General features: G+C 43.9%; 1 protein-coding gene and 2 long non-coding RNA genes across 4 annotated transcripts; 2 read left to right on the top strand and 1 right to left on the bottom strand.

The window, feature by feature from the left end:
• Positions 1-46,927: 46,927 nt before the first annotated feature.
• rragca (Ras-related GTP binding Ca) lies at positions 46,928-113,915 on the bottom strand. 2 transcript variants are annotated; one of them, XM_038800875.1, is made up of 7 exons: positions 113,399-113,915; positions 66,427-66,626; positions 57,331-57,445; positions 52,365-52,507; positions 50,701-50,849; positions 50,371-50,415; positions 46,928-49,905 (listed from the first exon to the last, which is right to left on the bottom strand). In XM_038800875.1, exons 1-7 carry the CDS (start codon positions 113,786-113,788, stop codon positions 49,754-49,756), a joined length of 1,194 nt encoding a protein of 397 aa, XP_038656803.1. In that variant the 5' UTR covers positions 113,789-113,915; the 3' UTR covers positions 46,928-49,753. The 2 variants fall into 2 exon arrangements, with proteins under 2 accessions (XP_038656803.1, XP_038656811.1); XM_038800883.1 differs by lacking the exon at positions 50,371-50,415.
• A 2,428-nt stretch (positions 113,916-116,343) lies between these two features.
• Positions 116,344-122,187, top strand: LOC119967832. The gene is made up of 2 exons (XR_005461082.1): positions 116,344-116,984; positions 118,718-122,187. It is a non-coding gene; the product is annotated as an uncharacterized LOC119967832 (long non-coding RNA).
• A 4,634-nt stretch (positions 122,188-126,821) lies between these two features.
• Positions 126,822-128,659, top strand: LOC119977610. The gene is made up of 2 exons (XR_005463234.1): positions 126,822-127,183; positions 128,436-128,659. It is a non-coding gene; the product is annotated as an uncharacterized LOC119977610 (long non-coding RNA).
• The last annotated feature ends 15,520 nt before the right edge of the window (positions 128,660-144,179 follow it).

Genomic DNA, 144,179 nt, shown 5'->3' with positions numbered 1-144,179 from the left:
CATTCAAATTGTTATTAACTTGAGTATTCAAATTCAGCAATGATGAAACAGAGTTGGTGCTGTTTCCCCTAGTATTGGAGTCCTCAAAGCCAAGTAAGTGGGATAAGGTTGTAGAGGCTGAAGTCCAACTACACCACAATATTGCATCTGAGAGTGTTACAAAAATATCATAGTAGTTGGAATGGTGTTTAACGAACCCAGATTTCACTGCAACAAAGTGAAGGTGCATGCCACTTATCTTGAAGTAATCTGCCCCCAAAGAATCTAGTGATCTATGTGTCATGACAGCGAGAAATATAAAAATTGAGACATTGGCACAGACAGAAATTGAACAATCATAAATAAAAGTTGAAAAATTTATTTTTTATTAGTTAAAAAATTTGGAACTTATCATAATTTGACGATGCACAATTATAACATTGATTTTTCAAAGCCAGAGAGGCTGTTTATAAGTAATTATGTACTTAGTACATTATTAAAAACTTCAATCAACAAGGCAAAATATTTTTCAGGGATTTTTACAGTGAGACTCCTAGCGTAAAACTGAAAGTTTATATTAATTCAAGTGATTTCAGAAGATTCCCAACTGCAGGGGCTTCATCAGCACACTCTGTGGAGGTTCAGAAAATCACTGACAGAATCCCTGGTTTGCCAGAGTTAACTGTGGGGGTAGCATGGTAGCACAGTGGTTAGCACAGTTGCTTCACAGCTTCAGGGTCCCAGATTCGATTCCCGGCTTGGGTCACTGTCTGTGCGGAGTCAGCACGTCCTCCCCGTCTCAGCGTGGGTTTCCTCCGGGTGCTCCGGCTTCAATGTGGCCTGGCCCTCGATCAGGACCCACCAATCGGCGGGTCGGCCTCTCTGTCTCCCGGCCTCCTTTCTTCCATGCCGGCGCCTGTACGTCTGTGCCACGTTCTGACGGGGGGCTGGCGCGGACAAGGGAGACACCGCGCATGGGTGGAAATCGCGCCGGTGGGACTACACGTGCACATGTCCCTATAGGGGCCAGAATTGCTGATCCTGGGGCTGTGCTGATGCCGTCGAGAAATGCGACAGCATTTCCGATGGCGTCAACATTTAGCCTCAGGATCAGAGAATCCCACCCATTGTTCACTGAAAGGGGCAACACAGGTGGAGTAGGTAATCAAGAAGGCATGCTTGTCTTCATTGGTCAGGGCATTGAGTATAAGAATTGTCAAGTCATGTTGCAGCTTTACAGAACCTTAGTTAGGCCACACTTGGAGTACAGTGTTCAATTCTGGTTGCCACACTACCAGAAGGATGTGGAGGCTTTAGAGAGGGTGCAGAAGAGATTTACCAGGATGTTGCCTTGCATGGAGGGCATTAGCTATGAGGAGCGGTTGAATAAACTCGGTTTGTTCTCACTGGAACAATGGAGGTTGAGGGCGACCTGATAGAGGTCTACAAAATTATGAGGGGCATAGACAGAGTGAATAGTCAGAGGCTTTTTCCCAGGGTAGAGGGGTCAATTACTAGGGGGCACAGGTTTAAGGTGCGAGGGGCAAGGTTTAGAGGAGATGTGCGAGGCAAGTTTTTTTACACAGAGGGTAGTGGGTGCCTGGAACTCGCTACCGGAGGAGGTGGTTGAAGCAGGGACGATAGTGACATTTAAGGGGCATCTTGACAAATACATGAATAGGATGGAAATAGAGGGATACGGACCCAGGAAGTGTAGAAGATTTGAGTTTAGATGGGCAGCATGGTCGGCACAGGCTTGGAGGGCCGAAGGGCCTGTTCCTGTGATGTACTTTTCTTTGTTCTCTGTTCATGGCTTTGGGAGAACACCCTGATCCTCTTTGAATATTGCCATAAGATATTTTATATCCATACTTAAAATAAATAATAAGTTTTGGAGCAAACCCAATGAGAACATGAGTTGCAGTAAAAAATCTACTATGGAAGATGTGAACCAAGCAGAAATGATTGAAGAGATTCAGAAAAGCAATGGTGGGAACGGTGGATGTGGAACTGTGCGCTGACGATATGTTCAATGATTTCAGTGGAAGGTTGCTTTGGAGATAAGACTGCATTTGAAGAGATGATTCTTTGTGCTGTTGATGGAAATTATGAAAGGTACTGGAGCCTGAAATTAGAGTTGTTGACAGTGTCAGATAATTGGCTGCAAGCAGGGATAATTGTGAAGTCATCTGTTGGGAGATTGTTAAGGACACGGAGTTGGAACAAAAGTCCAGGAGGGCTGAGAGAATGACAAGATTGGGTAGGTAGGTGAGGAAATTACCTCAATATTTGATAGGAAAATAGATATATGAATTCCTCGTGATTCAGACGAGCTGCTTAGTCATTGAGAATAAATAGCTAGGATTTTCTGTACTCTCTGAGATAATCCTAGAATAGTAGAAATATTTTAATCAACAAAGGGAAGCATTGGATTAGATTTTATTTATTGTCACGTGTACCGAGGTACAGTGAAAAGTATTTTTCTGTGAGCAGCTCAACAGATCATTAAGTACATGAAAAGAAAAGGAAATAAAAGAAAATACATATTAGGGCAACATAAGGTACACAATGTAACTATATAGACATCAGCATTGGGTGAAGCATACAGGGGTGTAGTGTTAATGAGGTCAGTACATAAGAGGGTCGTTCAGGAGTCTGATAACAGTGGGGAAGATATTGCCGTAGAATGTCAGGCCAGATTTTGTGGTGAGCAGCCTGGCAGTTAGGTGCCAGGTGCATTCTAATCTGTAGCTATCTGCTTTAAGAATGTTGTGAAGCGAATTGTAGCAGCAGGTCTGTGAGGATAGATGATAATGAGGGAATCGGGAGGAGACAATGGCTTCAAATACAGAGGTAAGTAAGATTTTAGTCAAGGTAAGTGAACACCCGGAGAATAGGGGGCGGGATTCTCTGAGCCTCCGTGCCGAAATTGCGCTCGGCGCGGAGAATAAGACGTCGGACCTGCGATCGGGTCCGACGCCTTCCCGCGATTCTCCACTAACCAGTCGCGCGGTCGGGGGCCATTGAAAGAAGTCCCCGCGGCGATTCTCAGCCGGCAACTGGGCGAGTTCCCGTCGGCGTGGTTCACTCATGGGTCCCCCCCCCCCCCCCCCCCCCCCCCCACCCCTGACCCCCACCCACCAGCAGGAAGTAGTAGTAGGGAAATCTGAATCACGCAAAGTAATTGTCATCAGAGTTGGTGTTACTGAAGGTTTTTAATTTTTTTCCCTTTCATGGGATGTGTGCATTGCTGCAAAGGCCAGCATTTATTGGCCATCCTTAATTGCCCTTTAGAAGGTGAGTGGCTAGTAGCCTTGTTGAACCACTGCTGTCCATGTGATCGGTATACCCACAGTGCTGCTAGGGAGGGAATTCCAAGATTTTAACCCAGCGGCAGTGAAGGAACGGAGATATATTTACAAGTCAGATAGTGTGTGGCTTGGAGGAGAAATTCTAGGTAGTGGTATTTCCATGTGTCTGGTGCCTTTGTCGTTCTAGATGGTAGCGGTCGTGGGTTTAGAATATGCTGGCAAAGGAGTCTTGGTGAGTTGCTGCAGTGCGTTTTGTAGATGATATACACTGCTACTGTGTATCAGGGGGTGGAGGGAGTGAATATTTAAGGTGGTGAACGAGGTGCCAATCAAGCGTGCTGCTTTTTACTGGGTGGTGTCGAGCTTCTTGAGTGTACTAATCCAGGCAAATAGAGAGTAGTCCATCACAGTCCTGACTTGTGCCTTGTAGATGGAGAACAAGCTTTGGGGAGTCAAATGGCGAGTTACCTGCTGCAGAATTGTCAGCTCTGACAGAGATTTTAGTAGTTGTATGCTTTAAAAGACCTGTTGTTCTTCTTTCAACCCTCAGCCCAGGTATGTCTATTTTGTAGCGTATGGGGATTTGAACCCAAACTGCAGAGGTTTGATCTGCAGTTCAGGGAATTTCACTTCAATAGCTGATATTGTTTGCAACAGTCCATCTCAGTAGCCAAAGAAGGAATACCATCATATGGCCCGAAGATTGTCGTCAAGGGTCAGTGATCTGTCAAAAAGTGTAAAACTATGTCCATAAAAGCAATGGTGAAACTTTCTTACATCAAATATGATGCTCAAAGCTTCCTTTTCTAGCTGAGCATAATTAGTTTTTTTGTTAGTAAGTGTTAATGAAGCAAATACTATCAATCGTTCCTCTCTTGAGGGCACCTTTGCTTCACAGCTCCAGGGTCCCGGGTTCGATTCCCGGCTTGGGTCACCGTCTGTACGGAGGCAGCACGTTCTCCCGTGTCTGCGTGGGTTTCCTCCGGGTGCTCCGGTGTCCTCCCACAGTCCAAAGATGTGCAGGCAGGTTAGGTGGATTGGCAATTCTAAAAGTTCCCTTAGTGCCCAAAAAGGATATGTGCGGTTACTGGGTTACGGGGATAGGGTGGAAGTGAAGCTTAAGTAGGGTGCTCTTTCCAAGAACCGGTGCAGACTTGATGGGCCGAATGGCCTCCTTCTGCACTGTAATTTCTACGATTATGTGCGAGGCAACTGCACCAACCCCATAGGGGGATACGTCGCAAGCAAGTTGCACCTTCAGCTTGGTACTGTCGTGGACCAATAACTGACTTCTTTAAAACTTCTTTTATGTTTTTATACACATTTCCCCATTCTTCAGCCCAGTGCCACGCCTTTTTGATACATAATGAAGTGTGTAAAGGCTTCAGTATCAATACAAAATTAGCACAAATTTACCATAATAATTGAACAATCATAAAAATGACCTCAGCTGCATCACATTTTCAGGAAGTGAGACTTCTGGGGTCTCAGCTATTGCCTTTGGTTCTTTATGGAAACTACCTTTGTCAAGAATGTGACCTAGATAGTTGATGGATGATTTGAAAAATTCACACTTTTCTTTTTTGACTCTTAAGATTGCGATTTTTGTAATCTGGTCAGGGTAGCTTCCAAGTTCTTAACTGTTCATATTCACTTGAACTTGTGATGAGAATGTCATCTGGATAACATTGTACACCAGTTCGGACCATTCAGAATTTGAGCCACAAGCCAGGCCAGGCTCCCGGGTTCAATTCCAGCGTGAGGTGACTGTGCGGAGTTTGCACGTACTCCCTGTGTCTGCGTGGGTTTCCTCTGGGTGCTCCGGTTTCCTCCTACAAGGATGTAAAGGTTAGGTGGATTGGCCATGCTAAATTGCCCCTTCGTACCCCACGAAGCTGGAAAAGAGGAAGAAACTACAGGCGAGCTTCGGAGGGAGGCAGTGTTAAGGGAAATTGTTCAGGTGAGGGATAGGGCAGGGAAGTTGGTAGTGGCTCCGAAGCTGACTAACAAGGTTTTTGAGGAATTTTATGAGAGGTTGTACAGGTCAGAGCCACCTGGGGGAGACCGTGAGATGCAGGAATTTCTAGATTGGGTTGGTGTACTCGAGGTTAGGGGAGGGGGACAAGGCTACATTAGAAGGAGCGATAGTGGAGCAGGAGATAAAGGATTGGGAGGATGCAGTCCAGGAAGGTGGCAGGGCCGGATGGGTTTCCGGTAGAATATTATAAAAAATTCAAGGATAAGCTGGCACCCCTGATGGTGGGGATGTTTGAAGTGGCGATAGGGAAGGGGGTGTTGCCACAAACTTTGGAGCAGGCATCGATTTCCCTGTTGCTAAAAAAAGATATGGATCCGACAGCGTGCCGAGTCTGCACGTCCTCCCCGTGTGTGCGTGGGTTTCCTCCGGGTGCTCCGGTTTCCTCCCACAGTCCAAAGATGTGCGGGTTAGGTGGATTGGCCATGCTAAATTGCGCTTAGTGTCCTAAAAAATAAGGTTAATGGGAGGGGATTGTTGGGTTACTGGTATAGGATGGATATGTTGGCTTGTAGGGTGATCATTGCTCGGCACAACATCGAGGGCCGAAGGGCGTGTTCTGTGCTGTACTGTTCTATAAGTGTGAGTCGTATAGGCCCAGATCACGTCTGAATGTGGACGCAAAGGTTTTGCCGAAAGTACTGGTGGGTAGGCTGAAGGAGTGCCTTCCGAAGGTGATAGGTGAAGATCAGACGGGGTTCGTGAGAGGGAGATACCTCTTTTCAAACGTTAGAAGGGTATTGAACGTTGTTATGGCATCAGCAGAGGGGAAGGAAACAGAGGTGGGTGTGGCATTGAACGCTGAGAAGGCATTTGACCGGGTAGAATGGGGTACTTGCTGGCAGTTCTGGAGCGGTTTGGGATTGGACCAAGATTTGTGAACTGGGTAAAGCTACTATATAAGGAGCCGAGGGCAAGTGTCCGCACAAACAACATCAGCTCGAGATACTTTTCTCTCCACTGTGGGACGAGGCAGGAAGTCCTATGTCCCCCCTGCTGTTTGCACTCGCGATTGAGCCGTTGGCCATTGCATTAAGAAGTTTGGGGGTATGGAAAGGAATAGTGCGGGGGGGGGGGGAAGGATAGAGCATAGGGTGCCCTTATATGCCGATGACTTGCTGTTATACATGTCGGAACTGAGTGTGTCAATAGGGGGAATATTGGAGCTGCTTTGAGTGTTTGGGTCTTTCTCAGGATACAAACTTAATCTAGACAAGAATGAGTATTTTGTGGTGTCTCGGCCGGGGGTGGGGCAGCCATTCCGTAGGGCAGGGACTCACTTTAGGTACCTGGAGGTGCAGGTTGCCCGTGAGTGGGGGGGGGGGGGGGGGGGGGGGGGGCTCAGCAGGTACAACATCACTAGTTTGGTGGGGAGAGTGAAAGCCGACCTGGCGAGGTGGGATGGTCTCCCTCTGTCACTGGCGGGTCGGGTGCAGGCGGTTAAAATGAACATGTTGCTGCGATTGCTGTTTATTTTTCAATGCCTGCTGATTTTCCTGTCAAAGGCTTTTTTCAGAGAGATTGAGGGAAGGATTACTTCGTTCATATGGGGAGGGAAGGTGGCCAGAATTAGAAAGGTGCTGCTACAGAGGGGAAGGCAGGCAGGGGATTGGGTCTTCCGAACCTGATGTATTACTACTGGGCGGCGAATGTGGGAGAAGGTGCGGAGCTGGGTCAGAGGGGTTGATTCCCAGTAGGTCAGAATGGAGGAGGGTTTGTGCAGGGGGTCGGGATTGAAAGCACGAGCAACAGCGTCACTCCTGATGGCCCCGGGGAAATACTCAGGGAGTCCGGTAATAATAGCTTCATTGAGAATTTGGAGGCAGTTTCGCCAACACTTCGGGTTGGGGGCAGGGTCAAGTGAAACGCCGATTCAGGGGAACCACAGATTTGAGCCAGGGAGGTGGGATGGAAATTTTCAGAAATGGGAGTAGAAGGAGATTAAGACACTAAAAGATTTGTTTCTTAGGGGTTGGTTTGCAGGATTGAAGGAGCTGGAAGCGAAGTATGGGCTAGAGCAGGGGGAAATGTTTAGATACATGCAGGTTTGAGATTTTGCCAGAAAGTAGATACAGAGCTTCCCGGTGGAGCTGGCCTCCATATTGCTGGAGGTGGTGCTGACAACAGGGGGACTGGAGAAGGGGGTAGTGTCAGTGGTTTACGCAGCTATTTTGGAAGAGGAGAAGGCATCCCTGGAAAGGACCAAAGCAAAGTGGGGAGAAGAGTTGGGAGAGGATATGGAGGAGGGGTTCTGGTGTGAGGTGCTCCAGAGAGTGAATGTCTCCACCTCGTGCGCGAGGTTGGGGCTGATACAGCTGAAGGTGGTATATAGAGTACACCTCACGAGGGCGAGAATGAGCCGATTCGTTGAAGGAGTAGAAGATGTGTGTGAACGTTGCAAGGGGCTCCCGCTAATCACGTTCATATGTTTTGGTCCTGTCCAAAGCTAAAGGATTACTGGAAGGAGGTTTTTAGGGTAATTTCTAAAGTGGTGCATGTGAAACTAGACCCGGGCCCCGGGAGGCCATATTCGGGGTGTCGGACCAGCCAGGGTTGGAAACGGGTGCGGAGGAGGATGTTGTAGCCTTCGCCTCGTTGATCGCCCGAAGGCGGATCCTGATAGGTTGGAGAGCAACCTCTCACCCTGTGCCCTGGCGTGGCGGGGGGACCTGTTGGAATTCTTGACTCTTGAGAAGGTTAAGTTTGAACTGAGGGGAAGGATGGAAAGGTTCTACAATTCATGGGCATTATTCATTATGCACTTTCAAGAACTGGATAACATCGAACATTAGTTGGGGCGGGTGGGTGGGAGGGGGGCTGTGTGTGTTAATGGCGACTATGGGTGATTCCTAATTCCTTTTTGTCATTTGTTTGTGTGAACATGCGGGCTAATGTTTGGGGTTTGGTGGGAGGATGGGATAGTTGTTATTGATATGGGGATTGACATATTTGTTACTGATTATTGTTTATTGTTGGTGGGTGTAAATTTGGGAGAAAATGTGAAAAAGGAGAATAAAAATATATATTTTTTAATTTGCCCCTTAGTGTCCAAAGATGTGCAGGTTAAGTGGGGTGAAGGGGAAGCGGCAAGGAGTGGGCCTGGTTAGGGTGCTCTTTCAGAAGGTCAGTGCAGACTCGATGGGCTGAATGTCTCCTTCTGCACTGTAGTAATTCTACGGTTCTATAATTCTATGTATCTCTGAAAAAGAGCAGGTATCAAAGTTATTCCAAATGGAAGTCTCCTGTAATGAAAAATACCTTTGCGTGTACCTATTGTAAGTAACGGTTGTAATTCTCCAGCCACATTCATCTGAAAATCCCATGAATAAGTCTTCAATCAGCAGCAGTTTGTAGTAATCTGCACACAATACTGGGTTAATTGTGGTTTTAAAATCTCCATATATTCTGACTGAACCATCACGCCTCAAAACAGGAACGATTGGTGTAGCCCAATCGCTGGTAGTAACTGGGTCAATAACTCCTGTTTCAATTAGTCTTTCAAGTTCTTCTTCAATATTTGGCTTTGAGTCATTTGATGGCTTTGAGTCATTTAGGTGTATTGTTTGGCTTAATCTTGAGTTTCACTTCAACGCTTGCCATTGAGCCCAGTGTGTCTTCAAACATCTTTTTATACTTTGAGAAGTTTCTGTCAGTCATTCCATGAATCAATTTGTTGATTCACGATGGTCGAAGGCCCTGTTGAGTTTTATCTGGCTCAACCATGCTCTATCAAATAAGACAGAAAAGTTTCCTTGGACAGTGTGGAGAGGCAATTCTGCTCTTTGACCTTTAACTTCCATTTTCACCATAATGTATCCTGTTAGTTGTATGACTGCTTCTATGTATGTCTTTCTAATAACAGTTGATGGCTGTAAAAGTAGATGTTGTAGCTTTTGATTGTATATTCTCTCTGGCATCAATGATATAGCTGCTCTCGTATCCACTTCCATTTTGACCTGGTTACCATCAAGGTTTGGGAATACCCAGAAACATTGTTGATCACCTCTTACTGACAAGATGCCAAGTTTCAGCTCTTGAAGCTGTTCTGGTACGTTGTCCCTGAGTGAGTGTTTAGTTCAGTCATTCAACTTGTAAACTCAACTAGTAGACTTGGATGTACTTTTATCGTATGTCTCTTTTGTGCTGGTGAGGTTTGATGTGACCAGCATGCTTTGGAAATATGACTCTTTTTACCATAATTGTTAGATTAATTCTCCTTATTCCAACATTCTCCTGCTGAATGTTCCACTTGTGCACAGCAATGACATGGTAGGCCCCTCGCAGACTTACTTTTAACGGTCTCCATCCTGCGGATCTTCACTCCAACTCCAATCTGTGAAGCCTCTTTTGCTGAAAGTTCCATGGATGCAGCTATTTCCACTGCAAATCTCAGAGTTCAAGCAATTTCAGTCAGAAGTTTTCTCCAGATAACTTCATTTAAAAGTCCATATTACAACTTATCACAAAGGGTCTCATCTAGTGTCGTACCCAACTCACAGTACTTTGCCAATTTACATAACCTTGCTACGAATTGCAAAATGCTTTCACCTTCTTCCTGACCATAGTCGGGGAAACAAAACCTTTCTGCAATTAAGAGCAGTCAGGGAGAGAAATGCCCTTTGAAGGTGTTTATTAATTCCTTATTTGATTTTGTAGTAGCATACATTTTATGCCCTACCAAATTGAGGAATGTTGCAGCCTGTAGGTCCTCTGGTGTCTGTAAGCTACAAGAAACATTTGAAATCTCTCTTCATTCAAGTTCCACGTCTCTCAGTCTTCATCAAATGCATTCATGGCACAACTTTTTCCCGCCATTTTTCTGGATCCCTGTGGGGATTCGTATTTTTGTCTGCTAATAAGAATCAATTGTCTGGTTGGTGGAGGTGTCAAAAATACAACTTTATTGTTAATTATTCACTGGTATACACTTGAATAAGAACTGAATAAAACTTAGAAATGAAATATCAAACAAGACCGAAAAAAAGTCAAGAAAATGGCAAAAGCATAAGCATAAAAGAAATCACTAAACACAAACAACAAATAGGTGATTCAAGAATTCAGGCTGGATCCCTGTTCCCTGGTTTGCACTTGTTCATCCTTCCTCCCTTCCATTTTAAAAAAAAGAAGCAAGTGATCTCCTAGCCCACAAGCAAAACTGATTCCTTCCCTTCCCTGGACTATTATTTTCCCGAGCAGAGGTTGTCGAGTCGGGCAGCCTTATAGGCTCCCGGTCCCGCAGCCCATTTACAGTGCCATATGTGCAGTCTCCACAGCCTCTACCCACTTCAATGGTCAGCTAACACCTGAAACGTAATCTTTTTTTAGATATGTTCCAGTTACTCACAATTGTGTTCCAATCTCTTTTTAAAAGGAACCCTTGTTTGCACTGGCGGCTGTTTGCAATTGATTCACTTCGCCAATGGGTTTCAAGTGCCTGAACAATTTGTCTTTGCCACAAACCTCATTGATGGTTTATCATGGTCTAAATCCTCAACGCCAGTTTTCTCTTTTGTTATATTTCCCTAGTTAGCCACAAAGAGAAAATTTAGTCAAAAACACCGTGCAGGCTTTACTTGGAGATGTTGCTCTTTCAGTGCAAGATGCTGAGCTGAAAGCCCCCCCTCTCCCCCGAATACTGTATTGCCATCACTTCATATCATGTGACATTCCACCCACAGGCAGTATTACTTGAATACAGAACATACACCAACTTCACCATCTCCCTTTCTCCCCACAGATGCTGTCAGACCTGCTGAGATTGTCCATTGTTTTTTCTTTTAGTTTCAGATTCCAGCATCCACAATAATTCACTTTTACCAACTTCACCATTGCCAGTAAGTGGAAGTGCATTGTTATGTAAATTAAACTTTATTGATTAGCATTCACACTTAGGCATCCATGGCAATATGACTCTTTTTACCATAATTGTTAGATTTATTCTCCTTATTCCAGCATTCTCCTGCTTCCTCAACCGGGTCAGTGACAGAGAGGGAACACAGTTCAGACATCCTGCCTCCTGGCATGACAAAGGAGAAGCACTGATAACACCCACGGACTGGCCTGTCATGTCCCTCACCAAAACACCATAAGGCAGGCTCAAGTCACCTGCTTTGTTCCTGGCTGAGCCATCAGCATTGGAATGGTCAGCTGTAGTACAAGTGAACCTTAATTCTTTTTGATGACAGCATTATATAATAACACATTTCCTTTCTATGCATTGAATAAACAGTAAGTACTATGCAGAGAGAAAAGACCCTTATCATGGAGAATTTTGCAATGATAAATGTGCTAAAAAGCATTCAAGGTTAATACTCACACACAAGCAGTTCTGTAAAAATCAGTAATTCTAATTTGCAGAAAACTATTTGGTGTTGTGGAACATAACGTGAGTATATGAAACGGTGGAATTAGAAAGTCCGCGCCACAGAATCCCAAGAGTTTAATTATACAGTTCTATATGCGCAAGATTATTCTTTGGCCAGAGCTGTCGGCGAGATGTTACATCAGTGTAATAAATCAGATAATAAACCATCGGCAATTATTTTGAAAAAGTATGACTTAATTAAGCACTTAATCAAGCTAGAGTATCTCGGCGGAAAGTCCATCTTAGAGTCAGGTGATTTAATTTTCAGGACTTCTGTGAAACTGTTTATTGAGCAATATTTTCAAATTATGAAGTTGGAGAAAATTTCATAAAGTTAAATAGTTTGCTTCGATTATTTAAATTTTTAACTTTGAACTGAATTCTGATAAGTGGTCCATTAACCTGCTCGGAAATGTTTGGATCTGAGGACAGTTTATAAAAGATTGAGAAACCTGTACAATTGTTTACTCTATTTTTTTAATGAATCTTCGTTTATTCAGTTTTTTCTGACTTATTCCCACAGGAACTGTTTGCCACTTCCTTTAGCTGGAAAGGGGGATGGGAGTGGGAATGAATGCTTCTTTACACAATTCCACCTGATTGGGTGGCAATAGAACAGCCAGAAGAACCAAACAAGACAAAATATCTGTCTAAATTTATCCTATGATTCCCTGCCCAAAAATTACAAGACACTAAAGTCTTAGGTACAGAGGTGCAAAAGTTGGTCTTCAATGCAATTATGTTATGCCATCCACTGATACTTAATTTTGAACTCAAGCCTCTTTGTAAAAACAACTGAAAACCACAATGCAAATTTTCACCATATTCAGGGTGTTAACATCAACCCCAGCATCAATTTTCATGTGACCCAGGTGGCATAATTGCAGCAGAGATCTTTGAGGCTACAGCATAATACCTCCCCTTTACAGATCAATTTGCAAACGATTGTGTTCAGAAAAAAATCACAGGCCTGTTGTATAAATGTGGCAAATTTCAGGAAGCTAATACTCCAATTAATTAATACTTTCATGTTGTACCTTAACTGTGCATCATTTTTGTTCAAAAATGTTGCTCATATTTTACTTGGATGCAAAAAAGTAATTATAGTCACCCAGCGAGATCAGGGTGCTGACCTCCTGGAGTGCTGTGTGTGACACATAGTAAAACGATCACGTATCTATTTCTGTGGCAGCTTATAACATCAAATCGCCAAGGATCAGGGGAAAATACATTGCGATCTGGTAAGTGGCAGAAGTTAATAATTAGTGACAATGATTGACAGGTATGCTCCATCTGCTGCACTGCAGCCGGAGAGCACACATTCAGCAACTGTCTCTAGGCAAAATTAATTCCTCTGGGAAAGAGAAAGACTGTGATTGACAGCTACCTTGGAGACAGATCGAGCCACAATGTCGTTGCAGTAATGACTTTTGTGTGTAAACATCTGAGCGTGAGAATGGGTGTGCAGATTAGAAGGTTAGCCACCAATTAATATTTTTACAAATACAGTTATTCTCCAAATATCTTCTATTTGCTATTCTATGTGTTTTTAAACTGTTCTTTTATGATTTTATTTCTGAAGCCTTTCCATTCCATTATGATACAGCAAACTATGAATGTTTCTATCTTTGCCCATTCCTGTGTAAGATGTAATGTCAAATAACTAGTGTATCCACAGAAATAACCTAATATTTTGCCACAGAATCAACTTCTGCTACGCTATCATTAACTGTCCAAGTTGAGAATCCAATCTGTGGTGAAGGGGACAAACTTATATTTAGTTCAGGAAAGTAACATTTTGGCTCAATTCGCACAGAAGTTTCCAATGTTTGTTTTAATAAAATGGGCAAAATGCCCAACCAAATGTGTTGTAGTTGTTGAGTCCATTCTGCACAATTTGTCACACAGGCCATAACGGTCCGATTACGAATCTTTCCAATGTCACTGTTGGATAGAATGAGTTGATAAACTGAGATGCGTTTGGCATTGATTTGCCCATCTGATGTGTTTATTCCATCTGATTTAGGTGAAATACTTATTTTTCCAGTCTGTTTACTTGGTGAACATAGAAATGAATGAAAATCGCTTATTGTCACGAGTAGGCTTCAATGAAGTTACTGTGAAAAGCCCCTAGTCGCCACATTCCAGCGCCTGTCCGGGGAGGCTGGTACGGGAATCGAACCGTGCTGCTGGCCTGCTTTAAAAGCCAGCGATTTAGCTGAGTGAGCTAAACCAGCCCCTGGAAGGGCTACCTGCTTAAAGTACAGTGTGTTTGGTAATATTACAGGTCTGTTTCACAACAGTGCTCAGAGCAAAGGGGTTATCTGTTGACAAAGGCAGTGGTTTCCATGGTCATTTCACTTGTGTTTGGACTAGTTTGGCTGAAAGTCAGAGAGAAATAGAAGGGAACTCTGTCCAAGTCATCCATTCCTGCTTGAAAAACAAAGGAAGTTTCCAATCCAAACATGGATAAAAGAGCCGAGTTCCACAGATGCGGTGGGAACTACTCTTGACATCTAGGTAGCATTGGCCATTTGTGGCATCCAGGAGCTCAAGTAAAACTGAAGTGATTTTGAATCAGTAGGAACGCTCCCCACCGGTTGGAGTCATAGATAACACAAAGGAAGATGATTGTGATTTTAGAGGTCAATCACAGGACACCACTGCAGGAGTTCCTCAGGTTAGTGTCCCCAAGACCAATCATCTACATCTGGGGGAGCTGGTAGTTCAGTGGTATTGTCAGTGGACATCCAGGGTGGTGCTCTGGGGATCTGGGTTCCACACCGATCACAGCAGATGGTGAAATTTGAATTCAATAAAAATCTAGAATTAAAAGTCGAATGATCATGAAACCATTGTCGATTATCATAAAAACCCATCAGGTTCACAAAGGGAAGTAAATCTGCCACCTTTACCTGACTCCAGATCCACAGCAAAGTGGTTGACTCTTAAATTCCCTCTGAAATCACTAGCAAGTCATTCAGTTCAAGGGCAATCAGGGATGCGCAATACATACTGGCCCAGCCAGCAATGCCCACGCTCTCGCTCAAGTGAAACAAAGCTAGGGAATGGCAGGAGAGTCCAAAAGCAAGAATCTTACCAGGTGCCAAACAGTTTGCGATGCAACCAGCCCGCTCCCGTAAGCGAAATCGAGATCTCTTGGTAGAGTAGCGAGAAATCAATAATTACCACTTCTACCCCATTTCCATACAATTAATAAGAGCCACCCCATATCCAACGCCATCCGTCATTCAGCAACTTCCCCATAAGTGCTCCCACTGGAGCTGATTAGTATTCCTTTTTAAAAATGTGAACCTGGTGGAACGGCTTCTATGGGGAGCCGAGGAGGGGAGTAGCCACCTTTGCTCACAGGCAAAGAGGCCGGGATCACTGGGCTTTCCATTCCAGTGCTCGGCTGGGGGTGGCGGACCCTCCGCAGGGGTGGGCCGCCATGGAAGGGTGGGGGGTGCGCTGGGGGGCAACCGCTCATGGCCCCACCATGCCAACCCCAGGATCATGTTTACCCATTCCAGGGGCAACCCTTTTCGCGGCCCGTCTGCACTACCGACCACCCATAACCCCCACTGACTGCCGAGGCCTCTGGCCACGCGGCTGAAGGCTATTATTAATAGGAAATTGGCAATTGTAGTTAAGTGAGCACTTCACACAAGCCTAGTGGATTCCCATGGGTGGGCGGGCCATGTAGCATGTGGGAGTCATTGCCTTGCATCCCAATCACTCCTTGATGCCTGGATATTGTACTTGAGCTCTGTGGGAGGCAACACCACACACACAGCAGCCAACATCCGAAAACCCAGGGGGTGGGACACAGCTCCAGGGACATGTCCACAATCAGAGCGAAGGTGGGTGCCACGGGGAGGGGGAGATGCCTGAAGAGATGGGTCAATGGTTCAGAGGTCAGCGCGCATTGTGGAAGAAAGTGACATGGGCGTCGTACTGGTTGTCCACAGAGGTGTTTATTGTGTTTTACAATTCCCCACCCTCCCGATGGTACTGCCCTCTCCCCCGCCCCCACTCCCACCCGCCTCACCCCTCCACCCGTGCCCTCAGTGATCCTTAATATGCTTTGCCTTCTTAACTCTACCTCCAAGTCTAGGTGTGTCCTCAGGATGCACATCTGAGGTGGAGGCAGCCAGCTGCTTACCTTGTCATGTGGTCTTCGATGATCCTGGTGAGCGTCCTCTGGGGCTGGATGGCCCCGGCTCACTTGCTGGTGGCACATGCACAGCCATGCCGCCCTGTCCCGTGTGCTGGCTGCAAGACGTGACCTCATTTCATGGGATGGGTGTGGGTTAACACACAGTGCCCCCTCCTCCCATTTGGTGCCCATAGGGTCCTGGGTTCACCTTGGGACGAAGGGGCAGCTGGTTTGAGGCCCGGCAGCCCCTGCACCATCTGGCTCTGCCAGCTCTGGCAGTACGCCATGGTCTGCACCATCGTGTCGACACCCTCAGCGATGCTCCTCAGTAATTAGGCCATGCTCTGCAGTGCCTTGGCAATGCCCAGATTGTCCGTGCGACTGGGACAAGCTCCATAGTGCCTCGGCCGTGCCTATCTGAGAGCAGGAGATGTCCCGCAGCACCTCATCAAGGTCAGCCTGATACTGGGTCACATCCCCCAGCGAGGCACTCATTCTGTCGAGACCCTAGGCCGTGGCAGTCATTGACTGCGCAATGCCTTGGACACCTTCACTCATGGTGCCGACGTTTTGCATCAGACTCTCCACTACGGTCGCCACCCTTGCAGTGTTGGGCTTGGTGCCACTCATTGCCGGCGACATCTCCTGTGGCCGTAGCCTCTGGGACTCCTCAAAGCGGCAATCGTCTACTGGAGTGTCGCTGACATATCCCTTTGAATGTCCCTGTCGCTCCCCAACGTCTCCATCAGCTCCGGGTAACCCTTTTCCACAGGCTCAGCATCAGGCTGGGACCCAGCTGATTCCTGATTTCCGGCAGACTTCCGACTGCTGTCGTGCCTGGGGGTTCCTGCACCCACCTGATGTTCATCAGCAGCTGTGTGGTGCTCACCAGATTGTGCCTCAGAAGCCTGACCACTAACATTTCCCACCGAAATGTGTGTATCTGTGCTGGTGGAGGGTGGGGATGGCAGCTGTGCTGCAACTATTAAGGTGGCAACCTTGGAGCTCCCCTCTAAGGTGGTCTCCTGGGAGGCTGGAAAGGGTGTTGCCTGGGATGGGCCGGCACCATCAGCTGGAGGACCTGCGGGACAATGGACACGTGGCCAGTGGGAGGGATGGGTCAATCCGTAAGGCAGTAACAACTCATGGTTGACAGGTCCCCTCGGTGGAGCATGATGGTTCCTCATCTCTGTGGCATCTGCCAGCCTCCGCACTGGTGACCGCTCTGTCCTTGGCCACACCAGTCACCTCCAGGGTACACTCCCTGAAGGTGGTGAGGATGCCACGGGCAGTCTGGGCCCTCTCCCGACGGTTGTGGGAGAGATTTTCCTGAGGAGACACAGAAAGGTCATAATTAGCAACACGCGTGGTTCACAGTGGTGAGGGGGGGGGGGGGGGGGGGGTGTATGAAGGAGCGGTTGGGGGAGATTGAAAGGGGATGGGACAGAGAAAGGGTTGGGGGCTGAAGGGAGAGGGAGTAGATGCTCCCGTGAGGTGGGGGTGAGGGGAAAGAGGTCTTGGGGTGGGGGGGTGGCTATGGCGTCTATTCACTTGTGCGGCCCTATTTAGGTCATCGACTTTCTTCCTGTACTGGAGGCCACTCCTCCTGGTCACACTCCTTTGGCTCACAGCCGCCACCACCTCATCCCACGCAGCACTGGTTGCCCTATGATTAATCCTCCTGGACCCTCGGGGGAAGAGAACATCCCTCCTGGCCTCCACTGCAAATAGCAGCCTCCCCAGGTCAGCGCCCCTGAATCTTGGGGCTGCTCTCCTCAGCACCATTGTTGCGAGCTGGCCGGGGTTGGGCTGTGCAGGTGCTGCTCGACCTTGTTAGCCAGGGGCTGGTGAGCGCAGTACAAGAGAATCAGCTGTTAAGCCATAATTTGCGGCGAGAAGGACATGAGGCTTCGTTAAGTGGATGAATTAATTGGATGAATCGCAGGGCTGAGCGGTGGGAAACAGGGCAATTCCTGCTTGCTACCACACTTAGAAATCTTTCCCGGAATTGTACCCAAAAAACTGCTTCATCAATGATCTTCCCTCCATTGTAAGATCAAAAGTGGGAATGCTGTCTGATGACTGCAGTGTTCAGTAGTACTTGTAACTCCTCAGATACTGAGGTAGTCCCTGGCTGGGTGCAGCAGGACCTGGACAATATTCAAAATTGAGCTGATAAGTGGGAAGTAACATTTGTGCCACACAAGTGGCAGGTAATGACCATCTCCAACAAGAGGGAATCTAATCGTCTCCCCTTGATATTCAACAGCATTACCATGGCAGAATCCCCCTCTGTCAACATCTTGGGGGTTACCATTGTCCAGAAACTGAATTGGATCAGTCGAAATACTGTGGCTACAACACCTGGGGGTCACCCGGTTCTTCCATTTCATCAAGGCCCGCAACCTGGCCTACTCCATTGAAGAGGTCAGGACCGTCACCAGAGACGGCCAGGTCTGTGCAGAGTGCAAGCCGCACTTCTACCGGCCAGATCGGGTGCACCTGGTGAAGGCCTCCCGCCCCTTTGAGCGCCTCAGCATGGACTTCAAAGGGCCCCTCCCCTCCACCGAACGCAACACGTACTTTTTGAATGTGGTTGATCAGTACTCCCGGTTCCCTTTCGCCATCCCATGCCCCGATATGACTTCTGCCACAGTTATTAAAGCCCTCCACAGCATCTTCAATCTGTTCGGTTCCCCCACCTACGTCCACAGCGATCAGGGATCCTCTTTTATGAGTGATGAGCTGCGTCAGTTCTTGCTCAGCAAGGGCATTGCCTCGAGCAGGACGACCAGCTACAACCCCCAAGGAAACGGGCAGGTGGAGAGGGAGAACGGAACGGTCTGGAAGGGTATCCTGCTGGCCCTGCGGTCTAAAACTCTCCCGGTCTCCTTGCTGGCAGGAGGCTCTCCCGACACGCACCACTCCATCCGATCGCGCCTCTACACCACGACTAACGAAACCCCCCATGAATATCTCCTTGCCTTCCCCAGGAAGTCCACCTCCGGGGTCTCGCTCCTAACATGGCTAACAGATCCTGGACCCGTCCTCCTTAGGAAGCATGTGTGGACCCATAAGTCGGACCCTTTGGTCAAAAGAGTCCACCTCCTACACGCAAACCCGCAGTACGCCTATGTTGCGCACCCCGACGGGTGCCAGGACACAGTCTCCCTCCAGAACCTGGCACCTGCTGGATCCCCACCCACGGCCCCCGGTTGCCTCATTCACCCCCCCCCCCCCCAGCGAACCTCACCGCAGCCCCCGCCCCAGGAGGATCCATCCTTCTACTGGTTCCACTCAGGGGTGACGAAGACGAGACGAGGACAACACACTCCCAGAGTCACAGGTGACCAAGTCAGCGCCCACATCACCACCAGGACTGAGGCGATCGCAGAGGAGGGTTAAGGCCCCCGACGGACTGAACTTGGAATTTTTTTCCACCACCCCCACCGGACTCTCGGAATGTCGCAGTCACCACTAGCAGTATTATATGTATTACAGTAAGACACATATACTAGAGGTACATGGGTAAATCCCTGCCTGCTGGCTCCACCCAGTAGGCGGCGTATAAATGTGTGCTCTCGCCGGTGCTGCAGCCATTCTGGTAGCAGCTACAGGAGGCACAACATCTTTGCTCAATAAAGCCTCGATTATTCCACTACTCTCGTCTTTGTGGTAATTGATAATGCATCACCTCAGTTCTGGGGCTTCCTCCATTGATGCTGCTGTTGCCTGGTTGCAGTCCCAGCAGTTGCCACTGCTCCAAATGGGCACTGCTGGGCCTTTGCTCTGATCGGTCAGCAGCTCTTGGGGCCTCGTCCAAAGGCAGTGCAAGGCCAAACTGCAGGTGGTGAGTTGCCTGCTGCATATAAAATTGGGAGGGTACTCCCATAACGAGCTGAGGCAGGGTTGTTGCCGATTCAAACCATTGCTGACCTTTTTACAGATTACTGGAAGAGCTTGATTTCAAACTTTTCCAACAGCTAGCCTGTGTACTTCCCTTCCCAAATCTCTTTAAGCTGTTTTCTCCCAATTAACTAGATACAAATCATACAATTTGGACATGGGGGTGAAAATTGAAGGGAGGGAATCCTGTTCAGATTCTGAGCCTGACCCGATTCATTCTGACTCCGTGGAACTGTCAAGATGATAATGACCACCAGATAAACCTCCACTTCCATGTTGCCTGTGGCATCATAAAATACATCTGCATTATTCGTGTGTGCTCACTGTAGCAAGATAGAAGTAGGGCAAAACACTAATTGGTTAGGAAAGCAGCTACAGCATACTGGATTTCGTTTTTAAGCCCGAGTTTCAATGGCCCACCTCCGTGATTAGCTTTGACAAAGGGTCATCTGGACTAAACATTAGCTCTTTTCTCTCTCTACAGATACTGCCAGTCCTGTTGAGATTTTCCAGCATTTTCTCTTTTGGTCCCCGATTAGCTGGCTGGGTGAATGGCACAGGCAATGTACACTATGTTGCAAATGACCCCATCACCTGGATTTAAGAGGAGAGTCAACGTCTGGACCAGGCTGACAGCCAGAAGTTCTGGGGGCAAGTTAAGAACAAAGAAAAGTACAACCCTCCAAGCCTGTGCCGACCATGCTGCCCGTCTAAACGAAATCTTCTACACTTCCTGGGTCTGTATCCCTCTATTCCCATCCTATTCATGTATTTGTCAAGATGCCCCTTAAATGTCACTATCATCCCTGCTTCCACCACCTCCTCCGGCAGCGAGTTCCAGGCACCCACTACCCTCTGTGTAAAAAAAAACCTGCCTCGTACATCTCCTCTAAATCTTGCCCCTTGCACTTTAAAGCTATGCCCCCTAGTAATTGACCCCTCTGCTCTGGGAAAAAGCCTCTGACTATCCACTCTGTCTATGCCCCTCATAATTTTGTAGACCTCTATCAGGTCATCCCTCAACCTCCGTCGTTCCAGTGAGAACAAACCGTGTTTATTCAACTGCTCCTCATAGCTAATGCCCTCCATACCAGGCAACATCCTGGTAACTCTCTCCTGCACCCTCTCTAAAGCCTCCACATCCTTCTGGTAGTGTGGCGACCAGAATTGAACACTATACTCCAAGTGTAGCCTAACTAAGGTCCTATACAGCTGCAACATGACTTGCCAATTTTTATACTCAATCCCCCAGCCAATGAAGGCAAGCATACGATATGCCTTCTTGACTACCTTCTCCACCTGTGTTGCCCCTTTCAGTGACCTGTGGACCTGTACACCTAGATCGCTCTGACTTTCAGAACTCTGGAGGAACACACAAGCTTACCAGGCTGGTGCCCAAGGAACCCTGTCAAACTTATCACATGGCAGAAAAACTCCATAAAGCCACTGGATCCATTTAATTGAAACAATGTTGTTGTGATTTACTTAATTTTGAACATAATGTGTAAACATTCTACAAGGCCACTTCTATATGTTTGTGTTTTAATATATGGGGACGGGATTTTCTGAGATGTTGGGAGTGCTGTTAAATATTCTCAGGGCTCAGTACTTTAGCAATTCTTACCCAGTCCTACACCTACACTAATGCAGCAAGCAACTGAGAGTTTTGGCATGGGGACAAGATTGCTACACACAGTCATTGTTGCTTTGTTGCAAGCAACGCACTTAGCAATTTTGATAAGTCTTTTAAAAAAAATAACATTTTGTAATCTTTAGATAGAATATTCTTACTGTCCTGTGATCTCTGGTAAGTTAAAATGAGCCCCACAACTTTGTACTTCTGTGATTCTATACCTGATTTAGGAGTGGATCTACATGTAGTGTGTCAAAATCACAACATAGAAATGGGACAAGTCTAGGGCAAGATTTACACGAGCCTCCTCCCACCCAACTTAACCTCGCTCGGTCAGCATAACTTTCGATTCATTTCTCCCTCATCTTGCTTCTCCTTAAATATATCTGTGTTACTCAACTCAACTGCTCCATATGCAATTAAACTCACTACCAATCTAAATTATGCTTATGGTCTTCCGTTCTGAATGCTTTGTTCACATCAGTGCCTTTCCTCAATCCTGTGTCATATTTTTGAATCCCTATTTACCTGTTGCAGTTTCAAAATATTTTCAGTAACAAATTATAAATCCAGAAAGGAAAATGAATTACAGATTTTTCAGGAAATTGCACCATGAGGTGGTAATGTGCGAACAATTATTATGTATGTGAGATATCCCTCCCTCCAGTGTTTCTGCAGCAGCATCAATCAGTTTAACATGAATAGATTAACCCCAGCACTAAAAGAGGGTAGAAACAAATCTATATCCGAAGACCTGTATTCAGCTCCATCATCCAATGGTTTTAAAAAGTTCAGGGACAATATACTTAAGATCCTCTATCATTGGAGGGGGATTATGAGCTTTGCCATCAGGGAATCTTTTAATAATCAAACATTTACAATGATGCTGTTCTGTAATAGATCTTTTTTTAAATTTTAAACGGTAGGAGTCGGCAAAAGGACTGAAGTACTAACCTGGAAAACTTATTGAACCCATCAGTGGGAAGGAACTGAGGCTAAATGTTGATTTATCTCCGTGTTAAATGTTATTCCACTGCAAATAACAACTCAGTTACATTGCAGTCGGGTTTAGTAACTCCTTCCAGCTGATCTACCGCACGTGATCATCAGCACTGTGTCTATGTTAACACAATGTGAGGGATAAAGAACAAAAATTGTGTTGATGTAAATGTTACGACTAACCCCAGGTGAGGTCCCCGAAGTTATTGATTTGGGCAAAACCCCTCAATGTATCACCATCCGGGGGGATAGCCCCCAAAATTATTACAAACCTGAATGAGGAGGGATGACTAGCTTGGTGTCTTTATTCAACCCACCATCTGCTGATAGCAACAAAGGATTAATGCAACAAGATTCCTTTTCTCTTGGATACCTTTTCCAGATCCAATAGCTATGTTTAAAAAGGTGCCAATTCAACCAGTCTTTCTTGAGTTAAAATAGATTAAATTTATTAACTACTAAAAAAGTAAGGGGAAATGGGAAAACACATGCATCTATATTCATAGTTTAGGGTTACAAATAGAGTCCAATAGTAAGTAAATATATATTTTTATTTTTATTAAAATTAAATAAATAACCTGTGTCACAAGTAGGCTTACATTATCACTGCAATTAAGTTACTGTGAAAAGCCCCTAGTTATACGGAACCTGAATTTCTAGAAATGGATGATAACATGCTGCGGCCATTACCATTGTTTTCAGTATAGTTGGCTTCTGCTGGCGAACAGTTGATTCTTCGTTTCAGGTGTCCTCGTGGCTTGGTTGAGATTTCAGTTCTTTTCCAGCTGCGATCCTTCTTCTGGCTTCTTGGCCGTCACAGAAGGAGAGAGAGAGAGTTTTAGATGTCCCTGCTAAGGCTGGCTTGGCTATCTTTGCAGGGTCCCTGTCTCAGTTTTTGTATTCTGTTCAGTGTGGCAACACACACACACACAAACAAGCAGGAAAGCCGTGCTGTTCAGTAATTTGGACATTCTAAATTCTCCCTCCATGTATCCGAACAGGTGGCCGAATGTGGCGATTAGGGGCTTTTCACAGTAACCTTACTGCAGCGTTAATGTAAGCCTACTTGAGACAATAAAGAGTATTAATTAAGCAGGTATTTAACCCCCAAATGTATATTCAAAGGACCATAATGTGCCAGCCCATCCAGGTCATTATATACAGGGGCTTGGAGAGGAGATGGTGCTTATGTCCCGTTGTCCTTACCAGGGTTGATAATCAGTATTTGGCTAGTTTTACAAGTACCTTGTGTGGAAGCATGGGGAGGGGTTGGCCCTGCAGCCATTACAGTCAATGGCGAGTATACATTCTCAACCATCTTCGGGGTCTCTGTCCAGTTTTCAAAAATATACAACTCAGATCTTTTCTTAAAGTCCAATATTTACTTGTATAATTCCAGGGTTTAACTCCAGCATTGTGACCTGAATCAGCATTTTTCATATAACTTTTATTTGACCAGGTTATAGATGGTGACTTTCGCTATTACGTGTCCTGTCAGAGTGTACAATACAGAGGTAGTGAATTGTAATAAAATAACCCAACTTTTTCTTTGTTCACAAAGTCCTCAGCGAAACACCATGGTCTGATACAATGCTCTTCACATCTCTTAAAAGTAGAGGCCAGCCATAATTTTTGTTGAGAAAATCGTTTTTTCTGAAAATATGTAACATACATTACAACCTTTCCAGGTCTGAAAATCAGCATGGGAGAAACAAGGCTCCCCCGCCCCCCACAATCAAATAAATTAAAATCAGCATGGGAAAAACAAGGTTTCTCCCCCGTCAATCAAATAACTTATTAAACTACTTCAATTAGAACTTAGTGAAATTTTGAGGATTTTTTTTTTAAAAAATGGCTTTAGACAACCCAAATATTTTAATAATAGTAATAAATAATTGCTCAATGCAGCATACAATTCTTTCAAAAAGGAATGCGAGACTATATTTGCAACAACATAAAATTTTGCTAACATTATTTACCTTCCTTAATACTTTAGTTGAATTAAATTTGGCACTTTGTTAGTTTGTTATCATAACATAGTCCACGCTTCCAATATTCATCACTCAGTGACTTTTCCCTGTACTTTACCTCTTCTAACTGGGATGGGATGGACCGTTTACATTTAAGAATACCCTAAGTGACATTTATATTCTTTAGGCAGTTGGCTAGACAAGTGTTCATTTCCAGTGGGGAGAGCCAGGCAAAGTCCATCTCACTTTTTTTCTCCTGCACAGGAGAATTCCATGGAGTATCAAAGAGGGAACTTTCAGAGTTCACCTGACTGATATATGGGCATGTGAAAGTAAGCAAAATTGAGGCAAGTGGTGGCGATCATTCAAGTCTTTTAGGGGTTTGAATCTGGAGGTCCTAAATTTAGGTCATTTGGGAAACTAGAAACTAATAATACAACCCAGTGCATGGAATCTTCTAGCTGAGTAAAGGCATCCCATAGTACTCTCCGTGTTCAATACAAAGCAGTGCAGGTGCCCCGTCTCCACAAAGCCAAGCTGAGCCTCTTAGAACACAGCACCTTTCTCTTTTGTCCGAATTGTATCTCACACTAATCCAACTGGATTTCTTAAATTACCAAGTATGATGATTGTACATAGGGTATATGTGCAATCAAAATTTAATTTGAAAAATAATTTTATTTTTATTGATCAAAAGCTCACTGATTTGGGTCCAAGCCACAGGGATGTACTCCATCCAATTACAGTGCAAGTTAATTATTATTGGCATGGAATCTCTGAATGCCTGTACCAACAGTGACACAGATACATTGATGTAGTGAGCATCTGTATCATTTAAGGCGTTCACTAGGCGTCTGCATCGTGGGGTGCGATGAATTTTGGGGAGGCACTTGGTCACTGCTGCAGGAGAGGCGCAGTAGCCATTTCATAGAAGGATTTTAATACTATTAAAAAAAATTGCTTGGAATTTATCAGGAGTCATTTCTTAACAGCAATTACTCACCAATAGTACCCCATCGTGACACTTGTGTAGCTAATTCATCTACTTCCTGAAGGCATACGTAACCTCGGCCATAGTAAAGGTCAGATCAATGGGGGTTTGGTTGGAGATATCGTCCTACCAGTTTCAGCTCTTTGAGTGATGCCAAAGACAAAAGATGGTGGGGTTCAAGGTCCTCCTTCCCATTAAAATTAGGTAAATAAATGTTTTAAATTGTGAAGTGACCCTGTGGGACTGGGTACTCTTCCGGTCCTTTGACTTGATTTGCAACCTGGTGAATTTTGTAGCCCAGGCGATTTATCCTTCTGTACGTGACCATTGCAGTGGTAAGCAAGGAGATACCTGAAGCTGATTGCTAGAATGATAGGCACAGAAAATCAGACCCTTTGTGTCGATGAAGACACTCATATGGCAAGGTTTGGGAATGGCACTCCTTTTGTACAGATGTTCCAGTGGTAGGGTGCAGAGGTCTATGCCCTTGTGCATGAGTATCAGTGCTCTTTGAGGGACAGATGCATCTGAAAGTACTCCAAACAAGTCTACTTGTCTTACTTAGACTACTTTCAGATTGCTTTGGGTTTACTATTCAGTTTGACACTTATCCGACCCACCACTCTACTATTTAAACTCATTCTCTTTAGCGAGAAGTAAAATACTCCCCATTGCCACTTCCAAAGCTCCATGAAAAAATAATTTAAAAATCATTGTCTACCACATTTACAGAGAGAAGCTGTATCAGATCCTTCGGTTCCGCTGTGAAAATGTTATTCACAAAGGCAGCTTTTTAAACCTCTAGTGCTGTTTCCTGATTACGTTGGAACACTGTGTTCAAAGAATGAATGGTTTTACATTTCAAAAGATAAGTGCTGGTTATTTATTAGCACCCTCAGTACTTAGATTATTTGAATCTTCAAAATAAGTGTGTACTTTTTCTTTCATTCATCTTCAAAAACGAATCAATTTCTAATGCTGATTATAATCAAACAGAGTTGGAGAACTACAGCGAATTAAACAATTCATAGTGCTCTGAGCATGAAATAAAAATTGTTTGATTTTGATGCAAAAATGGTCCTCCAGCCCTCAAAGGGCTAGGGGATGTGCCAAATATAAATGTAAGATTATCTGAATGCAGCACAATCCAACTAATGGACATCCTGTTTATTCAAATATTTATTTAGGGGAATAGTTTCCCTTGTTATAATTAATTTCCTGTACATTTTGTTCTACCTGCTTTACAGGAAAAACTAGATGTAGAGGATTTTCTGCTGACTACATGAGATTACTGGTAAATCTCATCACCTGATATTGCCTCATTCTTAACAATCACAAAATAATTATATTTTGTCTGCCTGCTGTTCCTCATTCTACCCTTTGTAAATGTAAAGTAGGTCTTGTGGTGTAGTGGGTAGCGTCGCTACATCTGAGCCAGAAGCCTTAGTTTGAGTCCCACCCCAGAGCTTGATGGCCAAGGAAGGCGTATTCAGAACGCTGCTAAACAGATCGAGTATCAACCTGCAAAATCCTTCCAACACACCAATGGCTGCTGGTAAGATAGCGAGAGGCGCCTGGTGAGCCACACTTGATGCGGAGTGGCTCCCCTCAAGCTACAAGCTTCTGGCAACAGATTTGAGACCTTTTCCAGGATAGCTAGCTACAGAAACAGATGAATGTCTGCCTAAGTGCACTATTGGAAACTTGACCTTATCCAAAACTCTTGCACAAAGTCCCATTCATTCATCATTCTTGAGCTTACTGACCTCATTTGGTTCCTGGTCATGTAATGTCTTGGTTTTAAAAGTCTCATCCCATATTCAAATCCCTCCATAGCCTCATCCCTCCCTATCTCCGTAATCTCTTCCTGCCCCACAACCCTCCCAGATACCTGCACCTCTCTAATTCTGGCCTCTTGAGCATCCTGGATTTTAATCACTCAAGTTTTGATGGCAGTCCGTAAATTCTGAACACCCTCCACACAGCTCCTTGCTTCTCTATTTCACTTTCTTCCCTAAGACACTCCTTCAAACCAGGTATTTGGTCAACTGACCCAACATCGCCTCTTGTGGCTTGGTGTCATTTTTAGTTTTATAATGCTCCTGTGAAGCAGCTCTGTATGTCTTATATTAAAGATGCTATATGAATATAAGTTGTTATTGTTTCAAAACTGTGCCTCTGAGGGACCAAAATTTTTCAGTACCTCGACTCTCCTCCAGAGACACCACTTGTACCCTTCTGGAAGTCCGTTCCCCCATCCAGCCTCCACCTGATGTATCCAGGTACCAGCCCATTTTGCAGTTTTCTGGTGTTGAGATTTGCAGCTGGAGTGTGCCAAAAAGCCTAAGCATTTGAGGCCATCATGCCCTCTTCCTGGGGGTACGAGCACTCAGTTTCATGATGTAACACAACCAGCACACAGATGCAGCAAAAACCTGGTGCTTTAGGAAGATGATGGAATTGTATGCATGATACCATTAATGACGCCTCACAAAGTCCCCTCATTCTGGTGTCAGCCCGATGAAGGCAATTATCCTCTGACAATATAAGATAGGTATGTGTCTTCCTATAGATAAAGCTTTTTGGTTCAGGAAGCCCACCTCTGATTCAATGTGATATGCTTCATAGCCTTCCCTTAATTTAATCCAGCAATTTAAATATGGATGCCAAAAGTCTTCAACTTAGTGAAAGATCCAGAAAAAAGCTCATCTTTGATATTCTCTTTAAACCACATCACGTCCTCATTTCAGTGCAGATTTCATGTCAAATTTGAACATGTCTCTACCCATCACTACTTTGCAGGGGGAAAAAAAATCAACATATTCCCAACAAGAGATGACGGCACGTGGGGGGACGGACGGTTGGGGGGGGGGGGGGGAGGAGGCAGTGGCTAGCTCTGCTGCCTCACAGCTCCAGGGTCCTGGGTTCAATTCCAGTCTTAGGTGAATGTGTGGAGTTTGTACGTTCTGCCTGTGTCTGCGTGGGTTGCCTCAGGGTGCTCGGTTTCCTCCCACAGTCCAAGGATGTGCAGGTTTGGTGGATTGGCTATGCTAAATTGCCCTTTCTGTCCAAAAAGGTTAGGTGGGGTTACTGGGCTATGGGGATATGGTGGAGCCAGTAGCTCAAGTAGGCCGAATGGCCTCCTTCGGCACTGTAAATTCTATGATTCTATGAATCAGAGAAAGAGGCATTAATTTGGGATATGAACCCCACTCCGCATTGAAATGGTTACCTGATTTTTCATCAGTTTCTTTGGCCCAACTGAAACTTGTGCACGGGGTCAATCAGATCTATCTTCACTGATGCTTCAATCACCCAACACCGGCTTCACTCCAGCACTACAGGCGATGGCAATCGGGCAATATATGCCAAGACTGCAACAGAGAGCAGCTGAAGTGGAGGGCTAGTAATGAGAGAAGAATTAACGATCAGATGATAGTATTTTCCTTCTAACATTTTCAAGATGCAAGAGAAATACCGGAAGATCTCTCGTCATTTATAAAACTGATATTCAAATCATGTGACACACTTGGGCATTGAGTATTGAAAAGAAAATGAGTATTTAGCACAAAAGAACAGCAATGTAAAGAATGGCAAAAGACATGCTCGGAAGAGTGGCAACACAATAGCACCTTTAACATAGTAAAATGTCTTTGATACTTTACAGGAGAGTTTCAAACAAAATTTGAAACTGATCCACATGGGATATTAGGATGGCAACCAACAGCTTGGCCAAAGGGATAGGTTTGAAGGAGCGCCTTACAGGAAGAGAATTAGATCAAAAGACAGAGCAGTTTAGGGAGAGAGTTCCACAGCTGAGGATCTCTTCAGCTGAAGGCACAGCCACCAATGATGGTGCAAATGTAATTAGGGTGCTCAGGAGGTCAGATCTCCAGGGAATGTTTAGATGGGAGAGATTACAGAGATAAGGAAGGGTAAGACCATAGAGGCATTTGAAAACAAGGACTGAAGTACATTGAGTTAGAATTACATCAATGGACACCCACATCTATATTTTAATGAAGCCCTCTGCCTCAGGTAAGGATACAATCTGGTCATAATTTATTCCTGTAGCTGAACTAAATTCTAATTTATCTGTTATACTCTTACCATTTGCACAAAGGATATAGACTCAAAATTTCTGGTTTGCATCACTCTTCTTGAAGATGCCCAAGTCCTAAACAAGTTAAAGAGAATTTTATTTTGAAAATAATTTTTATTTCCTACCAGAGCCACTAAATGCTAGAGAAGATTATTGATTCCCTCTGGGACAGATTGCTCCATTCACGTAAAATTCTCAGAATGTCTTAACACCACAAAAGGCCATGTTGGGCATGGGATGAGCTCCACTGGGGTCTTTCAGGGTCTAAATGGAGAAATTCTTAAGGTAGCCTGAGAATTCCCCAAACTTCTGCCCTAGAGAAGCTGGCGGGATGTAGGCGGTGATACACTAACACCTAGCAGACCTTGTCCCAAGCGCTTCACATAGGTCCCTCCTTCTTTTGGCTGTACATGAACAGGATCATCAGAACAACATTGCCAACTACCATCCTCTTTCTCTATATGACAGCTCCTTCCAAACAGATGAAATTTAACCCTCAAAAAAATGGGTGAATTGGAGTCAGAGCAAATGTTAAAACTTTTAAAATCTGAAACCTGATTCTAATCTGCTCACTTCCAAGTTTAATGGGAGAAGGAAGGAGACAGTTTGGGAATTGAAACACGGGGCGGGATTCGCCATTCGCTCAGCCACGTGTTTCCCGGCAGCCGGTTGCTGGAAGTGGGATTTCATCCTCTCACCGCTCGTCAATGGAATTTCCCATTGTAAACACCCCACGTCGCCGGAAAACCCAGGGGCTATGGTGCGCTGGCAGCAGGATAAGTGAATCACAATGACCAGAGATTTACGGCCACCGTCTTTTAATGAGGTGTAACCAGCAAGTTTTACGATGGTCAGCAGTCTCCCGGTCCTCAGGATACCATGCAGCACAAGGGAGGCGAGGACAGATTTGTCGAAAGGTTAAGCGTCCTTACAAAACTGCATATGGCCAGAGGAACTGGAGTGCTTCACTCTGACCCCCAAGGTGCACATTCATCCCTTGGCACTTCCCCCATACAAAGACCTGCTCCTAATTTGGGGGTCAGGAATCACAAACACAACGCCCCCACACCCCACCCCTCCATGCTTCTAGTAGGAACTGCAGGCTTCCTGGTGTTGTGACCTGTTCTGGAGTTCTCCCCCCACCCCCACCATCACACGCACACTAGGAGGTCACAATGTCAGTGCACAGTTAACAGGGGCAAGTTGAAAAGGACACAGATGTTTTTGCTCTTTCTCAGCGCAATGGAAAATCTAGACCATTCTATTTCGAAACAAGCACAAGTGCCAGAAACAGCGCATGCTCAGGCTCTTCACACAGCTGGACAACTACTGCAACCCCCTCTCAGAGCTCAGCTGACAAAGGTTACCTCAGTTCCAGGGCACATCATTAATGCAGCAGCCAGTCACCCCCCATACTCCTGCCATTGTCCCGAGTACCAGTGTAAAGCTCCAGATTAGAGTTCAGCTGACTTATTTCACAGCAGGAGAAAGCACCATGGTAGAAAACAAATGAGAACACGCACACAGTTAATAGAAATTTGGTCACAGTACAGCTTAGATGGGAAGAGTGCCATTCTTGCCAAGGTTGGGAAGTGATTTCATCAGGTGCCATGAGTGACAAATTTGTGAAAAACATGAAGAAAGGAATGTAAGGAAAAGCATAAATCACACAAAGATGTCAACAAGACTTTAACACAGTGGGCACATGCACAATTTAAGAGGCAAGAGATTTGCCTTTATGAAAGATAATGAAGTTTCTCTCAGGGCCAGCCAAGAACCGCAACCTTGCAGCTTCAGGTTCTCATCCTGGTGGGTCTAACTATACCTGGGCACCTTCCTTCATGACAGCTTCCATAATCCCTCTTTGCATGGTGCAAACATCACTGAACTATCCTTGGCATATTCGATGAAGAATGTCCTCAGATCAATCCAGGCATCAAAACACTGCCTGAACTAAAATTAAGCTCAAATATCATTCTGGTGGAGTCATGTTTCTACAAAACATCTTTGCAGCTGCGATACCACTGGTGTCCCGAACCACGGTCGCAGAAGGCAGCCTCAGAAGACACCTCTAGCCTTAATTTTTGGGATTGAATATTATCGGGTCTGCCTTAAAATGAAGACATTATGACATCTGTCAGGGAAGCAAACAACTATTTACATGAAACACTGCTGGTGGCTGCAGACGAGCTGAATATTGAGGGTGCAATCCTTTCCGATTCATTTAGGCAATGGCATTGCGTGAAGAAACATGAATGATCGTATAGGTGCAAAGCTGTAACTTTGGTTTCTTGTATTCTGCCACTCAGTGAAATTGTTCCATCTTCTAGTATTGCTGTCAGTTGTCCATAGGGAATGAACTACAATTGCTCAAAAAAAGTATCTGTGACTTGCACAGCTGATTCAAAGTTTCTCCTGACAGCTTGAAGCAATGTTTACATACGAGAATTTAGTGCTGTTGTGACTTCTACAATTACTAACAGTACCATGCCTATGTGGAGCTCGAAGTGACAGTCCATGATCAGCGGTGGTATTCTTGCCTTGGAGTCAGAGGATCACTCCATTCCTATGACTCAAATCTGGCACTTTACTGCACTAATCTTTCGCTCCTTTTTGGTCATGTTTATACCATTGTGAATAATCTGAGATTACAGCTGTTCACTACTTACAGGAAAGGCCTGCTTTTTAATCCATCACATTCAAATTTCCCTTACAAGACTCAAGCTGATTTGCTCATGTATGAGCCATGATTTCAGCTATTCACTCTAAACTTACAGTAGTTTTTTCCCCCCATCATTGCTTAGGCCCTCATCGCCCTGTCAGAGAGCACTGCTCTTCTCAAGGCTACTGCTTTTGCCATTGATTTTTTTCCCCCTCAGAGTACAGCTCATCCATCATCCCTGTCTTCATGGCCTAACTTGACTCCCTGTCCCCCTTTAAAACTTGTATCTTTGCATTAAATATTTGTATGCACTCACCCCTATTCTGGAATATTTTCAAGGGGTTTATACCCTCCCAAATGCACTGTTCTTTTGATTCTGACTTCTTCTCCTTCACCCCATCTGCCTACACTCCATGGTCTGAATTTATTTTACTAAAGCCCACTATCTTTCCTCTTCTCCTTTGGGACTCTCCTCAAACCAGCCACTTTAATCAAGATTCTGGTCAACTCCCCTGAATCTCTCCTTTTACAGTAACCATTTGCAGTTCATTCCTCTTGTGAATTAACACTGGACATTTTGCCACACTAAATACTTGTTGCTAGATAATGAAAAATAGCACTTCACCTTCAATGAACATCCAATTACTAAAATAAGATTTCTAACTAATTATTTATCATAAGATTTGTTCAAAACTTGAGGCAGCCCTTTCCCATCTCAAGGCCTCAATCATTCTCAAGGACAGCGGTATTCACTGGACAAGTGTAGAACAATTGAGGATCTCACTGGACTACCTTTACAGTAGAGAACAAACAATATCTGACCAGAGTTATGCAGCTCATACAACTTACTGCTCATTTCCTTACAACCGTCTTTCCAGCTCGCCAACTCATATGCGCAAACAGATGGGATATTAGTGGTCATCCTTCTACCACTGTCGGTGTTTCATTAATCAACCACCACCCTCTGAAATTTGAAACCATCTCAAAGTTATTACACCTTCACTGCCCATCCATGGAGTTATATGTTGAGAGTTAATTTACCTTTTCTCACTTAAGTCTGTTGTCTTGAACTTTCCTCGTCTTGAACCTTCCTTGAGAATCCAGTTCCTCCTTGCGTTTCATAATCTTGACGGGCTCCATAAAATTATCTCCAAGCTAACTTGTTCCAGTATTAACATTCACTTTACCCAAAATCTTTTGTCATTGCACACAATTGTGTAATCCAATTGTCATCTTTCTTTTTGCTTGTTGAACAGAAGGACGTTCCTGTTTGTTAGTGTCCAAAACGACACAGAGGCTCAGATTTTGCCATCAGTAGTGAAGGAGTGGTATTCACCCTTCAAAAAAAATTTAGACTCACTTGCCGCGATTTAGCTCGCCACAGGCACAAATCCCATAATGGCCACTAAATCTCAAGAGTGGCCAAAAACATGATTGGCGCCAGCAAGATTTCTATTTGGGATCTTCCCCGCCCCCCTCCAATGGCACGATCAGTTTCAAGCCCAGGAAGGGCTGGAGCCTTATTTGCATACATTATAATTAGCGGGTTTAATGTCGCTACTTCTGCCCGTAACGTATCTTCCCACCCAGCCGAAGTGATATCACACCGGCGTGAATCACTACTGGTTTTCAAAAACTAAAAGCAGTCATGACGACCACACTGGGGACACACAGGGAACTAAAATCCCCCAGGTGGCAAGGGTCATGCTGGGCAGTGCCCTGACATTGTCCCCTAGCACCCTTGCAGTACTTGGTAGAAATATAGGGCAAGACTTACCCTGACCTCATTGCCTGCCAGAAATGTGGATCAAAAGCGCCACTGTGGGAAATGGTCACTCATTGGGATATACCCCAGGATGGCAAATTAATGCTCAGAGGACAGGGCTTGGTGGGCTCTCCAAGCTGGAAGGCCAATCAGAAGCCTGTGAGGGCAGGTAGGAATGAAAGAAACATCAAGAGAGTGTGCTTCAAAATGGAGGAGCATTGCTCAAACCAAAATTTAAATTCAAAAGTGGATTTTGCAGCCAGACCACCACCTTTGGGGAGAACGTCTTGGCCTACCTGGATCACTGCCCCGTCACATGGTCGGTTTGCCTCAGGAGGCCAGAACCAGGGATTTAAGTTGATCCTACCCCCTCCCCCCACCCCCCCCATCCCGACTGCGAGATGAAACTAGGGAACCAACATGCCAGCCACTGATGATGTTTTAGCTCTGATCTGGACAAAGGTAAATAATCAAACCCATCAAGTCCCAGTTATTTCAATGTCATCTTAGAATGACATATGCACTTTAGTAGAATTTTAAAGCACCAGCTAATTTTTTTCAAAGTCACTTCAATCTTGTTAGAGTCTTTTACATTGAATCATCAAGCAAGTCAGCTGTTGATAAAAAGTCACATATTTTAAAAATATTTTAAAAGTCGCCAATCTTGCTTTAAAGAATCCTGTATTGAAACAAAGTAGTCAGATAAATATTGATGAAAAAGCTAATGCACATTTAAAGATCTTTTACCAATCATTTAAGTCTTATTTAAATGTAATAAATCAAATGCATTTAAGTAGTCTGATAAGCTATGTTGAAAAGTTGTATGAACAAATGAAATTCAACATTAAATGTCTGTACTTACCTCTGAAAGTTCCCTCCTCACCCTTCCTCCTGCAAACACCAATTTCCTGCAAGTGTGAAGCTGCAGACACAACCGGGGTGGGGGCAGGTATTCAAAACTCTTTCGAGCAGGTTCTGTGCAATTGCAATAATTACAGTAAAAAAAAAACCTATGAAAGTCAGCATTCATTGTGGGCAATTAGCCCAGGCCGGCAGGCTATCCTCAGGACGTTCCTCTAGAGAGCACACACCCAGCGCAACTTTCCATTTGCGGTGCAAGGGTGTCACACGTCAGAATTTTCACAGTATCTTAATTTCAGTGTTAACGTAAGCCTATTTGTGACACTAATAAAGATTATATTATTATTGGATTGGCAACTTGCAGTGCAGATATGCGACCCTGAACAGTGACAAATAGCTCAAGAGTTTGTCACAGTGTGGATCACAAAATCCAGCCCAATACAGAGTGTGTCCATTGAGTGCCAGGTCATCGGTGATGACCTAACAGTTGCTGAATGATTGTGTATAACAAATGTTTCACTAAATCGTGTGCGATGGCATAAAGCAGTTCAAATATTGTTTTATTTTATTAAAAATAGTATCAATATCATCCTCTAAAATAAAGGATTTGCTTATAAGATTGTTGGTTAGTAACAGCTATGAAAATGTGAACATGCGATGTGTTTCATTCTAAGTGAAATTATGCTGAACACTAATGGAAAAGCTTCTTAGGCATGCAATGGGTGCCAGGGCATGAGCATCCCATTACCAGCATAAAATAACAATATGCCATTTTATAAGGAGCTGTGAAAAGGATTAATGTACAATTCTTTACAAGAAATTAGTGACCTAATGAAGTGGCTAAGAATACTGTCATGGATTTTTTATTAGATCTAAATTATGTAGTACAGGAGTTAAGTGCCTAACACATAATGACATAATGAATAATGACTGGAGCCGGGCTGCTAATTTGTCCCAACTCAAGTCAAGGCTGGGGGTTAACTTGCCAGAAAACGTTGTATTTTCATACTGTTTAAAGGCTTCTGGGATGAGCAGAAGAAACCACTGACACCAAACCTTGGGGTGCACCAAATAGAAAAAACCTGAGTGTATCGATATCGACTGAGTGGATTTAACTACAATCTGGAAAATTCAATTCAGTAACTCAATGCAAATGTTTGTAACTCAATGCACCGATACATTTTTTATTTTACATTATCACAAAATCACAGTGCATTAGAGGCCCTTCAGCCCATCGAGTGCACACCTGACCTACCTACCTAATCCCGTTTATCAGCACTTGGCCCATAGCCTCGAATGTTATGATGTGCAAATATTCAGCCAGGATCTTTTTAAAGGATGGGACTTCCTCTACCACCCTCCCAGGAAGGGCATTGCAGACTGTCACCACATCTGGATAAGGTTTTTCTTCACATTCCCCCCAAACCGGTCACATCTGTGCAGTATTGAACATTGCTGTATCGTCAGAAGGGCCTTTGTTTGGACGAAACATCAGACTGAGGTCCCATCTGCTTATTCAAGTATAAATTCCCACTATTGGTGGACGAGGAAGAACTTTTTCCAGTTCTCTAGACACTAGCATCAAAAAAAACTTGTAATTCGCTTGCTGTTTGTGGGACCTTGCTGTGCACAAAAGGCAGTGGTGCTTTTGTCTATATAACGACACACAATAAAGATTAATCCAGTGGGTGTAGAGCATTTAGAGATATTCTGAAAATTTATTAATTAGAGTCATAGGTGTTTACAGCATGGAAATAGGCCCTTTGGCCCAGCTTGTCCATGCTGGCCAGTTTCTATCACTAAGCTAGTCCCACTTGCCCACATTTGGTCCATATCTCTCTGTACCTACCCTACCTATGTAACTATCTGTTTTATAAAGGAAAAAATTGTAACTGCCTCTATCACTGCCTCTGGCAGCTCGTTCCTGATGCTCACCACCCTCTGTGAGAAAGAAATTCCCCTCTGGTCTCTTTTGTATTTCCCCCCTCCTCGTTCCACTCTTCTACCTTTGGAAAAAGATCCTTATCTATGCTCCTCATTATTTTATAGACCTCTATAAGATCACCCAAGCCTTCTATGCTCCAGGGAAAATAGTCCCAGCCTATCCAGCCTCTTTTAACACAGACCATCAAGTCCTGGTAGCATCCTCGTAAATCTCTTTTGCACACTTTCTAATTTAACAATAGCCTTTCTATAATAGGGTGACCAGATCGGAACACAGTATTCCATGTGTGGTCTTACCAATGTCTTGTACAACTTCAATAAAGCGTCCCAAGTTCTGTATTTAACACAACTTTTTTCTGTTGTTTTCCCTCAACATTTTAATCAAACCTATAACTCAAGAATTTACATCAAAATAAAATGAAATGAAAGAATTTCAAATGTTTCCCTGTATTATTATTAATTCCATTCCTTATTTATCTGCATGAGCTTGTATTTATGTTGGTTAAACATAATTTTAAGGAGTATCTCACACAGGAAATAGCAGGTGAAGGTAGGTCCATGAATTATATTCTCAATTTAATTCATCTGTTCTCTTCCAAATATTGATTACTATTTTGTAAAATAAACATTCAGCAATACTACGGTATATGTGCTTTATAAAGAAAAAAAACTTGTACCCGTTACAAAACTTGTATCTTATCCGTTTTTTAAAAAGTCAATTTTGGAGGAAATAATGCTGTAAGATGTAATCTACAACGTGGACTGTCATTGTGGTTATAGCAGAGCTGAAAATGCAAAATACACCCTCTAACTGGTCTGTAAATGTTTGCCCCATTGGCCTGTTTTTAATACTTTGTCCATGAAATATAGTTACCTGGAGACAGCAGCGTAGTTTAGAAGTTTAATCACGTTTGTGCAATCCATGCATTTGTCCAGTTTTCTGTTTATAGGTTGGGTTGCTGAATGGATGATTGAATAGGCTGTGGTGTACTGGTTTGCAATGAATATGAGTGCTGATTCAAATAATATCACAATTCTCAAAGGTTCTTATACATCAGGATTCAACTGTACAGATATTACTAAAGTCACATTACTGAGTTGTTAAAATGATTGCTCCGGTCCATTTCAAATCAACTTCCTGGTAGTCCAGTCTTCACAAGTGCCACAATCAAAATGAACAAAAATCTTATTTGTTTGGCCTGAATATCTGACCATAGAATTCCTACAGTGCAGAAGGAAGCTATTTGGCCCATTGAATCTGCACCAACCCCTGAAACAGCACCCTGCCTAGGCCCACTCCCCCGCTCTATCCCCCATAACCTGCACATCCAAGGGGCAATTTTTTCACAAACATTCAACTGATATTGAACAACAGTTTAGAGAATTGCAATACAAGGTGACATCTTATTTCTCCTAGAAAACCTGGTATGTAACCTTTAGCTTCCTCAGTTTTCTCCTTCTCTTTACCACCTCCTCTCCTGAAGACGGTGCCTGAGCTGGACAGTTCCACACGCAATCATCCTTCAATAATTAATTCATATTCATTGTCCACAATTGATCCCAGTTAATATCAACAACAAACTGTCCAGCCATATAGTTAAAGAGAGAGGAACCTGCTTGTATTCTCATACTGCAGACACATTTTTAATTTATTTTTTCATTCATAGGATTGGTTGTTCCTGGCAAGCCAGATCTTCTATCCGCAATTTCCCTTTGAGATCATGTTGAACTGTTTTCATGAACTGCTGCAGTCCAAATAAGTATACCCACAATGCTGTTAGGTAGCCTTCCAGGATTTTGACATAGCAAGAGTGAAAAATCAACAATATATTTCCAACAGTGTGGTGGATTTCGAAGCATCGGTTACCCTGGTCCGTCTGGGTGGTAGGGATTGGAAAAGTACTTTCAAAGTAGCCGTGGCAAGTTGCTAGTGCTGCCTCCTGCAGACACTGCACTAGGGGTGGAGTGAGTGAATGTTTAAGGTGATGGATGGTGTGTTTGGTGTGTTCATCAAGCAGACGTTGTGCTGGAAGTTGTCAAACTAAGTATAGGCAGGCAAGTGATGAATATGTTTGCAGCTCCTGACTTGTGTCTTGTAGATGGTGGGAAGGCTATGGGGAATAAGATAAAACACACACCGGAGAATACCAATGGCTATTATGACCACAGTAATTATGTGGATGTTCCAGGTAGTTTTCTGGATACACACATACTTCAGGCAGGGACCCCTGTAGCAATGGCAGAATGGTCTCCCCCATTGAAAGATGCTTCTGAAACCTGCTCCTGAGATCAGATGACTCAACAGGAAGTAGGAATCCAACTGGGATATTCCTTTGCCTTTGTTACTCATGGTCTTAAAAATCTCCAAAAACAAAGAACAGTGGAGGATGCAATCCCTCAAATACCAGCACTTGGTTCAGATGAAGAGTGCCTCAGGGTGGCAGTCTGGAGGCTGGGGGGGGTGGAAAGAGGGAGAAAGAGAACGAGAAAGAGGGTTGCTGAGGGAAGCACTCACTTCAGTTAACCTATTTGTTTTGGACCTGGTGCCCCACTTGCTAGGATCTAATGCTTACATTCACCCCGTTTACATGCATTTTTTTTCAAAACATCTTTTATTTCTATAATGCTTGTGACCATCATCTTAAAGAGATATCAGGATATCCCATCATTCCACTCATACGCTCTCATGGACATCTGTTTATTATTATTTCCATCCCACATCCCCACAAGAACAATCCCTCCTTCGCCCCCCCCCGCCCCGCCCAATCACACAAATATGCTTCTCAATTGCTTATTCGACATTGAAGGATGTAAACACAAAACATAGATTTTCACCACTCTCACGGAATGACTAGCTGTGCGGTTCTGCTCATTTTCTCTGATTTTCTTAAACCAACTTGTAGGTGTCAAACATAATAATTTGGATATTTATTAGCCTGGGAACTGCATTTCTTGACAAAATCAGAGTGTCATTTCTTGCCTTGGCTTTTCATATGCAAAGTGCTAAGGTGACACTCCTACTTTGTCAAGAAATGTTACTGCTAGGCATCTGAACATATTTAAAAAGTGTTAATTTTATTATCAGCAAACGTTGCTGCTGACGGGTAGAGCAGCAAATGAACCCTACCTTTTCAGAATTACTTTGTGACATATTTTGTGCCACCTCAAGACTGCCCACATCACATCAAAGCAATTAAAACAAATGAGCATCATCAATAGAATACAGCTTCTACAAACCTAAGGCGTGCCCAGTCAATGTGGTTTCCAACAGACCAGCTGCAGGAGAGCTGCTTGAACATCAGTTATGGATGCTGCCTTCTAATGTCATGTCACCAGTTTAATGAGTCCTCAGGGTCTTCCTAATACTTTTTGGCATAAATTGTTTTTAAAAAAAAATCTTTTATGAAGTACTGCAATAATAAGCTGAGTAGAGTGCAAAAATCTGTCCAGAAGGTTAGATTTCACTAGTAAACAGCACTGGATGCAAATCATGGAACAATGCTTTGTTAATCAACATATTTCACCTGGTTTTCTTTACTAGCGATATTTCATGTGTGATTCACAGGCCATAATTTTGCTTTCCTATTAAAAAATATATCAGACTCAATCCATTCTCTTCAGCAAAGAACACTGATCTAATACGAACATATTTAATATATCACAATATTTCTAATGCTCTGTATTAATTTCTGATATTGCTTGTGAGAATATTTCATATCCATTAAATTAAATTAAAATTTACACTAAATGCATTCAGAGGAATATTTAAGTTTAGGATTTTGTTGTAATAAATTGATTTTGGACCAAATTACAATAATATTTATTGAAAATCTGAATAGAACTTTCATACGATCAAAAGAATGGCTGCCGAGGTTAAATTAAATAAGTTAACAATCCTTCGCCAATATCTGCCAGTCATTGGCCACCTCAGTCGTAAAAACCTGATCAAGTCTGCCACCTACTGTCACATTCCATTAAGTACAATCAAATTACATTAGTTCTTCTGAGTCACCTACTTAAGTTTGAACCCACTGGCCAATGTTAACAAAACATCAGCACAAATTCAGTACGGAGTAATTCTGAGAACAAATAATGATTTCATTATAGTTGTTTCTGATTGCACCCTATTGTTATTTCTCAAATGTTCGTTTACCCTGATTATGACTTGTGGATCCAATATTTATCAATGAAATGTATTTTAAATTGAACCAGAAGATACCTCTTTAAAAAAAATCCTCAATTCTCAGGTGGGGTAATCTATTTAAATCCTTAGGAATATGCGCACGTGCCACAGAAGGGGGCTTGCAGCATTTTGAAAACTTGTACAAGTAGAATTTTCTGCTTACATTTGTAAATCGAGAAGTGAACAATACACCTCCATCCCACCAAACTTCAGCTAGTAAACAAGTGAATTTGGTATCTTATCAAGGACTAGGAAAAGTATAGATCCTCAGTCTGCAACAAGGGTCTTGAAAGTAAAGATCGAGGAGAAGGTGACTGACAATTTAAAACAAAATTGATACAGTCCCAGAAAGCTATCATAAAGGCAAGAAATTAGATTGAAAGTTCAGCAGTACCGGGCAGCATGGTAGCACAAGTGGCTAGCACTGTGGCTTCACAGCACCAGGGTCCCAGGATCGATTCCTCGCTGGGTCACTGTCTGTGCGGAGTCTGCACGTTTTCCCCATGTCTGTGAGAGTTTCCTCCGGGTGCTCCGGTCTCCTCCCAGTCGAAACACGTGCAGGTTAGATGGATTGGTCATGCTAAATTGCCCTTCGTGCCCAAAAAGGTTCGGAGGGGCTATTGGGTTACGGGGATAGGGTGGAAGTGAGGGCTTAAGTGGGTCAGTGCAGACTCGATGGGCCGAATGGCCTCCTTCTGCGCTATGTTCTATGTACTTGCCATGAGTTATCTGACAAATATTTTCTGAAATATATAAAAATGTAGTTTGCAACAGAGGTGGATTAGACATGACTAGAGAGAATGCAAGTGCTTAAGTCTTGGAATATATTTTACAACTGCATTCCCCCATCCGCAAGCTAAGTTTGAACAGACAACGTGGTGCAATTTTGGAGCTTGTTATAATCCTAGTAATTTATTTCAAATAAAACTCATTACAATTCCAACTCCAGTTCCAACTTTATATTTGAAAGCCCGGCTGTGCCAAGAATGCTCCAATTAAAGCAACTAATGTATTCAAACCAGAAAAATTTCCCATCTCAAATCAGCCTTGATAATAAAAACTATCACTCGAGGCAACAGCCTGATACACCTGCGAATATGAGGAAAGTCAAAGTAACAAGTTTTTAAGGTTCCATTTGAACTGTTATTGAACCAGCAAATGGCTCAGTTATTTTCTTTAGCTAAAGTAGACAGAACTTTTGTACTTGTTCGGTCAAAGAATTGTGCCTGAGCAAAATAAGTGATAGCCATTTGCTGGTTCATTCCTCAGGGCAATGCCAGTCATTCTGCCTGGTTTAAACTTAAAAAAATGTTTGGCAGTTAACTGTCAGTCACCATCAAATAGTGCATTCTATATAGCAACGCCTCTACCAGTCTACTTGCCAACAATCAGTACTCTGCAATATTAAGTTGTTTTCCCTAACATTGGTATTCCTGTGATTATCTTGAGCACAAGATGAAAAACTTTGACAAATAATGTCTCTTTTTCAGCAATACTCAAAAGTTCAGTACCACCAAATGATTATTTGTAAAACACCACATATTATGAATGATGATCTTACTTCAGAACTATGATGAATTGGGAGTGAATTACAGTGCACATTGAATTTAGGCTGGATTCAGCTATGTTCATTCAGTAAACATGGATTAGTCAGCTGATATTTGATCCCGTGCCATCAATTTCAGTGGCGTGAGAGGCTTTGAACAAAGCTGTGGACAAAATGATGGCTCCATTGGTTAAAGCCCAAGAAAGATGTTACAAAGCAAAACAGTATAAAAGCATGGAATGAGACATCAACAAAATAATAGTAATGACAGTTGGCATGCACAATATTGATAGGCAGCCTCTACCTGCACTGTTTTGATATCAAAAAAAACACTGAGCTGAACATGTCCTATGAAGATTTAGCTCGGTGAACTCTGAAAAGTTGTCAGCAACTCCCAAAGATGTTGCCCTCATTGAAGGAAAATGAGCCTTTCAAATGGTATTACAGGAGTTGACTGACAAAGACACTGCAGTCTACAAATAATAGAATTAACTATTTCTCGTTGTTAGAAGCTTCCTATGCTCATAGTATTAAACAGAATGGTAACTACTGTGTATATTCTGCCCCCTGCTGGTGCTGCAAGCCCCAAGCATTTCTCAGGAACAAGGATTAAACTTATTCCATTTTAGTGCATACACCAAAAACAATCTATAAAAGTTATTGCATTTTTTAAAAAAATGCCAGTACATTGTAATGTTCAATCCCAATACAAAAGTTGTTTTTAAGGATTTATTTGGTCAGTTAACAAATGGAAAACGTGCTTCGAATTTGTACAAAAACATGTTTGCTCTCCGCTCACCCCTTACAAACTTTGGGATGGCAAACAGCAGTGTTTCTCGGAGAATTAAAATAAGACACTTACAGATTGAGGAAGAGTCACATTTCCAGATACTTCATTCACCTTTATATGCTTCTATCTTCTAGGTGAGGTAATGCATTTCTGAAAATCTAATGCAGGTAGGGAATATACAGTGAATGGTCGAACACTCAAGAGACAGTCAGGGAGATCTAGGTGTACGGTCATTGAAAGGGGCAACACAGGTGGAGAAGGTAGTCAAGAAGGCATACAGCATGCTTGCCTTCATTGGCCGGGCATGGAGTATACAAATTGGCAAGTCATGTTGCAGCTGTATAGAACTTTAGTTAGGCCACACTTGTAGTGTTCAATTCTGGTCGCCACACTACCAGAAGGATGCAGAGGTTTGAGAGGGTGCAGAAGAGATTTACCAGGATGTTGCCTGGTATGGAGGGCATTAGCTATGAGGAGAGGTTGAATGAACTTGGTTTGTTCTCACTGGAACGAAAGAGGTTGAGGGGCGACCTGATAGAGGTCTACAAAATTATGAGGGGCATGGACCGGGTGGATAGTCAGAGACTTTTTCCCAGGGTAGAGGGGCCAATTATTAGGGGGCATAGGTTTACGGTGCGAGGGGCAAGGTTTGGAGATGTACGAGGCAAGTCTTTTTACGCAGAGGGTACTGGGTGCCTGGAACCCGCTGCTAGAAGAGGTGGTGGAAGCAGGGACGATAGTGACGTTGAAGGGGCATCTTGACAAATACGTGAATAGGATGGGATTAGAGGGATATGGACCCCGTAAGTGTAGATTTTAGTTTAGACGGGCAGCATGGTCGGCACAGGCTTGGAGGGCCGAAGGGCCAGTTCCTGTGCTGTACTTTTCTTTGACGTGCCAGATCATCGACATGAATACCACCATTACATGTGAGAACACCATCCACCAGGTATGCGGTACATATTCGTGTGACTCGGCCAACGTTGTCTACCTCATACGCTGCAGGAAAGGATGTCCCGAAGCGTGGTACATTGGCGAGACCATGCAGACGCTGCGATAACGAACGAACGGACATCGCATGACAATCACCAGGCAGGAATGTTCCCTTCCAGTCGGGGAACACTTCAGCAGTCAAGGGCATTCAGCCTCTGATCTCCAGGTAAGAGTTCTCCAAGGCGGCTTTCAGGACGCACGACAATGCAGAATCGCCGAGCAGAAACTTATAGCCAAGTTCCACACACGAGTGCAGCCTCAACCGGGACCTGGGATTCATGTCGCATTACATTCATCCCCCACCATCTGGCCTGGGCTTGTGAAATCCTACCTGTCCTGGCTTGAGACAATTCACACCTCTTTAACCTGGGGTTACCCCATCTCTGGATCTGTAGAGACTTAATTACCTGCAAATGCTAGCATTCTAAGCATTGTCTGGCATCTTCGAATTTGTCTAGATGTGTTTCGGGAACATACCTCTTCATTCACCTGAGGAAGGAGCAGTGCTCCGAAAGATCTTGTTTGAAACAAACCTGTTGGACTTTAACCTGGCATTGTAAGACTTCTTACCGTGCTCACCCCAGTCTAACGCCGGCATCTCCACATCGTACTTTTCTTTGTTCTTTGTATCGCTTCAAGAAAGAATGGCTTTACTCATTCAGGAATACACCAGTAGAAAATTTGAAGGTTTTACCTTTATGAACATTGAAAGCTATAAACAGATTCATCAACTCCCACATGAATCTCCTGCGAAGTTGATGTAGAAGGTCTAGCCCAATGTACATTGAAATAATTGAGAGATTCCACTCCAATCTGTATTGGTGAGAATGGGAATTAAAGGAGGGGCCACAGAGGGATAAGGGAGGGGGAAAGATAGTAGAGAATAAGAGTTGGGAAATTGGGGATGGATGCAGCAGGAAAGAGAACAAGGAAATATAGTGGAATGGTTTGTGCAGGGCACCGAGTATTGAGTGGGAGCAGCCAAAAAAAGGGCAAATTAGATGTTCGAACGGACTGTGGATAAAGTGAAAAAAATCGATGTTATCATGCAAACGAGAAATGGAATATATGGAGACTGAGAATTTTCATTGTTAAAGGAAATGTGCACTCTAGTTTTACATGGCAAGTTCCAACCACCACCATTCATGTCAGGCTTGAATAGAAACATGCTGCAGGACTGCTCCTTCAGTTCCTCTGAGTCACAAGCTACCCTGAGTTTGATGCTCCTATTTCAACTGAATTTATTGCAGAGGCCTAGACTCATCCAAAATTAGGCCTTAGACCTTATTTGAACAAAACAGTCAAGTCACTGGCACATTGCCACACTGCTGGACATGTCATCCAGCACTAGGGGATCAAATTTGAGCCTTCCCGCATTGTTGGGCAATGTGTGAAAGCAAATAGGGACACTGTCCCCCTACCACTTCAGTCATCTGCAATGGTCCTTTTTATTAAATACACATTCCCACTTGTCACCTACGGTGGTCCTTTTTTTAAACACTCATTTTTCATTTTAAAAAAGCCCTGAAACAGGAAACAGGGCCCTACTGCTACATACTGAAGTTAATTCAAACTTCAGACAGCTGCCAGGGAAATCTAAATGCAGCAAGGAGCACAGCACAAATTAGATTCAGGACCAAACCCAGAAATAGGTAATGTCAAAAAAATGGGTGAAACATTAATTTCTACCCAAGGAAGTCCAGAAACCTTTTGCTGAATATGCCCCACATTAAGTGCGAGGATGTTAAATCAGGCCATGTAAATGGAGTTCAACACCCCATTGTATAAGTACTTCATGCAAACATATTAAGACCGAAGCCAAATGTCCACCCATATTACTTCCATAATTTGCTACACCACCATATAGAGACTGGATAAAATAAAAATTGCCTCAACTAGTTTCAAATTCAAAACAGTACACAAGAGTTCAAAGCACCAAAGGTAGTGTGTGTGTTACTTCTGTTCTGAAATGTTGGTGGCTCACATCATGTTCTTGAGAGTTTGGAATAGATCTTGCATTTCTTCCCTTCTAGATCCAGTATTTCTGTATTCTGAAAGACCACCTTTTGAATTGTACATGTTAATGTTGCAAAAAATGAATAGAGCAAGAATGGAAGAATAATTCCACACACTAATGCTTTTTGAGTGTCGTGAATAATTTGTATTACATGCACCCTGATGTTAAGCGGTCTAATAGCGATTTGTTCTGATAATCACACTAATGCATGCATGTATAATGCCATGTATGCCATTTCCAGTATACATAAAATCCCAAATCCAGAGAACCATTGATATTTATTAAAAAAACATTAGTCCGCAACAAAAATATAATTTGATATTTTGCCACCCAGACAATATCGCTGAAGACAATTTTAAACGGTGATTTGTTTTTAAAAAATGGTAAGTACTCTCTGGTATAAGATGGCTACCAGTGAATGAAGCAATCTAATTGAGGTTTCAATTGGGGAACAAAGAATCAATGCTGCTCTCATCATCCAAGATATGAATAGGATTACTGTCTTGCAATTTCAATTCACCAATAACTATAGTTTGCTATCCTCAACTATCTGATATATTAACCACATGCAGCATGGCTTTAAACAAAATATCTGATTTTAGATCAGCAACAGACTGCCTAGATCGGGGGGGGGGGGGGGGGGGGGGGAGTAGGGGGGGGCAAAGAGAAAGAGAAATAAGGGGAAAAAGGGGAAGAAACATTGCAACACTGCAGATGAAAAATTACAGGTTTATTCCAGCACACATTCTGACATCAGAATGTGCATTTTCTTTTTGTAGACAATACAAGGATTCAGTAGGCTGTTTATATATAGTCTCATTACACAATAATGAATCTGGAAAAAAATAACAGCCATAACAGCAACTTTGCATAACAATCAGCTTGCTGAAAGGGCTAAATGAGTGCATTTCAAAGAAGCTGACAGTACCAAGCAGACTCCGTTTTGGTGTCGGAAGCCAATGCATAAGCAGTTCTTATAAAGTCTTCCCATCTCCAGATCCCTATGTACCTCTGTACATCCCTGTGCACCATTGTACATTAGGGAAGGCATGTGTAAAGCACCAAAGCCTCTGCAAACACCAGAAATTAGACATTAGGTGTGCCACAGCAACTCCGATTAGCCACGCCCTCCAATCATTTCTCCCTCCTCTGCAGGAAAATTACCGTACACATCACATTTAACCAACAATGCATCAAAAAGTTGCAAGGCAAATCAAAAACAGCTTTAGCTCAGCTCACAGATTATTCCATGCTAAGATTCAGTCAACATTTATATTAGATGGATAGGACTATAGCCTCATTTCAAGGTGTATATCAATTGCTAGCCATAATAACAATGACATTTTCCCCATCAACTTTAGAACTTGGTCATTTTATCAAAATGAAACTTTTGTTGAGTATGGGAGCAGTGTCAAGTTTGATTACCAAAAGCCTGCTATGATCTACATTCTGGAATATTTAACAACAATCTACTGTTTCTTTGTGCTTCATCTATTGATAATTGTTGAATATTTTAAATATAATATTCCAGATAAGCAATCACCCAAATTGGGGCAAGACAAGCAAGTACAAGTTTTGTCATACATCTCCCAAAGTTCTGTGGACTTTCTAGTCAATATTTATTCTATTGAAATAATGGTTAGCAGATTTGATCATGTGGATATAATTTAGTTTCACATTTACCAAATCAAAATACACAGATCTAACGTTCACAAAAGTTAGTACACCATCCTCTGAACAGTGCTGTTTTTCCATTGACCACTAGGAATTTTGAATGAAACAAATTATTGGGATGCGCTGGCTTCGGCTAAATGAAACAAACTTCATTCTATAGATCCTTAAATGTTCTTCATTTGAAATTATAGAATAGTTTTCAGCAGATTCAGAATTCCACGAAAAGGACAAAACATCTGAAGCCAGTTACAGATTTATTGATAACCCAAGCTTAAAACAGGTCTGTGAAAGAAAGAAGCTATAAATATAAAGGCATCAAGTTATCAGATCAGGAATATGGAGGGTTTAAGTGAATACTGAAGCAAGTCAACAACATACACTCAAAATCACCGGCACACTCAAAATCACCTGCAGAGTGTGGTGGTATCAGTTCTAATCAAACTGAATGTATACAAGTAAAATATACAGTGGCATTTAAAGATGTACTGATAAGGGAGTGTCAAACACAGTACAAGTAGTAGTAACAATGGGGAGTTTTTGTGCATTAGGATATGCAATATTGTTGTACAAGGCTCTGCCATATAGTATAATCATTTAAACACATGCTGATATTACTACTACCTTCAATGAAATATGTCCCTCTTTCACCTGTATTACTTGATTGGCCAGTTGACTTTTTTTTCATGTGACTGTGCAGTTGCCTTTTATGAAAAGCAAAAACTCAATTCACTTAGTATCATTAATTGATGATGGAAGCCAAGTGGTTATTTATGGTCATTATTGGTAATATTCTGAATAAACTATTATTCAGTCGAGATCAATGGCTTCGCATTCAATTCACTTCATTACTGGCTTGTATTTGAATGTTCTGTACAACTTGTAAACAGAACTAGATCAAAGTTAAATAAGCTTTTGACAACAGTTTCCTGCAGGAATCTGCAATGCAACTGCAGGATGCTGAAAATTACCACACCAAACCACACAGTTGGTTCAGGGCCTCCATTTCCCTTCACTCCATCCTCCATTCATTTTAATCCAAGCTTTTTATATTTTCATTTGTGCATTTTTTGGCATTAGGCTTTTGCAGTGAAGGAATATTTCATTGTTCTGTCTCCACTGAAATTGAAAGGGGACCAAACTGCAATTTGCAATGTACTAAAGGAATGATATTAGTACCAGCACTAGTGCACACATTCTGGACCATCCTAAGCAGTAAGTAATGCTACATAACTGTCAGGACAAAGTTATTCATGCAGACAGTATCCCCATTTGAGGCCCTGCATAAATACTTCACAAAACAATAATTGGTCTTTTGACAAAACAGCAGGTGACCGTAGTTATTTTAACATTGGCAGTAGCAGCATACACTACTACAATCATCTTAACTTTCACCGAGGGTCCACAAACCAAAGCCTTTAGATAGGAACGATTCAAAAAGAAAACTTGTGGTGTGGGGTGGGAGACTGGGGGTCGGTCATGGGCAGACAACACTTGGAACAATAAATCAATTGTTGGCATATTTAGGCCATGAAAAGGATGTTATCTTATTCTATTTGTACATCAGTACAAATCAGATTAAAAGGCTGAACCAATGGAAATATTATTCTGGCATGATTGTGGGTTTGGTACTTTGCAAAGCCACCACTGTACTGACACAGCTAGACCTCCCAGTGTACAGATACAGCTTACAGAATCGCTTAGCGTTAATCCACAAAAGTTCAGTACACAAGTTCTTCTCATCAAGAGAAAGGGCACCACTCTAATCTTTAATGCAAGTCCTGTTGTGCTCTGCTTGCGTTTTGTTTTGTCTACTGCTGTGTCATCAGACTTAGATCACAGGAAGGTTGGCACAGTCATCCTATGGCTGGGCTACACAGCAGCTCTGGGTGTGCCATTGTGAGTCACTGTCTTCATGTTTTGCATATTCACTTGGTGGCTGCTTGGTCTGTGAGCACTCACTCCAACCTCAAATACCTCATGGATGGCCTTACGAAAACAATGGAAATTGTAGTCTATCAAACCTGTAACAGAAAGCAGGGACACTGAGAAACATGTTTCCTGTTTTTCACTTTTATTCATTTTTCATCGCAGCCACACAACTTCCTAATGGAGGTAGGAAAGACCTTTGCCAAAATATAGGCAGCATAGAAATCCCAATTTAAAAAGGGCTGTAAATTAAACTCGGCTTCACTAAAGAAAGAGCTATAAAAGTTGAGTCGTATCCTTCAAGATAGCGGAGCCCTTAAGAAACTCTGAAATGGTAAATGTGAAGAGCACTTCAATGTTCTTTGCTATTGAAATTCTGAAATATTACAACTACATACTTCAAATCCCATACAATATACTCAATGGGGTTATTTAAAATGTCATGCATGGTCTATATCCAAGCCAGGAAACCCATGCATCCAACCAAAGCAAGAGCGCCCGATAGTACTCTGTACTGCAATCGCTTTTCCAAATAATTCTTGTGGTATGGCCATGCTCACCTTTCTGGAATGGGTAAAGGATGGGTTGGTCTTTCAGCACATTTCCTAACATGACAGAATAGTCTCATTAACATGGCGTAGGCCTCAATGTATATACTTTTTTTTTTAGAAAGGAAAAGAGTAAATTATTGGATTGAAAAGGGAAATACCGAAGATAAGCCACAATAAGAGTCAAAATATTGGCCAACTAAATTAAAAATGCTCTATCAGCACCACTGCAATGGATAAACAAAGCAAAAATCAAAGAGGAAAATAATTGCTACAAGTTCCGTAGCAGAGAAAACTTAGCATATTTATTAAACAGCAATTCAGACCCTAGTTTAACATTACCTTTTCTCTCAAAGCTTTCCTCTCTTAGAATGCATACAAGAGCAAGAAACCTAGTCACTTCCTTTAGGTACAGGACTGTTGTGTTATTGAGTTTGATAATTGCCATAGACTCTTTATCATATGCACTCCCAGTGCCATCTTCTTTAAGTCTGCAGAGATAAATTATTATATGTATTACTTTCATAGGTCAATTCTTCCTGCTTTTCTCTAGAATGTAATTTAGCACCAATGACTGTTATAAAAAGAGGAAGGAGAGCCACAGAAAATAAACGGAAGTAAATTTTGGCATATTATGGCTGTGTGTAATTTCAGTCACTAGATGGCAGAATACAGAGTGCTAGAAAATTCCTGTTTAAAATATTGCTTACATTTTTCAAACTAGGATATAGTACATGCTACACCATGAATTAAAAAACTGCCATCACAATATTCGCCGTAGCCTGCAGAAATGCTGAACAAATGCTTTGCCAGTTTCTTTTTTAAAAAACAGAAGCAGAGGAACCTCTTGATAGGTAGAGAAACTGGACAAACTTGGAATCTCTTTAGGGCAGAGACTGTTAAGCAGAGGTGTTTGAATCTAGAAGGCTTTTGAAACAGTAAATGAGAAGCAGCTTTCATTGCAAAAGCATCAGTAATTAATGGAAAAAGATTCAAGACAATTGATAAAAGAAACAGAAGTGACACAAATAAACAATATTTATAGAGCAAATTTCTGTGATTTAGAGTGCACTGCCTGAAGAATGATCAAGTAAACTCAAAAAATTTCAAAGGGAATTTGGAGAAGTGCTTGCAAATAAACCATTTTCTGGGCAATGGGAAACCTCGTTTAAAGAGCCAGCACAATGTGGCAGAACGGCCCACTTGTGTGTATGATTCTAGGATATTAACCTCTGCTCTCCAGATGTGTTGACTGCACCACTCCATTCAGTGGAAACTTCGTTACCCAGAAATGAGCTGCAACACTCACACGGAGTTGGAAAGTGGAAAACTGATGAGTTTATTGCTGAATCTGAAATGCAGCTTCAGTTATCAACATAGACAGTACAGCAGGATTCTTTAATCACCTGAAACACTTAGAATGTGCAGCTCTGAGAAGCACTTTCTGCACTATTCGGGCAGGAAACGAGAGAGTGGCAGAATGGTCAGTAACCAGAGGATACATATTTAAAGGTAATTAGCACAAGAGCCAGTGGGAAGATGAGCAGATTTTGTTTTACAGAGTGAGCCGTTATGTCTGAAAGGTGGTGAAAGCAAATTTAATTACATTCAAAATTAAATTAGATAAATACTTGAAGGGGGAAAAATATGTAGGGCTAGAGGAAAGGACAGGGGAACAGGGTTAATTGGATGGGTTTTTCCAGAGAGGCGACATAGCTATGATGGCTGGATGGCTTCGTTCTGTGCTGTACCATTCTATTATTGGGATTATAGGAAAACATGTCTTCCAAACAAGGATTGCCAGGAGGACCAACTTACTCATTTCCATCCACTGTTTGTGCATACTAGCAATGTGATGGGACAAAAACTACTGAATTCCATCTTTTACTCCTCAATCTGTAAATATTCCTGGTGACATTGAAAACAGGCAAACTAATCTGGATCAGAGTAACAATTATAGGTCTACTAAAAATTGTATATATTTATTAATACATCTAGGTACTTACCCATAAATGCAAGAGACATCAATCACCACATCTATCATATCACAGCACAGTTCATATGACTGCATGTCTACAGGAGAACTGTCCGTGGCAATATAGATTTTACTGACTACATCAAAAAGAAAGGCTTTCTCAATCCCAGAATTCTGCAGGTAAAAAAGGAGCAGTTTAAGCATCTGGGTGATCATGCTTTGATTAAATAAAATCATTGATTGAAGGGTGATTTTCACCAACTCAAAACCTTGATTCTTTCTTTTTGAACTGTTAAAGCAGACAGTAGTACAATTACACGAGAAACTGCTTTGGTTATGATGCAAACAAAGGCAATTGGGATATTGTCTGCTCTGTATTTTGGTTGTTAAGTTTCCCCTGCAGTCATTATTTGGATACCATATGATCTACTCCGCTCAAGTCCAACTCATTTAATTCAAATAATCTAATAATTCAATTCCGACAGTACTAAATTCCCATTTTGCTGTGTTATTGATACTGCTCAGTTCAAATTCTTGGAAAATCTTTTATGATATAACGGTGACAATTACTAGATGACAAAAATTATAATTTTAAACATATTCTAAAGAGCATCATGTGCTGAGTAATGAAAGAAATTCTCGGCTAGGTATGGAAAACGTTTCATAGAATTTGGAAAATGCGCACAGATTTGCAATTTTTTAAGTAACTAACGACCTACATTAAATCCAGTTTCCCCACAAATTTACAATTGAAATCTCAATTGATGCAATTTGCTGTGATAGGAAGGAAGAGGACAGTAGGAAGTAGAAAAATTAATACTTAAAGTGATCAATCACATTTACAAATATTTAAGGTGATCAATTGCGGTTTGAATTTTCCAATAATTTTTCTGTTTCCTAGGTAAGCAGCTGACACATTTCAGGTGTCTAAGTGTGACGGCCAAGCATTAGGTCCCATGCAATTCACCTTAAATCATCTGCCGAGGTTCCATCTGGTTAAGTGGGATAAACAGCTGGCTTGCAATGCAGAGCAATGCCAGCAGCGTGGGTTCAATTCCTGTACCTGCCTCCCTGAACAGGCGCCAGAATGTGGTGACTAGGGGCTTTTCACAGCAACTTAATTGAAGCCTACTTGTGACAGCAATTATTATCTTAGAAAACCTCAATCCCACAAAAACTAAGGAAATGAGCAAGAAATTTAAAAACAAAAACGTAAGTAATTGGATGAGCTCAAAGAATTGTCGACTCAGACTGCCATTTTTAATTTACATTTCATTAGAAGGGATCAAGTTGCAGAATTTCCCTCCTGCTGCAGTTCTGTTCAAGTTCTGAATGAACGGCAGCCCAGCATCTGAAAATGAACTGCAGCAGATTACAATATGAGCTTTGGTGGCTTCACTCCTCAGTAATACTGCACACCTAGTTTGAATTGTTGTGAAGCAGGTTCGGCACGCCACCAAAAAAGGTATACCTATCGGTATTATACCTACTGGTATAATTGATCAACTTCAGTGAGAAAAGAGAATTTAGACTATTGACTGATCAGACATTGAAATGCCCAGTCAGATTTTTTAATTAGATAAAAAGTACAGGTTGAGCCTGTACTTGGGGCCGAAAGGATCTCTGATTCCAGAATTCTGGAATACCTGTAATATTATATAATGGAGGAGTTCATCCAACGGGGATGTGACTCAAGTCTAAACAGCAAATTCATTTATATTTCATTTACACCATATAGACACATACAGCCTGCAATATTTTAAATTAAATAACGATATGTACATTGAACCAACCGAGCTTCAATTAATTTAGGTGGGGATTGAATTCAGATTTCATGCGAAAGGATGAGAATGCGCTGTGCTGGATGACTTGAAATGTTTCCACTAGCATGATCTGCATAATTAACAATGTTTTTTGTTGAAGCAGTCTCTCTTTGATTTTATAAACTGACATGATTTCTTGTTCCGTTATGAATGCACACTGTTCTAGTCCTTAATAAGTCAGTCACACATTTTCACCATGACATCTATGTGCACTTTTCCCGCTGTGCTAACAATGTCATCTTCGTCTTCACTATTATCATCATTATCATCATGATTATCTTGATTGAGAACCATTTCAGCTATTTCACCATCAGGCATTAAATGAACAACTGTAGCCTCATTCTCAATATTGAGAACTTCTTTGATGTCTATTTCCTCCAGCTTATTGATGGCATCTGAGGGTTTTCCTTTTGCATTTGTACGGTTATGATATTTTCCTCACTTCACACAGAATCCATGAAACTCTCACTTTGTTCATAATCATCATTGAACATAGTTGCAGGCCACATGTTGTGCCAGGCATGCATAAGGGAGTCTTTATCTACGGTGTTCCATGCATCAGCAGCAGCATAGATGGCATCCTTTATGTTAAACTCCTTTTCGAAACCTTTCATACCCACGCCTCTGTTCTTTGCTGCCAGCATGCTGCTCAAGAAAAAGTCTTTATATCTACTCTTCATTGATTGAAGGATAACTTGGTCACATGACTAAATTCATGAAGTCACATTTGGGGGAATGTAGCATGAACATTATTCTTGACGAGAATTTCAGCTGGAGAACGTGCAGAACAATTGTCAAGGAATAACAATCTTGTAGTCGACATCCAGTCCAGTTTCCCTGCAGTGTGAATGAGCTGCTGGTACAAAATGTTTTATGAAACCAATCAGAAAATATGTCCCTTGTGATCCATGCCCTCTTGTTTATGTAATAATGGACTGCTAAGCTATTCACTCATTTAAAATAGCTAGGGCGAATGCTCTTGCCTATCACAGCAAGTTTACACTTGTGTGCCTGCTGCATCAGCACATCCCGGCAGTGTCACGTTTATTTTGTCATGTGTACCGAGGTACAGTGAAAAGTATTTTTCTGCGAGCAGCTCAAACAGATCATTTAGTAAATGAAAAGAAAGTAAAATGAAAAGAAAATACATAATAGGGCAACACAAGGTGCACAATATGAATACACAGACACCGGCATCGGGTGAAGCATACAGGAGTGTAGTATTAATCAGGTCGATCCATAAGAGGGTCATTTAGGAGTCTGGCAGGGAAGAAGCTGTTTTTGAATCTGTTTGTGCGTGTCCTCAGACTTTTGTATCTCCTGCCCGATGGAAGAAGTTGGAAGAGTGAATAAGCCGGGTGGGAGGGGTCTCCGATTATGCTGCCCGCTTTCCCAAGTCAGTGGGAGGTGTAGATAGAGTCAATGGATGGGAGGCAGGTTCGTGAGATGGACTGGGCTGTGTTTCCGACTAAGTTTCTTGCGGTCTTTTTGTCTTTAGCAGTCATAACACCTGTAGGGGCCTTCTGCTGCAGTCAGCGTCTGCCTGGGACAATAATGCCAGTGTGGAATCCATGATATACTGTTTCTTAGCAAGGGACACAAGTTGGAATGGAATCCATAATAAATTGGTTCTTCAGTGAATGACATGAGTCTGTGGAGACAGAATGATGGAAGTAGCCGTAACAAGGATGCACTTTTCTGTGAACTACCATAACCTCCAAGGGCAGGAGGGGAGATAAGTATGCAAAAGGATTAAAGGTGCTAGTTTTTCTATTGGTCCATTTGCTCTGTTTTCTATTGGCTAGAATTACTGTCCTTTCATTGGTCTAAAATGAAAGTTTAACTGTCGTATTAATGGTGTGTGCGACCAATAGTAGGACTAGAATGCATCTGTAAATTCTATTGGTTAATCAAACTATAAATCTTTCTGCTTCACTAGATTAATTTGGAGCAATGCAGTGAACCCCACTGGTTTGCGCTTCGTGTGCACATGTCAATAAAGATTGATCAAAGAGTGCTCCATGTCTGCTTTGAAATACTTCGACACCAGAACAACGATGTCTCATCAGCGTTGTAGATTTGATCTGGCGTTGATTTCCATCATGATGATCTTGGCAAATTGAATTAAATTCTCTGTTGCCTCGTGATCAGCAGAAGCTTTATTTCCACAAATCTAAAATTTTTTACGCTGTGTCGTTTGTTAAGTTTCTGCAACCAGCCTGAATATCCCGTTACTTTCAATTTAAGGTTCATCATGATAGATCTTCGCTTGTTTCACGATAAGCATACCGTTAGGTGGCACATGTCCACTCCGATGCCAACGAATCCGCTCTTTCACGATCAAGGTCTTCATTATGCAATGTTTTTCTATTTCTCATTAGCTCCTGCTCATCACTTTCAGCAAAACTAAGTTTGTCGTTCTGTTTCTTCAGATCATAAGATGGTGGTCATTCAAACACCATACGCCTCTGGAAGACGCCTCACACTCACCAGTCAAGTTTTTGCAATAACTTGATTTTGTGTGTTACAGATAAGCACAAATGTTTCCTTTTTTTCTTTTCAATGTTACCCATAGGGGTATTTACAGGCCTTTGCACATTTTCAACATGATATTCACACCACAAAGCACAGAAAAAACGCAATAATCACCGAGTAAAGCACTATTAATAATTAGTGTCAGAAGGAGACTTACATTAACACTGCAATGAAGTTACTGTGAAAATCCTCTAGTCACCACATTCCAGCGCCTGTTCGGGTACACAGAGGGAGAATTCAGAATGTCCAATTCACATAACATGCACGTCTTTCTGGACTTGTGGGAGGGAACCGGAGCACCCAGAGGAAACCCACACAGACATGGGGAAAACCTGCAGACTCCGCACAGACAGTGACCCAAGCTAATCGCCTGGCTATGCTGACTGCTGAGAACAAACTGCCGTTTTGGTGGCAAAACTGCCCCACCTAGCGCTTACAACCATGTGTGGCACGTTGGGACCTGCTCACCCGGGAACCTTCACAGAGCCTTGTGGAATTTTTCACTCGTGGTGTCACATCGGCATTTGAAAAAAAGTGCGGACTTCAGAGCTTTTTAAATTTTGAATAAGGGATGCCTCAACCTGGAATTATCTTTCATTCCCTATTCTGTATTGGAGTAATTTTAATCCAGGTACTCACCGATATAAAGATGTTAAGTAGATTTTCCAGTGTTGGTAGCTGTGGGATAAGCTTCTGTACTACTTTACTAAATGCTTCAAATATTGAATGATCATAGATGCTGGTTAAGTAAAAGCTGGAAGGGAAGGCATGATAATCAGTAATATTGAAAACATATAACTCTAAAAAGACAAAACTCATTCAACCTGTCTACAAGCGCATCAACAAAATGCAATGCAAACTGACAATTTTTCACATAAATTAGGCCTTGGTTTTAACCCAACTTACATTTGCTCATATTGTATTTCATTTAAAAAACAGCTAGAAATTGAGTCTGCATAATTATTACATGATGAAATTCTTTGTAGTCTGTACAAATTGCTTCACAAAGTGTGTACCATCTGCAAGATGCACCACAGGAACTCACCAAGACTCTTTAGACAGCATGTTCCAAACCCACGACCACTATCATCTAGAAGAACAAGGGCAGCAGCCACATGGGAAAATCATCACTTGGAATTTCCCTTCCAAACCACTCACCATCCTGACTTGGAAATATATAGTTGTTCCTTCACAGTCACTAGGTAAAAATCCTGGAATTCTCTCCCTAACAGCACCGAGGGTGCATCTACACCGCATGGACTGCAGTGATTCAAGAAGGCAGCTCATCACCACCTTCTCAAGGGCAACTAGGAATAAGAAATAAATGCTGGCCTAGTCAGTGATGCAGACACCCTTGAAAGAATAAAATAAAAGGATTATTCTTCGGTTAGCAGTAGCTGGTCCATCGAGGAAAAAGTGCCTCTCCTTTTTGATCAACCTCCCGGAAGCTTTGCAATTCTAAGCCAGTATACTCAGTTCTGAATACAATGATTTACAATTCAAAATGAACTACAGGACTGTAATGTAACAAAGTAAATGTGCTGTGGATGCAGTGTATTCAGGCTCATGATTCGCAGGTTTCTACTCTACACTCTTCACTTGATAAATTAATAGCGTTGCTTTAGTCATGGAGAGATTGTGAAAATGACATGAAGATTCCAACAAGGGAGCTTTGAAAAGAATAAGGAGCACCAGGTACCCTAGCCAAAGGAATTCATGACAAATTTAAAGGAGCAGATCTTCATGCATCATTTTATCCAGAGAAAGGCGGAGGAAATTATATCCTTATACTGCCACAATTAGCGCCATAAACAAATGCACTGGTTAAAGGCACAGGTAGTCACCAGGAACTCATTTTTACCCATTTAGCAAGGTCTCTTTCTTAGTTTGCAGACATGCAAATAGATTAAATTAGAGCAAACTAAGGTTTTATAAAAAATAAAGGACAGAAATTGAGGATGAGCGCGCTGCAAGAACAAACATTTAATGTTTGAAACATAAAATTCTGACAGGGATGGACAGACTGGATGTAGGGATATTGTTTTCCCTGGCTGGGGGATCTAGAACAAGGGGTCACAGTCTCAGGATACAGGGTAGGCCATTTAGGAGTGAGAAGAGGAGAAACGTCTTCAGTCGGAGGGAGATGAAACTGATGGAATTCTCTACCACGGAAAGTTATGGACGCCAAATCACTGAATATATTTATGAGGGAAATTAGACGGATTTCTAGACTCTAGTTGCCAAGGAGTACGGGAGAGTGCAGGAGTATGCTTTGAGATAGACGATTAGCCATAATCCTATTGAATGGCAGAGCAGGCTCGAAAGGTTGAATGGCTTACTCCTGCACCTATTTTCTATGTTTCTATGTTGAATTAAAATTATTTTTTTAGTTTTGTAGTTTCTATTGTGTCACAAACCTGTCTTTTAATAGATGTATTAAAGTATTATGAGCATTTGCTGAATTGTCATAAGCTGAAAATGAATTAACTAGTTATTCTGGAGAGAAGGGTCTTTCCCTCCATGTGCTGGCAGCACAAAACATTGAAATAGGAAATGTAGAAGAACCTGTTCAAAAGACCTTGGCTGCAATTGTCCTAAAGCAGTCAGTCATTGAGGCTATTTAGGAAAAATAATACTTGCACAAAGATAAAACTATGCCTAGTGTTTGCAAATTACTTCCCAAGATTGGTTAATGCTCTGTTAAACAAAATTATAGAGGAAGTATTATGAAACAGGGTGTTCCGTTTACAAATTAAAACTGTTCATTATTCTTGTCATGAGCAATAACTGACATGGAGATGTCAAATGAAGAAACTGTTCAGATTCACAGCATTTGCAACAATTGAAAATTGCTGGAAATATAATCCACATCTGGCACAGCGAGGATTAAAGTGGCATTGGGAAACAGTACCACCCACAGTCCAATCGGAAGAAACACATGACCTGAAGACTCGTGTCAGTTGTGGACTGGTCAGAGGCCTACATAGAAGCAAGCGTATGTCACTGTTTGTGCTATACATCTGACCTTTTTCTGCACAGTTCAGTTTTGTTTGTTATGCTATTATTTTCTGGGAGAGCCAGCTGCTGGCAGCATAGCAAGAGCAACAAGGCATCTGGGATGTCAGTGAATAGTGGGCCCAACATACCGCCTGAGGTCATTCATGCAGGCCCCACCTTCTCAACCTTGGTCTTCACAAGAGATGTGGCGGCCCTCAGGTTAAATCACCACCAGTCAGCTCTCAAAGGGAAGAGCAGCCTTAGGTCCACTGGGTATGTGGCAACATTTACATTATTTACATGCTTACCAAAGGAAATTAAGAAGTGAGACAGACAGACAGAGTCAGTCAGTTAGACAGACAGAACAGGGAAAGAGCATGATGAAAAAACATTGAGAAGAAACGGAAAAGAAAAAATGCTTAACGAGGTTACGCGCATTGTATACTTGAAAATAGTGTTTATTGATAACATGTAAAACTATGTAGGTGGTGTACAGGATATTCTTCAAGGATTTCACAACTGCCTCAGTAGTCACATCTAATTTCTTCCTCACGATCCATTATGAGAAGTGATCAGCCATGATTCGAGAAGACCTGCCACGAAAGACAAACGCCAATTCCCATCCATTCCTACGGCTTGGTAGTAACTGCCTGGGAATGAGGGCCTCTGTGGTCAGGCTTGTGCACCACACACACACATGGTATTTGCGATTTCTTCAATGGCCCTTTTTATGTTCAGCTACCCTGCCACAGGTTGGGCACACGCTCTTCATTTTGTCACGCCTAGGTAAACTTGATAAATGTTTTTTGGAGAATCGGCAGCCAAAGGGAAACGGGAATGACCAACCACTCATTGTAGTCTAGCAATTACCTAATTCAGTAAAAAAAGTATTCTGCTGTTCAAACCAAATTTACTTGACGCTGCTGCCTGGCTTCTGCAAACTTATCAATTGAAATGGTGGATGCTGACACACTCATTTAGCAACTTCTCCTTGCAGAGTTGCAGGTTTCCCTGAGGTAGTTGACAGTTATCTCCTCACCAATTGGGAGTGAGACTCGAGCCTCCTTAACCAGGTTGACATCATGGGATGCAGTACGGTCGTACATGGCCCTGAATAGTGTGCCAGCAGTAATTTGCCAATTTCCTTGAACATGCACTGTCTCATATGTGAATCTCATGAGATGCAAATAGAATCTCTCAATTCGGGGGGGGGGGGGGGGGGGGGGGGGGCTGGTCTGTGCAAGCTCAGTGAGGCCAATGGTTTATGATCCTCTTCAATGGTGACTTTCAGGCTGATAATGTAGTTAGACACCACCTCGTAAGCCCATGTGACTGCAAGAGCTTCATTTTGATAATGGCATACCGTATTCTGGAGTCAGACAGCCCATAGAACCGTAGAATTGCTACTGTGCAGAAGGAGGCCATTCAGCTCATTGAGACTGCACCAACGCTCTGAATGAGTACTCTACCTAGGCCCACACTCCTGGCCTATCCCTGTAACCCCACCGACCCTGCATATCCCTGGATTGTGGGGGGGAAACTGGAGCACCCAGAAGAGAAACCCATGAAACGGGGAGAAAATGCGAACTCCACACAGACAGTCACCCAAGGCCAGATTTGAACCGGAGTCTGTGAGACAGCAGTGCTAATCACGGTGCCACCGTGCCGTCCTCAGACCTCCAGATCCGTAATATACCAGTCAGCAGCATCCACCTGGATGCTTATAAAATTAAATTGATCCTCGCCCTGCTGTAGTAGTGAGCAGGGATAAGTTATAATGAGCCAGGACAATTGAGCAAAAGCAGCATTATTTTTATGTGCAAAGCACTTGTCCTGGTGCATAGCCCAGCACCAGGTCTGGCCTTTTCTGGGGTGTTGCAGCAGCCTGTGCCACGTTGGATAGAACTTTTGCCAACTGGTTCACCTTGCCCAGGAAGCTCTAGATGTCTGCACTGTATGTTCTATGTCTATGTCTAGATGGGCTAGGAGCTCACCAATGGCTTTTTGTTTTCTTCTGGGCTTGCTGTGATATCTTTACTGCTGACGATTTGTCCGAACAGCACTGAACAGAGATCTTGGGATACTTACATTTTTCATTTAGTGTTAACCCTGCTTCATGTAAGCGTTCGAGGATACCAGCAAGCTTCCTGTCATGATCCTCCAGTTGTGCTGTGGACCAAAACATCACCTGTATGGCAGATTACACCCTCCAGGCCTTCCAAAAGCGCTAACATCGTGCCTTGAAAAATCTCAGGAACCAAGTGGCAAGCGCTTGAAACAGAATCTGCCAAAGGGGCAATACACTTGGTCAGCAATTTGGATTTCTCATCTAGTGGACGTTGCCAGCCGCCACTGTTAGCATTGAGCTTTGAAAACACTGCATTTGGAGCTTGGTCAGGATGTTGCCACTGACAACATTGGGCGGACTGCTCCTCCCACTGCCTTGAATTGTGTCAGGTCGACAGATATGGGCTGGGATTCTCCAATCCCACGGCCAAGTTCTGATGCCGGCGTGAAAAGTGGTGCGAGCCACTCCGGCGTCAACGGGCCTCAAGTGGCAGGTATTCACCCCTTCCTAGGGGGCTAATACGGCTCCGGCGCCCAAAAGCCGGCACTCCATGGCCGGCGCAGGTCCACAGATGTGCGTGGGTTCTTGTCTTCACGCCGGCCCCCAGGCAATATGGTGGAGCCCTACAGGGGCCCGGCACGGAGGAACATAGGCCCCCCCACGGAGCTAGCCTGCCGACCGATCGGTAGGCCCCGATCGCGGGCCAGGCCACTGTGTAGGCACCCGACCCCCCACCAGGACGGCCAAAGCTATCAGAACTCGGAGGTCCCGCCGGGTGGGACCATACGTAACCCACGCCGGCGGGACTCTGCCTAACGTGGCGGGCACTTGGCCCGTCGTGGCCCGGAGAATCGCTGAGGGGGGCGCTTTTAACTGCCCCTGACTGGCGTGGCGCCGATCCCGCGGGTGCCCGCGAATTGGCGCCGGAGAATCAGCAGGCCGGTGTTGATTCATGGGGTCGCAGAATCCCAGCCATGGTTTTTTAAAAAATAAATAAATTTAAGAGTACCCAATTTTTCTCTCCAATTAAGGGGCAATTTAGTGTGGCCAATCCACCTAACCTGCACATCGTGAAAGACACAAGGAGAATGTGCAATCTCCACACGGACAGTGACCCACGGCCAGGATTCTAACCTGGGTCCTCAGCACCGGGAGGCAGCAGTGCTAACCGCTGTGCCATGTGCCGCCCTGACAGATATGGTTGGAACCGGTTTGGCTTTGGAGCTTGGATCATGCCGGAACACCATTCAGTCGGCCGAGTGAGAGGATGAGCCCATTTTGTAAGTCACATCCAGTTAATGTTGCACTTGCTTCATGAGCCGGTGCAGTATTATCTGTGGTGCAAACAGGCACCACAGACAGCTTGGTATCCTCCATCAATGTGATCCTCAGTCGCCCAAAGCCAAAGTTTTGGAAACTCTTTTTTTTAAATTTGGAACTAGACCCTTGCTGGTTGATCTCAATCTTCTAAAGGATGTTGCGGTTCTCACAGTAGCAAATATAACCCCTTGATTGAAGAAACGGGGGGGGGGGGGGGGGGGGGGGGGGGGGGGCGAACACGGGGAGGCCGAACATGGGGAACCATCAGCCATTTAGCGTGACGTTTGTTGAGGGAAAGTTGTTAGAATCAATCATTAAGGAGGTTATAGCTGGACACTTGCAAAAACCAAAGATAATCAGGGAGAGTCAGCATGTGCAAGGGAAATCAAGTTTAACTAATTTATTGGAATGCTTTGGAGCAGTAATATCTCCTGTGGATAAAGGGTAGATTTACTGTGCTTCAGATTTCCAGAAAGCATTAGGTGTCACATCAGAGGTTATTGCAGAAACTAAAAGTTCATGGTGTTCCTACATTGCTATGGTGTAGGGGGCAACATATTAGCCTGGCTAGAAGATTGCCTGGCTGGCAGAAAACAATACATGTATAAATGGTCTTTGTCTGATTGGCACAAAGTGACGAGTGAAGTCCCGCAGGAGTCTATGCTGGAGCTTCAACATTTTACCATTTATATCAATGGCTTAGATTGGGGGTGGGGAGGCACGGAAGCCAAATTTGCCGACAATGTAAAAATAGGTAGGAAAGTCTGTTAAACACAAAAGGAGTTTGCAGCCAGATGTAGTTAGGGTTGTGCGAGTGGGCATAAATATGGCAGATGAGAGTATTGTTTGGGAAAATGTGAAGTTATTCACTTTGCCAGGAAGAAATAAAAAAGGTGGAGCTGGTGCACTGCCACCCTTTTGTGGTCAGTTGGATATCCCCTTCTTTGACCTGGAGTGTCTCCTGCCTCTGTTGCTTTTTCTGCCTCTATTACTGCTTCTTGCAGCTCGTTTGAGACACTCATCACCCTATGCATGCAAATACTGCCCCTCTGGACCCTTTTGTATCTCTCCCCTCTAACCTTAAACCTATGCACTCTTAAGCTTTAGACTCCTTTGGGAAAAGATGTTGACTATCTAGATTATCTATGCCGCTTGTTATTTTATAGATGTCTAGATATCGCCCCTTGACATTCAATGGCATTACCATTGCTGAATCCCCCACAATCAACATCCTGGGGGTTACCACTGATCAGAAACTGAACTGGATTTGACATATTAATACTGGGCTACCAGGGCAGGTCAAAAGCTAGGAATCCTACACGAGTAACTCACCTCCTGACGCCCCCCCCCCCCCCCCCCACCCCCCAAACAAACCTGTCCACCATCTACAAGTTACAGGTCTAGGGCAGCATGGTGCCACATTGGTCAGCACTGCTACCTCACGGTGCCGAGGACCCGGGTTGGATCCTGGTCCCAAGTCACTGTCCATGTAGACTTTGCACATTCTCCCCATGTTTGCGTGGTTCTCACCCCCACAACCCAAAAGATGTGCAGGTTAGGTGGATTGGCCACGCTTAATTGCTAAAGTCAGGAGCGTAATGGAATACTCTACATTTGCCTGGATGCGTGCAGCTCCAACAACACTCAAGAAACTCAACATCACCCAGGACACAGCAACCCGCTTGACTGCTCCTCCTTCCACAAACATTCAAACCCCCCACCACCAATGAACAGTGGCAGCCATGTGTACCATCTACAAGATGCACACCATCTACAAGGTTCACTGCAATAACTCGCCACGGTTCCTTAGACAGCATATTCCAAACTCATGACCACTACCATCTAGAAGGACAAGAGTAGCAGATACCTGGGAACCCACCACGTGGGAGATTCCCCACCAAGTCACTCACCACCCTGGCTTGGAAATATATCGCCGCTCCTTCACTGTCACTGGGGCAAAATCCCGGAACCTCCTCCCTAACAGCTCAGTGGGTGTTTCTACACCCTGCACCTCAAGTACTGCAGCGGTTCAAGAAGACAATTTACCACCACCTTCTGAAGGGCAACTAGAGATGGGCAATAAATGCTGGCCTAACCAGCGACTCCCACGCCCCGTAAATGAATAAAATAAAAAAGCCGTGTGGAGTCGTCAGCTGCAGAGGTTTTTTTTCTCTGCCTTTCTGCAAACAAATCTGTGACGCAGCTTTTTAAAGATGATTTCTGTGTCTTCACTTCAGGTGTTTTTAATCATATCAGGTCGCTGCCCCGTTAGCTTTCCAGCATTTGAATTTCTGCTCCAGCTTCTTTGAGATTCTAGGTTTCTAAATCAGCTTCCACCAAGTTATACATTGTATATTCAGTCGTTTTCACAAAGAGATTCTAAGTCTTGTATGGTTGAACATTTAAGTGCTTATTGATAAAAACATAACTACGTACATTATAAATGGCACAGCTCAAGCTATGGGCTAACTCCATGCTTGTTTCTATACAGGTCTCTGTCCAGTCCACAATGTCTCAGGTCATGTGTGGGTGGCATTATTCCCCAGTCTTACATTAATTCTTGCTGAGCCTGATATCCTAATGCTACACTAAGAATTTACCACCTGTCAGAATGGAACTCTGCTTTACACTGTTCAATATCTGGGCCAGAGAAGTTGTTTGTTAATGCATTAACAATTATTAGCTTGATTAAAAAGGTACTAACATTTAACTACTATAACTTAAATTAACTGCAAATTCAAGGTAAAGGTCATGTTTGGGTGAAGCAAATTTCGAACAGCAAGTTCTGGGAAGTTGCAACTTGTGACATATTTCTTAGTCCCCGAACTTGTTGGATAATTTGCGCAATGATAGCAGAATGGCTTAACGCCACATTATCTGTACAGCAAAATTATAAAATGCCATTGGATTTAGGGCAGCCATGGATTTAGGGCAGCCAAGAGCTGGAGGCAGCGATTTTGAAATAAATATCAAGAATATGATAATTGCTCCAATGATTTTCTTTCCATGGGGCGACACGGTGGTTAGCACTGCTTCCTCACGGTGTCAAGGACCCGGGTTTGATCCCGGCTCCGGCCACCATCCGTGTGGAATTTGCACATTTTCCCAGTGTCTGCATGGGTCTCAACCCCACAACCCAAAAGTGTGCACAACAGGTAGATTGGCCACGCTAAATTGCCCCTTAATTGGGAAGAAAATTGGGTACTCCATTTATTTTTTAAAATTATTTTCTTTTCTATCAGTGGTTAATTGCAATATAAATGCAGAATTATTTTTAAGGGGAAAGATATCTTTCATATCAATAAGCGTGACAGCAATGCAGCAGTTATACTGTCATCCATATCACTTACCTCAGGTGGAGTTTCTCTAAACCAGCATCAGCAAGGTCATCATTGGCTCGTTGGTGAATGTCTCTTTGGGTTTCTATCTTGTGATCATCTGACAAACCATCTACTTTGTGGATGAATACTTCAAAATTGATTTCAGGATTGACTTTGTATGCTCTGGATACTGTCAGATGAAGTCTTGCTAGGGCTTCCATATAATCATCCTGCCAAGGACACAACATTCACCAGTAAGCTGACATTAGCAAGGAAGACAACAGAAACCATACATACACCATTGATGAGAAAACATTTTTCCAATCAATAAAAAGCAAACAAAGGACAGTTGTTTGCTTTCATGAAAGAACAATCACTATGGTTATTTTACAACATTTGATTTTTTTTTGTCAACTAACCAAGTAACAGTTCCAATCACTGATGTGGCTATTAATGGCACATACTTTTGTTTTGTTTCTTATTTGGGAGCAAGGACTAGGGCGTGGTAGAGGAAGAGAGGAAAAGTTTAGATTCCAGTAGATTTGATTATTAACTATTTCATGCGCTGTTCAGATGTAAATCGTTTTGTAAAATATTTTTGCCCAGAAACCAAAATGGTAATTCTGGCAGTAATAGCAATCCAGATTTATTGTTGCAGCAGGAGGGAGCAGTCTGGACCCCGGCATTGCAAGAAAATATCTGGGTTTAAATTCATTTTCAGGGTGACAAGTCCCTTCTGCTTTTGTCAATCTGATAACGAGGTTTAGATGCATTTAGTCTCTTCAAGTTGTACCCTTAACCAAATTTGAAAATCACAAAGTTATAGGCAGAATCAAACCATTGGCCCCATCAAAACTGCACGAGCTTCATCTATTTTTAGTATACAACACACAAACCTATGAAATGAAACAGAGGGCATTATTTTGTATATTTCTCCTCTTGCCTGCTCTGCCCCAAGGCAGTTACTTTTCATTTCCACTTTTAGAAAAGCTCTCACCCAAACAACCATTTAAAAAAAAACTCGATTAGCACTGATCTAGCCAATTTTTCAAAAATTATTCATTCAAGAGATGTGGGCTTCACTGGCTAGACCAGCATTTATTTCCCATTACTTTCCCTCAAGGTGGTGGTTGTGAGCAGCTTTCTTGAACCACTGCAGTCATGCTGCTGGGGAGGGTATTCCAGGATTTTTACCCAGCAACAGCAAAGGAACAGCAAAGATTTTTCAAGTCAGGATGGTGAGCAGCTTGGAGGGAAGCCTCCAGGTGGTGGTGTTCCAATGTATTTGCTGCCTTTGTCCTTCTACATGTCAGTGGTTTTTCATTTGGTAGGTTCTGTGAAAAAGAGCCTCGGTGAGCCCCTGCAATGCATCTTGTAGATGGTGCACACTGCTGCTTTTGTGCGTTGGCAATAGAGGGAATGAATGTCTGTTTATGGCTGCAATGAGGTTAGGAGCTAAGCAGTCGTGGCGGAACCCAAACTGAATGTCAGTGGGCAGGTTATTGCTAAGCAAGTGCCATTTGATAGTGCTGTTGACCCCATCACTTTACTGTTGGTAAGAGAATAGACTGATCGCATGGTAATTGGCAAAGCTGGATATTTCAGAATTCATAGAATCCCTGCACTATTACTTTGAGATAAGGACTTTATAAAACATACAAAGATGAATTTGCCCCTTTAAACAGATGTCCCATCAATTTTGTACATTTTCTAAGGTATGTCATCTCCATTTAATTATTTATCCGCTTACTTTTTTTGTGAACACATACTATCCTTCACTGAAGGAGCAGACTTTCTCTAAAGTTTCTACAAATACATTTCTGCAACGAGCTGCTGGCACATTGCACGAGAACAGCTTGTATATCATGAGCTCTGTGCTATTAACAGTTTGGTGTGTCAATGGTGCATCCCACTGCATCACTGAGTACTTCTCCTTTCGCTAATTTCCTAATTAGACTGGCCAAATCTATAGAAACAGCATCTACGATTTTGTCACTAACCTAATCCACATCAGGTGAGAAGGGAGATTAAACAGTTGCAACATTCGATTAGCACTTCATGATCTAACATATGCTTAGTCATCCACTAAATTTCCAAAAAACATTGATCCAATGGTATATTAACAAGGGTAGGGGAAGAAGGTGAATTCTGTGCAATGAAAAATAGCAATATAAAATGTAAAGATTTTTTCAATTGAAGCTAGATTATTTGGCAAAAGAATTGCACCTACAGGACTATTCAAGTCCACAATTTTCCAGGAAAGCAGAAGGGACAGCCAGGTGTTAAAAAACAATCAGACGCAAATCTCACCAGTGTCATTTCCACAAATTAATTGCAAATAACTGTTCAGCTTTGGGAAACGACATTACTGGAGCAATAATTTAAGTATAAATCCAGAATCTGTTGGGAAAATAACAATGTGCAAATCAATCAAATCTGTGGCACAAAGAGATAGAGAGTTGCAAATTGCTGAACAATTTGTGCTGCCCCGCCTTTGGCCTTGTCAAAACAGTAGCTGGTTGCCAACTTACCCATTTTGAAGAATTTGCTGCATTTGCACTGTTTAACCTCACCACAAAGTTAGAACTGGTACCTAAAGGATGTTTTAATGGCAAAACTTTATGTTCCTGCAATGCCGATATTTTCTCTCCTGGCACAGAAGGAGAATTGAAACTGTGCAGTATCATTCCTGCAGGCAGTAATTTATTTCTAGAGATTTTTAAAATGTAAACTGACTTCACACAACAAACGTGTTCTTTTCTCTCTCTCATTCAATCATTCCGTCTTTAAATTTTGGAGTCGTGACTACTTCACCCAGAGTCTTTGAATATTTTTAAGGCAGAGGCAGGTAGATTTTTGACCAACAAGCATGGGGATGAAGCATGGGGCCTCCCTGAACAGGCGCCAGAATGTGGTGACTAGGGGCTTTTCACAGTAACTTCATTGAAGCCTACTTGTGACAATAAGTGATTATTATTATTCAGAAGAATTCAAGGATGAGTAAACAAAGTGTTCTGAGTTAAAGAGACAATTGCAGTGACTAGATTTAAAGTGTGACAGCAGCCTTCGAAAGTAAAACAAATCTGATGCCAAGTTAATGGAGTCTGGGAATCGAGAGTTAAAGCACAGTTTGCTGTTAAAACAGCTAAAGCAGTTGGCACAGTAGTCAAGACAAAGATATCCTAAAGAGGTTGGTGCAAAATCCTGGTCTGGATTCGCTGTTAAAAGTGGAGCAGAAGCTAGCCTTGTTTAAATGTATAATTTGAAAAACCTGGAGTGGTTTTGGAATACAAACCACTAAGAGAAAGCATTATTATTATTGAGAGCCGATTTTAAAGCGCGTTTCTGGGAGTAAAATTTGGAAACACTCATGTGATCATCTGAAGGCATTCTGAGGAGAAATCCACAGACACTGACTTGGTTTCAGAGTGTGTATCTGACCAGTCATGTGGTGTGCTTAAAGGGACCTTTTGCATTAATGAGAACATGATAGCTTAAGATGTACTGTTTAATCCATGTTAATTTACAAATCTTGTGTATTTGTTAAACTAAGTAGTAAAGGAGTATTGTACAACAATCCAACTTTGTTTAATAAATGATGTTTCCTTGTTGTTAAAACTAATTAGCTGTCTTGTGACTTTGTTCCTCCGCGTTCTATAAAAAAAGTAAAAGTTGTGGTCTTTTGAGCCAGGGTTCCATTCTAGGATTTTCCTGTCCAGTTATATCAACTGGGACCGTAACACACGAGAAGAAAACAATTAAACCACTTGTTCTAATCAACTATTTTTAAGCAGTTAATAATCAAATATAAAACTGAAAAGCTTTAAAATTAATCTCTCTTGTTTTCAATTGTTTTGTGGAAAAAGCTCAAAAACCATTTTTCAATGAGAAACAGTATTGGGAATAACGCATGCTTAGGAAGGTCCTCAGTACACAGGGTCAGGCTACGGGATACTGGGAATCAGAGGGGCTGAATAACTATGGTTTGGTGATGGAAACATTTTTTTTAAAAAACTGAGCTACAAGTTTTGGAATAAAGCTCAAATAAACAATTAAAAAATAATTACTTGCATTCAGAGTCTTATGACACCAGAAAGTACTTCAAGATGTAAAAATAATTCACCAGTACCCAATCTTCTGGTTCATATACTCATTACATCTATGTGTCCACACTTAAGAATCTAAGTATGAATAAATCACAGTCAATCAATGGTTCAGACTGTGAAAATGATAGGTACACTAAAACAAAAAGCTCCAAGCGTCAGAACTATTTCAATAGATATAAACTTTAAAATACCACATTTGCTCCTCGTCAGTTCTCATTCTCACTTTGATTTCATCACCAGCTTCTATCTGTGAAAATTGGCACCTTATGGTGCAAGAGTAATACAACCCACCATATGGACCAGTATTAAGTAAAATCATTGACAGCTCAGTTTAATTTAGTGGTGTTAGGAATGGAAGGCAGGGATCTTCTGATGTAGTTTATAGTGTCCCAACCACTGGGCCAGAATCTTGGAGTTCCTGTCCAATTTCAGGACTTGATGGCCAACAGGTCAGTTATCGGCCTGTAAATCCTTCCAATACACTTGATGACAGGCAGTAAGAGCAAGAGAGTTTCCTGGTCAGCCACACTGCAGAAGATAATGGCAATAACGGCAAGATTTTGTCAAGCATAATCAGGAACCAATCCAGTGCAAGGCAATGGTCACCAACATCCTCTTAGGGTATGGTACCTGAAGGAAGGGGAGGATTCACAGAATACGGTGCAGAAAAGGCCATTCGGCCCATTGAGTCAGCACCGCAACATGAAAGGCGCTGGTCTGCCAGTCCTAATCCCATTTGCCAGCACTTGGCCTACAGCCTCGAATGTTAAGACATGCCAAGTGCTCAGCCAGATACTCTTTAAAGGATGTGAGGCAGCCCACCTCAACTACCCTCCCAGGCAGTACATTCCAGACCATCACCACCCTCTGGGTAAAAAGGTTTCTCCTCAAATCCCCCCTGAAACTCCCACCCCTGACCTTGAACTTGTGTCCCCTCATAACCGACCCTTCAATTAAGGGGAACAACTGCTTCCTATCCACTCTGTCCATGCCCCTCATAATCCTGCACACCTCGATCAGGTCATCTCTCGGTCTTTTCTGCTCCAGCGAAAAAAAACCAAGCCTCTCCAACCTCTCTTCACACCTTAAATGGTCCATCCCAGGCAACATCCTGGCCAAACGCCTCTGCACACCGCTCCAGTGCAATCACATCCTTCCTATAATGTGGCGACCAGAACATCACACACTACTCCAGTTCTGGCCTCATCAATGTTTTAATATAACTCCAACATGACTTCCTTGCTTTTGTAATCTATGCCACAATTGATAAAGGCAAGTGTACCATGTGCCTTTTTCACCACCCTATTAGAATATAGAACAGTACAGCACAGTACAGGACCTCCGGCCCATAGTGTGTGCCGACTATTTATCCTAATCCTAGATCAACCTAACCTACGCCCCTTCAATTTACTGCTGTCCATGTGCCTGTCCAAGAGTCGCTTAAATGTCCCTAATGACTGACTCCACCACTTCCGTTCGCAGTGCATTCCATGCATCCACCACTCTGTGTAAAGAACCTACCTCTGACATCTCCCCTATACCTCCTCCAATCACCTGAAAAATTATGTCCTCATGACAGCCATTTCTGCCCTGGAGAAAAGTCTCTGGCTATCCACTCTAACCATGCCTCTCATCCTTGCACACCTCTATCAAGTCACCTCTTCCATCTTCGCTCCAGTGAGAAAAAGCCCTAGCTCCCTCAACCTTTCTTCACAAGACATGCACTCCAGTCCAGGCAGCATCCTGGTAAATCTCTTCTGCACCCTCTCCAAAGCATCCACATCCTTCCTATAATGAGGCGACCAGAACTGGACACAATATTCCAAGTGTGGACTCGCCAGGGTTTTATAAAGCTGCAGCAAAACCGCGCAGCTCTTAAACTCAATTCCCCCTGTTAATGAAAGTCAAAACACCATACGCCTTCTTAACAACCCGATCAACCTGGGGCAACTTTGAGGGATCTATGTACGTGGACCCCAAGATCCCTCTGTTCCTCCACGCTGCCAAGAATCCTGCCTTTAAACCTGTATTAAGCATTCAAATTCAACCTTCCAAAATGAATCACTTCACATTTATCTAGGCTGAACATCATCTGCCACATTTCAGCCCAGCTCTCCATCCTGTCAATATCCTGTTGTAACCTGCAACAGCCCTGCAAGACTATCTACAACTCCACCAACCTTTGTGTAATCGTCAGACTTATTAATCCACCTTTCCACATCCTCATCCAAGTAATTTATAAAAAAACACAAAGAGCAGAGGTCCCAGAACAGAGCCGTGTGGGACAACACTTGTCACCGACCTCCAGGTGGAATACTTTCCATCCACTACCACTCGCTGTCTTCTTTCAACCAGCCAATTCTATATCCAGATAGCCAGGTCTCCCTGTATCCCATGCCCCCTAACTTTCTGAATGACCCTACATGGGGAACCTCATCAAATGCCTTCATGAAATCCATATACACCACACCCATTGCCTGACCGTCACCAATGTGTCTCATCACATCCCCAATGAATTCAATGAGGCTTGTGAGGCATGACCTGCCCCTCACAAAGCCATGCTGAATATCTTTAATCAAACTATGTTTTTCTAAATAATCATGAATCCTATCTCTCAGAATTCTTTCCAGTATTTTGCTCACTACAGACGCAAGTCTGACTGGTCTGTAATTCCTAGAGATTTCCCTATTCCCTTTCTTGAACACGGGAACAACATTCGCCTCCCTCCAATCATCCGAGACTACTCCAGTGGAGAGTGAGGGCGCAAAGATCATCACCAACGGCGCAGAAATCTCCTCCCTCGCTTCCTATAGTAACCTTGGGTATATCTCGTCTGGCCCAGGGGACCTACCTATTCTGATGCTGTAGCCACCTAAAATGGACGCTGAGCTGCAAAGTAAGCCAAGCGCTAAGACTGCAGGGAAAAAGGCAGTTTAGCCAAAACAGCAGTCTGCAAAGAGAGCATTTTGCATTCTGCAAGTAGCAGAAACCAGTTTGGGCTCAGGTGAGAAGACCTTAGTTAGGTGCAAATGGCAAAACGCTTTGCATACTAATGAGGCAATCAGACCTGAACACCCACACAATAGAAACATTTGACTCTGAATGGACACATTTGAACCAAGGCCCAGACATCGAGGCACCAGAAACCTCCAAACAAAAGGGCATAAGAAACGCCCCCCCCCATCACGGAGACCCCCTCGCATTGGGGAATTCAAACAGTATCGATGAGGAAGCTATCCAATCGATACCTAGAGGTAAAGCCCGCCCAAGAAGAGGGAAGGACATTGGGGACCCCTATAAATATAGACCCCCACACATGGTCCTGTCTGTTGTTTTCGTGCTCCGGCTCTGACCAAGACCTCCAACTCGCATCCTGACTCCAGCCGTTGAGCACCAGCCGCCGAACCGTAAGTGCCAGTACGACGCTCGCTACGCGAACCAAGCCCGCTAGACCCCCAGTGACCAGCACGCTTTCTGAAGGTTGCAGCCCAAGACCGGGACGAAGGCCTCGCTCCCTGACCTTGCCTGTTCCTGTGTAGTTAAGTATTCTGTTTGCTTAGTCTAGTCATAGCTTAGTCCCTTAGTGTGTGCATGCGTATTTATTATAATTGAATAATAAATATTGATCGTTTGGAACTTACTAATCGGTGTATCGTTTTATTACTTTGAACTCGACCTTGGAATATATGTGAGTTGTCTATATGGCAACTGGCGACTCCTGAGCTGAAAAATACACAAGACAGAGCCTAGTGGTGTTAAGCACACGGCCTTTAACACAGGCAAGTTAATACACCCCAATAAACGCGTTTTGCGCCCATAGCAAAACGTGCAACATTTAGTGGCGACTTCCTGACGGGACACGGTTACAAGTGGTACCCCCACTCCGTCGAGGACCCTGAAATTTGAATTGGAAATCTGGTAAAGAAAACGGAAATAAATCACAAATATTCAAGGTGTTCAAAGCAATAAGCGTAATTCGGAAGTGTGTTTAGTGCATGCGTACTAACAGGGCTGTAAGGTAAAACTGAAAGCATTTTTGTTGCGACAAACTTTCGGTAGTTTTTTTGAACGGAACATAGCGTAAGCCGTACCCGTTTCTTGAAACACAACCCCAGCAACCCCCTGTTCCAAATTAACTAAAAGAGAGTCAGAGAAAATGGCCATGCAGGCAATGGAACGTCTGATGGATCCAGAAAGGTTTGTGTTCGCAGCGACCAGCAGCAGTAGCAGAGTAGGTCAGTGTCCCACGTGGGAGCTGGAACTCCGCAAGTATCTGCAAGGAAAGGGATGGCCCCTTTGGAAAGAGTTTTGTTTGAATGAGGAGACAGGTCCCGGAAGTATAGGACATACTTGGTGGGAGAACCTCTCTCAAATTCATAAAAAGAACTTGAGTAAAGCACGTAAGCCGATGGCGATTGTGTCCTGTTTGGCACAGTTGCGAGGCGCAGAGGAGGTCGTCAGGACGCTCCGGGCAGAATTAGAAGAAAGGAACCGAATGAGTAAGGTCGATGTCAGGGACATTGAAAGGGAGAATATGGATCTTAGAGGGAAGTTGGCAGAGAAGGGTAGAGAGGTGGAGGATGCCAAAAGGGCACACCAGTCTTGTCTAGCCCATCTCAGCAGTTCCCAGACCCAGTACGAAAAGGCTTATCAGGACGTGCAACGTGCCGTCCTGATAAGAGAAGAATCTGACAAGCAGGTAGAGGCTTTGCAGAGACAATGCTCTGACCTTAAAGCAGCTTTGAGAGCACTCCATGCTGCAACCACAGAACAAAGGCAAAGTACTGTGGATCACGCGAAATGCAGGAAGCAGATTGCAGAGCTGCAATCGCTGCTTTCAGTGCAAAATGGGTTTCAAAGCACCTTTGGAACACAGTTAGATGGAGAAAATGCCCCAGATTGGCAAGAATTAAGTGAGACAGCGCAGCGTTATGTTCAGGGAACATGTGCGCCAGCAGCGCAGCAGAAAAGGCAAGCACCCCAACCCCCCACAGATCAGATCATAACCGCACCCATGAATCCCGTAACCACGCAGAGAAAAGCTACAACAGAAGGCGCACCAGATATAACCTACACCATCCCCTTAACTGTAACCCAGCTCAGGGACGCATGTGAGAAGATCACTCCGTTCCTCCCCACCGCAGACCCCCACCAGTTTTTCGCTAAAGTGAAACAGCAGGCGACCATGTACGGCCTGGATGAGAGAGAGCAGGTTAAGCTCACCGTGCTGAGCTTAGACCAGTCCGTGGTAGCAGCCCTCCCCGACCCACAGAACGTTGCCGGAGGCACCCTAGAGGAGATGCACACCTCCATTTTAGATGCCATAGGGTATAATCGAGGTGACCCCGTAGAAGGACTTAATAAGTGCCGACAGAAAAGATCCGAACACCCCACAGCATTCGCAGGAAGGCTGTGGATTCATTTCAACGCAGTTTTCGGCGATTTAAATAGAGCGCATTTGAACCGGGAAAATATGGCTAAATGGACGCGCACCATAATCTCACACGCGACAGAGGCAGGACAGAGCGCTTGCAACAGTTATGACCCCTCAGAAGAGGCCCATAATGAGAAATGGGTCCTGAAAAGGTTGTCCCGCGCTTGGGAGCAATCAATTCAGGGAAAGAGTACGGTTAAATCCCCAGAAGAGGCTCAGGCTGCAGCAGATATTCAGGCAGTGAGAGAGCACCAGAAACCCGCATGGGTAAATGAAGGGAAGAGCAGCCCGCAGCAGAAAGGACAGGAATGCTATAACTGTGGACAGTTAGGGCATTGGGCAAAGGAATGCAATGCACCCCAGCGATCTCAGAGAGGCCAGCAGACAGGCACTCTGAACCGCAGTAAGGCAAAACCCATCCACAATATAGCAGTACAGTCAGGACCCACCAATGTGGACGAGACGAACTGACGGTGTTCGGGCTCCCCCACTTGGGTCTGTGACACACTATGGGATCCATCAGGGAGACCCGTAGTCACAGCGAGAGTAAAAGGGAAGCCCATAGAGTTACTTTGGGACACAGGAGGGTCCCGCACCACCATTAACTCTACGACCACGGCACACGCAGCCGACCACATCCACCATTACACTTAGCGGGTTCACAGGACACTCGCAGCAGGGACACATTACGGCACCCGTAGCAATCCAGCTAGGGAACATTTCCACAAGACACCCCGTAGTTTTAGTAAATCTTCCCCGGACAGCAGAACACATCCTGGGGATAGATTTTATGAACGCTCATAGCTTGTCATTCGACCCAGTGAACCAGTGTGTCTGGCGAATGGCTAGATCAGACAGAGCACCCGCCACCCTCACAGTAGGAGACTACGCTAATCGGATTAGCGCAGTGGGAGAGTACTCATTTGACCTGACTACCCTCCACACCGACAGACAAATAAAAGCCCTACTGAACAAACACAGGACAGCATTTGCCAGTCACCGTCATGACTGTGGCAGAATGACTGGACCAGTTCACGTTACCGGACAGGACCCCCGACCACAGAAACAGTATAGATTTCCCCTGGAAGCAGAGGTGGAAATAGAAAAGGTGATAGGAAGCTTATTGGAGCAAGGTGTGCTCAGAACGGTAGCCTCGACCAATAATGCCCCTATTTGGCCAGTGAGGAAGCCCGATGGATCATGGCGTCTGACCATCGATTATCGGGAACTCAACAAAGTCACCCCCGCAGTAGCCCCAACGGTAGCTACTAGTCCCGAGACCATGCTCAAGCAGGGACTCAACTCCAAATACTTCACGGTATTGGACATCAGTAACGGATTCTGGTCAATACCATTGGCAAAAGCGTGCCAGTACAAATTTGCCTTCACCTTCAAATCACAGCAGTATACGTGGACATGCCTCCCACAAGGATTCCACAATTCCCCCTCCATTTTCCACCGACAGCTGGCAAGTGGTTTAGAGAAATTCTCCCGCCCCGAATGTCTGGTACAGTATGTAGACGACCTACTACTGCAGACAGACACAAAGGCAGAGCACATTACGCTTCTGGCCGAACTCCTGGAACTTTTGACTTCAATTGGATGTAAAGTTAACCCAAGAAAGGCCCAGATTTTGGAAAATAAAGTGATGTATTTGGGAACAGTCATCACACACGGCAAACGCGAGATCGAATTCAAAAGAATTGATTCGATTGTCAAATTGCCCCTTCCCCAAAATGTTTCGGCCCTCCGGTCGTTTTTAGGACTGGTTGGTTATTGTCGGAACCACATCGACGGATTCGCGACAAAAGCCGCCCCACTCTCAGACCTCCTTAAGAAAGGAGCCCCCTGGGAATGGCTTTCGCAGCATACAGAGGCTGTGGAAGAGTTAAAAAAAGCCCTTAGCGCAGCACCCGCGCTGCTAGTCCCAGACCAACTTTCCCCCTATGCAATAGAGGTAGCGAGCACCGATCTGACCCTCTCGGCCGTGTTGCTTCAGGAACGGCACGAGCAGCTAAGACCAGTGGCTTATGCCTCCCGACTGTTAGACCCGGTAGAACAAGGATTCTCTGCCTGTGAGAGGCACCTCCTTGCTGTCTTCTGGGCAGTACAATACTTCTCATACATTACCGGACTCAACCCCATTACTATTCTGACCGAACACACACCCACACAGCTACTCCTAGACGGTCGACTGAAGGACGGTTCAGTTAGCCAGATTAGGGCAGCTAGATGGACACTACTTTTACAAGGACGGGACATTACAGTAAAACGGACCCGCACACACACATATTTAGCAGACAACCTCCAATACCCCGGACAGCCCCATGACTGTGAAATTGTAGCTCCCCTGCATAACACAGGACCCTTTATCGCAAAAACACCCCCCAGGAAGCTAGGGAACCCAACCCAAAGCACCCCACACACAGACACGTGTGGACCCCTGAGGATTTACGTGGACGGTTCATCCACAGTTTTAAATGGTGAGCGTATCACAGGATGCGGCATCTATGTCGAGGACGCGCAGGGTCGCGCTCTCGAAGAAATCGCACTAAAACTACCAGGTCACTTAGGCGCGCAGGCAGCAGAGCTCGCGGCCATAGCTTATATAGTGGACCACCCCGATTCTTTCCCCAGCCCAGCAGACATATATTCAGACAGCTTATATGTCTGCAACAGTTTAACCGATTTTCTGCCCCTGTGGAGGACACGAGGTTTTGTCTCCGCAGACGGGAAACCCCTTCCATCAGCCCCTCTACTCCAGCATATTTTAGAAAAAGCGAAGGACAGGACCTTCGGAATAATAAAGGTAAGAAGTCACCATAGGTCATCCCCCCCTGGGAATGTAAAAGCCGACGCACTGGCTAAGGCAGGTTCCAGGCGAGGACACTTATGGACCCCCCCAGCTAGCGCACCAGCTAGCGCCCCTGTGAGCGCAGTCCAAATCTCACAGACAGATATTAAAGATCTTGTAGCAGCACAGAAGCAGGATGAGGATCTCAGGGAGGTTTTCAAAGGCAACTTTGTGCCAGAGTACGAGAGATTTAAACACGCACTGACCACACATGAGGGTGTGATCATAAAGGAACAACTTTATGTGGTCCCGCAGCAGGACAGGAATGCAATGATTGCTTTATTTCATGATAACCACGGGCACCAGGGAATTGATGCAACCACGAGGCACCTCAGGCAGCTCTGTTGGTGGCCTAATCTCAGGACTGATGTAACGCATTATATTGAGAATTGCCTTATTTGTGCTCAGAATAACCCGGAGAGGTATTCTAAAAAAGCACAACTTCGGCATACCCGACCAGTTAACGGCCCCTGGACAAACCTCCAGATCGATTTTATAGGACCATTGCCCCCTTGTAGGAATGGCTATAAATACGTTCTGGTGGTCATCGACACCTTCACCAAATGGGTAGAGGCATTCCCCTCTAGAACAAATACAGCTAAGACAGCTGCAAAGATCCTGACCCACCACATCTTCACGAGATGGGGTTTACCCCGAAGTATTGATTCGGACCAGGGATCTCACTTCACAGGACGGGTCATGAAGAACGTCCTGACAATATTCGGCATAAAACAAAATTTCCACATTGCGTATCATCCACAGTCCAGCGGGATTGTGGAGCGCATGAATCGGACCCTAAAAACTACCCTTAGGAAAATGGTACAGGAGAACAATTCGACATGGGATTCAGTGCTCCCATTTGCACTCATGTTCATAAGGAACACTGTTTCCACTTCCACAGGATACACACCACACACACTCATGACCGGACGCCCTATGAAAGGTACAGAATTCCTTTTAGGACTGGACATGACTAGCCCCGAAGTGACGGCCCTCACACACGAAAAGATGGTTAAAGACTTGGTTGAGACTGTGAGGTCTGCACAGATTGCAGCCGCAGTTCAGCTAGGAAAACGCCGTCAACAACGCACAGCTTGTTTTAATAAGACCGTACACCCCACAGAATTCCAGGTTGGGCAACAGGTAATGTTATCTGTTTACAACCCCAGCAGTTTTTTGGCTCCAAAATATTCCGGTCCATACTCAATTTCGGATAAAATTAGCCCCTCAGTTTACAGGATAAAATATCCTAATGGGAAGACCGCGTGGTTCCATATCAACCAGTTAAAGGCATATGGAACACAGGCCAACCATGCTCACCATGTCCTGCTAGACGCAGCAGAACACTTCACCCCACCCACCAGAGACACCTTTCCACCATCCCCCTCACAGACCAGTTCATCATCGGACTCGCCCACGACTCCGCCCACAGACCACGACAGACCACGCCCCGAAACGCCCACAAGCTGCCACAGCAGAGACAGCAGGACAGACACTGACTCTGAGGACAGCGACAGCACACAGCCATACAGCCCACACTGCACCAACTACGACCCCGACTCCAGTGACCCCATGGAAGTCACTTACCTTAAAAACCCAGAACCACCACCCGACCCCGACTACCCCGACAACACACTTGACACAACACTATGGCACAGGGACAATTCATACAGACTTGTCCGCAACGATGAAAGTGACCCCCGGTCACACAATTCAAAAATATCATGCCTGATCCACACAAGGGTGTGGGATCCGGGAGAGCAGGACGACACGGTGTCTGAATCCCGATACGGCAACCCCTTTGTGACCCTGTTCACAGAGACAGAGGAAAAGTGAGGTGTCCAGATGATGTAAAATAGGAATCGTTTGAGGGAAACAATGTCCTTTCTGATGGAACCTGCACGTATGTTTGTTTATCGTTTTATGTTTGTTTGTCTTTCAGGAATGTAAATGGTTCAGTTGGAGGATGGACATCTTCTTTTCAGCTGAAAAGATTGTGACCACCTCACATACACGTTAGCTTGTCCGCCGATACCTTTGAGAACTTCGGTTCCAAAAAAAAACAGTTTGATTGGAGATCTTTTCAAAGTTGTAAGGCTTGTGACCGCCTTACACACCCAATAGTTTGTCCGCAGATATCTCTGAAAACTTCAGTTCAGTCCTCAGTGGGAGCATCTTGGCTCCCTTGTTTTTAGGTGCCCCTCTATTCGGTGAATAGAGGCTGCAAGTCACGGTTAACACATTCGTACCCGTTTAATCCAGGTTACTCAGGCAGTGGACAAACGGCACTGAGGACCCGCCCTGTCTGAGAACCAACCTTGGTCAGCCAAGCTCGGGTATGGCACAGCACGCCCTACCCGGGGATCCCATCCAACTCGTACCCGTAGCGGCCCATACGCAACCCATTCGACCTTTCATTTCCAAGTTGTTTTCATTTTTCGTTAGGCAGCCCTTAGGCCGCCATCCCACATGCTATTTACATCCGGGAACATTCGGATGGTAAACTAGCAAAGCCTGCGAGACGGCTCGCAGGAGAAGGATTGTTAGGTGTATTCTGGTCTTCAAATTCGCTTTTGAAAAAAAAAAATGAGGGGAGTCACAGGGTGTGACTTGGCCAGTCATTTTTAAAGGGTCAATTGGAATTTAAAAGACAGATGCACTAACAGGTAAAGATCTTAAACTGTGTATTGACAGATACTGTGCTTGATCCCATAGCTTTCGAAGGACGAGACAGGGATCGAAGCAAGGATTCTCCATACAGGAGGAAGAAAGAAGGAAGAACAAGTTGAAGATGATGGAAGCTCACCTATTGCTTTTAAATGTTATATTTGTATGTGTGGAAGCAAGACACGTTTCCCCCACAACCCCCACAGTAAATGTTTCCCTTACAGCAACTCCCCAGTGCTCAGCTCTGATCAGTGAGGTTCAGACCTGGTGCACAAAATTTATGACATGGTACTCCATGTCATACGTAATCGAATCACTACTGGTGATTGCGATCCTCATTATACTGGTACAGACCCTCAGGTTGAGGAAGTGGAAGAGGAGAGCCTCCCGTTCCTGCCCCTCAACCGTCTATGGAGTTCAATTTCCCATCTTCGGATTTCACCAAGCCCCTCAGCCCCTCACTGATTAAAGCACTCTGTAAATAAAGTTCGACCCTGTATTATATTGTCCTATACTCGACTGCCGAGTTAGGAAGTGTGATGTTGTGGTGTGAATGGTTAAGGTTTTAGAGTGTGATGAAATGTTTAAGTTAAGGTTAAGGATAATTGTGATAGGTAGAGGTTCCCGTTTGTGGTAATGCATGTCCCCTTTGACATAGCGCCAAGTAGAGATGTCAGTTAAAAAAATTTTTCCTCCCATAGTTTAAGATAGAATAGCCCAGGAACTGGCAAGAGGTCAGGGGACACAAAGAAGGCAACCCAGATGCACTCAAGGCAACGTACATAGGTGATCCTTCACAATATTTTGATTGTGAGGATCACAAGGAGGGAATGTAGCCACCTAAAATGGACGCTGAGCTGCAAAGTAAGCCAAGCGCTAAGACTGCAGGGAAAAAGGCAGTTTAGCCAAAACAGCAGTCTGTAAAGAGAGCATTTTGCATTCTGCAAGTAGCAGAAACCAGTTTGGGCTCAGGTGAGAAGACCTTAGTTAGGTGCAAATGGCAAAACGCTTTGCATACTAATGAGGCAATCAGACCTGAACACCCACACAATAGAAACATTTGACTCTGAATGGACACATTTGAACCAAGGCCCAGACATCGAGGCACCAGAAACCTCCAAACAAAAGGGCATAAGAAACGCCCCCCCCATCACGGAGACCCCCTCGCATTGGGGAATTCAAACAGTATCGATGAGGAAGCTATCCAATCGATACCTAGAGGTAAAGCCCGCCCAAGAAGAGGGAAGGACATTGGGGACCCCTATAAATATAGACCCCCACACATGGTCCTGTCTGTTGTTTTCGTGCTCCGGCTCTGACCAAGACCTCCAACTCGCATCCTGACTCCAGCCATTGAGCACCAGCCGCCGAACCGTAAGTGCCAGTACGACGCTCGCTACGCGAACCAAGCCCGCTAGACCCCCAGTGACCAGCACGCTTTCTGAAGGTTGCAGCCCAAGACCGGGACGAAGGCCTCGCTCCCTGACCTTGCCTGTTCCTGTGTAGTTAAGTATTCTGTTTGCTTAGTCTAGTCATAGCTTAGTCCCTTAGTGTGTGCATGCGTATTTATTATAATTGAATAATAAATATTGATCGTTTGGAACTTACTAATCGGTGTATCGTTTTATTACTTTGAACTTGACCTTGGAATATATGTGAGTTGTCTATATGGCAACTGGCGACTCCTGAGCTGAAAAATACACAAGACAGAGCCTAGTGGTGTTAAGCACACGGCCTTTAACACAGGCAAGTTAATACACCCCAATAAACGCGTTTTGCGCCCATAGCAAAACGTGCAACAATGCTTTTCCAAATTTCCAGCACATCCTCCTTCTTAATATCAACCTGATTGAGCCTGTTAACCTGGTTCACGCTGTTCTCACAAACAACAAAAGGTCCGTCTCTCTAGTGAATAGTGAAGCAAATATTAATTTAGGACCTCCCCTACCTCCTCAGGCTCTGTGCACAAGTTCCCTCCACTACCCCTGATTGGCCCCATGTTCACTCTGACCATCCTCTTATTTTTCACATAAAAGTGTAGAACGCCTTGGAGCTTTCCCTAATCCTTCCCACCTTTGTTTTTTCATGCCCCCTTCTAGCTCGAAGTCCATTTTTCAGTTCCTTCCTGGCTACCTTGTAACCCTCTAGAGCAGTGCCAGATCCTTGCTTCTTCAACCTTACATAAGCTTCCTTCTTCCTCTTGACTAGAAGCTCCACTTCTCTTGTCATCCAAGGCTCCTTCACCTTACCATTCCTTCCTCGTCTCAGTGGGATAAAACTATCCAGCATTCGCAGCAAGTGCTCCTGAAACAACCCCCACATTACTGTTGTGCATTTCCAGAGAACATCTGTTCCCTATTTATGCTCCTCAGCTCCTGTCTAATAGCAGTATAATTTCCCCTCTCCCAATTAAATACCATCCCATAATGTCTGTTCGTATCCCTCTCCATGACTATGGTAAAGGTCAAGGAGTTGTGGTCACTATCACCAAAATGCTCTCCCACCGAGACATCAGACACCTGGCCTGCTTCGTTGTCAAGCACCAAATCCAATATGGCCTCCCCCCTAGTCGACCTATCTACATATTGAGTCGACCTATATACAAAATGCTTCCTGGACACATCTGACAAAATCTGCTCCATCCAAACCATTTAATCTTCCCTTCTGCCTTCAGTGATCTATTTACAAACACGCCAAGCTCTCTTTGCTCCTCAGGACTCCCCAGTGCGGTGCCATTCATTGAATGTTTCCTTGTCAAATTGCACCTTCCAAAGTGTAACACCATTACACTTTTTAGGATTAAATTCCATTTGCCACTTTTCCGCCCAATTGACCACCCCGCCTATATCATCCTGTAACCCAAGACTCTCCGCCTCACTGCTAACCACCCAGCCTATCTTTGTGTCATCCGCAAACTTACTGATTCTACCCCCCACATAGTCATCCAAGTAATTTATATAAAGGATGATTATTAGGGCACCCAGCACAGATTGCTGAGATACGCCACTGGACACTGGCTTCCAGTCACTAACCTGTCACCACCCTACAGCTCAATCAACTTTGAATCCATCTGATCAAATTTCACTGTTTCACATGTGCATTTGTCTTCTTTACAGGTCTCCCATGTGGGACCTTGTCAAATGCTTTGCTGAAATCCCTGTAAACTACATCAACTGCACATTGAGAAAGAAGGGTTGGCAGCTGCACAAGACCAAAATCTGTAATAAATTATTTGCAAGCAGCACTGAATCCACATTTTCCTTCCAACAGTGTCAAATGTAAATAGAATTGTCATTTTGAAAATATTAGTGAGTGTTGCTACATAAATTAATTAAAGGAACATTGAATAACTTTGAAATAAAAACTTGCAGCAACACCTTACAAATCTTAATTCTTTGATATGGTTGTTCAAGTGATGCAAATACAACCAACTCTTGCAGCTAACATTCATTGTAATCCTCACTTACAGCTGCATTGCACTGAAGAATGAGGCTTGCTTTTTAAGCAAGGGAAGTTAATACCAATATTGTAATCATTTAAAAGTTCCAAGCTAAAAAAAGTACTTTTGTAAATGAGGTAAACGAGTTAACGACTAAGCCCAAAGTGATAGCACAAAAAAGTCAAATATATGCTTTATCTTGAGAGCTCATAATTGGGGCATTTCAAATCTTCAGCATTTGTATTAATTAATTATGCTGACCTCCATATTCTTTCCATTTTAGAGGACAGCATGCCAGGGAGTTCATTGCACCTCACTCTTTGTAAACTGCACTGCAAAAAATAAAGCTCAGAGTGCAAGTGCAGGAGGGATAAAGAAAAAGGACAATGACAACGCTCAACCATAAATCTGCACATTAGCTTAATTTTGTGCTGCAGGTGGGACAGAATGTTTGGTTTTCATTTTAGGAAATTTCAAATAAGGTAACAACTTGCTTTATTCCAAGAGTCTCACCATTAAGACTAACTTGATAGACAGGTAACAAGTTCTGGTTAGCTAAGCATTTTTTCAATATATTGATTTAGCTATGACAGGCTGTGCCATGGAAATGTTACACAACTGCGCCGAGGACCCGGGTTCGATGACGGCCCCGGGTCACTGTCCTTGTGGAGTTTGCACATTCTCCGGGAAGTCTGTGGGTCTCACCCCCACAACCCAAAGATGTGCAGGTTAGGTGAATTGGCCATGCTAAATTGCTCCTTAATCGGAAAAAAAAATTGGGTACTCTAAATTTACCATGTTACATGCCTAATGTGAAATTGGCAAATTTACAAATACCTAGAAAACTTAAATGATTTGGCACACGTGTTAAACAGAAGCCCAGGGACAGACTGCAAGCCCCTAAGGGTGCATTTGTATGATTAAGATTTTGCACTAAGCCTGCAGTTGCTTACTATTTATTCTCTCAGCCTGGCCTTTCCCCTTGTACAGCCTGTTACCTTAAGTCCAAAGGCCACAGACTTGAAAGGATACGGTGACCAACTACTTTAAACATCCACTGTTCAAGAGACCCACTCCTGCTCCCTCGACCCTATTCCCAACTAAACAGCTGACTATCTAACTTCCCCTCCCAGTGATGAACTGCATCCACCTGGAATAGAACCCTTCTTCCGACCCTCTCAGGGTATATTTAATCTTTTATTAATAATAATAATAATCTTTATTAGTGTCACAAGTACGCTTACATTAACACTGCAATGAAGTTTCTGTGAAAATTCCCTCATCACCAAACTACTGCGCCTGTTTGGGTACACAGAGGGAGAATTTAGAATGTTCAATTCACCTAACAAGCACACCTTTCGGGACTTATGGGAGGAAACCAGAGTAGTCAGAAGAAACCCACATAGACAAGAGGAGAACGTGAAGACTCAGCACAGACAGCGACCCAAGTCGGGAATCAAACTCGGGTCCCTGGCGCTGTAAAGTAACACTATGCTACCGTGCCGCCCGCCAATCAGAGGAATTCTGCCAGGTCACTCAGCTGTGTTGAGGCCCTGGGTGGCATTGCTGACCTCTACCCAAGCAGGACCCACCTCTGAGCCACCAAGGAGGCAAAGGCTAAGACTTCAGTCCGTCCCCCCAGCTCAAGGAGATCTGGGGAGCCTGACACCCAAAAACCAGCGGAAATGGCTCTAGTTTGACCCCAAAGATATCGGACATGTACTCAAAAAATGAGACCCAGAACCCAACTAGCTTGGGATAGGACTAGAGCGTGAGTGATTTGCAGGCCCCCCTGAACAACGCTCACACCCTGTCCTCCAATCATGCGCCACCCGAATCCCTAAATACCTGAACTTTGTCTTGGCCAGCTTAAAAGGCAGCCTCCCCAGATCTGTCCGTTTCTCCAGGGAATTTACTGGGAATATCTCGCTCTTGTTCATATTCGATCTATATCCTGAAACGGATCCAGATTTTTTCAACAGTTCCATAATTTATTCCATAGCTGAGAGAGGATCAGAAACGTACAACAACAAATTTTCCGCATAAAGTGACACGATGTCCCCTCCCCCCCCTTAATACCGTTCTATTCCCCTGACAATCGAAGCGCAACTGTCATGCTTCAAATCGCTAGCGCAAACAATAGTGGAGACAGCAGGCATCCCGGTCTCATGCCTGTGTAGTTGGCAATAATCCGAGCTCACAGCATTGATCCACACACTAGCCATGGGGGCATTATATGGGTTTCACCCAGGAAATAAAGGCAGAAAAACGGCAAAAAAAATCCCATAACCACAATCAAATCTCTCCTAATCCGTTCTTCCTCAAAGTCATTCGCCTTCTCCAGCGTATTAAATTAATAGTCCTTGTTGTTAAACATGACCCACAGTCGAGCTGGGTACACATTCTGAATCCCACCTCTTTTTTTGTAAAGCACCGTCTTGGCCTTGTTGAATGTAGCTTATCGCATTGCCAGTTCCGCCCCAATGTCCTGGTAAATTCAAACACTGGCCTTCTCAATAGCATTCCGTCTTGGCCTTCACCCATTTCAAGATCCGGTCTTTGTCGACTAATCTACGACGACGGACTATGACTGCCCATGATGGATCGCCGGATTTCAGTTTTGGACCGAGTGGCCGGTGGGCCCAGTCCATCTCGGGAGGGTTAGCAAAGATCCCCTCCCCCACTAATTCATCAAGCATCTTTGCCACAAATTCTGTGGCATTCATACCTTCGGTGCCCTCCAGTAGCCCAATAATTTGAAGATTTTGGGGCTTGGACCTATTCTCCTGGTCTTCAATCTTGGCTCTTAAAACCTTTTGGGTCTCCGGCATCAACTTAACCTCAGCCTCTCAAGAGGCAATCTGGTCACTAAGATCGGAGACCACCTCTTCCATGTCATGGATCTTCTTGCCTTGTGCCTCCATCTGCTGCTCCACCCTCTCCAAGGTTAACTGAAGGGGGGACACCGCTTCCTCAATTACTCAGCAAACATCTTCTGCCATCAACTGCCTTTGTTTACGGAGCTCCTCCACAAGGAATTCCATCAATTTCTCCGTTGGCTCCAGGGTAGGCGTCGGCGATCTGGTGGGCTCCGCCATGTTTTTCTTCCCCTCACCACGAAGTGCTGCCTTTTCAGCTGAGGAGTTTTTAAACTGTCTTCTGCCTGGTTTTACCCCCTGCAGGCATCCCACATTGGAGCAGAGATCAGTAAGAGCAAACTCACCTGGTCTCTTTTTAAAAAGAATTACACTCAATAATCGGGTGACAAGGGCCAAAAGTGCATCACTGAACGGGAGTCGCCTTGTACCCGACCGCTCACTGCATCACCACAACTGGACATTGCACAATCCTTCCTTACATTTGTTAACCTCTCTACAGTCTTTGACAGGATTAACCAAATCATCTTCCTCCATTGCTTTTTCACTGTCATCCAGCTGGGTGTGTCTGCTGGCTCCTGAAAAGGTTCCAATCTTAGCTATCTCATCCTAGCCAGAGAATCACTTGCAATGGCTTGTCTTTGTGTTCCTACACCATAACCATTGGTGTCCCCCACTGCCCGCGACCCACCTGCGGGTCACAAAATCAATTTTGGAAATTACTGCACTAAAGGCATAATGAATACAAGTTGCCTTTGTAAAATGGACCCAAATGCAATGTAGGTTCTGACACCAGAACGAGATATTCCCTGACTTTGATGTTCACGTACAATTCACATTCTATATGTTCATCAGTATAAAGTGAAACTAGTTCACACTAGCATTGAAGCTGTACTTGCAAATTCACTGGAGACCAAATGACCCAACAACTAGATGTAGCATATAGAAGCAGCAAGTCGGAGGTAGGATGGGAAGTAAACAGCAGGCAACTGCCAATATCACATGAAATTAAGAGGTCTGGGGACAATCAGGCGAATGCAAGACGTATGCTACCGTTGAGTCATTGCTGCTTGTGATACCATCAGAAGTCTGTTGCGAGGGATTATGAAGTCAAGTTATGATACTTGGTTTGTATGTTTGCAGAGTTAGCTCAGAACATTGGCAGGTTGAAAGGTATTGTATGTCTTCATTGTCGAAGACTTGGAAAACTCACCAAAGATACTTGAAAATCAAGAGGTGAATGCGAGGGAGGAACTTAAGTGCTGGGAAAACTATGAGACCTAAAGACTGACAAAGTTCCAAGGATCAGATGGTCTACACCCCATCAAAGAAATGGCTGCAAATATCTCAGATACATTGGCTATAATCTACCAAAGTTCTTTAGATTGTCAAAGAATTTCTGATTGGAAATAAGCTAATGTAACACCTTCATTCAAGAAAGGAAGGAGTGAGGAAGCAGATTAAAGGCAAGTAACATCTGGGAAATTCTTGTGGGTATAATCCACAGTAAACTCACGTTAGGAGTAGGATTGCTTCAGAAGGTTAGTTTATTTCACATTTGAAATCCATGTAGGGAGTGCCTGCAATGTCCCACTACACATTAAGAAGTCGTACAACACCAGGTTAAAGTCCAACAGATTTGTTTTGTTTCGAATCACTAGATTTCGGAGCACAGCTCCTTCCTCAGGTGAATGAAGAGGTGGGTTCCAGAAACATTCTGGAACTCACCTCTTCATTCACTTGAGGAAGGAGCTGTGCTCCGAAAGCTAGGCATTTTGTATTCGGCTAGCTGGAGACCGGTGTTGATGTCCCCAGATCAAGTCGACATGTAGAGATTGAGTCAGTTCTGTAGGCGATGATACAAAATCTTCCAGCAGTCAGGTTAGATGGGCCAGTTGTCCTGTCTGGATAGAGCCAGCTTCTTTGTGGTTTGCCAGTCAGATGGTAAAACAATAAACTGGGTATGCAACTCACAAATGTAATAAAGCTGGACAGGTTCGGCCTATACCCATTTGAGTTTAGAAGAGGAGGGGATCTTGACCCCGGGGGGGGGGGATTTGATAAGAGTAGGTCATGGGAGGATGCTTCCACTTGAAAAGGAGTTATACTGCAACTTTCATGGCATAAGGGAGTCGAGGGTTATGGGGGCAGACATTTAAATTGAGTTGAGACACAACCAGAGCAGCCTTGTTCCTATTGACTGGCAGAGCATATCTGAAGAACTGAATGACTTACTCCTGCCCCCAATGTCATGTTCCTGTGATACCATCTCATTTCAATAAGCCATTCAGGCACATATTGGTGGAAATGTCATCATTAATAGTTTAAACAATATTCAAAGTGGATGGGAGAGAGGGTTTGATAATTACAACAACTTCATTTCTTGCTGCTCTTCAATTCATAAAAGCAGAACCAAGCCCTTAAAACACATTTACCTTCATTTAGGTTGCCTCTGGTCTTTATTAGGTCAGATAATATATTTTAACCCAATCAGAATGTGTGACTGCCTCGTGTAAATGATCTGACTGCTCCTTTCCAAAGTCAGGAGAGACATACTGCAACTTTCATGCAGCAACACAAAATACAGTATGAAGAATTTTTGAAACATAAGTTACTATCCTCCCTGAAGGGGAGAATCTTCTAGCCACAATCTCAGATTCATAGTACTGGAGTAACGTTGACTCATGTAGCAAGTGCAACAGAATGAAAGAGTAAGGAATAAAGTAACTTTTTGCTAGTAGACTCAATGACTCAGATTGCACATGAGTAATAAAATGTGGATAAAGGATACTATGCCAAGAAACCTTTGCCAAATTTGGAGAAGCAGAGAATGGACGTAGACAGGTGTAGCTACTTCCACTTATTCAATGTAGTCATCAGCAATCACAACACTGCAATACAATTTCCAGATACTTGCATTGCCCTGGCACTCCATTCCAATACCCCATTATTAGCCTCGTCACTTCAGTTACACCACTGGCACCATTTACAAAGCAGTTAAAGAGACAGACAACCATTTAAAATAGCTGTTCACATCACTGACGTCCACAGATGAAGTTAAAACAGCCAGTGTTCTTCTGATTGTCAGCTAGTCTCAAGAGACGGAATGGAATGGTGGTACAAGTGAACTCTTCAATAAAAGCTAGACTCAAAAAGGTACTTCTATTAGGATCAAATTTAAGCTGGCAACATTATAGTCTGCTCTTGATTCATGTATTCTAATACAAAGTGATGATTCGTTTTAGCACTAGGTTCCTAGTTCCTGCGTCATTCACTTCAGTTCATTCAAATTGTTATGACAAAGAAACTACTTAGAAGTGTGAAATGACTTGCAATTAACCATAAAAGTGTGTTAACATGTGAACTGCAGTGCAATATTAGCCCCAAAACACAGCATTACTCAATTTATCTGAAAGCTGACGAAACATCCAGTTGCAATGAGACCTGGTACTCTCTTTACCATCTACGCTTCAGATTCAGAAATAGAATAAGGTCAGAGTCCAAGCATACAATTAAGAATAGATATTCCAAACCCTGGAACCACATTTTGAAAATGTTTACTGATCAAAACAGATGCATGTTTCAGCTAGAGCTGTTTTACAATAACGCCTGAAAGTTCCTACTACCTTAATTTTAAAAACCAAGAGAGGATCTGAAAGTAATGAAAGAATTCCCCTACCTGCACAGCTGCATGATGGGCACCACCACTAATCAGGAAGTATAAATACAAAGAGAAAATATAAATGACGTGCTGAGACATCAAGACCAAGTTATGGTTTTGGTGCAGGAAGGGCAAATATGTGACATGTTAACAGGACTAGAAAGGGTGGACTGAATGCTAAAGGTGATGTACAAGTCCCTAACTTAATTGCAGGAAACCCAGAAAATTCAGTGCGATGCTAACAAAAAGCAATGATTTACATACAGAAAGAAAAGCACCATTAATATTCTGTCTGTAACATAATAAAACATCCCAAGGTGCTTCACAGGAGCATTATAAAACAAAATAGGACACTGAGCCAAATAAGGATATACTGGGTCACGTGACCAAAGGCTACTTTTTAAGAAGTGCCTTAATGAGATAAGTGAGCGAGGGAGGAAATTCCAGAGCTTATGTACTAAGCAAGCGAAGGTTGAGACAAGCCATTAAAATTGGAGAAGCGCAACAGGCCAGAATTAGATGAGTGCAAGTATCCGGAAATGTTCGGTGGCTGGAGATTATAAGGATAGGGAGGGGCCAGGCTATGGAGGGATTGGAAAATAAGGATGAGAATTTTAAAGTCAAGGCGGTTAACCAGGAGCTCATGTAGGTCAGTGAATTAAAGGGTGATGTGGGAGTTAAGACACGGGCAGAATTTTGGATGATCTCAAGTTTACGGAGGATATAATGTGGCAGGAGTGTACTGAAATAGTCAAGCGCAGAGGTAATGAGCGTCAACAGCAGATGAACAGAGACAGGGGAAAATTCAAACAATGCTACGGAGAGGGGGAAAAAGGCACTCAGTAATGGTGTATATATGCCGTCAGAATGTCACCTCGGGGTCAAGACATCAAGGTTGCAAACAAACTGTTTTCATCTCAGATTGTTGCCAAGGAGAGGGATGGAGTCACTGGCCAGAGAAGGGAATTTGGAGCTTAGCTTCAATCTTCCCAATATTTAACTGGAGGAAATTTCTGGTCATCCAATATCGGATGACAGATTGGCAATCTGATATCTTAGCAACAGAGGAGTCGAGAAAGATGGTGGCGAGATAGAGCTGGGTGTCATCAGTGCAAGTGAAAACTAATGTTTTACTTTTACTGCCATAGCAACAAGACATCAGTGTTGAAAAGAAACCAGAAGTGTAAAGATCAAGGTGTTAATTTCTGTTATTTGTTATTTTTTTTCCCCTGGAGTTTAGAATGTCCAATTCTTTAAATTAACAAAATAGAAATTTTAGTTCCTCGAAGGACAAAATCTAACAGACTAAATGAAATGCTGCATTGTTACAAGGCCAAAATAATCAGAACAAGTGAACAAAGTGGAAAGACTGAACTTCATGAGTAATCCAAAGATATATGCAAAAACCAACAAAATACTGCATAAACCTTTTTAATGTTATCTACCATCTGTTGCATTAACTTACAGCCAACTTATCTTGGGGAGACATGTCATGAGTACATGCTGCTGACATGTACGGAGAATAAAATTGTAATAAGCAGGTGGCTATTCGTAATAAAAATAAATTACATGTGTGTCACGACAAGACAATTACATATTCTGGTTATTTCTGGACTGAGCACGAGCTATCTGACAAATGTGTATTTGTAATTTACATCTGTAAAACCACAGCAATGTGGACATCGCTGTCTAGGCCAGCTTTCATTTCCCATCACTAACTTCCCTCGAGAAGGTGCTGGTTAGCCACCTTCTTGAACCACTGCAGTCCATGTGATGTAACTGTACCACTATGCTGTTAGGAAAAGTTTTCCAGCATTTTGACCAGTGAGAGTGAAAGGATGGCAATATACTTCCAGGACTGGATAATATGAGGCTTGGAGGGAAACCTGCAGGCGGTGGTGTTCCCACGTATCTGCTGCACCCGTCTTTCGAGATGATAGAGTGTCACGTGAGAATATCTTTAAGAAATGGGTGTTTAAGAAATGTACCTTTAAGAAATGGGTGTTTATTAGTGATGTCAGAATGTGGGTGGAGCTGGGCTGACTGTCAGCTTTTTACTTTCATTTTAGGCTGTTTGCTGCAGGGTGTGTTTTAGTTTCGTTTTCAGTGTTGGAGCTGAAGCCAGACCAAGTAGGTGTACTGCTGTTCTCTCTGCCATCAAACGCCTATCTCTTGATCATTTGGTGAATTCAGAATTATAAATGTTTTCAGTAGTGAATGTAAACCTGATGTGATTCTGTTAAAAGGTTCTGCCTTCTGGATGGTGTTTGGGAAATTATTATGGTTTACTTAGTGTTGTATTCTTTGGGGCTTGTACTTGAATTGATGGTTGCTAAGATGTTCACTATGTTTCAAAAAGGTTAACTCGAGTTCATAGAATAAACATCGTTTTGATTTAAAAATTACTTTTCCATTTCTGCTGTACCACACCTGTAGAGTGGGCCGTGTGCTCCCCATACGACAATCTATTAAAAGTTGTAGATCGGGTGAACTCCATGATACACTTTGGGGTTCTCTACTCTGGCCCATAACAAATTGGGGGCTCGAGGGGGACAAAAGTCTATCTATTGGGTTGGCTTTGTGAACTTAAAGACAGTCAGGGGTGAGCATATTGTGGTTGCTTTTCAGGTGTGGTAGTGTGTGAAGTTTTTGGGGGTGGAAACGGTCACACGCAGTACCTCACGGACAGAGACTAAAAACAGACTTTTAGATTTGGCAAAAACATTGCAATTAACATTACCCGACAAAATGCGAAAAGATTAGGTAATTAAGGCAGTGGCTAAGCAATTAAAGTTGCCTGAGATACAGTCTGACTCATTGGAAACGGCAAAAATTCAGTTACAACTTAAACAAATGGAACATGAAAAAGAATTAAAGCAGCATGAATACGAAAGAGATAGAGAGAAAAAAGAAAGAAAGAAGGAAGAAAAGAAAGAATAGCCCTAGCAGAACAAAAAGAAAGAGAAAGGGAGATATAGATCAGGGAAAAAGATAGAGAGTTTGAACTTCAGAAAATGAAACATGACAGTCAGTTAAAATTGGCAAACGTAAAGGGAAACGTACAGTTGGACGATAGTGATGAGAATGGTGAGAAAGAGCATCAAAGTCGAAGGCTTGGTGGGGATCTATTGAAATACATCCAAGCATTGCCAAGATTTGATGAGAAGGAGGCAGAAGCCTTTTTCGTTTCATTTGAAAATGTGGCTAAACAAATAAAACGGACACGGGATATGTGGGTATGTGAGGTGTTTGCATCACTACCGGAGGAGGTATCCGAGATGTATGAGGAGACGACAAAATTCATCTTAGGTGCATATGAACGAGTGCCTGAAGCCCACAGACAAAGGTTTAGAAATTTAAGGATAGAATTTGGTCAAACATACATGGATTTGAAAGGATCAAACAGTAATTTTGATAGGAGGATAAGGGTTTTAAAAATAGACCAAACGCATGAAGCTCTCAGAGAAATTATGCTTTTGGAGGAGTTTAAAAATTAAATTCCTGATGGAGTGAGAACTCATGTGGAAGAGCAGAGGGTTAAAACTGTGACGTTAGCAGCAGAAATAGCAGATTATTATGAATTAGATCATAAATCAAAGCTTGGTTTCCAACATCAGTTTCAGCGTGCGAGTGATAGAAACTGGGGACATGAGAAATACTCGAGTGGTAAAAGCAAAGGTGATCTGATGGGAGATAATAAGGAGAGTGTACCTCAGATTAAAAAAGAAATCCAGGAGGGTGGAAAAGAAATGAAAAATATCAAATGTTTTCACTGTAATAAACAAGGCCATGTAAAGTCACAGTGTTGGTGGCTGAAGAAAAGCACTGGGAAGGCTGATGTGGTAAAACAGGATAAGACAGTGGGGTTTGTTAAAGTGGTAAAGGAAAGCTCAAGTGAAACGAAGGAGGTGCAAAAGATTGTACAGCCTGATCAAGAGGTGATTGATAAGAAGGTGCCAGATCTCTTCGAAGAATTTACTTGTGTGGGTAAAGTTTACTCATGTGTATCAGGAGGAGCAGGTAAAGAAGTCACAATTTTAAGGGATACGGGAGCAAGTCAATCTTTAATGGCAAGAGATGAGGAGTTATGTAGTTTGGGAAGAATGTTGCCAGAAAAGGTGGTGATATGTGGAATTCAGGGTGAGAGGAGTAGTGTTCCATTATATAAGGGAAGGTTGGAAAGTCCAGTGAAGAGTGGTGAAGTGTTGGTAGGAGTAATAGAGAAACTATCTTGTCCAGGAATACAGTTTATCTTGGGTAATGATATAGCTGGATCGCAGATGGGAATGATGCCTACTGTGGTTGATAAGCCAGTGGAAAATCAGACAACTGAAGTGTTGAAGGACGAATATCCTGGTATTTTTCCAGATTGTGTAGTAATAAGGTTGCAAAGTCACAGGTTAAGACAAGAGGAGAAATCAAAGAGTGAAGATGAAGTTGAAGTGCAATTATCAGAAACGATTTTTTATCTGATGGTTGGAAAAGAACAAGAATAGGTGGAGGATGAGACGGATATTTTTAGTTCAGGAAAATTGGCAGAGCTACAACAGAAAGATATAGAAATAAAACGGATGGATCGGAAAGCATATACGGAAGAGGAATCTGAGTGTATACCAGAGTGTTATTGCCGTAAAAGTGATGTCTTGATGAGAAAATGGTGACCTTTCCATATGCAGGCGGATGAAAAGTGGGCAGAAGTTCATCAAGTAGTATTGCCAGTAGGGTATAGAAAGAAGGTGTTGCGAGTTGCACACGAGGTACCAGTGGGAGGTCATTTGGGAATAAGGAAAACTCTAGTTAAAATACAAAAACATTTTTATTGGCCTGGACTACATAAAAGATGCAGCTAAATTTTGTCAATCACGTCACACATGTCAAGTGATAGGGAAACTTCACACGGTGATAAAACCAGCGCCCTTAATACCCATTCCAGCATTTGAGGAGCCTTTTAAAAGGGTCCTAATTGATTGCGTAGGACCGCTTCCTAAAACGAAAAGTGGGAATCAATTTCTTTTGACGATAATGGATGCGTCTATTAGGTTTCCAGAGGCCATTCCATAATGTAATATTACAGCTAAAAAGATTATGGAGGAGTTACTTAAATTCTGTACTTGATATGGACTACCCACAGAAATACAATCGGATGTAGGATCAAATTTTACCTCAAGGTTATTCAAAGAAGTTGTGGATAACTTAGGAATAAAACAATTTAAATCAACTGCGTAACATCCAGAATTGCAGGTTGCGTTAGAAACAAAAGGTGGCATCAGACATTAACGACAATGTTGAGGGCTTATTGTCAAGATTATCCAGAGGATTGGGATAAAGGAATTCCATTTGTACTGTTTGCAATTAGGGATGCACCTAATGAGTCAACCAAATGTAGTCCTTTTGAACTAATTTTTGGTCATGAGGCAAGAGGACCACTTAAATTGAACAAAGAAAAATTGGTGAGTGGGAAATCAGAAATTACATTATTGGATAGAGTGTCAAATTTTAGGGAACGATTAAATAGAGCAGGTGAATTGGCTAGGCAACATTTTAAAAAGTTGCACAAAATGTGATGAAACGGGTAGCGGCCAAGAAATCCAAAGTTCATAGTTTTGCCATTGCCGATAAAGTTTCAGTATTGTTACCAGTGGATGGTGAACCTTTAACAGCTAGGTTTTGTGGACCATATCAGATTGAAAGGAAATTAAGTGAGGTGAATTATGTGGTAAAACACCAGATAGAAGAAAGACTCACCGAGGGTGTCACGTGAATATACTTAAAAGGTATTTTGAAAGGGAAGGAGAGAAAAAGGAGTAGGTTTTAATGGTTCTAACTCAAGTGACGAACCAAATCCAGATGACTTGGCATTTGACATACCTCAAATTAAATTGGAAAACAAGGGTGTTCTTGAAAATTGGGATAAATTGTTGAGTTTCCTTCCAGAGAAAAAACGGACTGACCTCAAAGAGTTATTGATATCACCTGGGCACGTTTGTAGAGATAAATTGGGAAGTACTAAAATGGTTATACATGATGTTGATGTGCAAAATGCTGTTCCAATGAAACAACATCCATACAGACTTACCTCTTTAAAATTGGCACAGGTTAACAAAGAAATGAAAATGGCTTATTGTCAAGAGTAGGCTTCAATTAAGTTACTGTGAAAAGCCCCAAGTCGCCATATTCCGGCGCCTGTCTGGGGAGGCTGGTACGGGAATTGAACCGTGCTGCTGGCCTGCTTGGTCTGCTTTAAAAGTCAGCGATTTAGCCGAGTGAGCTAAACCAGCCCCTGGTTGAGAGATTGAGAGTATGCTTAAAATGGCATAATTAAAGGAGGTTGCAGCCAATGGAGCTCACCCATAGTGATGGTACCTAAACCAGACGGTACCCAACGGTTGTGTGTGGACTACAGAAAGGTTAATGTAGTTACAAGAATGGACTCTTATCCTATCCCACGTTTGGACGATTGCATTGAGAAAGTGGGACAAGTTAGCTTTTATTTCCAAATTGGATTTACTTAAAGGTTACTGGCAGGTACCTTTATTCGAATGGGCGAAGGAGATTTCAGCTTTTGTGACTCCAGATGGTATGAGGAAATGAACAAAAGGGGATGGCACTGAAGCATTGTGGGAAGTCAGGAGCATCATGGTGAGGGGGATGGGTGATCACAGAAGCCTCAGGTAAAAGGAATGCGAGGGCAGCCTATTGGGACCAGTAATTGCTCAGATTACCTTGTATGGCTAGGTTGAGGAATGTAAGGGAACCTATAGAAACCCTACAATTGCCAAGTTACGTTATTTGGTTGTGTGCGTAACCTAATTTTCTTTACCAATGTACATGAGACCAAGTTTCTTTGTTCTGTGATTCACTCATTCTAGGGACTCTACAAGACTCAGGCAGAGTGAATCAACTTGCAAGACGCGCAATTAAATTAAAGTTGTTACCTACAATCCAACTTGGTAATTTTACTGAGACCAGACTGAGTGCAAAAAGAACTCGAATTCTCATCTGGTGTTAGGAGTGAGATCTCAGCAGACGATCATCAGTCGTCTGCAAAATCAGAATTAAACTAGTCTCGGACGGGGAGAGAGGAAATGGGCCCACGACATGAGTAGCTGGGAAATTACTGTGTCGGTTTTCCTCTGTATCATGATCTAATAAAAGTTTGATCACTCGCACATGGTCAGGTAAGATCGTCTCGACGAGATCAAAGGTCAGTCTGGCGGATTAGGAAATTAAAATTCAGTTGATGTAGGTACGACTGAGGGTTACTGAGAACTGAGGGGATATCCTAGCGATAATTCAGTTAGAAACTGAGGGAATATCGTAGAGATAGTTCAGTTAAGGGCCAATTGGAGAACTGAGGGAATATCAATGGATAATTTAGTTCCGTGTGTGTGTTGAAAACTAGAATTGATTAAGTTAAATTGTATTCTTGGACTGTAGTGGTGAACAACACAGTCTGAGGAATAGTTCGAGATTATGGGGAATTGTTTGGATAACACGAGTGATTCAAGTAGTTCGTTACAAGCATTATGCGACACATATCCAGACAAAGCAAGAGATTTTAGGCAAATGTCGGCAACTTTAAGAAAGAAATTGGGAGATGAATGGCCACTAGGGGAAACCAAAGATCTGGAAATTGTTAAGAAAATTCAGGGAGAAATCTGGAAAAAGAACCAAAGTATGAAAACGAAAGAGTTAATTGGATTATGGAGACACTATTGTCAAGAGGAGAAAGATAAAACCCTCTTATCAAGTTGGCAAGAAAATGTCCTTAAAATGGGAATATCAATTAGTGAAGGGGGAACCAGAAAACTCTGGAAATCCTGAAAAAGGAGTGTGCATTCAAAAAACGCGCATAGAAAGAAAGGGAGACACCTAACAGGGCAGACTCGAGTCAACAAAATGGACTACGTAGTTCAATGGCTGGCCTAGCATTGACAGAGGTAGACGACGACCTAGAGATTTGGACCAAGTCCAGTAGGGTCCTGACGGCACCAGCAGCATTGCCTGCACCACCTCCGGCGCCGCCAGGGTATCATAATTTATATCCAGTCGCTGTTCCCCAGATTCAAATCATGCCGGCCACTCCAGTCCCTTTAGACTCAGTCTCACAGGCCCAGACGATAATTCTGCCCCCTCTGGCCGATCACATAATAGCTTCGGAGGCACCGACACCAGCCCCTTCAAATGATAGCTTGGGTACTACTTCCTCACCTCCGACACCCGTTACAAAAGGGAAGCCCCGTTATACAAGCCCGGTTGGCTGGAGGACCCGATCTTGAACTATTAAAAAGGGATCAGAGACCATCCAAAACAATTACGCCTACGACCTAGATCCCTTAAGACCAAGATGACAGGACAGAAAATTCTGTCACCACGGGACGAGGACAGGGAAGGTTCTGAAGAACCGGAGCCCCCCCCCCCCCCCCCAATCGGAAGGGGAGGACTCCAACGCCTCTTGAAGGGGCAGAGGAATCCGCTGAATCTCCCCCATCTGCACCACCTTTGGCATCCCCGAGCGAGACTCCGAGACAGTTGCCGATTACGGAAAATGCCCAACCCTGATGTCGCTACAGCGGCAGCTCAGCCCACGATAGATGTTTATTTTCCGTGGAGACCCAGTGAGATGATGGCTATTCTAGCTGCAATCTCAGACAGGAAGAAATCTCCTGCTGCTTTTGTGGACTGAGAACCACCATCTCCGTTTATCAAGCTGACTCTAGGGGCCTCTGGGCCCTAGTCCAAAAGGTCTTAACCCCAGCCGAATACCGCAGCCACCTCAACCACTTGAATTATGCCGACCACGCTGCATTTCAGCAGGCCCATGCCCTGGATGATGAAATACGGGCACAAATCCTGAATGCACTAAGTGCCACATTTCAAAAGCCCATAAACATCTCTGCCATCCTCGATATCAAACCCAAAAAGACTGAGAAGCCAGAGGAATTTTTGGAACGCCTTAATGAAATCTACCGTGGGCAGTCAGGCAACTTGCCGTACTAAAATGGTCAGAATTCCCCTCAATATTGCACTATGTTAATGCATTGCCTACCACCTTCCGTGGCCACCGCTGTGAAATGTAATAACATGAATTGGACAGAGAACGACCCTTCCCAGATGGCCCAGGCAGTTAGATTTTACTGGAAGGAGGGCAGAGGCCAAAAAGGAAGCCCAGGTAGAAACATTAAGACTGGGTATGTAATGAAACAGGACGATCCGAGACCCCAACCGAACGCAGGTAGGTGCTTACCAGCTGGAGCCCCATTATTGTGACCTCGGGTGGGTGGATCAGCACGGGGGAGGATATCAAACCCACCCAAATGGACCTTCAGCCCCTCTCTACGGCCCGCCGCATGCACCAGCAACCTTGCAACTGCCACCCCCTCTGAGGGGCCATTGGTCCACCGGGAGAAGGGGACGGGGAAGAGGGTCGGGATATAGAGAGAACAATGCACGTTTCAATTGTGGCCACGCAGATCACTGATATCAGGGATGCCCATTTAGAAGACAGGTGGCAGGAGGAGGATACCCGATGCAAAGGAGGGGGTACCCACCGAGCGGAGGACAGACGAGGTACACCCACTTTTCCCAAACAAACCCCTTCCCACCACAAGACTGACTAGCCAATTTAGTCATACAGACTCTCCATTCGGACAGATAACCCATTGTTTCTCTGCAGATAGGAGATCAACATCACCCATTTATGATCGACACCGGAGCAGCCATGTCTTCGGTGCAATCAGAACTCCAACTACCACTATCCGACCACACCCAGCATTTGTCGGGATTCCAAGGCCAGATGCGTCAGTATCTTATTTCTGAAAAGCGGTGAGGACAACTTATGAGAATGAGTCGACAGATCATCAATTTGTGGTCACCACCGTGTTGGACTGCAATTTGCTGGCCCGAGATCTACTGTGCATCTTCCAGCTATGGCTAGAATGTGGGGACGAGGGGGTAACGGTTCAACCATAGAGGCCGAGACAACAGTTCTATGTCTCTACTAGAGCCCAGTGGTGGGTTTTGGAAATTGAACATTCACTGCACCACATTACCCTAGCTTATGACAGAACCGGACAGAGCCGGGGGTTAGAGGACAAATATCGGTCGTTAATTGGGACTGAATGGCCAATCACGATTACAGCCACAGTCACGGGACAAGAAGGTACAGCCGACTTTGTTACAATACCACCACATTTATGGCAACACTCAGCTTCCGTGGCCCCCCCCATATTACACACCATGTCCACAACCAATACCATGCAAAGGATCTGGGGCCTATAGTGAGGGCGGCAGTGGACCAATCGAATCCCACAAAGCACGCACTCCAAGTACTGCCAGACGGCACTTCCATATGGTACTCCGAGGCCCCTGAGACGGTTAACATCTGACTCCAGCATCATCTGGGGCGCGATGCTTTGGAACATGTCAACCCACAGGTTTGGGCAGATCACCTGTCACAGGTGGGACAAGCGAAGGTTACACCCATAAAGGTAGCAATTAAAGACCATGTGACGCTGCCCTCCATTCGGCAATACTCCCCAAAACCCCAAGCCATCCCGTCTATAGCCAAATTAATCCAAGAACTGTTGCAACAGGGTATTCTGGTCCCTTGCCTATCAGAATGTAGCACACCCATACTTGCGGTGCCCAAACCAGGCACACCAGACCAGTACCGGCTAGTACAGGACTTGCGTTCAATTAATGCCATTGCGCAGCCATTACATGCCCTCGTCCCTAATCCCGCCCACATACTGGCTCAAATCCAAGCTCGGGCCCGGGTCTTCGCCATAGTCGACCTCCAACACGCTTTCTTTGCTCTCCCACTCACGCCTGAAAGCCAGTATTTGTTTGCCTTCACCTGCAATGGACAGCAGTATACCTGGACCCAACTTCCGCAGGGATTTGTTCACTCTCCTACGCTCTTCTCTAGATGTCTGCAGACTCAACTCCAGACTCTGAATTTGAAACATGGTTCTACTTTCGTACAGTACGTAGATGACCTATTGATAGTCAGTCCCGATGAGCCCAGTAACAGGGAAGACGTGATACAATTATTAAACCAACTGTCCTCACTGGGCTATGTTGTTTCACAATCCAAGGTACTGGTGGCCCAGACGAAGGTCACGTTCCTGGGGGTCCTACTCACAGCCACAGAAAGAAGTCTCAAAATCAGTCGAATTGAACCTATATGCCAATTTCCCGCTCTTACCACAGCAAAGGAGGTCCATCAATGGCTGGGCATGGTAAATTATTGCAGGCAGTGGATACCAAATATTGGTGTCTATACTAAGCTGCTGACGCCTTACACCAGCAAGGAAGGCACTTTCACTCTCACTACTAAGGCCCTCGACGCCTTCCGTCTCTTAAAGCAAGCCTTATTACAAGCCCCAGCCCTGAACAAGCCCTTATATCACCGACCGTTCCAGTTGTACTGTACTATTTTGGAGGGGTGCGCAACGGTGATACTAACCCAGCAACATGGAAATTAGCATCGGCCGGTGGCATACTACTCTTCCAAACTTGATCCGGTGGCTCTGAGTCACCCTATTTGCACCCAGATTCTGACAGCCATATACAACAGTTTACAGGCCACCGCCAATATAACACTCCAACAAGACATTACCATGTACAGCTCTCACTCGGTCACTGCACTGTTAGGGCAGCTGCAGACTCAGCATCTCACTACGGCTCGTCAGAATAGGTACAAAATATATCTCTTATATAATCCTCGGCTGAGATTTAAATATTGTACCACTATCAACCCAGCTTGCTGTCTTAGCAGACCCCCTGATCATGAAGAGGTACCTGGCCACAACTGTCTGACACTGATTCAGGAAGATACTACAGTACGGGAGGATTTGACAGATGCCCCGTTAGATCAACCTGACATGACGATTCCCGGCTGGGTCACTGTGTGTGTGGAGTCTGCACGTCCTCACCGTGTGTGCGTGGGTTTCCTCCGGGTGCTCCGGTTTCCTCCCACTGTCCAAAGATGTGCGGGTTAGGTGGATTGGCCATGCTAAATTGCCCATAGCGTCCTAAAAAAAAGGTTGGGGGGGGGGGTGCGCTGGGTTACAGGTATGGGGTGGATACGTGGGTTTGAGTAGGGTGATCATTGCTCGGCACAACATCGAGGGCCGAAGGGCCTGTTCTGTGCTGTACTGTTCTATGTCAATGGCAGCGCGTTGGTCAGCCCGACCGGCCAAAAACTTTCAGGGTATGCGATAGTGGATCAGGATGGTCTGATCATTGAATCGGCAGCTTTCCAACCCCCCTTCTGGGCCCAGCAAGCTGAACTCTTTGCCCTCCCCCGTGCTTGCATACTTGGGACGGACCATTGAGTGAATATTTATACCGACTCTGTTGATAGTTAAATTCTTCACCCGGTAGTCTGGCTCAATAAAATGAGAGATGGATTTGTAGGTATAGTATCATTTAATAATAAGCAACTTGCAAGGCTGGCTTACTCGTAGGACCTCAGAACACACACACAGCCGTCTTCTGGGAGCCCAGAGCGAGAGAGACCGAGGACAAAGGGTCTCTACAGATATATTCAAAATCACAGTAAGATTCACATATAAGCTTCCCATTGGTCATTCTATACACCTCCTGACCTGGCCATATATCCCGATTGGGTCACTTTGCATTTCTCAATCCTGGGCCCCTTGTTACCCAGTATCGTTTTCACCATTCTCTCCATGAGGCTACCCTCCCCCTTCTCTAGCCAGGCTTTGCTAAATTCCTTTGTTCTCTGTCTGTGAGCTCACTACCATCGGACAGGCCCTATTATCTATACTATTTTAACTAATAATCCTATTTTTTATCACATTCATTTGTTCAATTCCTCAACTCGAGGTATGCTCAGGGTAGTCCATGACTTTGGACAACTCTGGAAAAATAGGGGATTCCTCACCTCAGCAAGGACGGAGATATCCCACCGAAGGTTAGTTAATGACCTACTGCAGGCCCTCCTTATGCGCGTGCAGATTTCTGTTATTAAATGCGCTGCCCACATGAACAGTTAAGACCCCGGTTGATGTTGGTAACGGACGCGCAGATCATGAGGCGCGGACAGCAGCGCAGACTCAGCAGGTGGTGGTGCCCAAGATGATGAGTCAGACCAAAAGCTCTGCAAGACACAGGTCTGTCTCTAACAAGCCAATGCCAACCATCCAAGACGTCATAAGGTTACAGGAGGACGCTCCCGAGGGCGATAAGCAAATGTGGAAACAGTTAGGTTGTACATATGATCCTGTATCTTGTTTATGGACCACTCCAGCACATCAGACTTGCATGTCCGATACGCTAGCGTTGTGGGTCATCGAATGTGTACACTTTACAACTCACTGTGGGGCTCAGGGGACTAGCGACTTGCTACTGGACACTTGGTGGCATCCCAAAATACAGGTGCTTGCCCAGCGTATAAGTAACCGGTTTGATTTGCCAGCAGTATAACACCGGCAAGGGCCTGCGAGATGAGGAAAACCCTGTTGCCCAGTGGTCCCTTTGAAACGCTCCAGATGGATTAGAGTTGGAAAGATGTCAATGTTATAAATATGTTTTGGTTATTGTGGACGTATTCAGCAAATGGATTGAGGCATATCCGGCTACCAATTACAAAGCTGCTTCTGTGGTTAAGGTTCTAATGAGAGAAATCATTCCCGGTACGAAATACCCACTCAGTTAAGTTCCGACAATGGATCCCACTTTATCAGTCAGATTAACAAGGAGTTCTGCCCCCAACTGGGCATACGCCGACAGTTACACTGTGCAAATAGGCCACAGGCCGCCGGGCTCATTGAAAGACACAATCAGACTCTCAAAACCAAGTGAGCTAAACTGAGAACGGAAACGGGGTTAACATGGCTTAAGTTGCTCCCTGTTGCCCTTTTCCAGCTGCGGGTTACACCCGCAGGACCAGCCCGACTCTCTCCTGCTGAGATCCTTAATGGCAGGCTCCTCAAAACCCACTGGAACCAAAAGGTCCCCAAACTGGTCCAGTTTCAACACATGACTGAAGAAAAGACGACTTATATCATATCCCTCACCAAAGCTCTCAAGGAACTCCATGGCCAGGTTAAAGCGGTTCACTTGATACCGACCCTATTGTCTAGCTCGCCTCCAGGCCTCGAAGTTATGTCATGGTAAAAAAAATTGGGTTCAGAAAGGGTTAGCACCTCAGTGGGAGGGGCCCTTCCAAGTTCTCCTTACTACCCCCACTGCAGCTAAAGTAGAAGGGCGGAGTGCTTGGGTCCACCTCCACCACTGCAAGAAGGTCGGTCACTAACCTGCCCCTTTCCCCAGGACTGTCTTACAGGTTTGGAGCATGTCAGTTTGGATGGGGGCCACCTGGGCCGTCTTCTACCTCGTCCCGATCGTCGCAATCCCACAGGAAGGAATGGGGAGGGACAAAATTATTTCATCCTGTCGTCGGGACCAATCTTCAAGGACATTTCACTTATGCAGAGGTGACGTTCTCCACTGTCCTCACGCACAGGGGCATGATACCGGCTCATGGAAGGTCACGAGGTTAACAAACTATGAGGGACTAATGAAACAACTCCTTCGGTTCAGACGTTTGGAAGGAAAAGCTGTATGGACATGGCCCTGTTTTTGGACTAAATGTAAATTTGATTTTGGATGTAACGAGACTGGTACTATAAAAGGTAAAATCATGCCGAGAGGTGGGGATAGGTGGAGATTGTACGGGCGGAAGGGAAAATCGTGATAAGACGGAAGAGTAAAGCGGGAGGCACGACGGGAACGCGAGGTATCGGAAAGCCTACTCACTTCACTTAGGACCCAAAAAGGGGACCTGGGGACCATGAATCTCTTCCTCCTGACCTATCACCACATGCATGAGGACAGGTTGTCTGTGCCCAGACCCCGCCTCGGTGACCAGATTCACGTACCAGCCTCCCCAGACTGGCGTGGAATGTGGTGACTGGGGCTTGTCACAGTAACTTCATTGAAGCCTACTCGTGACAATAAGCGATTTTCATTTCATTTCAGATTATTTTCGGTTTCACCACTCTGGGGAACTTCCCAAGTGGTGGTTCACTGCCAGTGTTCCCAGCCACCGCCCAAGCAGGTTACTCTCCCTTATGACACTGATTCAGCCCCACCAGCAATTTGCCTTCCCCTTCCCCGGGATAATTCCCATTCACACTATGACAAGCTCCAAAGGTGGAAGGCATACATACCCAACCACTTCTCTCCCAATAGAGACCCCCGGTCGTACGAAAACTGTTTTGTTAGAAAGTGTCAAGTAACCCAGACGTTAGGTCAATGCGTCTGTCACAACACCACCTGCGTTCTGTTGAGAGCAGGCCTCCAGCTCCTGTGATTGGGCAAATGTCTCTCACATAACGTAATAAAAGCAAATTACTGTGGATGCTGGAGCCTCCTAGCTTTGACAAAGAATCATCGGACTCGAAACGCTAGCTCTTTTCTCTCCCTACAGATGATGCCAGACTTGCTGAGATTTTCCAGCATTTTTCCTTTCATCTCTCACATAACTGCTGGAAGCAGGGCCTTCCACATTGCCTGGGAGGCTAAATGGGCATCCAGAAGCCGGATGAACTGGGCCACTGGGAGATTCCTGATCAACCGATACACTGGCTGTGATGCTAGCTTGTACACAGACAACGGATTCTACTTCTTTAATGTCACAGCGACCAATGTTTTGTCCACACCATTTCCCCGACAAATCGCTATCAGAACTCTAGTCCCCACCACAGTCCCCTACCCCTCCGAGTGGACCCATCACCATCGACTGGCACACCGGGCAGTCTCAGCAGAATTCTGTAAGAACTGGAAAAAACCCAGCTCCTAGAGCCCAACCGGGGCCACTCAGCAGGATGGGGAATCCTAAGTGTCCTGATGTTGGGAGGCGTGGGGGGGGGGGGGGGGGGGGGGGGGGGGTTCTGTGGCAGTCAACAATCGGAACTACTTCATCTGTGGCCTCACTATTTTGGGAAACAAAACATTGGAAGCTCTTGGGACAATCACGAAAGAATTGTCCCAACTACGATTGTTTACCATGCAGAACCGATACACCCTTGACTATCTCCTGGCCCGTGAAGGTTGGGTATGCGCCATCATAAATGGAAAATGTACCATGGGAGTTCAGGACCTAATCGCCAGCATCACTAAATTCATGGACCGGATACGGGACCACTTAGAGGGCATGAGCAAGTAAGGTTCCTGGGAAGTTGAGGATTCGGAGGGTGGACGGACTGGATGATAAACATGGCCATGTACTTAGCCGTCGCACTCTGTTGCATCCTTGTAAGCCTAGCCATCGTTAAATGCGTGATAGGCAGAGTACAGGTTGCACTGGAGCAAATAAGCACCCCTAAAATCTTGATGGTTAGGACCCATGAACACCCGACAGACGACGAGGCATTACAGCGAGAGCTGGCATCGCAGCGGAGAATTTTCCTGGAAGAGGATTAAGGAGGCGGATACCGGATACAGCAGAAGGAAATATTAGGGGGTGGATCAGTAGTTATCATAGAATGATATAAGGAGGGAATGAGGAAATGAACAAAAGGGGATGGCACTGAAGCATTGTGGGAAGTCAGGCTAAGTCAAGAGCATCATGGTGAGGGGGATGGGTGATCACAGGAGCCTCAGGTAAAAAGAATGTGAGGGCAGCCTATTGGGACCACTAATTGCTAAGGTTACCTTATATGGCTAGGTTAAGGAATGTAAGGGAATCTATAGAAACCCTACAATTGCCAAGTTACGTTATTTGGTCGTGTGCATAACCTCATTTTTTTTACCAATGTACATGAGACCAAGTTTCTTTGTTCTCTGATTCACTCACTCTGGGGACTCGACAAGACCCAGGCAGAGCGAGTCAACTTGCAAGACGCGCAATTAAATTAAAGTTGTTACCTACAATCCGACTTGGTCATTTTACTGAGACCAGACTGAGGGCAAAAAGAACTAGAATTCTCAAGTGTATACCAATTCAAAGTTATGCCATTTGTCACATTTCAACGGTTAACTAACAGATTTGTTTTAGGATCACCCAATTGTGCGGTATACATCGACGATCTGGTAATTTTCAGCCAGATGTCCAGACATGGACAGAACATTTCAAACATCTGATCGATTGACTTCAGGAGGCGGGTTTGGTGATAAACCTAGCCAAAAGTGAATTTGGAAAAGCTCAAGTCACTTTCCTTGGCCATACAATCGAATAGGATCGAATGGTCACACGGGATGTGAAACCAACAGTTGTTGAGGAGTTTCCGAAACCCTCAAGACAAAGGGAAATAATGCAATTTCTTGGCATGAGTGGATTTGATCGAACATTTGTGCAAAGGTTTTGCAGCTTGATTACTCCACTGATGGACTTGCTGAAGAAACGTCGCAAATTTCAATGGACAGCGGAGTTTCAACAGGCATTTGACTGCCTGAAAGCTATGGTAACCAATGCTCTATGTGTTGGAGAATTACAAGGGACTCTTAAGTTTCTGACTTTAAAGAGTAATGCCGAGGCGTAGAGAAAAGGACGGAATGTGCAAGGACCTTCTTGTTCAAAGAGACTGTCAATCAAGAAGTATTTCAGTTGGAGGAAGAAGAACGAAAATGGACTATATTATTATATCTGTTTGCGTGTGTTGTTTTTTTTTACTGTGTGCATTTCTTAAGGAATGGTGAAAAGGTGAAAAATTAAACCATCTTGAAGGGGTTTTTTTCTTGGGGGGGGGGGGAGTTGTCATGTGAGAGTACCTTTAAGAAATAGGTGTTTATTAGTGATATCAGAGTGTGGGTGGAGCTGGGCTGACTGTCAGCTTTTTACTTTCGTTTTAGGCTGTTTGCTGCAGGGTGTGTTTTGGTTTCGTTTTCAGTGTTGGAGCTGAAGCCAGACCAAGCAGGTGTACTGCTGTTCTCTCTGCCATCAAAAGACTATCTCTTGATCATTTGGTGAATTCAGAATTATAAATGGTTCTCAGTAGTGAATGTAAACCTGATGTGCTTCTGTTAAAGGTGTTTCTTCTGGATGTTATTTGGGAAGTTATTAAGTTTTACTCATTGTTGTAGTCTTTGGGGCTTGTATGTGAATTGATGGTTGCTAAGATGTTCACGGTTTCAAAAAGGTTAACTAGAGTTCATAGAATAAACATTGTTTTGCTTTAAAAATTGCTTTTCCATTTCTGCTGGACCACACCTGTAGAGTGGGCCATGCGTGCCCCATACCACAATCTATGAAAAGTTGTGGATCAGGTGAACTCCATGATACACTTTGGGGTTCTTTAAACCCTGACCCATAACCATAGGTTGCAGGTTTGGAAGATGCTGTTGAAAGAATCTTTAGTGAGTTGTTACAGTGTATCTTGTAGATTGTAAACACTGCTGCTATTGTGCGTCCGTGGTGCAGCTGATAAATGTTTACGCTGGTGGATGGGCCGTTAATCAAGTGGGCTGCTTTGATAATGTCTAGCCCCAACATCATCCAAGAAGCTTCTCTAATCCCCCAAAGTGGAGAGTATTCATTACACTCGTCACTTGTGCCTTGTAGATGGTGTACAGGCTTTAGGGAGTCAGGTGGTAAGTTTCTTGTTGCAGCATTTCCAGTCTCTGGCCTGCTCTTGTGGCCACAGTAATGTTCCACTTAAGCACTGCTGAAACGCATGTGACATTTCACAATTACATAATACATTAGTTCACAGCATTTGTTTGAGCAATGGGGATTCCACGATGCAAATAAATGTGAAAAGAATGGATGCATACGTACATTTGTTTTCCTTAGCACATGAAATTATAAGTACCAATAAGACTAGTATTCCTGAGACAGAACATAGCCAGATTCTGCATCTTGATTGGCTTTTCATGTTTGCCTTGGTTACCTCTAGACTTAACTATTCCAAAGCACCCACGGCTGGTCTCCCAACATTCTACTCACCTGAAACTTGAGATTGTCGAAAACTCTGATACCGGTGTCTAACACATATCATGCCTTGTTCACTTATGAACCCAGTGCTTGTTGACATGCACTGGCTCCCAGTCAACATCTTGATTAGTTTTCAAATCACTCCATGGTTACTAATCACCTCCTGTCCCTACAACCCTCACTATTTCTAATCTCCTCTAGCTCCCTGAACCCTCCCCATCTCTGTCATCCCACCAGACCCACAATCGGAGTAGATATCAGTGCTCATCTAATTTTGACTTCATGAACATCTCTGATTTTAATTGCTCCACCATTAGTGGCTGGCCTTCAGCTGCCTAGGACCGAAGGTCTGGAATTCCCTCCCCAAACATCTCATACCCTCTATCTCACTTCCTTCCCTTCAGACACACATTCCTTAAAAACTACATCTTTAAAAGTTTTTGGTCATTTGGCCTAATATCTCCTTGCCATGATATAATTTTGTTTACTAATTCACCTGTAAACCACCTTGGGGCATTCTATTAAATTAATGGTGCTATGCTATATAAAAATAAATCAGTGTTAGATCTCCAGGAAATCTCTGCAATTTGACACTATACAAATAAGCTATTAAATTTGCTTTAATCCAATTATAGTACAAACATTATCCACTTGAAGATGTCTCACACCATTTATCTTGACCTAGCCAATAGATTCAGACACAACAAAGGCACACCCAGACTAGTCAACACTGCACAGTCCTCTTCTGGGCACTTGTGTCAAAGCTGGAGAACTATCCCAGACTAGTCAAGCAACAGCCCAACAGTCATACTCACCGAATCTTCACTTTCATACCTTCCCATCACTATCCCGGAATAAGTCAAAATAACAAATCCACCACAGGTGGTGATAAGAATGGTATACATTCAAGAGTCCTCAACATCAAGTTGCGACTGCATGAAGGTTCATGGCAGCAAGTCGAATATGGGCTAGAAAGCCTCACACTGAATGCCAGCTACCACTCTGGCCAGTGTCCTGATGGCAAATGATCAGAGAACCAACACAGGGGACAAAGATTTACTTGACCTCATCCTCACCCATCTACTTGTGGCAAGTGCATCAGTCCGTGACAGAATCAATAAAACTTACCACCACACAACACTTGTGGGTCCAAAATTCCTTCTTCACACGAAAACATTCTCTCTTGTGTCGTGCAGCACTACCACTGTGCTAAATAGAATAGATTTTGAACTGATCTAGCAGAATTGTATTTACCCCAGTACATATATGTAGCCTCATTACCTAACAAATCCATCACTTTCTCATTCGTATCAAGCCAGGAGACTAACCTTTGTTCAATGTGTGCCAAGACCAGCATTAGTCATACCTAAAAACAAGGTGTCAACCTGGTGAAGCTACAAAAATCTACATGCATGTTAACCAACCGAAGCAACATGCAGACAGCTAAAAAGAAACACAACCACATATCATATCAAAGCTCTGCAGCCCTAGTCATGAATAGTGGTGGACAGTTAAACAACTAATGGAGACTGATGCTCCATGAATCTCTCTATTCTCAATGGGGGCAGAGTCCAGCTTGCGAAGGCAAAAAACAAGGCTGAAGTGTTTGTAACCACAAGCTGCCGATGTGTCGAATGGATGAGATCACTTACCTTCTGTTGAAGTCTCCACCTCAGATGCCGGACAACAGTAATATCAAGAAACAGTAGAGTGTGCTGGCTACAACTAACCTTATGGGCCCGAACAGCATCTTGGCTGCAGTGCTCCAGAATTAGCCACACCTCTAGTCAGGCTCCATTAATATACCTACAGAACTGGCATCTACCCAAATGGAAAATTAACCCCCATCCACAAAAAAAAACAGGTATGCGCCCTGTCCACAAAAAGCATGACAAATCCAACTGACAAATGACAACTACCTCCTCACCATTAGCCTACTCTCAATCAGCAGCAAAGTAACGAATGGGGTTGGCATTAGTGTTATCAAGCAGTACTTGCATAACAATATCCTGATCACCAATGCTCAGTCTGTAATCTGCCAGGCCCACTCAGCTCCAGTCCTCATTACCACCATGGTCCAAAATGGACAAAAGCACTGAATTTCAGATGTTCCAACACTAGCAAACAGAGACAGCAATATGCACAGCAAACCTACCTAGACTTCTTCAACAGCACCTCCCAAGGCCAAAAACCTCTGCCACCTGGAAGGACAGTGGCAGCAGGCTCACAGGTACCATCACCGCCACCTTGGCAGTTTACTGCTGCTTCTTAATCATAACTGGGTCAAAATCTTGGAACACCCTTTCCAACAACATTGTGAGAGTGCCTCCACCAATTGGAATCTAGTGGCTCAAGGCAGCACTTCAGTTCCACCTTCTCAACAACAATTAGGGATCAGAAAAATTGTTAGAGGCACCCAGATCACATGAATGAACTAAAAAAAATAATCTGGCAATTGCGCACTTGCACTGCAACACAATTTGCCACAATGAAAAGCTGAGTTTGGTTCACACGGACACCAAAGATGCAGTGTATTTTGTCTATTGTTTTATCTATGCATCAACAAAGCCGCTTCAAAAGAAATTTGCTAACCCCTCTGAAAAACTGATGTTAAATCACGAGTGTAACGTATGCACCAGCTTTGCAAATGGGAGAACAGAATAGGCAAAAGCAGAACTGTACTAACTGTAGCACACATTGGGTGAAAAACAAACTAATTTAGGGCTTATTCACAGCAAAGCTCCTTCAATTTACCCATGTAATCACAGCATGCTTCAAGAAATGGTGAGGCTAAATGGACAAATAGATGTCCTATGTTTTGGAGACCTGGGATGGGGGGGGGGGGGGGGGGGGGGATTTATTTTGTTGGAAAAAAGCAATACCATGAAACCTGATTGAAAATGTTTAGAGCTGTGCAGTGACCACAGAGGGAGAGATTAAGACCTGAACAAGTTACCAGCTCCCTCCCCTCCATCTTAAACAAATGACATCATTGGTTTCAAGCGGCTGGGTGCAATGGGAAAGTCCTCAGTCAACACTGGGGGTGCAATCGGTTTACCTGCGCGTCAATAACGAAGATGAGAGCCCCGGTGCCCCTGAAGATCATCTCATAGTCGAAGGTGGGGTCGAAGAAGTCCACCTGGCCGGGGAAATCCCAGATCTGGAAGTTGACGAAGGAGCTGTTCGAGATGTCGTCCTTGTAGATCTTGTTGGTGCTCTCCAGAAAGAGGGTCTCATTGGGGGACATCTTATGGAAGACCACCTTCTGGATGGAGGACTTGCCGCTGCGCCTGAGGCCCATCAGCAGGATGCGGGGCTTGCTGTCCGACTGCGACTCGCTGCCTTCCATGTCGGCCTCCTCCACCCCATAACCGAAGTCTTTGGGGAAAGAGTCCACCACCCCGTAGCTGCCGGCCAGCGGCTCCTCGTCCGCATACTGAATGGACATATCGCGGGGCTCGGGAGGAAAGGAAGGGGAAGGAAAGGAGAGGGAAGACCGGCCCCGAGGAGCCCTCACTCGGTCTGGGCGCCGCTCGAGCTCTGCCTCCCCGCGCCGTGCAACCTAGCTGAACTCACCTGCCTCGCCGCTCATTGGCTGAACGCCTCCGGCGCGTTGGCAGCCCTCTCCCTCGGCCCACGCCTCCATTGGTCGACTCGCACGTCCATCAGCATTTGGACGGCAAGCAGGTTTGGTTGACGCCGTCATGTGTTAACATCACCTGACTGATGCTGGCTACCTTTGACCTCCCCCTCCCTCCCAGAGCCAGGAAGCAGGCAGCAGAGGGAGAGGCAGAGGCAGAGTCAGGTGGAGGTATTGGGTAAAAGAGCCAGACTGATGGCAGAGACAGTGTTGGAGCTTCTAGGGAGGAGAGAGCGATGTCTAGGTGCGGTTGGATTTCTGAGAACGGATTTGATTCAGTCCCAACAGGTGGATTCCAATCAGAGTGACCACAGTACAAACTCTTATCATGTGACTGCTGGAAAAGGATTTGTTTACCGTGAGATATCAGGCTGGAATATACAACAACCCCTGGATCATTCAGCTAAATCCAGGCAGCACATTTTACAGGGCTTGTTATTTGATTTAGTAAGAAGTCTTACAACACCAGGTTAAAGTCCAACAGATTTGTTTTGAATCACTAGCTTTCAGATCGAAGCTCTTTCCTCAACTGAGGAAGGAGCTGCGCTCCAAAAGCTATGATGTGGAGATGCCGGCGTTGGACTGGGGTGAGCACAGTAAGAAGTCTTACAACACCAGGTTAAAGTCCAACAGGTTTGTTTCAAACACGAGCTTTCGGAGCACGGCTCCTTCTTCAGGTGAATGCACCTGAAGAAGGAGCCGTGCTCCGAAAGCTCGTGTTTGAAACAAACCTGTTGGACTTTAACCTGGTGTTGTAAGACTTCTTACTGTGCTCCAAAAGCTAGTCATTCGAAACAAACCTATTGGACTTTAACCTGATGCTGTTAAGACTTATTACTGTGCCCACCCCAGTCCAACACTAGCATCTCTACGTCATGTTATTTGATTGAAGGAGATTGCTGAATGCCAACGCTTCTCTGATCATTAAGAATAATTAATGTCTTAACACAGAAGCAGTCCATTTGGCCTGTCCAGCCGGTGTCAGCTCTTTGCAAGGCTCCACGAGGTTCCAAAGAAGTCATATTGGGTGTGAAACCTTAACTTTGTTTCTCTCCACAGATGCTGTCAGACCTCATTTTTTCCAGCCTTTAGTTTTTATTTCAGTTCTCCAGTATCCACAGTGTTTTGTTTTTATTTATTGTTTTAATCGCACTCCTCTACAGTGTTGCAATTTGTTTTCTTCAGGTGCTTATCCAATGCCCTTTTGATCGCTACAGTTGAATCCGTTTCCACCATCGTTGCAGGCAAGGCATTCCCCTTCACACCCATTCGCTACATGTATTTTTTTTTCCTCTTCTCACCTTTGATTCTTTTGCCAATCACTTTAAATCGGTGTCCTCTGGTTCGTGACTATTCGGCAGTGGAACAGTATCTCTAAATCTATTCTGTCCTGAACCCATATGATATTTAACACGTCTACCATTCTCCTCTTAACTCTCTCTAAGGAAAACAACTACAATTTCCCGAATCTATCCATTTAACCCTGGAACAATTCTTGTAAATCTTTTCTGCATCCCCTCTAAAACCTTTACACCCTCTCTCAAGTGCAATGCCAGAATTGGACATAATACTCAAGTTGAGGCCGAACCAATGTTTTGTAAAAGTCCTTCATAACTTCCATGCTTTGTTTTTTGTCTTCTAAGCCATGATTTATAAAGCCCATGATCCTGTATGCCTTTTTAACTGTATTCTCAACCTGCCTGCCATTTTTGACTATTTGTGTACATAGCATAGATATATATATTTTTAAAACAATGTAATATGTTCCAGGGTCCAAATAAAGTTCGAAATGTGGATAAACTCCTCAGGTTTTGACCCCACATCAAGAACATAATTGCCCTGAACTTATGTAGTGATGGTAAAGTAGTAAAACATTTGAAAATGCTTCACATAGACATAGTCAGACTTAAATTTAGAAGACCAAACCAACCAGGCCAAATAACAAGTTATCAAGGATGGTTGATAGTAATCAGCTATTTCATGATAGATCTAATAGGTAAAAAGGCTATTTTAATGTAAATATTAAGCCCCAGTTTTAATACCCATTTAAAATGAGAATTTCAGCACTCATAACCTCAGCCCATGACAAAACGCACAGCTTCAACAGGGGCACAAAAAGTCTGACACATGCATAAACTCATTGGAGATAAAAACAACATTTTCACTAAGCAAGATGAAAAAGCTATTGTTCCAATAAACATATTTTCAAAGACAGTTTGACATTAAGAAATGAGCTGTACCAGTAATCAGATCAAGGCCGAGTAACACCATAGCAATATGAAGGCACCATTGTCCAGAATGTGGATAAAAGCAAAGTCAGCAGAAAACCAGTAGAAACCAGTCTTGATAATAGCACAGGATCACATTCCATAACATGCACAAATATTCAAACATAAAACATTAAGAACTTATGTTGCACATTAAGGATTGACAGTTAACCATCAAATCAAATGTATTTGATTCTAACCCAAACCAATTAGGATGACATAGAGGTGCAGATAGATGCCTAAAGTCTGATAAGATTCTCCTTAAACATGATGGTCTGTACTGCCATCTTTATCCAGGATCATCCTATACTTTGATCTAACTACTCGCTATCCTTATTTCCATATTTTCACTTTTCCACTCTAACTCTTGAAGTAAATGCAAGCTGTTTTGCCATAAGCAAGAAACCATTTCTGTATTATTTTGAAAGTTAAATTGTTTATAAGTTACTTCTTTTTAAGTCCTTTTGCTAGCCGGACTTTATTGAGAATAGATTTAAGTTTCTCCCAATTGTAATCAAATAGAGGCAATAAAGATTCTTGTTTGCATCCGACAAGTTTAACTCCAATTTCAACTGAGTTTTAGTGTCGCAAGACTTCACTAAATCCTCAAGGTAGATCTCATCAATTTGGTGTAGTTCGGCAAAGGGGGAGGAGCGCCGGAGGAAATCGGAAGACCGAAGAAAGACCAGAAGGACATCAGACCCAAATACATCTATCCGAAAAACGGCTAGACTGGGGTAAGAAACATCTTTTTCACCCATTAAAAGTCTTAAAGCCGCATCAAGTAGTGCTGCGACCCCTGAGAAAGGACCTTTTTTCAGACTGAGTTATTCAATCAGGTGGCGGTCGTTTAAACTCAAAATAACACGTGGCTGAAAGGTAAATAGTCGCGATAGTGTCCCAAGATTACACATAACGTGGGTGGCAACCAACAAATTGGGTGTAAGGCTGAGTTTATGGCGGGAATGATTCCTAAAATAGATTCAGAACCTTCAAAAGGTAGAGAACAACTTCCCACAACTTCAAGGGAGGTCGCACAGTACCAGATATCTCTGTTGACGATATATTGGGAGATCTTAGATCTTTGATGATAGACATTTTGGTCTGTCGAAAATATCCACAAAAATTGAATCAAAATATGACACCCCTAAAGGACAGGGGTCCCTTGATAACATAAAATTTGTTTTTGAGAAAACCACACAATTGACCAAAAAGAAACCTATGAAATGGTCTTTTGCAGTAATGGCACAGCACCATAAGCAGCAAGAAACAGTCACAAACACAAAACACAATTGCAAACTTAAAAGTGCCAAAGAAAAACTAGTGGCAGTCATTGACCAATTGCAAGCTGGAAAATCTAAGCTCGAGAAATTTGATCAAACTGAAACACTATTGGCAGATTCAAAATGCAGAACTCAGCTATTACTATTACAAATTGATGAACTCCAAAAGAAAAATACTGACTCAGAATCCAAACTTCAACAGTTAATATCAGAAAATGATGGTCTTAAAAGTCAGAATTGCCAGTTACTTGAGGAAAAATGTATATTTTGGAAAGTGACATGGACACCATTAAATGTCATAACAAATTACCGACAGACAAATTAACAGTGCCACCAACGGGAAGAATTGAAATGGTTTTAACTAAGGCCCAAGATGTACCAGTGGTAACTAGATCAGATCCTGCATTATTGCAAGCTGCTACTGACATGAAAACAATGAATACACTGATCGAAAGTCCACAGGGGGAGTCTGGCCAAATGAACTATCTGACCATTCCGTGTTCAAGGACACTTTTACCTCAGAACAAATCATTATCTTACTCTGAGACTGACCACGACATGCTGCTGGTCCCGATCCGAAAGCCTCTCATGGCAGCTTTAATAGACTGTGAGATTTTTAAACAAGAAAAGTCTGTCCAGTTGAGCAATGAGCCTAGTGGCAAACAAAGTGTAACATAACTTTACCCATTAAGCACCAAACAGCTTGGAGTTGAAGTGATAAAGACAACAGCCTGGGTTTTAAACCATTTAAAAGATCTATCATCAAAAGTCCATTTTGTCACTGGTTTAAAACCAGAACTGTCTGTCTTCAGCTTTAGACTTGATCCTACCCAGACCTCAGTCCAAGTCCGAAACCGCAACTGCTAAAAAGAGCACATTCATCGTTGCTTCTCCTCCTCCGTTAACGACAAATCCAACCCCTGTACTCACTTCGAAAAAGAATTTCAGAGGGGATATGAAATTCCTTTCTCGTGTTGAACGGCTATTTTGCGAGTTTCAGATTTCATGATTACAAACTGGACTACTACGATGAACGCCCGCCTCCTGGCTACAGGTTGCTCCCCAAGTCACGTATCGCTAAAAAGTTGCCAAGAACTGTTAACTTGAGAAAACTGTAATTATTTTGAATGTTGCTTTATTAATTTTAAGAAATTAACAAATCTTGTTAGCTGTGCTTTCTTTAACAGAGCCGACAAATTTATCTACAGAAAACCAAGTTCATTCAGCGCAAGATTGGTTCAGTCATATATTCAATAAGTTATTGTGCTTGATATTTTAAAATAAATGTTTAAAATTAGCTTGGAAATTGACAATGTGGAAGCTGTTTTTAAAAAAAACACAACTCTGATTGAAAGCAAATCTATGTTTCAAGAGCATGCCATTCTTAGACAATTGATAACAGGAATTTGGCAGCAATCCAATGTTTACTCCCAGTCCATTTGAGTGACATATATAAAAAAAAGTTTGAGAAAGATGTGAATGGCATAATTCCAAGCTATATGCCCCCTTTTGTTTCTGCAAGAAAATTAACCCTTTCAACAGGCTTTTGTGTATAATCCAGAAGATGTCAAAGCCTTGGCAATTCACATCCAATACAAAGTTAATAAAAACTTGACCAACCCTTTGATTACACTCTTTGGTGTTGGCTTTCCAATTGGTTGGATGGCACAGGAATTAACATCATTCAAGGACTTTTTCCTATTTTGCATATTTGGACTTATCATTTATGTACTATTGTTGCTGATCAGATACTTTGGCTAATGCATGCCTACCCATAGTGCCCACCAATCCATCTGGTTAATATTTATTCATATGCACCACTAGCCAATAACATCAAAATGGAAAGTTTCTGTTGAACTATGATTTACTGAATTATTATTCATTTATTAGTGAATTATTATTAATAATTTAATACTCAATTACACAATCAATTTTGATAATCATTTTACCATTTATTACTAAATCATATACTCAACTTGTTATTTTACTGTATTATCATTTTATTTGTATACATGAAATTAATATTAATTGTTTATTACTGAATAATGTAATCATGATATAAATTTTTAATCAGTATATCAATGTTTTAAGCAATACTAAGGAAAGAAAAGTTGGATCCACGCATCACATGTGAAGCGCACATATAGGTATTAAGATCTGTAAAATGTTTACCGTAATATTCATTTTCAGTTATTTGATTGGTTTGGTTGTACCAGAGCTGAATTCCTTTACACATCTAAGATATATGCTAAAAATTTCAACATTTCCAATTGTTGGGTATGCATTGCAACCCCTACTAACTCAGGAGAAGGTATTCCCTTCTTGATTATCCCCTTTAATCCTTCAGAAACAGCAGAATGGTACATCTATCAGAGTGTCCCTCGCTCTGTAGTGGTCCGTTCTGGAGCATATTCATGTGAAAAAGGAAGGTACAAGATTTATTTAAAGAAATTTATTAACTTATAGTAATCTGCAGGCTATCCACCTTTTCAGGATGGCACCAACTTAAATATAACCCTAACAAAAATCCTCAATACATTGACCTCCCAACTAATATTAAACAAAAAGGATCAATATGCCTCATTAGTAATCACTCTAAAGGGATGAAAATGGGCATTGGTATTTGTACTAATTATTTGAATATTAGCACAGCTTATAAATGTACGCAAAATTTATTACAAAGAACTGAATGGTCCTCAACAATAACAGGCATACGTAAAATCACAAATAACAAAACCTTCTCGTATCATTCGTATTCAGAAGATATTTACTTATACTCTGCTTATAATGGGACTTATTTTATTTGTAATGACAAAGCATATTCCTGGCTCCCAAAATACTGGTCAGGATCTTGCTATTTGGGATACATAGTACCTGCCATCCGTCATCTTCCTTATCTCCCTTATGTTTCAGAACCAACCACTCGAAGAAATAAACGTGCCATAACCTTACGCGACGCAATTTATGTTAGAGTTATTCCTTCCTATTGGGAAGTAAGGCTGGCCAATGAATTGAATAAAATAACAACCATCATACAACACATAGCCGATTATACCGCCACTGCCCGAGATAAAACCTCTGATGACATGAAACCAATTCAAACCGTAGCATTACAAAATCGAATGGCACTTGACTATGTGCTAGCCGTAAAAGGTGGCACCTGCGCCCTGATTGGTATGGAGTGTTGCACTTTCATTCCAGATAACTCACAGGAAGTTAAAGATCTGGCATCACAGATTCAAAAGGAAATCAAGAAACTTGATTCATCCCCACATATCTCTATCTGGGAGAAACATTGTGGGTGGTTGGGACCCACAGGAATGTCCACAGCAAGAATAATCTTTTTCTCCTGTGCAGCAGGATTCATCATTTACATAACATACAAAAGTATCAAGTGCATGAAACAACTATTCACGAAAAGCAAGGGCCCAACAGTCAGAATGATTCACACTAACCCCTTTGCACCACCATTAGATGAAATAGAAGTGCAATATTATTGTTGAAATGTTGCTGATCAATCAATTATTTGACTGTATAATTAACATATTGCTAATAGATAATACTGAATCAGTAGAATCAAACTCGATTAATTGATTAATAGGTATTTTATAATAATGATTCTTTAAGAAATATAATAATTTTTGCTGTAATGCTTGTAATGTAATGCTTGCCCACTCTGTTGTTTAAAACTGCAATGACAATATGAATGAGTTTTTCTTTGTGCTTTTGCCTATCCTATCGCATTTATCTTATTGTGATATATCTCACTTGATCTTTCGATTTATCAAAAGGGCAGACTGATAGTAATCAACTATTTCCTGATGGATCTAATAGGTAAAAAGGCTATTTTAATGTAAATATTAAGCCCCAGTTTTAATACCCATTTAAAATGAGGATTTCAGCACTCATAACCTCAGGCCATGACCAAACACATAGCTTCAACTGAGACACAAAAAGCCGGACGCATGCATAAACTCAGGGGAGATAAAAACAACATTTTCACTAAGCAAGATGAAAAAGCTATTGTTCCAATAAACATATTTTCAAAGACAGTTTGACATTAAGAAATGAGCTGTACCAGTAATCAGATCAAGGCCGAGTAAGCACCATAGCAATATGAAGGCACCATTGTCCAGAATGTGGATAAAAGCAAAGTCAGCAGAAAACCAGTAGAAACCAGTCTTGATAATAGCACAGAATCACATTCCATAACATGCACAAATATTCAAACATGAAACATTAAGAACTTATGTTGCACATTAAGGATTGACAGTTAACCATCAAATCAAATGTATTTGATTCTAACCCAAACCAATTAGGACGACATAGAGGTGCAGATAGATGCCTAAAGTCTGATAAGATTCTCCTTAAACATGATGGTCCGTACTGCCACCTTTATCCAGGATCATCCTATACTTTGATCTAACTACTCGCTATCCTTATTTCCATATTTTCACTTTTCCACTCTAACTCTTGAAGTAAATGCAAGCCGTTTTGACATAAGCAAGAAACCATTTCTGTATTATTTTGAAAGATAAATTGTTTATAAGTTACTTCTCTTTAAGTCCTTTTGCTAGCCGGACTTTACTGAGAATAGATTTAAGTTTCTCTCAATTGTAATCAAATAGAGACAATAAAGATTCCTGTTTGCATCTGAGAAGTTTAACTTCAATTTCTACTGAGTTTTATTGTCACAAGACTTCACTAAATCCACACGGTAGACCTCATCAATGGTTTTAAAAGGGGAGGAATGGAATCCCAAAGTGGTTTAGAAAGTGAATTCCAGAATACAGGGCCAAGATTACTGAAGCAACAACTGCCATGGTTTGTGATTACATCTCATTCTTGAATTTCAAACTTTGGATAAAATCCAATAAAGTTGGAATTTAAACTTCAGAGTGTTGCTGCTCTGCTGCGAAATATTCAGTCATTTCCCTTTGAGAACAGAATACACTTCATGTACCCTAACTGGAACCACCAATGTTGAGTATGTGTGGATGGCTAATTGAGGTTTCATGAGGAATAGACTGTGTCAACTCCTGAATTAGTTGTAACCATTACACATAACAAATATTTATTTTTCCTTCAAGCATCATTGGCTGATCAATTATGATTTAATCCACTGTTTCCTGATTCTGAGTATTCATTTTAACTTTTAATATGATGTGTATTTGCTCAAAGTTGGTTGAGTTTAATGCAGTTTAATAAAAAATTAAGAACCAGAAAGAATGACAATACATACAGAAGATGCCATGATTCTGTCACGTAGGTAAAATAAAATGAGAACTTCAATTCAAATTATATAGTACCACTAATTACATAGTTGCTGCAGTTCATGGAAGCTGTCCACAATGGCACAGGTAACAAAAACAAGAAAATAAGTTATAATATGGGGAAAATAGAACCAAACCACCATTTCTCCCCCACAATTTCCCACCAAAATCAATCTACGCGTACAGGTAGTAAAAACACAAAAATGCATTTAAATGGCACCTTCTTGTATAAAGTTGACAGCTTCACATTTTGTGAAAAAGATTACACAAAATAGATGGATGACTAGTTAATCTTAGTAGTGTTTATTGAGGGACAAAAATTAGCCAAGTTATAAGTAGAACTCCCTTATCTTTGAACTGTTTCAAGTGACCTTTAATATATATAAATGAATAGGTAGACAGGGCCTTAGTCTGACATCTTAACCAAAAGATCGCACCTCCAACAGTACAATACACTCACAGTATTGCACTAAAATGTAGACTTAGACTATGTGCTCGAATCCCAAAGTGGAGCTAGCTCGAAGGTACCACCTGAGTTCTCTCCACCCTGTGTAAATCAGGCCTTCAGGGAGTAAAATTCAAATTATTAGATTAACCCCTGGTTTCCTGCTCTGGCTTCGATGGGTCGAATGTCTTCTATGTCATGATAACTTTCTGACTCATCACCATCCCATCATTCACTTAATAAGCAGCTGAAGCACTTGCCTGGCTTGGGCGACAGCTTCATAAATTAGCTTCATTCGAATTAGCTTCCTATGACATACCTCACACAAAGCCATATTTACAGTCTATTGCGCAAAGAATTCCATGCTGGTCAAGAAATGGGCCCTAAGGAGTAGCAATATTCTTCACCAAGACTGCACGAGTAAAACCCTCCCCAGGCCTTCCGATTGGTTGCCCAATATTGCAAAAAGCTAACTTCGGCAGGCTACATTGCAGCAAATAGTTAAGCAATTCAACATAAAGAAGACCCCCAACCCCCTCAATCTCCCACTCTGCCTCCCTAGCAGTTGGCCAGTACATTCTGCCAGCTATCTGTCCAAATGATAACCATGATGTGGAGATGCCGGCGTTGGACTGGGGTGAGCACAGTAAGAAGTCTTACAACACCAGGTTAAAGTCCAACAGGTTTGTTTTGAATCACTAGCTTTCGGAGCGAGCTCCTTCCTCAGGTGAATAAAGAGGTGGGCTCCAGAAACATATATATAGACAAAGTCAAAGATGTAAGACGATGCTTTGAATGCAAGTCTTTGCAGGTAATTAAGTCTTTACAGGTCCAGAGACAACTGGAGAGAGGGATAATCACAGGTTAAAGAGGTGTGGATTGTCTCAAGCAAGGACAGTTTGTAGGATTTCGCAAGCCCAGGCCAGATGGTGGGGGGTGAATGTAATGTGACATGAATCCAAGCTCCCCTTTGAGGCCGTACTTGCGTGCAGAACTTGGCTATAAGTTTTTGCTCGCCGATTCTGCGTGCTCGCGCGTCCTGAAGGCCGCCTTGGAGAACACTTACCCGAAGATCAGAGGCTGAATGCCTTTGACTGCTGAAATGTTCCCCGACTGGAAGAGAACATTCCTGTCTGGCAATTGTCGCATGATATCCGTTCATCCGTTGTCACAGCGTCTGCATGGTCTCGCTAATGTACCACACTGCAGGACATCCTTTCCTGCAGCGTATGAGATAGACAACATTGGCCGAGTTTCACGAGCATGTACCATGTACCTGGTGGGTGGTGTTCTCATGTATAATGCTGGTACTCATGTCGATGATCTGGCACGTCTTGCATACATTGCCATGGCAGGGTTGTGTGGTGTGGTCGCTGTTCTGAAGGCTGGGTAGTTTGCTGCAAACAATGATCTGTTTGAGGATGTGCGGTTGTTTGAAGGCAAGTAGTGGGGGTGTGGGGATGACCTTGGCAAGATGTTCATCTTCATCGATGACACGTTGAAGGCTGCAAAGAAGATGCCGTAGTTTCTCCCCTCTGGGGAAGTACTGGAGAATGGAGGGTACACTGTCAGTTGTGTCCCATGTTTGTCGTCTGAGATCGGTGCGTTTTTTAGCTGTGGCGCATTGGAACGGTCGATCGATGAGTCAAGCGCCATATCCCTTTCGTATGAGTGCATCTTTCAGCATCTGTAGATGTCTGTTTTGCTTCTCCTCGTCTGAGCAGATCCTGTGCATAATGAGGGCTTGTACACAGGGGATGGCTTCTTTAATGTGTTTAGGGTGGAAGCTGGAGAAGTGGAGCATCGTGAGGTTATCCGTGGGCTTGTGGTAAAGCGAAGTGCTGAGGTGACCGTCCTTGATGGAGATGAGTGTGTCCAAGAATGCCACTGATTCTGGAGAGTAGTCCATGGTGAGTCTGATGGTGAGATGGAACTTATTGATGCCATCATGTAGTCAATTCAGTGATTCTTCGCCGTGGGTCCAAAGGAAAAAAACTGTCATCGATGTATCTGGTGTATAACGTCGGTTGAAGGTCCTGTGCAATGAGGAGGTCTGGTTCAAACTTGTGCGTGAAGATGTTGGCATCTTGAGGTGCAAATTTGGTACCCATGGCTGTTCCGTGTGTCTGGATGAAAAACTTGTTGTCGAAGGTGAAGACGTTGTGATCCAGAATGAAGCGGTTGAGTTGCAGAATTGCGTCTGAAGTTTGGCAGTTGTCGGTGTTGAGTACTGAGGCTGTTGCAGCAATGTTGTCGTCATGGGAGATGCTGGTGTAGAGTGCCGAGACATCCATTGTGACGAGGAATGTTCCTGGTTCAACTGATCCATGGGTGCTGAGTTTCTGAGTTTCTACAAATGATAACATATCACCTCATATTTAAAGGATGTACCCCATCCTATGGCAGCTAACGAGTATGTCAGGTGTGGCTCAGTAACAGAATACTTATATTTAAATCAGAAGGTTGTTGGTTAAAGTCACTTGGAAACTTGATCAAAAATCTTGCAGTCCTGGTCCTAAGCATATTGGGAAATATGGCCAATTTAAAAGAGACACTACAGCCTAGTGATATTTGTAAGGACACCAGCAAAGCCTGATGGTTAAAAAGACTAACTCTGTATCAGCATTCGCAATGTGCAGTGAAGAACAGGATGTGTAGTTCGGGAGTGAGCACAGAAGCTGATTGGACAAATAGTGTTGATATGCTTTGATCAGACAGTAATTGAACACAGGCCCCTGTGGGCCATGCTCGTGAGAAGAATTACAACCCTGAGTGAGTCACAACTCTCTGAACATTCATGACTGAAGGACAGTGATCTATTCGTGCTGCCCTGTGAGCACATGACTAGAAGCATGAGATCAGTGCCAGTGAGATCTGTATAAGAAGGAGAGACAAAGAGCTTTCATCAGCGAAACCTCGAGGAACAACATCGCAGAAGAAAGATACCTCAATCCTCCAGCTTGAAGACTGAGTCCGATTCCCACTTGTATCTGGCCAGTACGATGGGGTAATGACTTCCTCCACAAGTCCATTACTATAAGTTAGATAAGTATTAATAGTTTAAAACTGCAATGACAATATGAATGAGTTTTTCTTTGTGCTTTTGCCTATCCTATCACCCGGGGCAGCAGGGTAGCATGGTGGTTAGCATCAATGCTTCACAGCTCCAGGGTCCCAGGTTCGATTCCCAGCTGGGTCACTGTCTGTGTGGAGTCTGCACGTCCTCCCCGTGTGTGCGTGGGTTTCCTCCGGGTGCTCCGGTTTCCTCCCACAGTCCAAAGATGTACGGGTTAGGTGGATTGGCCATGCTAAATTGCCCGTAGTGTAAGGTTAATGGGGGGATTGTTGGGTTACGGGTATACGGGTTACGTGGGTTTAAGTAGGGTGATCATTGCTCGGCACAACATCGAGGGCCGAAGGGCCTGTTCTGTGCTGTACTGTTCTATGTTCTATGTTTATGAACTTGTCGTGGTAGCAAAGGAAGGTAGAACCATTTCTGTGCTTTCGATGCAGTGTATGATAGAACCTCTCATAGTAGTGATAAGCATTGGGATTTTATGTTGTGTTCTGTAAAGAAGTGATTTGATTTAATTTAAAGTGTTACATCTATCAATCGATTTTAGTGAAGGTCCCGGCCAACAATCTAGACTCCAGTCTGGAGATAAGGGAATGCGGTACTGTTAGAGGTGCTGTCTTTAAACTAAAACAATGTGGGCATTACAATTTGTACAGTACTATTTGAAGAAGAGGGAAGTTCCATTCAATGTCTTCTCCCTCAATCTGAAACAGATTATCTGACAATTATCTCATGCTATTTGCAGGGCCTTGCTATGTGGAAATTGGCTGCTGTGTTCCTACATTACCATGGCAACTCTTCAAAAGTACTTCATTGGCTGTGAAAGGCTTTAGGATATTGTGAGGGGTATTATATAAATGTGAGTCTTCATTAATGTTGTAATAATATTGGAATTCAGTAAACAATGCCCATGTCAATAACAGGCTGATATAAATTTGATCTATTTTGTTAAGGAGGACTTCAAACCTGTGGTGAGAAAGCAGAAATAGAACTACTTAGTTGAGGTTCCCCAATTAATCTGATTGAAATAATTGGGCATGCTGAACACTGTTAAAAACCATTGATGTAAAAACAAAAACAGTGATGTCAAATCCTTATTAGTGTATGTCGTGAATGTATTATATCTGCTGTATTTTCTACATAAGTGATCAAACTTATCTTATACTGAGACTTTATTTGAAGAACAAAATTACAAGTTTGAAACACAGTTTCAAGTACAGATGACGCCATCTACTGACTGTACTTGGTATGATTTAATTTCTCCGTACTGGTTTTGTTTAAAATGAGGCAAGGTTGGTGTATTGCCGTATACTATTGAAATGTAACAGGGTTGAGTTAGAGCAAAGGGAAAAAAGTTCACAATAATGTTGCACAGAAATTTAAACACTCGATCATGCAGAATAAATCTATAAGTGAATGCACTGAACCAAAAGACATTTTAGTTTTAAGAGTTTTGAGCCACCTGTTTATATATTCATCCCTTTACCGGCGATAAACATTATGCATTTTGTCACCAAAAAATCTAATTAAAAAGTACATTCTAAGAATCATCTATGAAGATTATTTGGTCTCCCATCTGTTTAATCATATATTGGAGCCTGGACATATCACCTTCTCGTGGCAACATGGTACATCATTTTGAAATGAATTTCTTAGCTGACAAACAAATTGTTAATGCAAGAAATTGAAACAATTTAACATTCATTTGTTTTACTTATTCGTACCTTTAATGCTTTGGCTGTATTGTTGGTTGTGCTATTCTTTGGATGAGATGTTGAACTAAGGCTCTGTTTATATGTCTTTCTCTGTCTCTCTCTGACCAGCACACAACACCAGCAAATACTTCTAGAGTCCTGGCTGATGATTGTTTCCTCAATTGACAGAACCAAAACCGGATACACTAGTCATTTTCCAGCATTTTCCCTTTCGTAAACTAGACATTCATTCATTTCATTGCTATTCATGGAATCCTGTTGTGCATGGAAAATTTGCTTGAGAACACACCCTTCTGCTTCAAAGTGTGCAAAATATTATTGCTCAGTTTTCTTTACTTAATGGTTTATTTTGTTGTTTAGCTTTATGTTGTATTTTTCTCTGTTTATGTCTTTCAGTTTGATTTTACCTCTGGTCAAGGCTGCACAATAGATAAATTGACACATGGCAGAAAATATACAAGAAGCCCAGGATGGATTCCTAATATTTTGATTAACCTTGCAGTCCGAATTCAGTTGCAGCATGACTATGTGTCTTTTTGGTATGTCAAATATGGTCCCATCTACTCAATGCCTTCAAATAAAGTGTCAAGTGTTGTCACACCTGCCAAGTATTGAGTTCCACAAACATTGTAATACACACTTTGTTGATTTTTTTCTTAGAACAATATAAACTCCCAGAATCTGCAATAACTCACATGGGTTTCCCAAAACGAGCTAAATAATGTAGTAAGTCCTACTTCTGCATATATTTCCTCTGGCTTCCTATGTTGCAGCCTCACTGGACTTTTATGCCTACTAATCTTATTTCCATAGACCTTGCAAGTCATGTGTTTTCTGAATGTTCAAACCTTCAGGAAATCTGAGTTTACCGTATAATCACTTCATAATGAAAACTATTATTCTACATTAATGCATCATCATGCAAGAATTTTGGAATGTAATTCAGTGATTTCTCTTTAAAATAATTTGACTATTAATTTGCTATGCATCATACTTAATCTAAAGAGATTTGAATACTGAAGATATAATTACTGGTTCTGTCCAGCAGGGGCCACTCCAAATGTTTCCATAATGTATACAGTATTTTGTTTAAATAATTAGTAAGCAAAATACTGGAGGCTGGAATATGAAACAAGAACGGAGAATGCTGGGGAAACTCAGCAGGTCCAGCAGCATCTGTATGGAGAGAAAACAAAGTTAATTCTTTGAGTCCATTTGGCTCTTCATCAGAATTAGAGGGTGCAAGAGACAAACGGCAATCCTGTCGTAGGGAAAAGCAGTACTTCTTCAAGGAAGGCATTCCTGGAAGAGAAATGGTAGAATTAAACACCAAAATAAGCAAAATACTGTGAATGCTGGAATCTGAAACAAGAACAGAACTGTTTTCCTCCCCGATGGGATTTCCATCTCTTTCTCCCTTTCTTTAGCTCTGATGAACAGCCAAACTGACTCTTTTCTCGCCCTTCAGATGATGCCAGATCTGCTGAGTTTTTTCCAGCATTCTCTGCTTTTGTTCTAAATAATTACTGCCTCTTACAAAATAAACTGGGAACATTTTTTTCTTAGTTTAAAGCAGATTTCTCATCTTAAAGTCTGATATTTAAGATGACTAACTAATGAAGCTACTGGTGCTACGACAGCTAATTATATTAGGCTCTGGTTAGGCCCCATTTGGAGTACTGTGTCCAGTTTTGGGCCCCACATCTCAGGAAGGACATACTGGCACTGGAGCGTGTCCAGCGGAGATTCACACGGATGATCCCTGGAATGGCGGGTCTAACATATGATGAACGGCTGAGGATCCTGGGATTGTATTCATTGGAGTTTAGAAGGTTAAGGGGAGATCTAATAGAAACTTACAAGATAATACATGGCTTAGAAAGGGTGGACGCAAAGAAACTGTTTCCGTTAGGCGAGGAGACGAGGACCCGTGGGCACAGCCTTAGAATTAGAGGGGGTAAATTCAGAACAGAAATGCGGAGACATTTCTTCAGCCAGAGAGTGGTGGGCCTGTGGAATTCATTGCCGCGGAGTGCAGTGGAGGCCGGGACGCTAAATGGCTTCAAGGCAGAGATAGATAAATTCTTGATGTCGCGCGGAATTAAGGGCTACGGGGAGAATGCTGGTAGGTGGAGTTGAAATGCCCATCAGCCATGATTGAATGGCGGAGTGGACTCGATGGGCCGAATGGCCTTACTTCCACTCCTATGTCTTATGGTCTTATTAACATTGACACCCCTCCCTCATCTCCACCTGGGTTAACATGATTCTATGTGCTGATGTTTTATGACTGTTGGTAGAATATTAAAGTCCCATTAAACATCATCATCCAAACACACATTGGATTAACTAACTTCATATAACTTTACATATTATTAATACATTTAAAGGGTGGTGCTGTGCATTGATATGCCGTTGGGCTTTACAACATGACAGAGAGTAAATTCATGCCAGCGACTTCTTCCATTCTAAGGTCCCAATTTCAGCCATGCCATCAGAGAGAATCATCGCACAAGGAGAATCAGAAGAGGATTTAGCAGAAAAAACTGTCCAGATATACCCAGGGACCCGGGTTTGAATCCCCCCATGGCAAATTGTTGAATTTGAATTCAATAAAAATCAGGATTTAAAAGTCTAATAATGACCATGAGACTATTGTCGATTATTGTAAAAAAAAAACCATTAGGGAAGGATCTCTGTCTGGTCTGGCTTATATGCGAGTCCAGACCTACAGCAAAATGTGATTGACTCTGAAATGGCCAAGCTGGCTAGTCAGTTCAAGGGCAATGTAGAATGGGCATTAAATGCTGGCCAACCTGTGATTCCCACATCCTGGAAATGAATAAACTATATTGACACCCTTTCAGCTAGGGAATGGTGCATAGAATGGGGAGGTAAAGAGAGGAAGCAAGATATATTTTAAAATGGCAGCCGTGAGGAAGATACGGAGAAATATATTCATTAAAAAAAAAAATTAGAGTACCCAATTTTTGTTTTTCAAATTAAGGGGCAATTTAGCATGGCCAATCCACCTACCCTGCATATCTTTTTGGGTTGTGGGGGCGAAACCCACCCAAATAAAAAACCCACCTGTCTGGGTGGGACAGACGTACCATTCATGCTACGGGGAGAGGGCAAGGTAAGTAGCCATATTTTTTTTTTTAATAAATTTAGATTAGCCAATTATTTTTTCTAATTAAGGGGCAATTTAGCGTGGCCAATCCACCTACTCTGCACATTTTTTTGGGTTGTGGGGGAGAAAACCCACGCAGACACGGGGAGAATGTGCAAACTCCACACAGACAGTGACCCAGAGCCGGGATCGAACCTGGGACCTCAGCGCCGTGAGGCGGTTGTGCTAACCACTAGGCCACCGTGCTGCCCGTAAGTAGCCATATTGACAAGGGGAGAATGTGCAAACTCCACACAGACAGTGGCCCAGGGCCGGGAATCGAACCCAGGTCCTCAGCGCCGTAGGCAACAATGCCAACCACTGTGCCACCATGCTGCCCTCCGGAGAAATATATTCTTAAAGATTTATTCTTCAATCTGCAAATTACCAGTTTGCAAATATTTGTCATTATTAATTGACAATCTCGAGTGAACTTCAATAAAACTAAATGTGAAGTCATCCTATATAAATAATTTCCTGTCTTTCTCCTTATTTTTCTCTGCCCTGTCTCTGATCTCTTTTCATGTTGGCGATTTAGATTACCGAAAACCTAAATGGCTATTTGCTAAAATAATTTTCTGAACTAAATTTTAGAGCTGGCCCTAACCTCAAGCGCCCCAGTCTTCAGGGAAAGTTACATTATCTGCCAAGATCAGAAAGAGCTGAGCAGCTTGAACTCCCCAGGTCACACAGCACCGCCACTGAAACTCTACATTGTCACTGAATCCCATGAGTTTAAAAATACTTGTTTCAGATCTGATGCAAAAGGACTCCAAAGAATCCAGTTGGCAGAGGTATTATTTTGCTGGGGATCATTTGATATGTTGGAACCACTGTCCATGACACACCAGATTAGTAAATTCAACTCATACATTCATTGGTCATATTGGAGAACAAAATACCATAAATATTAGAATGGACTATTTTATCTTTAGTTATCATCAGTTAGCTCTCTGAAAAACTGCTATAAAATACTTGACTGATTTTATGTAAGGGACATATTGTGGGGGATATAACTGCAACAACGATCAGAAATTACAAACATTCTTCCTTCCACCTAGTTCATGGTAAGCACTTCCTGCAGTTCAGCGCACCCCTCCCCTGCACTCCCCAGCTCAGGTAAAGTAAAAATGTGCAATGTTAAGTTCTCTATATGCTTCCCGATCTCAGAAGAGCATCCTCAAAGCACCAGTGTAGCATTTCTTACACCAACCTTATTGTGGTCTTGCAGAAGACGATTGCCAATATGTACTTAGTTCACTACAGTGTGCTGTTGGACTTTTACTCCACAGCAGCTGGACTGATCTTCTCAATTCTTTCACTTAAGGAACTCATTCTCGATTCAGGGTGGGGTCAGCTCTGGGTCCCAGAATTTGTAACTCATTACAAGCCACCGAGCACCCAGTAGAACCTCCAAACAATTCTAAGAACCATCACATATCAATTAAATACACATTATTTTTTACTTCCTGTATTTCTGAACATTTGGATGTTTTACAGCTTTCCATGACTTTATTCAATATCTTTTGTTCATACTTTGACTAAATAATTAGAGTAAGAAGTCTTACAACACTAGGTTAAAGTACAACAGGTTTGTTTCAAATCACTAGCTTTTGGAGCACTGTTCCTTCCTCAGATGAATGTTGGACTGGGGTGAGCACAATAAGAAGTCTCAGAGCACCAGGTAAAAGTCTAACAGGTCTGTTTCAAATCATTAGCTTTTGGAGCACTGCTCCTTCCTCAGGTGAAGTAAGACTTCCTACTGTGCTCACCCCAGTCCAGCGCCGGCATCTCCACACCATAAATAATTAGAGATAACAATATCAAATAATGGTAGAAAACTGGAGTTCTCTTCCTTAAAGAGGTTGGGAATGCTGGTACAATTGGGGTTTTCAAGATGCAGATCAAATTATTTCTGTAATGTAATGCAATTGAGACATGAAAGCAAATGCAGATAAATGGATCTGATGTATGAATCAGCAAGCATTCAATTGGCTGGCAGTGCAGGCTCAACGGCCTGAATGGCTGACACCTGTTCCCATGTTGCAAATGTAAAACAATTAGCAGACTACTCATTTGGAACAAAGTCTCCTGAAGCATGAATCAGTGTTGGTGCAAAATGAAGTTTTCAGTATACTTCTTGGATGACTAATTGTCAGCTTCCTGTCAGGCTGCTTGCATGAGTCCCTCTACAGAGGATTTCCTTAAAAAAAGTCACGCTCAAACTATGAATGCTCAGTATTTTTGTAATGCATGGCTGGCATCTCCTCTTATCTGAGGTTTAAACGGTGACATAGGGCCTTTATTCCATTCTGAAATGACCATAATAATTTGTATAAAACTGCTGCGGATAATCGGAGTGAATTTGGTGACCATTCCAAGATACGTTCACTTTCATACAGATGGTATTTGATCAATTACAGTAGCTACCTATGAAGGTGCCTAACTGAAGTCCAACACCATCTTTCATAGTTTGTCTAACACTTTCAGTATCATTAATAAAACTGTCACCATCAAGCTCCTCTAACTGCAATTAGAGTGAAGTGAGCAGCTATTTAAGCAAAGAATTCCATCTGGTTGTTTCACTGGTAATCATAAAACCTGCAATAAAATATCACACTGATTATTTAAAAATGTACCTTGGAGTCAGCACCATACAGGCACATTTTGGGAAAATTTCACTGCAGTGTATATCCATTCAATTTCTCTTCATGGTGTCTAACTGAAGTCATAGAATCCCGACGGTTCAGAAGGAGGCCATTCGGCCCATCGGGTTTACACCGACCCTCTGAAAGAGCACAATACACAAGCCCACTGCCCCACCCCATTCCTGTAACCCCATAACCCCACCTAACCTTTGGACATTACGGGCGATTTATCATGACCAATCCAGCTAACCTGCATGTCTTTGGATGTGGGAGGAAAGCAGATCACCCAGAGGAAACCCACAGAGACATGGGGAGAATGTACAAACTCCATACAGACAGTGACCCGAGGCTGGAATTAAACCCGAGTCCTTGGCACTCTGAGGCAGCAGTGCTAACCATTGTGCCACTGTGCCGCCCCTATGCCAGTGTGCCGCCCCAATGTAGGTCAGAGCTGATGGAAAGGCTCGGGGGGGGGGGGGGGGGGGGGGAGAGGGTGGATCATGAAATCCCTGCAGGGCAGAAGGAGGCCTTTCAGCCCGACCTTCTGTAAAGAACACCCTATCCAAGCCCCTACACTATCATTTGCAACCCCACCTAACCCACACATCCCTGGATACTAAGGAGGAGGCAGTGGCATAATGGTACTGTCGCTGGACTAGTAATACAGAAATCCAAGGTAATGATCTGGGGGACTTGAGTTCGAATCCCAGCAAGACAGATGTGGAATTCAAACTCAATAAAATATCTGGAATCAAAATTAAAGTCAAATGATGCCCATGAAACCATTGTCATATTTGGTTCATTAATGTGAACCACCCTTACCTGGTCTGGCCTACAAGTGACTCCAGACCCACAGCAATCTGGTTGACTATTAAATGGCCTAGAAAGCTCCACAGTTGCATTCAACCACTACAAATGCACACAAAAAGAATGAAACCGGACCAACCACTCGATAACGACATTGGAAAACCAAGCCTTGTCAAACCTGCACATCCTCCTTACTACCATCTGGGCGCTTGTGCCAAAGTTGGGAGAGCTGTCCCACAGATTAGTCAAGCAACAGCCTGGGATTGTCATAGTCACAGAATCGTACCTTACAGACAATGTCCCAGACACCACTATCACCATTCCTGGGTGTGTCCTGTCTCACAGAGGTGGCGGCACAGTGGTATACAATCGGGAGGGACTTGTCTGGGAGTCCTCAACATAGTCTCTGGATCCCACCAAGTCCCATAGCTTCAGGTTAAACATGGGCAAGGAAACCTCCTGCTGGTTACCACATACTCTCCACCATCAGCTGATGAATCAGTACTCCTCCATGTTGAACACCACTTGGAGGAAGCTTTCGGGGTAGCAAAGGTGCAGATTATATAAAGGGTAGGGGATTTCAATGTCCATCACCAAAGGTGACTCGATAGTAGCATCACAGACCAAGCTGGCTGAGTTCTAATGACATAGCTGCTAGACTGCAGCAGGTGATGAGGGTACCAATAGGATCTCATCCTCATCGATCTGCCTGCTGCAGATGCAATTGTTCACGTCAGTAGCGGTAGGAGTGACCACCGCACAGTCCTTGGGGAGACAAAGTCCCATCTTCACATTGAGGACCCCCTCCATCGTGTTGTGTGGCCCTCCCACCGTGCTAAATGGAATAGACTTCAAGCCGGTCGAGCAACTCAAGACTGGATATCCATGAGGTGCTGTGGGCCATCAGCAGAAGCAGAATTGTACACGACCACAATCTGCAACCTGATGACCTGGCATATCCCCCACTCTACCATAACCACCAAGCCAGGGGATCAGGCCTTGTTCAACGAAGAGTGCAGGAGGGCATGCCAGGAGCAACATCAACCATACCTGAAAATGAAAGCCCCCCCCCCCCCCCCCCCCCGGTGATTTACCAGGCCCCGGTGAGCCAAACGGCTGTCCATCTTTGGCCAGTCCTGCCAGTGTAAATCACTCAACTCACGCAATGGCAGGACCTGGCATGTGGGTATGCGTGGGCGGTCCTCCGGGGACATGGGGTGATCGGACCCCAGGGGGGTGGGGCCCCCACAGTGGCATGGCCCACGATCGGGGCCCACCAATCTGCGGGCAGGCTTGTTCCGTGGGGGCACTCCTTTCTTCCGTGCCGGCCCTTGTAGGGCTCCGCAACGGCCGGTGGGGAGAAGAGAACCTCCTGCATGGCATGCGCTAAAATGTGCCAGCTGGGTCTGCGCATGCACGAACTTGCACGGTCCCTTCGGCGCCGGCTGGAGAATTCCACACTTTCGGGGGCTGTTGACGTTGGAGCGGTTGCACCGGTTCTCCCACTGGACTTTGTCCTCAGAAGGGAGAATCCTGGCCGAGGTATCAACCTGTTGAAGCTACAGCACAGGACTACTTGTGTGCCAAACAGCATAATCAGCAAGCAATAGACAGAGCTAAGTGATTCCAAAACAAATGCATCAGATCTAAGCTCTGCAGCCCTGACACATTCAGCCGTGAATGGTGGTGGACAATTGAAATGCTCACTAGAGGAAGAGGAGGCTCTCAAATATCCCCATCCTCAATGATGGAGGCACCCAGCACATATGTACAAAATACAAGGCTGAAGCATTCATAACAATCTTCAGCCTGAAGTGCCGTGTGGATGATCCATCTCGGTCTCCTCCAAAAGTCCCCAGCTTCACAGATGTCAGTCCTCAGCCAATATGATTCACTCCACGCGATATCAAATAACAGTTGAAGGAACTAGATGCAAAGGCTATGGGCCCGGAAAATATTACGGCAAAAGCGCTCCAGAAAGGGCCTAAGCCAAGCTGTTCTAGTACAGCTACAACACGGGCATCTACTGGAAAATGTGGAAATTGTCCCAGGTGTGTCCTGTACACAAGAAACAGGACAAATCCAACCCAGCCAATTACTGCCTTATCAGTTTACTCTCCATCATCAGCAAAGTGATAGAAGAAATCATCAACAGTGCTATCAAGCGGCACGTTCTCAGCAATAACCTGCTCAGGGAGGCTCAGTTTGGGTTCTGCTAGGGTCACTCAGCTCCTGACCTCATTACAGCCTTGGTTAAAACATGGAAAAAATGTGCTGAATGCCCGAGGTGAGGTGAGAGTAACTGCCCTTGACATCAAGGCAGTATTTGACCGAGTATGGCATCAAGAAACCTCAGCAAAACTGGAGTTAATGGGAATCAGGGAGAAAACTCTCCGCTGGTTGGAGTCATACCTGGCACATAGGAAAATGGTTGTGGTGGTTGGACGTCAATCATCTCAACTCCAGAACATCACTGAAGAGTTGCTCAGGGTAGCGTCCTAGGTCCAACCATCTTCAGCTGCTTCATCAATGACCTACCTTCCATCCAAGATCAGAAGTGGGAATGTTTGCTGCCCACTGTGAAAGTACTGTGTACGTTCCCTCGGCCGCAGAAAATACTTTTCACTGTACTTTGGTACATGTGACAATAAATCAAATCAAGTTATGAAAAAGTCAAATAAAACCTCAGCTGCATCCAAAAGTAGTTCTGTTCACAAGACAGCAATGTGCCATGCGTGTGGAATTAACTCAGAGAATCGGATGATTGCTGTGCAATGTGACTACTTTTTCCTTTCATCCCTACACCTTGGGTAGTGGTAATATTTAACAGCCCATTTCAGTGTTACTGGACAGTTAAATGCAGCAGGTCGGAATCCAGAGCAAATTCCGTTTGGAAAGAGCAGAGAATCAATCAGTTCAGAAGTTGGTCTGGCAGCCAATTAGCTCTGAGATTGTTTCAGTCCTAGAGTGGTCACAATATATCGCTGCTCCACAAAACCTTGAGGGGTGAAAACCAATCCGTGCATTTCTCCTGGGTTTGGAAGAATGTAATGAGCATTTCCCATTGCCCTGCTCGGAACAAACTTTGGGAATCCTATTATTACTTGTGATGACTACTCGTTCCAAAACTAATGATTTACTCGGACATGTAGCCCCAAGATTTGCATGGACTCCAGCAAGGAGAGAGGAGATGTAAAGAGTGAGACTTTAACGAGAAGAGAGGCCCATTCAAAGGAGAAGTAAACTGGGAGAAAGGTGTACAAGGAGTGAGCGGACAGTGATGAGTGAGCGGCAGTAAAGGGAAAGGCTAAAGGAATGAGAGCAGGGTTGTAAATAAAGTTCAAGGGCCCGTACAGTGGATGTCAGTGAGGAGAGTGGGTCTGTACAGCAGATTTCAGAGAGGAGAGGGGGACTGTACAGCAGATTTCAGACAGGAGAGTGAGTCCGTACAGCAGATTTCAGAGAGGAGAGTGGGTCTGCACAGCAGATTTCAGACAAGAGAGTGAGTCTGTACAGCAGATTTCAAAGAGGACAGTGGGTCTGCACAGCAGATTTCAGTGAGGAGAGTGGGTCTGTGCAGCAGATTTCAGAGAGGAGAGTGGGTCTGCACAGCAGATTTCAGGGAGAGGAGAGTGGGTCTGTACAGCAGATTTCAGGGAGAGGAGAGTGGGTCTGTACAGCAGATTTCAGGGAGAGGAGAGTGGGTCTGTACTGCAGATTTCAGGGAGAGGAGAGTGGGTCTGTACAGCAGATTTTAGAGAGGAGAGTGGGTCTGCACAGCAGATTTCAGGGAGAGGAGAGTGGGTCGGTACAGCAGATTTCAGAGTGAGGAGAGTGGGTCTGTACAGCACATTTAAGTGAGGAGTGTGGGTCTGTACAGCAGATTTCAGGGAGAGGAGAGTGGGTCTGTACAGCAGATTTCAGAGTGAGGAGAGTGGGTCTGTACAGCAGATTTCAGTGAGGAGAGTGGGTCTGTACAGCAGATTTCAGTGAGGAGAGTGGGTCTGTACAGCAGATTTCAGAGAGAGGAGAGTGGGTCTGTACAGCAGATTTCAGAGTGAGGAGAGTGGGTCTGTACAGCAGATTACAGGGAGAGGAGAGTGGGTCTGTACAGCAGATTTCAGTGAGGAGAGTGGGTCTGTACAGCAGATTACAGGGAGAGGAGAGTGGGTCTGTACAGCAGATTTCAGGGAGAGGAGAGTGGGTCTGTACAGCAGATTTCAGTGAGGAGTGTGGGTCTGTACAGCGGATTTCAGTGAGGAGAGTGGGTCTGTACAGCAGATTTCAGAGTGAGGAGAGTGGGCCTGTACAGCAGATTTCAGTGAGGAGAGTGGGTCAGTACTGCAGATTTCAGAGAGAGGAGAGTGGGTCTGTACAGCAGATTTCAGAGTGAGGAGAGTGGGTCTGTACAGCAGATTTCAGAGTGAGGAGAGTGGGTCTGTACAGCAGATTTCAGAGTGAGGAGAGTGGGTCTGTACAGCAGATTCCAGAGAGAGGAGAGTGGGTCTGTACAGCAGATTTCAGAGTGAGGAGAGTGGGTCTGTACAGCAGATTTTAGAGAGGAGAGTGGGTCTGCACAGCAGATTTCAGGGAGAGGAAAGTGGGTCTGTACAGCAGATTTCAGAGTGAGGAGAGTGGGTCTGTGCTGCAGATTTCAGGGAGAGGAGAGTCGGTCTGTACAGCAGATTTCAGAGAGAGGAGAGTGGGTCTGTACAGCAGATTTCAGAGTGAGGAGAGTGGGTCTGTACAGCAGATTTCAGAGTGAGGAGAGTGGGTCTGTACAGCAGATTTCAGAGTGAGGAGAGTGGGTCTGTACAGCAGATTTCAGAGAGAGGAGAGTGGGTCTGTACAGCAGATTTCAGAGTGAGGAGAGTAGGTCTGTACAGCAGATTTCAGAGTGAGGAGAGTGGGTCTGTACAGCAGATTTCAGAGAGAGGAAAGTGGGTCTGTACAGCAGATTTTAGAGTGAGGAGAGTGGGTCTGTACAGCAGATTTTAGAGAGGAGAGTGGGTCTGTACAGCAGATTTCAGAGTGAGGAGAGTGGGTCTGTACAGACAGATTTCAGGGAGAGGAGAGTGGGTCTGTACAGCAGATTTCAGAAAGGACAGTGGGTCTGCACAACAGATTTCAGTGAGGAGAGTGGGTCTGTACAGCAGACCTTCATGCTCATGCATGGTATTCACCAGGGAGTGTTTGCTTGCTTCCCTTTTGGAGTCTTTCATCACTCTCACTGTGGAGCCTGTCATCGCTCTCTCTGTGGAGTCTTTCTGTGCTCTCTGTGTGGCGTCGTCTTCGTCTTAGGTATTGCTGTCATCCAATATATCGACGATCTGCCATGGCACCATGGTCTAGAATTCATCTACCACGAGTAGATTCGTGTTGAGCTTTGCGACCGTGTCGCTGATGCTCTGATCAGCATATCCGAATAACTCAGCCATGTCTGAGTAGCATTCTTTGAAAACCAAATCATCTTGGTTGGATTCATCTACCACGAGTAGATTCGTGTTGAGCTTTGCGACCGTGTCGCTGATGCTCTGATCAGCATATCATTAGCTATGATATATAAATCGAACATTTGTTTAAACATTTTCCAGACATTTCTTACATTGTCGGTCGTGTCCAGCTGAGGTGGGGTTCCATGCCACATCCTCGAATAAGCGATGTCTTCCCAAGTCCAATGTCCAGTAGGAGATTTCCATGCCATTTTGTTCTTTCTGTGTCTGCAGCTGAGTTATCCTGTAGTAAGCGTCTGAAGCCAACCCTGGTACTATGTGTTGTTCCTCGTGTCTTAATAAAGGTCGTAGTCTCAAATGTGGAGAAGATGCTTTATTGTGAATTCGTTCTCTCTTCAGAGCTTAACATTAGGGGCCTCATGGTAGCATGGTGGTTAGCATCAATGCTTCACAGCTCCAGGGTCCCAGGTTCGATTCCCGGCTGGGTCACTGTCTGTGTGGAGTCTGCACGTCCTCCCTGTGTGTGCGTGGGTTTCCTCCGGGTGCTCCGGTTTCCTCCCACAGTCCAAAGATGTGCGGGTTAGGTGGATTGGCCATGATAAATTGCCCGTAGTGTAAGGTTAATGGGGGGATTGTTGGGTTACGGGTATACGGGTTACGTGGGTTTAAGTAGGGTGATCATTGCTCGGCACAACATCGAGGGCCGAAGGGCCTGTTCTGTGCTGTACTGTTCTATGTTCTATGTTCTTTACGGCTGCCTCAAATGCTGCCTGCTTGTGTCTGTGTCCTGCTACCAGTTCTGCCTTCCGTGAAGTGTGTCATCACTTCCTGTTCCTGTGTATATATAGCTCTCCCGTGCTCCCTCTAGTGCTTGCTCAGTTGTATTGCATCTACTCAGATCTGCAATCACCACAAGGAGAGTGGGTCTGTACAGCAGATTTCAGAGAGAGAGGAGAGTGGGTCTGTACACCAGATTTCAGAGGGGGAGGGGGGTCTGTACAGCAGATTTCAGAGAGGGGAGAGTGGGTCTGTACTGCAGATTTCAGAGAGGACAGTGGGTCTGTACAGTAGATTTCAGTGAGGAGAGTGGGTCTGTACTGCAGATTTCAGAGAGAAGAGAGTGGGTCTGTACAGCAGATTTCAGGGAGAGGAGAGTGGGTCTGTACAGCAGATTTCAGAGAGAGGAGAGTGGGTCTATACAGCAGATTTCAGAGAGGAGAGTGGTCTGTACAGCAGATTTCAGAGAGGAGAGTGGGTCTGCACAGCAGATTTCAGAGAGAGGAGAGTGGGTCTGTACAGCAGATTTCAGAGTGAGGAGAGTGGGTCTGTACAGTGGATGTCAGTGAGGAGAGTGGGTTTGTACAGCAGATTTCAGAGTGAGGAGAGTGGATCTGTACTGCAAATTTCAGAGAGGAGAGTGGGTTTGTACTGCAGATTTCAGAGAGGAGAGTGGGTCTGTACAGCAGATTTCAGTGAGGAGAGTGGGTCTGTACAGCAGATGTCAGGGAGAGGAGAGTGGGTGATGTACTATCAATTGGACGCGAGGCACGATGAAGATCCAAACTTAGGCTTTAATCAGCTAGTTGTTAGCCCGGTGGTCGACTACAGAGAAAGGCCGACCGCCGGGAACTCTGCATACTCTACTTGCCTCTCGACCAATTGGTAGGCAGTCACATGACTAGTCCCAGCCAATCAGATGAAAGGCACATGACCAGCCAGAGCCAATGGGAAACCAATGCTCTGCACCAATGGCAGTGGTCCCATTGATACCATCACATTCACACCTTGTGGAGTAAGAAGGCGGGGGGGGGGGGGGGGGGGTGTTGTAAGGGGAAGAGAGGGGGGGGGGCGAAGACTGGTGGTATGAGTAGAGACAATCGAGAAGATGGGGGCTGCCCACTGGCTCGTGGCAAAATGAACAAAACTAAATACAGTAGGTTGCAAAAAAAATTACAATAGAGTCCAATAAAGTCCCATGGTTGCATCAGATGGACACGATCAGCCTGTCGGGTGCCCGTGGTGTTCTGGTGGACCGTCGCAGTAGAGCCGGTGACGTCGGGCCGATGGTCGTCCTTGCCTCCGGGAGCGTCGGTCGTAGATGTGACTCCGTACCCCGGGCCGGTGGTGGAGACGCTGTAATCGGGGAAGAGGGGGTCTGTGCGCTGGGTCGTGGGGGCGCAGGGGGGTGCTGGGGGGAATTGGGGTTGGGGGGGGGAGGTGTTGATGTAGGGGGAGAAGGCCGCACGCCGGTGGGTGCCAGGTCTCGAAGCGAGACCGTATCCTGCCGACCGTCGGGATACTCCACGTATGCATACTGCGGGTTGGCATGGAGTAACTGGACTCACTCAACCAACGGGTCGGACTTGTGCACCCGCACATGCATCCGGAGCAAGATGGGTCCGGGGGTGGCCAGCCAGGTCGGGAGAGGGGATCCTGAGGACGTCTTCCTGGGGAAAACAAGAAGACGTTCATGAGGTGCTTGATTAATGGTAGTACAGAGGAGAGACCGGATTGAATGGAGGGCGTCGGGGATGACCTCTTGCCAACGGTGGATAGGGAGATCTCTGGACCATAGGGCTAGCAGGATGGTCTTCCAAATGGTGCCATTCTCCCGCTAGACCTGACCGTTACCCCGGGGGTTATAACCGGTCGTCCTGTGAGAGGCTATGCCCCAGCTGAGCAGGAATTGACGCAGTTCGTCACTCATAAAGGAGGACCCCCGGTCGCTGTGGATGTACGCGGGGTAACCGAACAGGGAGATGATGGATAGGAGGGCCTTTATAACGGTTGTTGTGGTCATGTCGGGACAGGGGATGGCGAAAGGGAGGCGGGAGTACTCGTCAATAACACTCAAGAAATATGTGTTGCGGTTGTTGGAGGGGAGGGGACCCTTGAAGTCTATACTGAGACGTTCGAAGGGGCGGGACGCCTTGATCAGATGCGCTCGTTCGGGGCGGTAGAAGTGCGGTTTGCACTCGGCGCAGACGTGGCATTCCCTGGTGACGGTCCTGACTTCCTCAACGGAGTAGGGCAGGTTGCGGGTCTTGATAAAGTGGTAAAAACGGGTGACCCCTGGATGGCAGAGGTCCGTGTGGAGGGAGCGGAGGCGGTCAATCTGCGCGATCGCGCAGGTACCGCGGGATAGGGAATCGGGAGGCTCGTTGAGCTTCCCAGGATGATACAAGATATCATAGTTGTACGTGGACAACTCGATCCACCACCGCAAGATCTTGTCGTTCTTGATCTTGCCCCTCTGTGCATTATCGAACATGAAAGCTATTGACCATTGGTCTGTAAGGAGGGTAAACTTCCTGCCGGCCAGATAGTGCCTCCAATATCGCACAGCTTCAACTATGGCCTGTGCCTCCTTTTCCACCGAGGAGTGGCAGATTTCGGAAGCGTGGAGGGTCCGGGAGAAGAAGGCCACGGGTCTGCCCGCTTGCTTCAGGGTGGCCGCCAGAGCTACGTCAGACGCGTCGCTCTCGACCTGGAATGGGAGGGACTCGTCGATAGCATGCATCGTGGCCTTTGCGATATCCGCTTTGATGCAGCTAAAGGCCTGGCGGGCCTCCATCGACAGGGGAAAGGAGGTGGACTGGATGAGGGGGCGGGCTTTGTCGGTGTAGCTGGGGGCTCACTGGTCGTACTAGGAGAAGAAGCCCAGGCAGCGTTTGAGGAATTTGAGGGTGTTGGGGAGAGAGAGTTCCATCAGGGGGCGCATGCGTTCGGGATTGGGGCCTATCACTCCGTTACGCACTACGTAGCCGAGGATGGCTAGGCGGTCGGTGCTAAACACGCACTTATCCTTATTGTAAGTTAAATTAAGGAGTTTCGCAGTTCGGAGGAATTTTTGAAGGTTGATGTCATGGTCCTGCTGGTCGTGGCCGCAGATGGTGACGTTATCAAGATACGGGAAGGTAGCCCGTAAACCGTACTTGTCGACCATTCGGTCCATCTCCCGTTGGAAGACCGAGACCCCATTTGTGACACCGAATGGAACCCTGAGGAAGTGGTAGAGGCGCCCATCTGCCTCAAACGCGGTGTACTTGCGGTCACTCAC

This window comes from Scyliorhinus canicula, chromosome 1 (assembly GCF_902713615.1).
Source record: "Scyliorhinus canicula chromosome 1, sScyCan1.1, whole genome shotgun sequence".
Taxonomy (NCBI): Eukaryota; Metazoa; Chordata; class Chondrichthyes; order Carcharhiniformes; family Scyliorhinidae; genus Scyliorhinus; species Scyliorhinus canicula.
Note: the sequence above shows the minus strand (reverse complement) of the source record. Positions and strands in the feature narration are given on the sequence as shown.

Bases quoted from the DNA above. Each gene is read 5' to 3' on its own strand.
- rragca (XM_038800875.1), bottom strand. From the start codon at position 113,788: ATGTCCATTCAGTATGCGGACGAGGAGCCGCTGGCCGGCAGCTACGGG. The intron at 57,446-66,426 runs GTAAGTGATATG...CTTCCCTTCCAG, and splicing joins TTAGAGAAACTCCACCTGAG to CTTTTACTTAACCAGCATCT. The intron at 49,906-50,370 runs GTGAGCATGGCC...TTTCTGTTACAG, and splicing joins CCTTTACCCATTCCAGAAAG to GTTTGATAGACTACAATTTC.